Raw genomic sequence first — 144,179 nt, forward strand, 5'->3', positions numbered from 1 at the left:
CACAGCCTACCCGCACAGCCTACCTGCACAGCCTACATGCACAGCCTACCCACACAGCCTACCCGCACACTCTACCCGCACAGCCTACCCGCACAGCCTACGTGCACAGCCTACCCGCACAGCCTACCCGCACAGCCTACCCGCACAGCCTACCCACACATTCTACCCGCACAGCCTACCTGCATAGCCTACCCACACAGCCTACCCGCAAAGCCTACCTGCATTGCCTACCCACACAGCCTACCCACACAGCCTACCCGCACAGCCTACGAACACAGCCTAACCACACAGCCTACCCATACAGTCTACCCACACAGCCTACCCACACAGCCTACCTGCACTGCCTACCCATACAGCCTACCCACACAGCCTACCTGCACTGCCTACCCATACAGCCTACCCACACAGCCTACCTGCACTGCCTACCCATACAGCCTACCCACACAGCCTACCTGCACTGCCTACCCATACAGCCTACCCACACAGCCTACCTGCACTGCCTACCCATACAGCCTAACCACACAGCCTACCTGCACTGCCTACCCACACAGGCTACCCACACTGTATCTGTGAGCTGTTGGCTAGAGCACACCTGCCATGACCAGAGTAGACACACCTGCCATGACCAGAGTAGACACACCTGCCATAACCAGAGTAGACACACCTGCCATGACCAGAGTAGACACACCTGCCATGACCAGAGTAGACACACCTGCCATGACCAGAGTAGACACACCTGCCATGACCAGAGTAGACACACCTGCCATGACCATAGTAGACACACCTGCCATAACCAGAGTAGACCCACCTGCCATGACCAGAGTAGACACAACTGCCATGACCATAGTAGACACACCTGCCATGACCAGAGTAGACACACCTACCATGACCAGAGTAGACACACCTGCCATGACCAGAGTAGACACACCTGCCATGACCAGAGTAGACACACCTGCCATAACCAGAGTAGACACACCTGCCATGACCAGAGTAGACATACCTGCCATGACCAGAGTAGACACACCTGCCATAACCAGAGTAGACACACCTGCCATGACCAGAGTAGACACACCTGCCATGACCAGAGTAGACACACCTGCCATGACCAGAGTAGACACATTTGCCGTTTAACTGAACCGTTACTGTGACAAAACTATCTGTAGAGGTGAAAATGCGATGGAAACACATTGAACCTTTGCTTTTATTTCTATTCATGACAACTATGTCATCATGGACTGACTTTCATCCACAACAAGTCCGTTTGGTGGAATCACACCACTTGTGGGAAATATTAATGTAATGCGTATTTTATTATTATTCACATGAAGATCTGTCAGCAATTGGATGTAAACCGAGCTATTGACTTGTAATGTTGGTTAAGTCCACCATGATAAAACCAAGGTCATTGTCTAGATTCTTCTCAATGGAAACATGTGCACCTTCAAGTGGCAAATGTGACTGACAAAAAGCATTCCGTTGGATAACATGGATACAAAACATGACAAAGCAAAAACAGGTTTTTAGAAATGTTTGCAAATGTATAAATAAATAAAAACGGATACCATATTTACATAAGTATTCAGACCCTTTGCTATGAGACTCAACATTGAACTCAGGTGCATTCTGTTTCCATTGATTATCCTTGATGCTTCTACAACTTGATTGGAGTCCACCTGTGGTAAATTCAATTGATTGGACATGATTTGGAAAGGCACACACCTGTCTATATAAGGTCCCACAGTTGACCGTGCATGTCAGAGCAAAAACCAAGCCATGACACAGGATGGTGTTGAGGCACAGATCTGGGGAAGGGTACCAAAACATTTCTGCAGCATTGAAGGTCCCCAAGAACACAATGGCCTCCATCATTCTTAAATGGAAGAAGTTTGGAAGCACAAAGACTCTTCCTAGAGCTGGCTGCCCCCCCAAACTGCGCAATCAGGGGAGAAGAGCCTTGGTCAGAGAGGTGACCAAAAACCTGATGGTCACTCTGACAGAGCTCCAGAGTTCCTCTGTGGAGATGGGAGAACTTTCCAGGACAATCATCTCTGCAGCACTACACCAATCAGGCCTTTATGGTAAAGTGGCCAGACGGAAGCCACTCCTCAGTAAAAGGCACATGACAGCCTACTTTCAGTTTGCCAAAAGGCACCCAAAGGACTCTCAGACCATGAGAAACAAGATTCTCTGGTCTGATGAAACCAAGATTGAACTCTTTGGCCTGAATGCCAAGCGTCACATCTGGAAGAAACCTGGCACCATCCCTATGGTGAAGCATGGCGGTGGGAGCATCATGCTGCGGGGATGTTTTTCAGCGGCAGGGACTGGGAGACTAGTCAGAATTGAGGGAAAGATGAACGGAGCAAAGTACAGAGAAATCCTTGATGAAAACCTGCTCCAGAGCGCTCAGGACATCAGACTGGGGCAAAGGTTCACCTTCCAACAGGACAACGACCCTAAGCACACAGCCAAGACAACTCAGGAGTGGCTTCAGGACAAGTCTTTGTCCCTAAGTGGCCCAGCCAGAGCCTGGACTTGAACCCGAACAAACATTTCTGGAGAAACCTGAAAATAGCAACCTGACAGAGCTTGAGAGGATATGCAGAGAAGAATGGGAGAAACTCCCCAAATACAGGTGTGCCAAGCTTGTAACGTCATACCCAAGAAGACTCAAGGCTGTAATCGCTGCCAAAGGTACTTCAACAAAGTACTGAGTAAAGGGTCTGAATACTTGTGTAAATGTGATATCCTCCCCCCCAAATAATTAAATTCTACATTTGCAAAAATGTGTGTTTTTGCTTTGTCATTATGGGGTATTGTGAGTAGATTGATGAGGGGAAAAAATATTGAATCCATTTTACAATAAGGCTGTAACGTAACAAAATGTGGAAAAAGAGAAGGGGTCTGAATACATTCCCAAGGCTCTGTATTCCAGGAAGGCATGTAATGTTGCCAAGCAATAAAGTACTCATGTGTGTGTTGTATTATACAGGATCCTTACTGTATCATGTCTCTGCTCTGTGGTGTGTGTTGTATTATACAGGATCCTTACTGTATCATGTCTGTTCTGTGGTGTGTGTTGTATTATACAGGATCCTTACTGTATCATGTCTCTGTTCTGTGGTGTGTGTTGTATTATACAGGATCCTTACTGTATCATGTCTGTTCTGTGGTGTGTGTTGTATTATACAGGATCCTTACTGTATCATGTCTCTGTTCTGTGGTGTGTGTTGTATTATACAGGATCCTTACTGTATCATGTCTCTGTTCTGTGGTGTGTGTTGTATTATACAGGATCCTTACTGTATCATGTCTGTTCTGTGGTGTGTGTTGTATTATACAGGATCCTTACTGTATCATGTCTGTTCTGTGGTGTGTGTTGTATTATACAGGATCCTTACTGTATCATGTCTGTTCTGTGGTGTGTGTTGTATTATACAGGATCCTTACTGTATCATGTCTCTGTTCTGTGGTGTGTGTTGTATTATACAGGATCCTTACTGTATCATGTCTGTTCTGTGGTGTGTGTTGTATTATACAGGATCCTTACTGTATCATGTCTGTTCTGTGGTGTGTGTTGTATTATACAGGATCCTTACTGTATCATGTTTGTTCTGTGGTGTGTGTTGTATTATACAGGATCCTTACTGTATCATGTCTCTGTTCTGTGGTGTGTGTTGTATTATACAGGATCCTTACTGTATCATGTCTGTTCTGTGGTGTGTGTTGTATTATACAGGATCCTTACTGTATCATGTCTCTGTTCTGTGGTGTGTGTTGTATTATACAGGATCCTTACTGTATCATGTCTCTGTTCTGTGGTGTGTGTTGTATTATACAGGATCCTTACTGTATCATGTCTGTTCTGTGGTGTGTGTTGTATTATACAGGATCCTTACTGTATCATGTCTCTGCTCTGTGGTGTGTGTTGTATTATACAGGATCCTTACTGTATCATGTCTGTTCTGTGGTGTGTGTTGTATTATACAGGATCCTTACTGTATCATGTCTCTGTTCTGTGGTGTGTGTTGTATTATACAGGATCCTTACTGTATCATGTCTCTGTTCTGTGGTGTGTGTTGTATTATACAGGATCCTTACTGTATCATGTCTCTGTTCTGTGGTGTGTGTTGTATTATACAGGATCCTTACTGTATCATGTCTGTTCTGTGGTGTGTGTTGTATTATACAGGATCCTTACTGTATCATGTCTCTGTTCTGTGGTGTGTGTTGTATTATACAGGATCCTTACTGTATCATGTCTGTTCTGTGGTGTGTGTTGTATTATACAGGATCCTTACTGTATCATGTCTCTGTTCTGTGGTGTGTGTTGTATTATACAGGATCCTTACTGTATCATGTCTGTTCTGTGGTGTGTGTTGTATTATACAGGATCCTTACTGTATCATGTCTGTTCTGTGGTGTGTGTTGTATTATACAGGATCCTTACTGTATCATGTCTCTGTTCTGTGGTGTGTGTTGTATTATACAGGATCCTTACTGTATCATGTCTGTTCTGTGGTGTGTGTTGTATTATACAGGATCCTTACAGTATCATGTCTCTGTTCTGTGGTGTGTGTTGTATTATACAGGATCCTTACTGTATCATGTCTCTGTTCTGTGGTGTGTTTTGTATTATACAGGATCCTTACTGTATCATGTCTGTTCTGTGGTGTGTGTTGTATTATACAGGATCCTTACTGTATCATGTCTGTTCTGTGGTGTGTGTTGTATTATACAGGATCCTTACTGTATCATGTCTGTTCTGTGGTGTGTGTTGTATTATACAGGATCCTTACTGTATCATGTCTCTGTTCTGTGGTGTGTGTTGTATTATACAGGATCCTTACTGTATCATGTCTGTTCTGTGGTGTGTGTTGTATTATACAGGATCCTTACTGTATCATGTCTGTTCTGTGGTGTGTGTTGTATTATACAGGATCCTTACTGTATCATGTCTGTTCTGTGGTGTGTGTTGTATTATACAGGATCCTTACTGTATCATGTCTGTTCTGTGGTGTGTGTTGTATTATACAGGATCCTTACTGTATCATGTCTGTTCTGTGGTGTGTGTTGTATTATACAGGATCCTTACTGTATCATGTCTGTTCTGTGGTGTGTGTCGTATTATACAGGATCCTTACTGTATCATGTCTCTGTTCTGTGGTGTGTGTTGTATTATACAGGATCCTTACTGTATCATGTCTCTGTTCTGTGGTGTGTGTTGTATTATGCAGGGTGATCCAGCGTCAGGTCTCTAAGGAGGTAGTGGATGGAGGGTCGGTGCACGTCTGGTTGGACCTGACCAGTAAGCTCTCACTCCGCAGTCTGCTGGCCTGTGACAGTGTTCCAGAATGTACCTTCAAATAGAGTAGAATACAATACCGCTAGAATAGAATAGAACACTGTTAGAATAGAATAGATCTGAATAGAATAGAACACTATTAGAATATAATAGAATGCCGATAGAATAGAATAGATCTGAATAGAATAGAACACTGTTAGAATAGAGCTGAATAGAATAGAACACTGTTAGAATAGATCTGAATAGAATAGAACACTGTTAGAATAGAATAGATCTGAATAGAATAGAACACTGTTAGAATAGAATACTGATAGAATTAACCTGAATAGAATGGAACACTGTTAGAATAGAATATAATACCGATAGAATACAGTAGATCTGAATAGAATAGAACACTGTTAGAATAGAATAGAATGCCAATAGAATAGATCTGAATAGAATAGAACACTGTTAGAATAGAATGCCGATAGAATAGATCTGCATAGAATAGAACACTGTTGGAATAGAATAGAATACTGATAGAATATAGTTGATCTGAATAGAATAGAACACTTTTAGAATAGAATGTAATAGATCTGAATAGAATAGAACACTGTTAGAATATAATAGATCTGAATAGAATAGAACACTGTTAAAATAGAATGCCAATAGAATAGAATAGATCTGAATACTGTTAGAATAGAATATAATGTCAATAAAATAGCATAGATAGTTTGGCTGTGAAATTGACCTTTAGGTGTTAGTGTAACTGTTTTACAATACTGTGGGGGTATTCTGAATGATGGCTCATCTTCCAGGTAATGGAAATGGATTTTGAATGCTTTTCAAAGTAAATGATTGATTAGTTTTATTCCAAATACTGTAAACGTTCAAATCATTGAAATAGATCAAACATTTTTCAAGTGATGATAGTCAAACTTATGGTGACATTGTTTTAACTTTTTAATGTATTTTCTCCAGATCGACAAATCGCCTTAATGCTTCAGAAAAAAATTAAAGATGCCTTTGAGGTACACCAGAGTTCCCTTTTCTTGTTTTGTCATTAGGTGACGAATGATACTGTTTTGGATGAGTTATTTGACTTTTGAGAGTGTTCGTGTTATTATTTATATGGCTTCTGCCTCTCTGTTCCCTCCTCAGGGTTTTGTCCAGTATAAGATGAGTAGCAGGTCTTACCTGCTCTCTCTTCCTGTCAAGGTATGACAATCCCCTTAAATCCCTGGTTACGTCCCAAATGGTCACCAGGGCCGTGGTCAAAAGTAGTGTCCTATTGTCACGTCCTGACCAGTATAAGGGTTATTTGTTATTGTAGTTTGGTCAGGACGTGGCAGAGGGTATTTGTTTTATGTGGTTCGGGGTGGTGGTTTATTTAGTAGGGCGTTTGATTTATTATTTCCGGGTTTTGGTTTATGTTCTATGTTTTGTACTTCTATGTTCTTTCTGGGTTGGTGTATTTCTATGTGTAGGTTAATGGGGGGTTGGACTCTCAATTGGAGGCAGGTGCTTTCTCGTTGCCTCTGATTGAGAGTCCTATATATGGGTAATTGTTTGGTTTAGTGTTTGTGGGAGATTGTTTCTTGTTTTGCGTGTGTGAGCGTGACAAGACTGTTTTGTTGTTTGTAAGTTCTTCATTTTGTTATTTTGGTGTTCACTTTGTTTTTAAAAAAATAAATACAAGATGAGCATCCACATTCCTGCTGCGTTTTGGTCCTCCATTCCTGATGACAACCGTTACACCTGTGTAGGGAATAGGGTGCCATTTGGGAAGCAAGCCCTGTGTTGATAGTATTCTGCCATCCACATCCACTTGCCTTGCTAGTGTCTGATATAGACAAGCTGTTGTCTTCCCAAGACAACAATGTAACCAGTATTGTTGAATGTATACAAATGTTTGATCTCTTCCTGATGAATACACAGATGTACTGTGCATAGGGGGAAAATATTTCACTTACTATTTCTGTGTCACATTTCTCTTTTTTAACCCATTTTGCTCACTTTCTCTTTGTCCCGTTTCTCTTTCCAGTTTGAGGAGCCCATCTATGGCAGCATGAACTCAGACTTCACCACGTTTGTGACACCAGGAGCCGTTCTGAGGTACAGATTCAGTCCACGTCTGAACCTAGTCAGCTTTACTGAGACAAAGATGATAATCTGTTAAAATACTGTATGTCTTATGGTTTCCCCCCTCTTACTCTCTCCCTGTCGCTCTCTCTCTTTCTGTCTCTCTCTCTCCCTCTCTCTCTCCTGTCTGTCTCTCTCCTGTCTGTCTCTCTCCTGTCTGTCTCTCTCCTGTCTGTCTCTCTCCTGTCTGTCTCTCTCCTGTCTCTCTCTCTCTACTCCATATAACTTCCTCATGTTTCCTCTTTTTATTCTCTCAATTTATCCTTATTTTCCCCTTCTCTCCTTCCCTCATTCTACCCCCTCTCTCCTTCTCCCTCATTCTACCCCCTCCCTCCTTCTCTCTCCCCCTCCCTTCTCCCTTATTCTACCCCCTCCCTCCTTCTCTCTCCCCCTCCCTTCTCCCTTATTCTACCCCCTCCCTCCTTCTCTCTCCCCCTCCCTTCTCCCTCATTCTACCCCCTCCCTCCTCTCTCCCCCTCCCTTCTCCCTCATTCTACCCCCTCCCTCCTCTCTCCCCCTCCCTTCTCCCTCATTCTACCCCCTCCCTCCTTCTCTCTCCCCCTCCCTTCTCCCTCATTCTACCCCCTCCCTCCTTCTCTCTCCCCCTCCCTTCTCCCTCATTCTACCCCCTCCCTCCTTCTCTCTCCCCCTCCCTTCTCCCTCATTCTACCCCCTCCCTCCTTCTCTTTCCCCTCCCTCCTTCTCTCCCCCTCCCGTCTCCCTCATTCTACCCCCTCCCTCCTTCTCTCTCCCCCTCCCTTCTCCCTCATTCTACCCCCTCCCTCCCTCCTTCTCTCTCCCCTCCCTCCTTCTCTCCCCCTCCCGTCTCCCTCATTCTACCCCCTCCCTCCTTCTCTCTCCCCCTCCCGTCTCCCTCATTCTACCCCCTCCCTCCTTCTCTCTCCCCCTCCCGTCTCCCTCATTCTACCCCCTCCCTCCCTCCTTCTCTCTCCCCCTCCCGTCTCCCTCATTCTACCCCCTCCCTCCTTCTCTCTCCCCCTCCCGTCTCCCTCATTCTACCCCCTCCCTCCCTCCTTCTCTCTCCACCTCCCGTCTCCCTCCCCCTCCCGTCTCCCTCATTCTACCCCCTCCCTCCCTCCCGTCTCCCTCATTCTACCCCCTCCCTCCCTCCTTCTCTCTCCCCCTCCCGTCTCCCTCCCCCTCCCGTCTCCCTCATTCTACCCCCTCCCTCCTTCTCTCTCCCCCTCCCGTCTCCCTCATTCTACCCCCTCCCTCCTCTCTCCCCCTCCCGTCTCCCTCATTCTACCCCCTCCCTCCTTCTCTCTCCCCCTCTGTCTCCCTCATTCTACCCCCTCCCTCCTCCTCTCTCCCCCTCCCTTCTCCCTCATTCTACGCCCTCCCTCCTTCTCGCTCCCCCTCATTCTCTCCCTTCCCTTCTTCTCTCTCTCCCGCACGCCTTCTCTCTCTACACAGCATCACTTTCTACTTGGCAGTGGGCTTGACGGCTCTCTCCTTCGTGATAGAGAGGAAGGAGGGGCTAATGGAAAGGTGCTGGGTCTCAGGTAAGAGGTCAAAGTTCACACAGTGGGTAACAAAATGGCACCCTATTCCCTATTTAGTGCTTAAATTTTGACCTGGGCTGAGCGTCCCAAACAGCATCCTATAGAGGGCTTGCAAGTACGTCACAAATCACCTAGCAACCCCCATGTTGGAAGACCAAACTCAAGTCTGATGAAAGTCCTCCAATCATCCACATGGCTGGCTGCGTTTTGCTACCACCGGAAACTTCTGGAAGATTTCCCATTATTCAGTTTTTTTCTAAAGACCAAGAAAACGGAGTCAGTGGGAGAACCTATTCAAGTAAGTAAATATATGTTGAAAATAAATAAAAAAAAGTATTATTAGCTAGCTTGCTACAGAAACTAAGTGTGCACGGCTAACTCAAATTAGCTGCTAACGTAATGTTCGCTAGCTAGCTAACTTTACATACTGTATACTGTAACTAACTAGGTGAATAAAATATCACCAGTTTGCTAACTTCATATTAGCTTGTTAGCTATCTTGATGTATTTATCATTGTAACTCCAAATGCATTTGTAGCTAGGTAGGTAGCTAACAGCCATGGAAGAGGGTGAACGGATTAGCTAGCAGTTCCAGCTGTCAGAGAACAGAGAGTAGGCTACTCTGGATAGTAGTAGTACCTTTGTGGGAGGACATTATGAAATTATTCTCCAGTCCCTAGTGAGATACTGAGGACAGAGAGATGGCGCAACATAATATTCAGGGCTGTCTAACTCGAGTATAATGCTGCCTGTTTCTTTTCAATGTTGTCTGTCCTCAGATCCTCAGAGCTGTGAAACCCTGTCTGCAGATGAAGAGGTCCTAATTAATGTCTCAAGAGAATATACCATGGATTATATATTAGCACGTTTTTGTGAAGAAAAATAGTTTAATAGTCATACAATGTATAAACCCATTACAACTGGAGCAGGCAGACCATGCTGGGTGTGCAGGGTTCTGTTCCAGCCCTGCACTAACACACCTGATTCAATGTATCAAACCTAATGAATTAATAATCAGGTGTGCTAAAGCTGGACTGGAACAGAAGTCTGCTCCCCCAGTAGATCAGGGATCAGTGGATAATGAGTTAATAAGTGTACTAAAGCTGGACTGGAACAGAAGTAGATCAGGGATCAGTGGAGCGATGTTGGACACCTCTGGTATTGACATTTTTTTTGTTCACCTGAAATTGTTTTAATAATAATAGCATACGTGTTACTAAAATGTCTAACCTTTACATAGGAGTTAGCATACTTGTACACTTTGACATTATATGAAAGTGTTGATTTTTGCAGTTAAGTGTTAACGTAACTATTATTCAAGATGAGCTAGTGTTGATGTTGATTAATCACAGATCACAATCCTGTAATAAAGAGGAATTTGTCTGTTTCTGTGTTCTATTCTCAAATGAACATTACCTCTCCAATTAGTTTGATTTGATTGTCACTATTTTTTGTGATCCATTTTACAGCTGATAATGGCATGCAACACCAATGCATCCATAGACCTACAGCAGTGGTTCCCAACTCCAGTCCTCCAATTCCCCCAACAGCACACATTGTTGTAGCCCAGGATAAACAAACCTGATTCAACTTATTGAGGGCCTGATGATTAGTTGACAAGTTGAATCAGGTGTGTTTGTCCACAGTTCCAATAAAACTGTACTGTTGGGAGGGGGTACTCGAGGACCGGAGTTGGGAACCGCTGGCCAATAGCATGATGGCATTAGTCTTCTGGGCATTTGCAATGCAGCCGTTGACATTATGCTGCTGAAGCAGAGAATAGCTTAACTCACACACTGTTGACATATTGTTCAGCTGTAGACTATGTATATGAGGCTAATCATTATACTAGATGTTGTACATGCTTTGTGCTGACATGACATTTTTGGATGCAAATCTAAGCCTCGTAATCTAGGTGGTGAAATGTCTGAAAGCAGGAGATTGGATCCTTAGCTTAAAACATACACACAACTATACTGAACAAAAACATAAAAGCAACATGTTTCATGAAATAAAAGATCCCAGACATTTTCCATATGCACAAAAAGCTTATTGCTCTCAAATGTTGTGCACAAATTTGTTTACGTCCCTGTTAGTGAGCATTTCTCCTTTGCCAAGATAATTCATCCACCTGACAATTGTGGCATATCAAGAAGCTGATTAAACAGCATGATCATGACACAGGTGCACCTTGTGCTGGGGACAATAAAATGCCACTCAAATGTGCAGTTTTGTCACAACACAATGCCACAGATGTCTCAAGTTCTGCAGGAATGTCCACCAGAGCTGTTGCCAGAGAATGTAACGTTAATTTCCAACTGGCCTCACAACCGTAGACCACGTGTAACCACGCCAACCCAGAACCTCCACATCCTGCTTCTTCACCTGTGTCTGAGACCAGCCACCCGCAGATGAAATTGAGGGGTATTTCTGTCTGTAATAAAGCTCTTTTGTGGGGGAAAAAATCATTCTGATTGTCTGGGCCTGGATTCCCAGTGGGTGGGCCCATGCTTTCTCAGGCCCACCCATGCCTGCACCTCTGCCCAGTGATGTGAAATCCATAGATTAGGGCCTAATGAATTTATTTCAATTGACTGATTTCCTTATATGAACTGAAACTCAGTAAAATCGTAGAAATTTTTGCATGTTGCGTTTAGATTTTTGTTCAGTATAATTCATTCAATTTTTATTTCTATTATTATTTTTTAACTCTGCATACATTGTTGGGAAGGGCTCATAAGCAAGCATATCACAGTAGTGTACACCAGATACGTGCATGTGACAAATAAAATGTGATTAGATTTTGATCAGAATGATCCACCATCTTCCCCTAGTGGTCAATACTGGTCAGTACACAGACGATGATCTGAGCCCATAGTGCACTATAGAGGGCTTGCAGTTGACGTACGACGCCTCCTGGCGGCCATGTTGGAAGACTACCGCATTCATTATTCTGACAGCCAAGCGTCTACTCCTAACGACATGATAACAGTGCCTAAAACTAGTTGATTCATCACAATGGTCATTTTCTGTACAGTATTTGGCAGAGGATTGTTACTTTGAAGAATCTCAAATATAAAATATATTTAGATTTGTTTAACACTTTTCTGGTTACTACATGATTCCATATGTGTTATTTCATAGTTTTGATGTGAGAGTGTCGTTGGGTTTTGTGTGGGTGTGTCAATGTAGTATGTGTGAGTGTGTATATATAGTCTAGTGAGTGTGTACGGTGTACGGTCAGTGCAAATAGGCTCAATGCAGATAGGCTCAGTGCAAATAGGCTCAGTGCAGATAGGCTCAGTGCAGATAGGCTCAGTGCAGATAGGCTCAGTGCAGATAGGCTCAGTGCAGATAGGCTCAGTGCAGATAGGCTCAGTGCAAATAGGCTCAGTGCAAATAGGCTCAGTGCAAATAGGCTCAGTGCAGATAGGCTCAATGCAGATAGGCTCAATGCAGATAGGCTCAGTGCAGATAGGGTCAGTGCAGATAGGGTCAGTGCAGATAGGCTCAATGCAGATAGGCTCAATGCAGATAGGCTCAGTCCAATAATTGACTATTTAGCTAAATCACCATGGGCCCCACATTATGAAAAACTAAATACATTGCTTCTCCCTTTTCCTCAATGTTCTTCCTACCCTCACTCTCTCTCTCTACCTCTCCCTCTTCTTTTCTCTCTCCTTCTTACTCCTCTCTCTCTCTCTCTCTCTATCCCTCTCTTTCTTCTCTTTCTCTCTATTCCTCCTTCTCTCTCTCTATCCCTCTCTTTCTTCTCTCTCTCTCTCTATCCCTCTCTTTCTTCTTCTCTCTCTCCTTACTCTCTCTCTCTCTCTATCCCTCTCTTTCTTCTTCTCTCTCTCTCCTTACTCTCTCTCTTTCTCTCTATTCCTCATTCCCCCCCAGGTGTGAGTTCAATGGAGACCGTGCTGGCGTATCTCATCTCCCAGCTGATTATCATCAGTGTCCAGATCGTTCTACTACTGATCTTAATGCTGCTTGTCTTTAAGGTAACACACACACACACACACAGGCCTCTGTATTGTGACAATAGAAAGAGTCAGGGCCTTATGTAACAGACACTATATCACTGAATAACATGACATGCTCTTTCACCTTCCTCTCTCTTATTACCATCCCTCCTTTTCTGTCTTTCTCACTTTTTACTCTCTCCTCCCCTCCCACATATTCACTCTCTTTCTCTCACTTTTTACTCTCTCCTCCTCCAACCCCTCTCCTCTCTCTCTCCTTCCTTCTCCCCCTCCTCCAACTCTCGCTTTCCTTCCCCTCTCTCTTTCCCTCCCTCCCCCCTCCTCTCCCCCTCCCTCCCCTTCCTCCCTCCTTCCCTCCCTCCCTCCCCCCTCCTCTCCCCCTCCCCCCTCCTCCAGCTCCCTCCAGATTCCTAATGAGGGGAGCCTGGTATTGGTTATATCTCTGATCGTGCTGCAGGGCATAACAGGCACTTCCTTTGGTCTGGTCATCTCATCCGCCATCGATGACGAACAGAACGCCACCCAAGCTGCCCTTGGTATCTTCTACCCCAACCTCATCGTCAGTGGTACGTCACACACTCACACACGGATGCACGTACACACGCTAGCACACAGAGACACACACACACACACTGTCTTTTACCTCAATAGTCAGTGGTACGTTTTAGGGGATTTGATTTCCGTAACTATCCAAAACTACAATAGTGTCTTCCATGTTCTCTCAATAAAGTTGAATTAAATCCTATTCAGTTCAGTTCTATTACTCTTTCTGAAAATAACATTTTCTTGGAAGAAAATCCATGTTGCCAAAGCAGTTCAGTTTAGGATATGTCTCTGTCTTCTGAGCCTCACAAAGAGTGAGAAAAACAGCACACACACACACACACACATCTCACTCTCTCTTTCTCTAAGACTCTCTGTTTCTCTAAGACTCTCTCTTTCCTCCTCTCCCTACAGGTATAATCTGGCCTGTGGAGTGCATCCCCTATCCACTACGTTACATCAGTCTGGCCCTGCCCCAGACCTACGCTTCTGAAGCCCTACGATGCATCATGTACAGAGGTAACACACACACACACACACACACACACAGACACACACACAAATAAAAATACTGTACATAAACTCAGCAAAAAAAGAAACGTCCTCTCACTGTCAACTGCGTTTATTTTCAGCAAACTTAACATGTGTAAATATTTGTATGAACATAAGATTCAACAACTGACACATAAACTGAACAAGTTCCACAGACATGTGACTGACAGAAATGGAATAATGTGTCTCTGAACAAAGGGGGGTCAAAATCAAAAGTAACAGTCAGTATCTGCAGTGGCCACTAGCTGCATTAAATACTGCAGTGCATCCTCCTCATGGACTGCACCAGATTTGCCAGTTCTTGCTGTGAGATGTTACCCCACTCCACCAAGGCACTAGCAAGTTCCCAGACATTTCTGGGGGGAATGGCCCTAGCCCTCACCCTCCGATCCAACAGGTCCCAGACGTGCTCAATGGGATTTAGATCCGGGCTCTTCGATGGCAGAACACTGACATTCCTGTCTCGCAGGAAATCACACACAGAATGAGCAGTATGGCTGGTGGCATTGTCATGCTGGAGGGTCATGTCAGGATGAGCCTGTAGGAAGGGTACCACATGAGGGAGGAGGATGTCTTCCCTGTAACGCAAAGCGTTGAGATTGCCTGCAACGACAACAAGCTCAGTCTGATGATGCTGTGACACACCGTCCCAGACCATGACGGACCCTCTACCTCCAAATCGATCCCGCTCCGGAGTACAGGCCTCGGTGTAACACTCGAAATTCCTTCGACGATAAACGCGAATCCGGCTATCACCCCTGGTGAGACAAAACCGCGACTCGTCAGTGAAGAGCACTTTTTGCCAGTCCTGTCTGGTCCAGCGACGGTGGGTTTGTGCCCATAGGCGAGGTGAGGACCTGCCTTACAACAGGCCTACAAGCCCTCAGTCCAGCCTCTCTCAGCCTATTGCGAACAGTCTGAGCACTGATGGAGGGATTGTGCATTCCTGGTGTAACTCGGGCAGTTGTTGTTGCCATCCTGTACCTGTCCCCCAGGTGTGATGTTCGGATGTACTGATCCTGTGCAAGTGTTGTTACACGTGGTCTGCCACTGCGAGGACGATCAGCTGATCGTCCTGTCTCCCTGTAGCGCTGTCTTAGGCGTCTCACAGTACTGACATTGCAATTTTTTTCCCCTGGCCACATCTGCAGTCCTCATGCCTCCTTGCAGCATGCCTAAGGCACGTTCACGCAGATGAGTAGGGACCTTGGGCATCTTTCTTTGGTGTTTTTCAGAATCAGTAGAAAGGCCTCTTTGGTGTCCTAAGTTTTGTGACCTTAATTGCCTACCGTCTGTAAGCTGTTAGTGTCTTAACGACCGTTTCTGTCATGTCCTGACCATAGTAAGTTGTTATTTTCTATGGTAGAGTAGGTCAGGGCGTGACAGGGGGTGTTCGTCTGTTTTTGTATTTCTATGTTCAGTTTCTAGTTTTGTATTTAAATGTTGGTTTTTGTTTGGCATGACCTCCAATTAGAGGCAGCCGGTTATCGTTGTCTCTAATTGGAGGTCATATTTAAGTTGATGTTTGTCCCACCTGTTTTTTGTGGGTGATTATATTTTGTGAGTTGTGTTTGTTCCTCCTGCGTCACAGTTTGTTGTTTTGGCCTTCAGTTTATTTTGGTATTGCATTAAGTTTCACAGTCTAATAAATATGTGGAACGAAACAGATGCTGCATTTTGGTCCAATCATTTAAACAGCCGTGACAGTTCCACGGGTTCATGTTCATGAATTGCTTATGGTTCATTGAACAAGCAACAATGAAGATCTGTGAAGTTATTTGTATTTTTATGAATTATCTTTGAAAGACAAGGTCCTGAAAAAGGGACGTTTCTTTTTTTGCTGAGTTTACATACATACATACACACAGACATACATACAAATATACATACATACATACATACATACATACATACATACATACATACATACATACATACATACATACATACATACATACATACATACATACATACATACATAGTCTCAAGCTCACAATGGAGGAGAGATATCCTGCTCTCTCTCTGTCTGTTTGTCTGTCTCATCTTCACATCACAGTACAAACTCTAACACACACACACACACAAACAAACTCTCTCTCTCACACACACACACACACACACACACACACACACACACACACACACGCAAACTCTCTCACACAGAGAGATTTCTTACCAGCTACCTCTTCTAGCTAGAGAGAAGTAACGTCAGAGTTGATCAGGAAGAGGAAAGGAAGATGGACGTTACCGACCGTGACGGTGACACACTGCCCAGCCTTGCCATGGCAGCATGTGAGGGGAACATCAGCCGCGTGTTGTATCTGATCCTGCTTGGCTGCAGTGTGGACAGCCAGGATGACGGTGGCTGGACCACCCTCCACGAGGCAGCAGCTGCTGGCAACACAGAATGTGTGCAGTGAGCTAACAATTGCTGCTGGTAGGGTTTGACTTCTCTTTGTATCTGTATTGGCTCTAGGCTTGGGCAGTATCCAGATTGTCATGCCATCATACCTACCTTGAGCCATACAGGGTTATTCGGTAATACCGGCACTGAACACAAGGGGTGCTGTTTTTAAACACCACTGATACTCAGTAATCCGTTGGTTAGCACATTTTAAAATCCCATAGAGAACGCTAACTAAATGCTAACGAGTGCTTTGCAAACATTTTACAATCTCAGACCTAAACTATACAAGTATACTAGTAACTAAAAAATACTACTCAGTTCGCTGCACGCACAAAGCAACTATTAGACAGCAAGGCTCTTGATCCAGGAGGGGATTCTCTGATGTTACCAAGTGAATGCTTGATTTTGGAGGAAGCTAAACACTTACACTACACAACCAAAAGTATGTGGACACCTGCTCGTCGAACATCTCATTTCAAAATCATGGGCAATAATGTGAAGTTAGTTCCCCTTTGCTGCAACAACAGCCTCCACTCTTCTGGGAAGGCTTTTCCACTAGATGTTGGAACATTGCTGCAGGAACTTGTTTCCAATTAGCCACGAGCATTAGGTGAGGTCTGGCACTGATTTACATTTACATTTGAGTCATTTAGCAGACGCTCTTATCCAGAGCGACTTACAGTAGTGAATGCATACATTTCGTACATTTTTTTTTCTTTTCCGTATTGATGTTGGATGATTAGGCCTGGCTCACAGACAGTATTAGAATTCAACCCAATGGTTTTCGATGAAGTTGAGGTCAGGGCTCTGTGAAGGCCAGTCAAGTTCTTCCACACTGATCTCGACAAACCATTTATGTATGGACCTCAGGGGTATTGTCATGCTGAAACAGGAAAGGGCCTTTCCCAAACTGTTGACAAAGTTGGAAGCACAGAGTCTAGAATGTCAATCTATGCTGTAGCGTTAAGATTTCCTTCACTGGAACTAAGGGGCCTAGCCTGAACCATGAAAAACAGCCACAGACCATTATTCCTCCTCCGGAAAACTTTACAGTTGGCACAATGCATTCGGGCAGGTAGCGTTCTCCTGGCATCCGCCAAACTCAGATTCGTCTGTCGGACTGTCAGATAGTGAAGCTTGAATCATCTCTCCAGAGAACGCGTTTCCACTGCTCCAGAGTCCAATGGTGGCGAGCTATACACCACTCCAGGCTACGCTTGGCATTGCGCATGGTGATCTTAGGCATGTGTGCGGCTGCTCGGCCATGGAAAGACATTTCATGACGCTCCTGATGAACAGTTCTTGTGCTGACATTGCTTCCAGAGGCAGTTTGGAACTCAGTAGGGAGTGTTGCAACCGAGGACAGACAATTTTTACACCCTACACCAGGGCTGCCCAACCCTCCTGGAGATCTACTGTCCTGTAGGTTTTCAGTCCAACCCTAATTTAGCATATCTGATTCAGCTAGTTAAGGTCTTGTTGAGCAGCTAATTAGTAGAAGCAGGTGTGTTAAGTTAGAGTTGGACTGAAAACCCACAGGACGGTAGATCTCCAGGAAGAGGGTTGGGCAGCCCTGCCCTACACGCTTCAGCACTCAGCGGTCCAGTTCTGTGAGCTTGTGTGGCCTACCACTTCACGGCTGAGCCGTTGTTGCTCCTAGACGTTTCCACTTCACAATAACAACACTTACAGTTGACCGGGGCAGCTATATCAGGGCAGAAATTTGACGAACTGACTTGTTGGAAAGATGGCATCCTATGACGGTCCTACGTTGAAAGTCACTGAGCTCTTCCGTAAGGCCATTCTACTGCCAAAGTTTGTCTATGGAGATTGCATGGCTGTGTGCTCGTCAGCAACGGGTGTGGCTGAAATAGCTGAATCCACTAATTTGAAGGGGTGTCCACATACTTTTGTGTGTATATATAGTGTAGCTAGCTAACTAGCAAACCAAATGCACAACTGCAGAGTGTTTAGCACGTTAGACAGTTAACTTAATAGCTATAAGATATTTAGTTGTGAATTCCATAATGTAATTACATTTTTATTTTTTTTACCAGGTATGTTGACTGAGAACACATTCTCATTTACAGCAACGACCTGGGGAATAGTTACAGGGAAGATGAATGAGCCAATTGGAAGCTGGGGATGATTAGGTGTCCGTGATGGTATGAGGGCCAGATTAGGAATTTAGCCAGGACACCGAGGTTAACACCCCTACTCTTACAATAAATGCCATTGAATCTTTATTGACCAATTTGTTAGACCAGAGAAAGAGTGCCTCCTACTGGCCCTCCAAAGCAACATCCAGCAGCATCTGGTCTCCCATCCAGGGACCGACCCTGCTTAGCTTCAGAGGCAAGCAGCAGTGGGATGCAGGGTGGCATGCTGCTGGCCTATGCTGCATAACAGTGAGTAAACAAACAGCACATGACTGGGGAAGACTGGTAAGCTTCATAATGAAACATTGTGACAGTTGAAATGAACAACTTGATCTTCTTCATCTCCTAATGTATTGCACAAGTTGACTCCAGGTATTTACTTAAAAAGTAGATACAGATATTCAAATGTTTTAAAATAAACTTCAAATAAATAGTTACGAAGGTTTTTTTTTTTTAAATCATCCCGGGGCTTTTTCCAAATAGCCCGGTATACGGTACACCGCCCGAGCCTACTTGGCACCTGAAAGTGCACCTCAAATGGCTAAAGAGGATCCTCTTTCCATTGGCTCGGTGCAGCAAGCTCTTCCCTTGGTTGCCTTGCCTACGTGAACACTCTGACAGATGCGGGTCAGTCGGCGCTGTACATGGCTGCTCAGAATGGACACCTGGAAGTGGTCCAACTCCTCCTTGAAACAGACGCTGACCCCCAACAAGCCAGCTGACAGCATCTCTATGTCCTGTCCTCTATACTCAGGTAACACACACACAACAGAAGGACTTCGTCAACCTTATTAGAAGTTTTACAACAAATGTTATTGGATGGTCTGTGTAGCTGTAGACGCTGGACACACAGAGATGGTGGAGTTGCTGGTCCGGGAAGGGGCAGAGGTCAATGGAACATACACAAGACACTATGGCTCCAAGAGATCCTGCCTTCATCAGGCTGCTCTTAAGGTAAACAGTCATACACACACACACACACACACACACACACACACACACACACACACACACACAGAACAGATATGGTTCTACATTCTGACCTGTTGTGAATCAGAGGAGATGCAGTACATCCTCAAACACAGGGGCATACCCAGACCAGAGCAGCCGAGCAGGAGCCTCTCCAGACCAGAGCAGCCGAGCAGGAGCCTCTCCAAACCAGAGCAGCCGAATGGGAGCATTCTTACTGGAGAGGAGTTATGTGGACTGTTGTGTGAGGGCCTCAGTCAGTTATTCTATGCTTCCTACTGGCTCCCCCCACTACTGCAGGCAGGACTGGAGCCCTCCCTACTGCTGCATCCAGCATCTAACATGTAAGACACACATTTACTTGCTTATGGTTGTCCATCGTGCCTGTTTCCTTTACTTGTGAGTCTTTTGGTGGCAATGGAGGCCACTCCTGGATTTACAGCTGCAGCCATGCCCTTTGAAGGCTTGGTTAGAGGGGCAGTAGCCCTGTGAAGGCTTTGTTGGAGGGCATAGGGGTAGCCATGTGAAGGCTAATTGGAAGGGCAGCTGTAGCCCTGTGAAGGCTAGGCTGAAGGGCAGGGGTAGCCCTGTGAAGGCTAGGTTGGAGGGGCAGCCCTGTGAAGGCTAGGCTGAAGGGCAGGGGTAGCCCTGTGAAGGCTAGGTTGGAGGGGCAGGGGTAGCCCTGTGAAGGCTAGGTTGGAGGGCAGCCCTGTGAAGGCTTGGTTGAAGAGGCAGGGGTAGCCCTGTGAAGGTTAGGTTGGAGGGGCAGGGGTAGCCCTGTTAAGGCTAGGTAACACACAATAACATGGACACATTACATTTTTGTCATTCAGCAGATGCTTTTTAAAGTGACCTATTTTAATTCCAACGTGTGTGTCCTCTCTCTCTATCTCTATCTAGAGTGTGTGGCCTCTCTCATCTCTGCAGGCTGCGGGTCAGGGAAGAGTTGGGTTCAGTGGTTCTGATGCAGACCGATGTGGTGCAGCAGCTTCCTCTTCCTTCCCTACTGAAGACATACCTCCGGTTTAGAGACATCCCACCACCCTCACATGAAGTCCCAGTCTCACAGAGTGGTGGTTTAGACACGGACGACCAAAAACGATATAGTTGATGCACACATTTTTTTTAACTCCCATTCGAAAAAGAATTGTCTCGTCTGAAATTTTCGGACACAGAATCTTAATTTGGCCGAAGGCTCTTTTCCGTTTATATTATGTAAATTAATTGGCTCTGTTTTGTGTGGTCAGATGTTACTGAACATGTTTATACATTTTTGTACGATTGCCTGTATTGTTTGCATTTGATGCTTGCTAATAAAAAAAGTATTGGTCTGTTTTCAGACACCTTTCCTAGTTCCCCTTCCTTCACGGCCAGTAGATGGAGATAGTTGCCTATTGATTTTAGTGAGAGGCCATCTGCTGGGGGGCTGAGGCTGGATGCATCTCCCGCCAATCGACGAACATGGCCACGGAGGCAGCAGCCGCGGATGATGCTGCGACGACAGGAGGACCGCCCGAATGCACCGAGATGGAGGAGCAGGTATGCAAAGTTTGTAAGCCGGATACGTGGTGGCATTATTTAGTGAGGTATTTTATGGAAGATCTGACAATGCAATACGGCTAACGTTGACATGTCTATGTTGAAAGAACTCCATAGACAATTAGCATTTCAGAAAAAGCACTATAGGCCCAGTGAACAGGGACATCCTTAGGATGTGGGGAAATATAGTGATGTAATAAAAAGAGACGCGTGTTTGAATTCCGTTCCTGTGGGCATAAACATGGAATGTTTGCGGCGTTTATAAAAGAAGCATTGATTTGAAATGGCATGAAAACCTAGCAGCTGGCTATACCGGCATGTAGCCAACCGCTGGATAAAAATAGCCAGGCACCAACACGCATCACAGGTCATGCATGCATGACGCTTTCGCTGCCGAATTCATGGTCATTTGAAGGCTAAATGCGCTAGTTGAGGAAACCGACAGAGTCCGACATGCTCCGTTTTGGAGGTGCTGTGAAGCGGAAGTTGGCAGGCTCTCTGTAAGGTAGTTTTTCCCTACAAGATGATTGGAGAGCGAAAGCTTGTTCTATATTCTGTATCGGATTGTGATTATAGCAGACAGGATAAGGTAGCTTTGGATAAATGCACTGCAGATTCACGAAAGAGCGAACCGGCACCAGTTGGAATGTTATTGCTCCTATAAATGAATTAGCTGTTACGGTTAGAACAGGATATATGGCTGCTCCGTTTATTACGATGGAATCCCGCTGCCATATATAGGCCACCTAAACTGAAGAAAATCATAGGAAGGTGTCGTGGTAGGAGGCTCGTGGTTTGTTTCTTCTAGTTTATAATTTGTCTCGCTAATTCTCTGTTAATGTAATTTAGTAGTAGAATAACAGGTGCATTTATTCCAGAGAGAGGATTCTCCCTTCTCGAAACCCAACCTGCTCGACCACGTTACAATATAGCCTTCCTACACTGTTGGCTCGGCAGACTCACACAGGCACAGTGCAGGTGGCTACATTGTTGCTCTTCATCCCCAATAGGCTACTGGACTTCTACTTGACTAGAGGGACTATTTCAGGTGAGTTCCTGTCACAATGTTGGACACGTTGTTTTCCTAGTTGGCTAAATTAAGCCTTCAGCTTGTGTTTTCGTATTTTTATATAGTTTGTGGTTGTCCCTCTTTCAAAGATTAGTTAGGTTAAACGTATGGTACAGTACCGGTATCAGTGAGTATCAGAAATAATAACGACGAATGGGTATGACACTTGTCATTAGCATCAAATGTAGTCTACCTGGCTTCCATTTTTTTCTTCATTTTAAGTAATCTGGTGTACACAGTAGTTTACTTCAACATCTTGTTGGATGGCTCAAATTATATATTTTTTCCTTTTTCTTATTTTTATGGGGCTTCTTTAAACGTGAACTGGAGTCTTTAATCTGTTAATATCAAGTATTTCAGATCATTTGCGGTCTGCAATTTGATTAATAAAAACGTTGAACTTCAAGCAGAAAGAATAGAACCATGGACAAATTCCCTTACAGTGAATGAATACGTCTGTCTATGTAGATAGGCTTTATAATGTCTCACTTATCAATATCCTATATTACAATGTTATTACAGTACAACAATGTCCTGGCTATTACTATTATAACAACAGTTCCTTTCTGTACATATGCTGCCATGTGGAATTGTGTTAAAGAAGGTGACCTTGATCAAATGAGTCATATTACGGAGTGGTTTCCCTATAATCTCTTCACGGTGGAATGAAAGATGCTGGATTATGTGAGGGAGAACGGGGAAGCCAACACAGAGAAAGGGAGAATGAAACAGGGGAAGCCAAGGAAAGGAGGCAGGGATTAAAGATGATTTTGACCCAGGGTGCATCCAAAATGGTACCCTATTCCCTATATAGACCACGTAGGGAATAGGATGCCAGTCGGGGTTGCTCTACGACCTAGATTCAATGCAGGCCAAGTTACAGGCACACCACCACCAGAACTGGGTTCATATTCTGTTTTGAAATCTCTCAAATACTTTGAGCGTTTGCTTTAGCCTGCCTAGAGTGCCAGATGGGCAGGGTTTACAGTTGTGGGACTATTCTATTGGTCCCATTAAGCCAGGCAAGATCAATCAAGCACAGAGAAAGCATTTGAAATGATTTTCCAATAATATTTCAACACAGGTCTACTACACAACACAGACACAGATTCATGGCAGCTGTTGCTGAGAAGATGTCATTTAGTTCACTTTCTGTTGTCCGTAATGAGCAAGTCCTTAGTTGGACTGCATCCCAAATGGCATCCTATTTTCGATATAGTGCACTACTTTTGACCAGGGTCCTATATGGGCTCTGGTCAAAAGTAGTGCACTACGTATGGAATATGGTGGTGCCCTTTGTAACGCAGCCTGGTGTGTTTTCCTTGTATGTGTGTTAAGGGAATTTTCGATTCCAATCATGCATTTAATCTTTAACCAATTCCCCTAGGTTTGTAAGACTCTGGGATCACTAATAATTGGGCAAAGTCTCAGATTTTATAAAAAAGGTTCAAAGATCTTTATTCGTGAGTGCACTAAAGTAAAAAATGAATACTCAGTCCTTTTATAATACACACATACATTCCTATCTTTAGACCACTCCCTTCTCAAACAACCAGTACTTTTCCGCTAACCACAAAGAACCATAAAAGTTGTTGCAAAGAGACCCTTAATGGCATAGGTGGTAGTACACTTGCCCCGTAACCATAGTCGCCGGCTGTTCTCCCTCAATTGCTAGTAGGGCTGCAACATTCAGGTAACTTTACCCAAATTCCCAGGTTTTCCTGAAACCCTGGTTGGAGGATTCCTGGATTTCCTGCTTATTCCTTCCTGATTCCATGAATCTTCTAACTGGGGTTTCTGGAAAACCTGGGAATTTTGGGAAAGAAACCCTAATCACAACGCTGGGCCATAATGCTGTGGGTGATTGATTTTTTTACATTTGTTTTTCTTCGTCCAGTTGGCGGAGGGAAGGATGAAGGCAGACGAGGAAGCTCCCCCCTCCCCGGGACTGGGGGGTTCGGCGATCCGGTGTCGGGAAGTGTGTCGGTCGTACGGTGAACTCAAAGTCCTGAGTAATCTCAACTTGACCGTGCCACAGGGACAGATGTGAGTAAATCACATTGACACTACAACCTTACCCAGTCCTAACCCTAACCTTATACCATGACACTGACCTCAGTAGTGCTTACTGCCCTGTGGGGTATTCAATCAGAAAAGGCTGTCCTGAGTGTCCAGGATAAGTCAAAACACCACTTCACCCCGCAGTAAGACAGAGCATGTTAATATCGCTAATAAGTAATGGACTTACATGTTATTAATATGTAATGGTCTTACATGTTATTAATATGTAATGGTCTTACATGTTATTAATATGTAATGGTCTTACATGTTATTAATATGTAATGGTCTTACATGTTATTAATATGTAATGGTGTTTTTGTCCACACATTGATGATAGCCTAACAGCTGAAATGTTTGTTGCCTCAACAGTAGTGGCTGAATATTGTCCTTTGACAGTCCTTTGACAGTAACAGCTGAATACTTTCTCTTAAGCACAATTCTATTTCTTATAAAGTATTGTTGTTTCAACATCTCTGTCCCTTAGTAGCAGGTGACGTGAGCTCCACTGACACACAACTCAATTAGATTTGATTTACACAGAGCCTCAGATTCCATTACAAAGGGCCCAGGGTCTGAACCTAGTGAAAAGCCAGAGTAGGGTGACAGGGTGTTAAACACTCAGCGAAGGAGGAGTAGGGTGGTGAACACTCAGCGAAGGAGGAGTAGGGTGGTAAACACTCAGAGTAGGAGGAGTAGGGTGACAGGGTGGTAAACACTCAGAGAAGGAGGAGTAGGGTGGTAAACACTCAGAGAAGGAGGAGTAGGGTGACAGGATGGTAAACACTCAGAGTAGGAGGAGTAGGGTGACAGGGTGGTAAACACTCAGAGAAGGAGGAGTAGGGTGGTAAACACTCAGAGAAGGAGGAGTAGGGTGATAGGATGGTAAACACTCAGAGTAGGAGGAGTAGCGTGACAGGGTGGTAAACACTCAGAGAAGGAGGAGTAGGGTGACAGGTTGGTAAACACTCAGAGTAGGAGGAGTAGGGTGACAGGTTGGTGAACACTCAGAGAAGGAGGAGTAGGGTGACAGGGTGGTAAACACTCAGAGAAGGAGGAGTAGGGTGACAGGATGGTAAACACTCAGAGTAGGAGGAGTAGGGTGACAGGGTGGTAAACACTCAGAGAAGGAGGAGTAGGGTGGTAAACACTCAGAGAAGGAGGTGTAGGGTGACAGGGTGGTAAACACTCAGAGAAGGAGGTGTAGGGTGACAGGGTGGTAAACACTCAGAGTAGGAGGAGTAGGGTGACAGGGTGGTAAACACTCAGAGAAGGAGGAGTAGGGTGACAGGGTGGTAAACACTCAGAGAAGGAGGAGTAGGGTGACAGGATGGTAAACACTCAGAGAAGGAGGAGTAGGGTGACAGGATGGTAAACACTCAGAGAAGGAGGAGTAGGGTGGTAAACACTCAGAGAAGGAGGAGTAGGGTGACAGGGTGGTAAACACTCAGAGAAGGAGGAGTAGGGTGGTAAACACTCAGAGAAGGAGGAGTAGGGTGACAGGATGGTAAACACTCAGAGAAGGAGGAGTAGGGTGACAGGATGGTAAACACTCAGAGAAGGAGGAGTAGGGTGACTGGATGGTAAACACTCAGAGAAGGAGGAGTAGGGTGACTGGATGGTAAACACTCAGAGTAGGAGGAGTAGGGTGACAGGATGGTAAACACTCAGAGAAGGAGGAGTATGGTGACAGGATGGTAAACACTCAGAGAAGGAGGAGTAGGGTGACTGGATGGTAAACACTCAGAGTAGGAGGAGTAGGGTGACAGGGTGGTAAACACTCAGAGAAGGAGGAGTAGGGTGGTAAACACTCAGAGAAGGAGGAGTAGGGTGACAGGATGGTAAACACTCAGAGAAGGAGGAGTAGGGTGACAGGGTGTTAAACACTCAGAGAAGGAGGAGTAGGGTGGTGAACACTCAGCGAAGGAGGAGTAGGGTGGTAAACACTCAGAGAAGGAGGAGTAGGGTGATAGGGTGGTAAACACTCAGAGAAGGAGGAGTATGGTGACAGGATGGTAAACACTCAGAGAAGGAGGAGTATGGTGACAGGATGGTAAACACTCAGAGAAGGAGGAGTAGGGTGACTGGATGGTAAACACTCAGAGTAGGAGGAGTAGGGTGACAGGATGGTAAACACTCAGAGAAGGAGGAGTAGGGTGACAGGGTGGTAAACACTCAGAGAAGGAGGAGTAGGGTGACAGGGTGGTAAACACTCAGAGAAGGAGGAGTAGGGTGACAGGGTGGTAAACACTCAGAGAAGGAGGAGTAGGGTGACAGGGTGGTAAACACTCAGAGAAGGAGGAGTAGGGTGACAGGGTGGTAAACACTCAGAGAAGGAGGAGTAGGGTGACAGGGTGGACTGTAGAAAGAAAAGAATATAAGAAATAGAGGAAGAAAACCCAGTAAAATAAATATCTATAGTATTTAATGAAGAGCCTCTTGTTGATGTTGAAACTATCTTTCTCTTTCCTCTCTTTCTCTCGCTCTCTTAGACAGAAAGAGTATCTGTTTTTGTTTCTCTTTCTCTCTTCCTCTCTGTCCCCTCCCCCCCACACACACACACACACACACACACACACACACACACACACACACACACACACACACACACACACACACACACCACACACACACACACCACCTACACTAAGCCAACTGCTTAATCTGCGTTATTCTGTGAGTTGAGTGGACTTCAAAAGGACAAGAATTTGAGCGAATGTGTTTAAGTTTGTTTACTGAACTCTGCTCAAAGTGAGCTGCATTTGAACAAGCTTGTTTAGTAAAATTACTTATTCATGTTTGCTCAAAACCACACCCATCATTACAATATTTCCCACCATGCTCTTGCAGGTTGATTTTCAGAATTGTTTTTTTCAATACCTGTTTTGTTATGTAGCATACATTTGTTAGTTGATTAGTCTTATGCTACACAAACATAAATAACATAATACATTTTTCTAAACTAATCGTCTCAATAATCAATCTTCCCTACCCCTGCAGTCATCCTCAATGCAGGTTGCGCATTAATTAAAAGTTCCAGTTGTTGGATATCCTTACTCTGGCTGGATTCCAATAGGAATTACACATCACTTTTCAAGACAACATATTACTTACAGGCTTGATGTGGCATGTAAAACAGGAGTTTCAAACAACAGTGTTAGGGTGTTACTTGGCCCTCAATGAAAGGCCTTATGATGTATGGTCATCAAGAGTAGAATTATAAAGATAATTCACTTGGTGAAGGCTACAGGAATGAAAGCCATTCAACAACCATGTCTCTGTCATTAACAAATATAGTCATGGGTGGTAACTACAATTCACTGGAAAAGGCAAGGCACACTGGGAAATATGCAAATAAGGTAGAATACATTCTCAGATTGAATTGTATGTTTACTGAACCTAAAATGTAAAGTTGAGTGAACATACAATTCAACTTGAGAATTTCTGTAGGGTCAGCCAAAATGTTGAGCAAACTCACAATCCTCTTGCAGCGTTACAAAATTATGTTGAATCAACATTTTTATTTTTAGAGTGCAGTACTGTTATTCTGTGTTGTAATTCTCCACTGGTATGTCACAGTATAATTTGCACTATAAATCCAGCTGCAGCAGAAAACCCCCTCAAGCCAATGTCTCCACGTCTTCAACGCTTTGACGACAGCCAACAGCTCCCGGTCCCACACATCATAGTTTCGCTTCACCGGGCTGAGCTTCTTCGAGAAGAAGGCACAGGGGCGGAGCTTCTGTGGCGTGCCCGAGCGCTGAGAGAGCACGGCTCCAATCTCAGCCTCGGACGCGTCCTCCTCCACCGTGAACCCCAAAGAGTGATCCGGATGGGCCAGCACGGGCGCCAAGGTAAACAGAGCCCTTAGGTGACCAAAAGCCCTATCCGCCTCAGCCGACCACTGCAACCAAACCGGACCCCCCTTTAGCAGTGAGGTAATGGGAGCCGCTACCTGACCAAAACCTCGGATAAACCTCCGGTAGTAATGGGCAAACCCTAGAAACCGCTGCACCTCCTTTACCGTGGTGAGAGTCGGCCACTTACGCATGGCTGAAATGCGGTCACTCCATCTCCACCCCTGAGGTGGAAATGCGGTATCCTAAGAAGGAGATGGACTGCTGGAAGAACAGGCATTTCTCAGCCTTGACATACAGGTCATGCTCCAACAGTCGACCAAGCACCTTGCGCACCAAGGGCACATGCTCGGCGCGTGCAGCGGAGTATATCAGAATGTCATCGATATACACCACTACACCCTGCCTGTGCAGGTCCCTGAAAATCTCGTCCACAAAGGCTTGGAAGACTGATGGAGCATTCATCAACCCGTACGGCATGACGAGGTACTCATAATGCCCTGAGGTGGTACTGAACGCTGTCTTCCACTCGTCTCCCTCCCGGATACACACCAGGTTGTAAGCACTCCTGAGATCTAGTTTCGTGAAGAAGCACGCCCCGTGCATTCACTCAATCGCTGTGGCTATGAGAGGTAGCGGGTAACTGTACTTCACAGTGATCTGGTTTAGGGCTCGATAGTCAATACACGGGCGCAGACCACCCTCCTTTTTCTTCACAAACAAGAAACTCGAGGAGGCGGGTGAAGTGGAGGACCGAATGTACCCCTGACGCAGAGATTCGGAGACATATGTCTCCATAGCTGCCGTCTCTGCCTGTGACAGGGGATACACGTGACTCCTAGGAAGTGCGGCATCTACCTGGAGGTTTATCGCACAATCCCCCCGACGATGGGGTGGTAATTGAGTCGCCTTCTTCTTGGAGAAGGCGAGAGCCAAATCGGAATATTCGGGGGGAATGCGCACGGTGGAGACCTGGTCTGGACTTTCCACTGTAGTAGCTTTCCACCGTGACCACCCCGTGAGAGCCCTCCGTTGCCAGGAAACAGTGGGGTTATGACAGACTAACCAGGGTAGGCCTAGCACCACGGGAAACGCAGGAGAGTCAGTGAGGAAGAGACTGATTCTCTCCTTGTGATCCCCCCTGCGTCACCGTACCCAGGAGAGCGGTGGCCTCCCTAATTAACCTTGACCCTATTGGTCGACTGTCTAAGGCGTGAACTGGGAAGGGCATAGCCACTGGAACAATGAGGATCCCTAAACTATGGGTGAATGATCGGTCTATGAAATTCCCAGCTGCGCCTGAATCGACGAGCGCCTTATGCTGGGAATGCGGGAAAAACACAGGAAAAGTAACATGAAAAACAGGTGTGCAACAGAGGGCTCTGGGTGAGAATGGTGCTGGCTCACCTGGGGTGATGCCAGAGTGCCCTGCCTGCTGCCTCTACCCCCAGAGGAACCAATCCGACACCGACCGGCAGTGTGACCTCTGCGGCCACAGATGGTGCACGTGAAGGAACTTCCTCCAGTCTCCCTGAGCGCAGCACCTCCCAGCTCCATAGGTATCGGAGTGGTGGTGCTGGGGGATGGAACCGACAGATCCCGATCTGGACGTCCGCGGGTAGCCAGCAGCTTATCCAGCCGAATGGACGGGTCCACCAGCTGGTCGAAGGTGAGGGTGGTGTCCCTGCAGGCCAACTCCCGACGGACGTCCTCGCGCAAACTGCAGCGATAGTGGTCGATCAGGGCCCTGTCGTTCCATCCTGCGCCGGCGGCCAGGGTCCGAAAGTCCATCGCGAACTCCTGGGAGCTCCTCGTCCCCTGCCTCAGGTGGAAGAGACGTTCACCTGCCGCTCTACCCTCGGGCAGGTGGTCGAAGACGGACAGGAAGCGGCGGGTGAAATCCTCGAAGTGGTCCAGCGCCGCATCTCCTTCTCCCCACACAGCGTTGGCCCACTCCAGAGCTTTCCCCAAGAGGCACGAGATGAGGGTGGACACCCTCTCACGGCCCGAGGGAGCCGGGTGAACGGTCGCCAGATATAAATCCAGCTGCAGCAGAAAAATTTGGCAGCGTGCGGCCGTCCCATCTTACTCCCTGTGAAGTGCGAGACGAATCCCACTGGAACCGGGTGCGGAGGGGGTGAGTAGTGGAGACCCCTGTTGTGCTGGTGGGGGCGCTGGAGGGACACCCTGTCTCTCCTAGCGGTCTATCGTCTGGACGACGCGGTCCATGGCGGCGCCGAGATGGTGAAGCATCGCCGCGTGCTCCTGGATGCGCTCCTCGACTCTACTATCAGGGGTACCTGCAACTGCTGACTCCATAATTCAGGTGTGGAATTCTGTAAAGAAGTGCGTAACTGGCTGCAGGGAAGTCAGGCGCAGGAGAGCAGAAATGGGTACCAAACGGAGCCCTTTGAGGCAAACAAAACACGACACTCAGAAAACTAAACACTCACGGGTTACAATAACCCGGCGCAAACCAGCCTGCAGTACACATACATTTACACATAACAATTGCACACACAGACATGGGGGGAAACAGAGTTATATGCAAGACTAGTAATGAGGGAATGCAAACCAGGTGTGCAGGAAAACAAGACAAAACAATTGGAAAATGAAAGGTGGATCTGCGATGGCTAGAAGACCGGTAACGTCGACTGTCGAACGCCACCCGAACAAGGAGAGGGACAGCCAGTTTCACTGCATTGTTCCTCTCTAATCAGGGACTGTTTTAGACCTGGGACACCAGGTCGGTGCAATTAATTATCAGGTAGAACAGAAAACCTGCAGGCTACCTGTAACGGCTGTCGTCGGGAATAGAGGACCAAAACGCAGCAGGAATGTGGATGCTCATCTTGTTATTTATTTTAAATGAAGAGAACACCAAAATAACAAAACGAAGAACGCACAAACAACAAAACAGTCGTGTCATGCTCACACAGGCAAAACAAGAAACAATCTCCCACAACACTACACCAAACAATTACCCATATATAGGACTCTCAATCAGAGGCAACGAGAAAGCACCTGCCTCCAATTGAGAGTCCAACCTACACATAGAAATACCACAAACCAGAAAGAACATAGAAATACAAAACATAGAACATAAACCAAAACCCGGAAATAATAAATCTAACACCCTACTACATAAACCATCACCCCGAAACACAAACAAAATACCCTCTGCCACGTCCTGACCAAACTACAATAGCAAATAATCCCTAAACTGGTCAGGACGTGACATTACCGGACCTCGTAGGGTAAGAGTTGAGTACCCCTGCTCTAAACCTTACATAAAGTAGACAATGTAATTGGGTTCTTGCATATATAAATTACGTTTAACTTGGATTTCCACGTGAATCATGTATCGATGTCATTGCAAGTTTTATGTGAGTTACGATTAAGAGTCAGACCATACTGAGTAATACAGATATCAATATTATCATTATATTCTACTGTACTATCATACTATACTATCATACTGTCATATCATACTATGATATACTATGATATACTATCATACTATACTATCATATCATACTATCATACTATACTATCGTATCATACTATCACAGCATACTATCATACTATACTATCATACTGTAGTAATATGTATGGTTTAGTGCAAATGTTCTTCCTGTTATCTTTCAGCTACGGCCTGCTGGGTCCGAGTGGGTGTGGGAAGACCACATTGTTGAAATGCATTGTGGGAACCCTGAAGATCTCCCGAGGGCACATCAGCGTGTTGGGGAAGCCGCCAGCATTTCCTGGACACCAGGTCCCTGGGAGGATGGTGGGGTACATGCCACAGGTAAACTGTTACCTTATAGGTACACTACATACCACAGGTAAACTGTTATCTTATAGGTACACTACATACCACAGGTAAACTACATACCACAGGTAAACTGTTATCTTATAGGTACACTACATACCACAGGTAAACTGTTATCTTATAGGTACACTACATACCACAGGTAAACTGTTACCTTATAGGTACACTACATACCACAGGTAAACTGTTATCTTATAGGTACACTACATACCACAGGTAAACTGTTACCTTATAGGTACACAACATACCACAGGTAAATCGATCCATAGATGACGCAATCTCTATCGCAGTCCACACTGCCCTCTCCCACCTGGACAACAGGAACACCTATGTGAGAATGCTGTTCATAGACTACAGCTCAGCGTTCAACACCATAGAGCCCACAAAGCTCATCACTAAGCTTAGGACCCTGGGACTGAACACCTCCCTCTGCAACTGGATCCTGGACTTCTTGATGGGCTGCCCCCAGGTGGTGAGGGTAGGTAACAACACATCCGCCACACTGATCCTCAACACGGGGGCCCCTCAGGGGTGCGTGCTCAGTCCTCTCCTGTACTTCCTGTTCACCAACAACTGCGTGGCCGCGCACGACTCCAACACCATCATTAAGTTTGCTGACGACACAACGGTGGTTGGCCTGATCACCAACGACGACGTCAACAAGACAAATGAGCTGATAATGGACTACAGGAAACGGAGTGCCTAGCACGCCCCCAACCACATCGACCGGGGTGTAGTGGAGCGGGTCAAGAGCTTCAATTTCCTCGGTGTCCATATCACTAAGTAATTATTATGGTCCACACACACCAACACAGTCATGAAGAAGGCATGACAACTCCTCTTCCCCCTCAGGAGGCTAAAAATATTTAGCATAGGCCCTCAGATCCTCAAAAAGTTATACAGCTGCACCATTGAGAGCATCTTGACTGGCTGCATCACCGCTTGGTATGTCAACTGCTTGGCATCTGACCCCAAGGCACTACAGAGGGTAGTGCATACAGTCCCAGTACATCCCTGGGGCAGAGCTCCCTGCCATCCAGGACCTCTACACCAGGCGGCGTCAGAGAAAGGCCCTACAAATTGTAAAAGATTCCAGCCACCCAAGCCATAGACTGTTCTCTATGCTACCGCACGGCAAGCAGTACCGATGCACCAAGTCTAGAACCAACAGGACCCTGAACAGCTGCTACCCCCAAGCTATAAGACTGCTAGTTAGTTAAATAGTAACCAATAGCTACCCGGACAACCTGCATTGACCCTTTTTGCACTAACTGTTTTGACTCATCACATACGCTGCTGCTACTGTTTATTATCTATCCTGTTGCCTAGTCCCTTTACCGCTACCTATATGTACATATCTTCCTCAATTACCTTGTACATGGACTCGATACTGGTAACCCTGTGTATATAGCCAAGTTATCTTTACTCATTGTGTATTTATTCCTCGTGTTATAATTTTTCTATTTTTCTCTCTGCATTGTTGGGAAGTAGATAAGTAAGTAAGCATTTCACTGTTAGTCTACACCTGTTGTTTACCAAGCATGTGACCAATCAAATTTGATTTGATTTGACAGATGCACAAACGCACCTCAGTTCCAAATGGACTCCTAACCTTTAGACACTATGGAAGTGTATTGACATACGACTATAAATACCATGACAACATGATATGTCAACATAACATACTATAGCAAAACACACCATTTTAATTTGTCTCTTAATTTTGTTCTTGTCTATCTTCATTTAAAAATTGTGTAGAAAACGTTTAGTGTTTTTATCTTTCTCACCTTTGTAATAAATGTGCTGTATAAATAAAGTTTGATTTGATATCAACACAACACATACCATGACATAACATTGTGTTCCTCTTTAGGACCTGGCGTTGTACAATGAGTTTACCATCAGTGACACCCTGACGTTCTTCGGACGGATCCACGGCCTGTCAGCTACGGACACCCAGGCACGCATGGACTTCCTGGTGGACTTCCTGGACCTACCTCAGAAGAGCAAACTAGTCCGAAATCTCAGGTAACAAAACCCTACATAGTGGTGAGCCCGTTAAATCCAGCCCACGGATGGGTTGAATTTATATATATGTATACCAAATGGAAACTATGTATAAATGATAATGATCTACATCTATAGTCTCTTCACTCTGTCCAGCTTGATAACAGTCATCTATAGTCTCTACACTCTGTCCAGCTGGTAACAGTCATCTATAGTCTCTACACTCTGTCCAGCTTGATAACAGTCATCTATAGTCTCTTCACTCTGTCCAGCTTGATAACAGTCATCTATAGTCTCTTCACTCTGTCCAGCTTGATAACAGTCATCTATAGTCTCTTCACTCTGTCCAGCTTGATAACAGTCATCTATAGTCTCTTCACTCTGTCCAGCTTGATAACAGTCATCTATAGTCTCTACACTCTGTCCAGCTGGTAACAGTCATCTATAGTCTCTACACTCTGTCCAGCTTGATAACAGTCATCTATAGTCTCTTCACTCAATCCAGCTTGATAACAGTCATCTATAGTCTCTTCACTCTGTCCAGCTTGATAACAGTCATCTATAGTCTCTTCACTCAATCCAGCTTGATAACAGTCATCTATAGTCTCTTCACTCTGTCCAGCTTGATAACAGTCATCTATAGTCTCTTCACTCAATCCAGCTTGATAACAGTCATCTATAGTCTCTTCACTCTGTCCAGCTTGATAACAGTCATCTATAGTCTCTTCACTCAATCCAGCTTGTTAACAGTCATCTATAGTCTCTTCACTCTGTCCAGCTGATAACAGTCATCTATAGTCTCTTCACTCTGTCCAGCTTGATAACAGTCATCTATAGTCTCTTCACTCTGTCCAGCTAGATAACAGTCATCTATAGTCTCTTCACTCTGTCCAGCTTGATAACAGTCATCTATAGTCTCTTCACTCTGTCCAGCTTGATAACAGTCATCTATAGTCTCTTCACTCTGTCCAGCTTGATAACAGTCATCTATAGTCTCTTCACTCTGTCCAGCTTGATAACAGTCATCTATAGTCTCTTCACTCTGTCCAGCTTGATAACAGTCATCTATAGTCTCTTCACTCTGTCCAGCTTGATAACAGTCATATATAGTCTCTTCACTCTGTCCAGCTTGATAACAGACATCTATAGTCTCTTCACTCTGTCCAGCTGGTAACAGTCATCTATAGTCTCTTCACTCTGTCCAGCTGGTAACAGTCATCTATAGTCTCTTCACTCTGTCCAGCTTGATAACAGTCATCTATAGTCTCTTCACTCTGTCCAGCTGGTAACAGTCATCTATAGTCTCTATACTCTGTCCAGCTGATAACAGTCATCTATAGTCTCTTCACTCTGTCCAGCTTGATAACAGTCATCTATAGTCTCTTCACTCTGTCCAGCTTGATAACAGTCATCTATAGTCTCTTCACTCTGTCCAGCTGGTAACAGTCATCTATAGTCTCTTCACTCTGTCCAGCTGGTAACAGTCATCTATAGTCTCTTCACTCTGTCCAGCTTGATAACAGTCATCTATAGTCTCTTCACTCTGTCCAGCTGATAACAGTCATCTATAGTCTCTACACTCTGTCCAGCCTGATAACAGTCATCTATAGTCTCTTCACTCTGTCCAGCTTGATAACAGTCATCTATAGTCTCTACACTCTGTCCAGCTTGATAACAGTCATCTATAGTCTCTTCACTCTGTCCAGCTTGATAACAGTCATCTATAGTCTCTTCACCCTGTCCAGCTTGATAACAGTCATCTATAGTCTCTTCACTCTGTCCAGCTAGATAACAGTCATCTATAGTCTCTTCACTCTGTCCAGCTTGATAACAGTCATCTATAGTCTCTTCACTCTGTCCAGCTGATAACAGTCATCTATAGTCTCTACACTCTGTCCAGCCTGATAACAGTCATCTATAGTCTCTTCACTCTGTCCAGCTTGATAACAGTCATCTATAGTCTCTACACTCTGTCCAGCTTGATAACAGTCATCTATAGTCTCTTCACTCTGTCCAGCTTGATAACAGTCATCTATAGTCTCTTCACTCTGTCCAGCTTGATAACAGTCATCTATAGTCTCTTCACTCTGTCCAGCTAGATAACAGTCATCTATAGTCTCTTCACTCTGTCCAGCTTGATAACAGTCATCTATAGTCTCTTCACTCTGTCCAGCTTGATAACAGTCATCTATAGTCTCTTCACTCTGTCCAGCTTGATAACAGTCATCTATAGTCTCTACACTCTGTCCAGCTTGATAACAGTCATCTATAGTCTCTTCACTCTGTCCAGCTTGATAACAGTCATCTAAACAGAAGTTATACAGTCGGGTGCATAAAACATTCCAAAAGCGATGTATAAAGGACTATATATTTTTTTAAGTCGACGTTAAGGAAATATAGTACATTTTAAATGCGTCACTCCAGACCTCTGTGAAGAGCGTATGCGACCGGCAAGATGTTATGGTCCACGTTCATTTGGCGTGGGATAGTTTCCCCTTGCCCATGATGAGGAGAGGTCAAATACAGAAGCGGTGACCCATGTCCTCATTATGGAGAGGAGTTATCAGTGCTGTCCCCAGAACACACACACCTTTGTGGGTTAAACGGTTAGTGGGTTAAAGGGTTAGTGGGTTAAAGGGTTAGTGGGTTAATGGGTTCAAGGGATAATGGGTTAAAGGGTTAGTGGGTTAAAGGGTTAGTGGGTTAAAGGGTTAGTGGGTTAATGGGTTAAAGGGTTAGTGGGTTAAACGGTTAGTGGGTTAAAGGGTTAGTGGGTTAATTTGTTAAAGGGTAAGTGGGTTAATGGGTTAGTGGGTTAAAGGGTTAGTGGGTTAATGGGTTAAAGGGTTAGTGGGTTAAACGGTTAGTGGGTTAAAGGGTTAGTGGGTTAAAGGGTTAGTGGGTTAAAGGGTTAGTGGGTTAATGGGTTAAAGGGTTAGTGGGTTAAACGGTTAGTGGGTTAAAGGGTTAGTGGGTTAATTTGTTAAAGGGTAAGTGGGTTAATGGGTTAGTGGGTTAAAGGGTTAGTGGGTTAAACGGTTAATGGGTTAAAGGGTTAGTGGGTTAAAGGGTTAGTGGGTTGAAGGGTTAGTGGGTTAAAGGGTTAGTGGGTTAAAGGGTTAGTGGGTTAAAGGGTTAGTGGGTTGAAGGGTTAGTGGGTTGAAGGGTTAGTGGGTTGAAGGGTTAGTGGGTTGAAGGGTTAGTGGGTTAATGGGTTAGTGGGTTAATGGGTTAGTGGGTTAAAGGGTTAGTGGGTTAATGGGTTAGTGGGTTAAAGGGTTAGTGGGTTAAAGGATTAGTGGGTCTCCATCTCCTCCCTCTCTTCTAACCAGCATAGGTCCATCATGTCCACAAAACCATGTGACCTGTGCCTAGAGACTATGGCTGAGTCCCCAATTGCACTAGTATATCCCATTTTGACAAAGTATGCTACAGCCAGGGCTAAGATGGCTAGAAAAAGAAGGAAACAGTTTCCCCCTAAGTGAGTTTCTGTTTGTGTGTCACGGGCTTCTGTAAAAATGCAGTGTTTTTGCAGCAGACATCTGTCAAGCTGTCAATGCCAAAGAGAAGACTCCCTCACTTCCATCATAACAACTCCTCAATGCTGGCTTATTACCATACATTTAACCATAGTATTACAGTGTTATTGATTAGACCTATTTAAAAATCATCATAAAAATGTATTGAACTTCTATGTGACCATTTAATTAACACACTTCAGCTGCAGAAGGTCATACATTATATTAATGCATGTAATGTGATTCAGAATGTTGCATCTTATACAACTGTCAAACATAGAGCAGAACCAACAGCTCAGTCCCAGTATCCTGACTGTACAGAACCAACAGCTCTCTGTCCCAGTATCCTGACTGTACAGAACCAACAGCTCTCAGTCCCAGTATCCTGACTGTACAGAACCAACAGCTCTCTGTCCCAGTATCCTGACTGTACAGAACCAACAGCTCTCTGTCCCAGTATCCTGACTGTACAGAACCAACAGCTCTCTGTCCCAGTATCCTGACTGTACAGAACCAACAGCTCTCTGTCCCAGTATCCTGACTGTACAGAACCACCAGCTCTCAGTCCCAGTATCCTGACTGTACAGAGGCAAGGCCTCCAGAGAAATGTGTCTGAACTAACTCACCAATTATGTCATAGTAGTGTAATTGGCCCTTGAACCTGTGAAAGCACTGGTGTGGCCCCCAGCTCTCGGCATCCCCCCTACCTCACAAGGACCCAGTTCTGCCCTGTAGTACAAGAAACATCCCCCTACCTCACAAGGACCCAGTGCTGCCCTGTAGTACAAGAAACATCCCCCTACCTCACAAGGACCCAGTGCTGCCCTGTAGTACAAGAAACATCCCCCTACCTCACAAGGACCCAGTGCTGCCCTGTAGTACAAGAAACATCCCCCTACCTCACAAGGACCCAGTGCTGCCCTGTAGTACAAGAAACATTCCCCTACCTCACAAGGACCCAGTGCTGCCCTGTAGTACAAGAAACATCCCCCTACCTCACAAGGACCCAGTTCTGCCCTGTAGTACAAGAAACATCCCCCTACCTCACAAGGACCCAGTGCTGCCCTGTAGTACAAGAAACATCCCCCCTACCTCACAAGGACCCAGTTCTGCCCTGTAGTACAAGAAACATCCCCCTACCTCACAAGGACCCAGTTCTGCCCTGTAGTACAAGAAACATCCCCCCTTGTACCTCACAAGGACCCAGTGCTGCCCTGTAGTACAAGAAACATCCCCCAACCTCACAAGGATCCAGTGCTGCCCTGTAGTACAAGAAACATCCCTCTACCTCACAAGGACCCAGTGCTGCCCTGTAGTACAAGAAACATCCCTCTACCTCACAATGACCCAGTTCTGCCCTGTAGTACAAGAAACATCCCCCTTGTACCTCACAAGGACCCAGTTCTGCCCTGTAGTACAAGAAACATCCCCCTTGTACCTCACAAGGACCCAGTGCTGCCCTGTAGTACAAGAAACATCCCCCTTGTACCTCACAAGGACCCAGTTCTGCCCTGTAGTACAAGAAACATCCCCCTTGTACCTCACAAGGACCCAGTTCTGCCCTGTAGTACAAGAAACATCCCCCCTACCTCACAAGGACCCAGTGCTGCCCTGTAGTACAAGAAACATCCCCCCTTGTACCTCACAAGGACCCAGTGCTGCCCTGTAGTACAAGAAACATCCCCCTTGTACCTCACAAGGACCCAGTTCTGCCCTGTAGTACAAGAAACATCCCCCCTTGTACCTCACAAGGACCCAGTGCTGCCCTGTAGTACAAGAAACATCCCCCCTACCTCACAAGGACCCAGTGCTGCCCTGTAGTACAAGAAACATCCCCCTACCTCACAAGGTCCCAGTTCTGCCCTGTAGTACAAGAAACATCCCTCTACCTCACAATGACCCAGTTCTGCCCTGTAGTACAAGAAACATCCCCGTACCTCACAAGGTTAGTGTTGCCCTGTAGTACAAGAAACATCCCTCTACCTCACAAGGTTAGTGTTGCAGGGTTTCTCTGCTTTGCTGCCTAACCAGCCCTGCTAACACACCTACTACACTGAGAAGCCAGTGAGAGTGACGCAAGTCAAACAAATGCAGCTGGATGGATCAGATATATCAGGTGTTTTATGTAACGTGTGTGTGTGTGTGTGTGTGTGTGTGTGTGTGTGTGTGTGTGTGTGTGTGTGTGTGTGTGTGTGTGTGTGTTTACAGCGGAGGGCAGAAACGGAGGGTGTCTCTGGGAGCAGCCTTACTTCAAAACCCCCAGTTATTGATTCTGGATGAACCCACAGTCGGGGTGGACCCTGTGCTGAGAGCCAAGTATGTACTGGACAACAACACACACACACACACACACACACACACACACATACAAAACCTACAATAATTCACCTGCTTCACATTTCCCCTTTTCCATCCAGTATAATGAATGTCATATACAGTCTGAAGATAACATGTATGTTTCTGAACACCACTCTCTCTCCAACAGTCTCAACCCGTCAAACACACTCTCTGCCCCTCATTACAGAAACCATTTTGTCTCTCATTCAGAAGGACTGTATAAATCCTGTTGGAAGTATCTGGGTGTGTAATCTGATTGTGTAATGGTACCAGTGCTCTGTTACAAAGCCCAGCCAAATCAGTCTAGTCAGGGTAATCCCAGGCAGGTCATAAGGCTAAGGCTGTGTGTCAAATGGCACCCTATTCCCTTTATAATGCACTACCAGGGCTCATAGAGCTCTGGTAAGTAGTGCACTTTATAGAGAATAGGGTGCCATTTGGAACAACAGGATGTGCCCTTAAACTGAGTTGTGTCATGTGTCCCTGTAGGATCTGGCAGCATCTAGTAGAGATTGTGAAAACTGGAAAAGTATCAGTCGTCATCACCACTCACTACATCGAGGAGGCCAGGCAAGCCAATGTGGTAAGACACTCACTCTCACACACACACACACACACACACACACACACACACACACACACACACACACACACACACACACACACACACACACACACACACACACACACACACAGTCCTTTTGTCAAATGCTCCTCTGTGAACGCTGTGCCTTGTTTATCTGTTGTCATAAGAGGAAAGGGGAAACACACAGCTCAACTGACCGGCCCTCCTCAAATACTTTATGAGCAGGCAATTATCAGGTCCCCTCTGCTGAGAAACAATGGGTCCTTTGGTAGTTCCTGTAGTTCTTCTGTGTTTCACCGATTTAGAAAGGGGGGAGAGGTGGACTATGGGTCTGCGTGTGTGTCACACCATCAATGGTTTGGTTGTCTTCAATCAGAACACACTGTTCCAGTTATAAACACTATTCCAGTTGTATGGCCCTCACCATGTCCTCCATCAGACTAGTAGTGTTCATTCCCTATCCTGACTGGTTCAAAGTCTAATACCTAGGAGCTACTGCTCTGTAAATCTACAGATTAGGTTACTGTAAAACCTTCTTCCTGCTTTTCCTCTGCGATGATGTTTGTTTCTGAGCAGCCTTTTTCCTCAGTGAGGAAATGAAATGTGATCGAGTGGTGAAGGGGACAGACATGAACTACAGTACTGAGGGGATGTTCTGGTTCTGTAGCACATGGACCATGAACTACAGTACTGAGAGGATGTTCTGGTTCTGTACCACATGGACCATGAACTACAGTACTGAGGGGATGTTCTGGTTCTGTACCACATGGACCATGTGGATGTTCTGGTTCTGTACCACATGGACCATGAACTACAGTACGGAGGGGATGTTCTGGTTCTGTACCACATGGACCATGAACTACAGTACTGAGGGGATGTTCTGGTTCTGTACCACATGGACCATGAACTACAGTACTGAGGGGATGTTCTGGTTCTGTACCACATGGACCATGTGGATGTTCTGGTTCTGTACCACATGGACCATGAACTACAGTACTGAGGGGATGTTCTGGTTCTGTACCACATGGACCATGAACTACAGTACTGAGGGGATGTTCTGGTTCTGTACCACATGGACCATGAACTACAGTACTGAGAGGATGTTCTGGTTCTGTACCACATGGACCATGAACTACAGTACTGAGGGGATGTTCTGGTCCTGTACCACATGGACCATGAACTACAGTACTGAGAGGATGTTCTGGTTCTGTACCACATGGACCATGAACTACAGTACTGAGGGGATGTTCTGGTGCTGTACCACATGGACCATGAACTACTGTATTTACATGCCTTATGTGTTCATATCCGCTTAGAGCTTCATTTGAGCAAACAGTGGTTGTTTAAGATCCATATGCTTGTTCATATTGTACTCTTAACTGATTCATGAACTGATTCATGAGCTGATTCATAAGCAGGTGAAAATAAACATGCAGTAAGAATATACAGTAGATTGTCTGTAAATAACTAATGTGAATATGTACAGAAAACCAAAGGAGGAAGTCTTCACAGTATATCTGGTTATGTGCCTCTATGGGCCCTGGTCAAAAGTAGCGCACTAAATAGGGAATAGGGTGCATTTTGGTACGCACAATAGATGTCCTTTACAATACAGATCTAAGATCAGATTAACCTTTAACCCCCTATAGAGCTGTATCAATATAGGGATGGAACATATCTGACCCTGTGTCTGAGGTATCAGTGGTTAGTGGTAACTTCTACCTACTGTATTCCATCCCCTTTGACCTGTTACCATGAGACAGACATTCAGATAACTTCTACCTACTGTATTCCATCCCCTCTGACCTGTTACCATGAGACAGACATTTAGATAACTTCTACCTACTGTATTCCATCCCCTTTGACCTGTTACCATGAGACAGACATTCAGATAACTTCTACCTACTGTATTCCATCCCCTCTGACCTGTTACCATGAGACAGACATTTAGATAACTTCTACCTACTGTATTCCATCCCCTCTGACCTGTTACCATGATACATTTATTTAGATAACTTCTACCTACTGTATTCCATCCCCTCTGACCTGTTACCATGTGACAGACATTTAGATAACTTCTACCTACTGTATTCCATCCCCTCTGACCTGTTACCAAGAGACAGACATTTAGATAACTTCTACCTACTGTATTCCATCCCCTCTGACCTGTTACCACGAGACAGACATTTACATCTGAGTAATGTAGCAGATGTTCTTATCCAGAGAGACGGATCAGATCTCACTTCTCTATTGTAGCCAGTTCAATGTCCTGCTGAGCCACTAAGGCAGAAGTGAAAGTAGTGTGAAGTGCATAGTACTGTATTCTGCATTTAGCTTCTCACACTCAACAAATATCTCACTGGAAACACACTGATAAGACTCTCTGTTTCAAATGGCACCATATTATTATTATTATTATTATTATAATGCACTACCTTCTACCAGGACCCATAAGGCTCAGGTTAAAAGTAGTGCACTATCTGGGAATAGGGTGCCATTTGGGACATAGTGGTTCCTTGTACCACCTGTGTAATGTATTCTGAATGCATTTAGGGCACATTCTATCACCACAAGTCTACAGTATTACCTCTGTGTTATAGTCTACAGTACTACCTATGTGTTATAGTCTACAGTTCTACCTCTGTGTTATAGTCTACAGTATTACCTCTGTGTTATAGTCTACAGTATTACCTCTGTTCTAGTCTACAGTACTACCTCTGTGTTATAGTCTACAGTATTACCTCTGTGTTATAGTCTACAGTACTACCTCTGTGTTTGTAACGGCTGTCGAAGTGATTAGACCAAGGCGCAGCGGGTTGCGTGCTCATCATTATTATTTATTCAAGAGAACACGGAAAAACAAGAAAAAACACAACAGTAACAGTTTGGCAGGCTATACACAAAGCAATGCAAAAACATTCACCCACAAACCCCAAAGGAAAAACAGGCTGCCTATGTATGACTCTCAATCAGCAACAACGATCTACAGCTGTTCCTGATTGAGAGCCATACACGGCCGAAACAAATTAAACCACCAACATAGAAAATGAACATAGAACGCCCACCCATGTCACACCCTGGCCTAACCAAAAACAGGGGAAAAAACGCTCTCTATGGCCAGGGCATTACAGTACCCCCCTCCAATGGTGCGGACTCCGGCCGCAAAACCTGACTCTAAAGGGGAGGGTCCTGATGGGCCTTCCTACAACGGCGGCTCTGGTGCGGGACGTGGACCCCGCTCCACCCTCGGCTTGACCCACTTAGGTGGCGCCCCTGGCTGCACCGGAGGACTGGCGGGCGACCCTGGCTGCGCCCGGCTGGCGGGCGACCCTGGCTGCGCCCGGCTGGCGGGCGACCCTGGCTGCGCACGGCTGGCGGGCGACCCTGGCTGCGCACGGCTGGCGGGCGACCCTGGCTGCGCCCGGCTGGCGGGCGACTCTGGCTGCGCCGGACAGGCGGGCGACTCTGGCAGCTCCGGACAGGCGGGCGACTCTGGCGGCTCCGAACAGGCGGGCGGCTCTGGCGGCTCCGGACTGGCTCTGGGCGGCTCTGGCGGCTCCGGACTGGCTCTGGACCGCTCTGGCGGCTCCGGACTGGCTCTGGGTGGCTCTGGCGGCTCCGGACTGGCTCTGGGCGCAGGCACAGGATTCACCAGGCTGGGGAGACATGCAGGAGGCCTGGCTCTGGGCGCAGGCACAGGACTCACCAGGCTGGGGAGACATGCAGGAGGCCTGGCTCTGGGCGCAGGCATAGGACTCACCAGGCTGGGAAGACATGCAGGAGGCCTGGTTCTGGGCGCAGGCACAGGATGCCCCCGGCTGGGGAGACATGCAGGAGGCCTGGCTCTGGACATAGGCACAGGACTCACCAGGCTGGGGAGACATGCAGGAGGCCTGGCTCTGGGCACAGGCACAGGACTCACCAGGCTGGGAAGACATGCAGGAAGCCTGGCTCTGGGCGCAGGCACAGGACTCACCAGGCTGGGGAGACATGCAGGAGGCCTGGTTCTGGGTGCAGGCACAGGACTCACCAGGCTGGGGAGACATGCAGGAAGCCTGGCTCTGGGCGCAGGCACAGGACTCACCAGGCTGGGGAGACATGCATGAGGCCTGGTTCTGTGCGCAGGCACAGGATAGACCGGGTCCTGGAGACGCACTGGAGGTCTGGAGCGCACGGCCTGCACCACCCGTCCTGGCTCGATGCCCACTCTCGCCCGGCAGATGTTAGGAGCTGGGATGTAGCGCACCGGGCGCTCAACGCGTACTGGGGACACCGTGCGCGCTGCCGCATAACACGGTGCCTGACCAGTACCACGCTGCCTCCTGTAAGCACGGGGAGCTGGCTCAGCTCTCCAACCTGACTCTGCCACACTCCCCGTGTGCCCCCCCAAAAAAAACATTTTGGGGCTGCCTCTCGGGCTTCCTTGCCAGCCGTGTTCCCTCATACCGTTGCCGTTGGTCCTTCCTTCCTGCTGTCTCCGCTCTTCTGAGTGCCTCTACTTGTTCCCATGGGAGCAATCCCTTCCGACCAGGATCTCTTCCCAAGTGTAGAATCCCTTGCCGTCCAGGATGTCCTCCCATGTCCAGTCCTTTCTCTCCCTGGCCCAGGATCCTTGCTCCTCCTGGGCACGCTGCTTGGTCCTTCTTTGGTGGGTGAATCTGTAACGGCTGTCGAAGTGATTAGACCAAGGCGCAGCGGGTTGCGTGCTCATCATTATTATTTATTCAAGAGAACACGGAAAAACAAGAAAAAACACAACAGTAACAGTTTTGCAGGCTATACACAAAGCAATGCAAAAACATTCACCCACAAACCCCAAAGGAAAAACAGGCTGCCTATGTATGACTCTCAATCAGCAACAACGATCTACAGCTGTTCCTCATTGAGAGCCATACACGGCCGAAAAAAATTCAACCACCAACATAGAAAATGAACATAGAACGCCCACCCATGTCACACCCTGGCCTAACCAAAAACAGGGGAAAAAACCCTCTCTATGGCCAGGGCGTTACAGTGTTATAGTTATAGTCTACAGTACTACCTCTGTGTTATAGTCTACAGTATTACCTCTGTGTTATAGTTATAGTCTACAATACTACCTCTGTGTTATAGTCTACAGTATTACCTCTGTATTATAGTCTACAGTATTACCTATGTGTTATAGTCTACCGTACTACTTTTGTGTTATAGTCTACAGTACTACCTCTGTGTTATAGTCTACAGTACTACCTCTGTGTTATAGTCTACAGTACTACCTCTGTGTTATAGTCTACAGTACTACCTCTGTGTTATAGTCTACAGTATTACCTCTGTGTTATAGTTATAGTCTACAATACTACCTCTGTGTTATAGTCTACAGTATTACCTCTGTATTATAGTCTACAGTATTACCTATGTGTTATAGTCTACAGTACTACCTATGTGTTATAGTCTACTGTATTACTTTTGTGTTATAGTCTACAGTACTACCTCTGTGTTATAGTCTACAGTACTACCTCTGTGTTATAGTCTACAGTACTACCTCTGTGTTATAGTCTACAGTATTACCTCTGTGTTATAGTCTACAGTACTACCTCTGTGTTATAGTCTACAGTACTACCTCTGTGTTATAGTCTACAGTACTACCTCTGTGTTATAGTCTACAGTATTACCTCTGTGTTATAGTTATAGTCTACAATACTACCTCTGTGTTATAGTCTACAGTACTACTTCTGTGTTATAGTCTACAGTACTACCTCTGTGTTATAGTCTACAGTATTACCTCTGTGTTATAGTCTACAGTATTACCTCTGTGTTATAGTTATAGTCTACAATACTACCTCTGTGTTATAGTCTACAGTACTACCTCTGTGTTATAGTCTACAGTACTACCTCAGTGTTATAGTCTACAGTATTACCTCTGTGTTATAGTCTACAGTATTACCTCTGTGTTATAGTCTACAGTTCTACCTCTGTGTTATAGTTATAGTCTACAGTACTACCTCTGTGTTATAGTTATAGTCTACAATACTACCTCTGTGTTATAGTCTACAGTATTACCTCTGTGTTATAGTCTACAGTACTACCTCAGTGTTATAGTCTACAGTATTACCTCTGTGTTATAGTCTACAGTTCTACCTCTGTGTTATAGTTATAGTCTACAGTACTACCTCTGTGTTATAGTCTACAGTATTACCTCTGTGTTATAGTCTACAGTACTACTTCTGTGTTATAGTCTACAGTATTACCTCTGTGTTATAGTCTACAGTATTACCTCTGTGTTATAGTCTACAGTACTACCTCTGTGTTATAGTCTACAGTATTACCTCTGTGTTATAGTCTACAGTATTACCTCTGTGTTATAGTCTACAGTACTACCTCTGTGTTATAGTCTACAGTATTACCTCTGTGTTATAGTCTACAGTACTACCTCTGTGTTATAGTCTACAGTATTACCTCTGTGTTATAGTCTACAGTATTACCTCTGTGTTATAGTCTACAGTACTACCTCTGTGTTATAGTCTACAGTATTACCTCTGTGTTATAGTCTACAGTACTACCTCTGTGTTATAGTCTACAGTATTACCTCTGTGTTATAGTCTACAGTATTACCTCTGTGTTATAGTCTACAGTATTACCTCTGTGTTATAGTCTACAGTACTACCTCTGTGTTATAGTCTACAGTATTACCTCTGTGTTATAGTCTACAGTATTACCTAAGGCTCTTTCTTAATCTTTCCCTGATTCCTCACATCCTCTCTCCTCGCCTCCTTCCTCACTCCATTGTAAATAACCCTGCTGTTTTCTATCGCTCCAGGTGGGTCTGATGAGGAATGGCCAACTGTTGGCAGAGGGACATCCAGAAACCATGATGAAACAGCACAATGCACCGGTGAGTACCCTATAACAGAGTGGACTGCTGACAGAGTGGACTGCTGACAGAGTGGACTGCTGACGGAATGGACTGCTGACAGAGTGGACTGCTGACGGAATGGACTGCTGACAGAGTGGACTTCTGACAGAGTGGACTGCTGACAGAATGGACTGCTGACAGAATGGACTGCTGACGGAATGGACTGCTGACAGAGTGGACTGCTGACAGAGTGGACTGCTGACGGAATGGACTGCTGACAGAGTGGACTGCTGACGGAATGGACTGCTGACGGAATGGACTGCTGACAGAGTGGACTGCTGACAGAGTGGACTGCTGACAGAGTGGACTGCTGACAGAGTGGACTGCTGACAGAGTGGACTGCTGACGGAATGGACTGCTGACAGAGTGGACTGCTGACAGAATGGACTGCTGACGGAATGGACTGCTGACAGAGTGGACTGCTGACGGAATGGACTGCTGACAGAGTGGACTGCTGACGGAATGGACTGCTGACAGAGTGGACTGCTGACAGAATGGACTGCTGACGGAGTGGACTGCTGACAGAGTGGACTGCTGACAGAGTGGACTGCTGACAGAGTGGACTGCTGACGGAATGGACTGCTGACAGAGTGGACTGCTGACAGAATGGACTGCTGACGGAATGGACTGCTGACAGAGTGGACTGCTGACGGAATGGACTGCTGACAGAGTGGACTGCTGACAGAATGGACTGCTGACGGAGTGGACTGCTGACAGAGTGGACTGCTGACAGAGTGGACTGCTGACAGAGTGGACTGCTGACGGAATGGACTGCTGACGGAGTGGACTGCTGACGGAGTGGACTGCTGACGGAGTGGACTGCTGGCGGAGTGGACTGCTGGCGGAGTGGACTGCTAATAGAATTTACATCTATCAGTGTTGAGGTCTAGCATTTTTGTTGGCTAATAGTGTTGTTAGCTTTGTGAAATGTTAACGATGGTGACGACTAACAGTGTTGACCCCTAACGGTGTTAATGCCTTACAATTCTAACCCTTGACTTTTGTCTTTGTGGCCAGTTTATTTTTTCTGTCTGCTAACAGTAGCCCTTTATCACCACTAGACAACAGTCCTGCTAACAGTAACTCTTTATCACCACTAGACAACAGTCCTGCTAACAGTAACTCTTTATCACCACTAGACAACAGTCCTGCTAACAGTAACCCTTTATCACCACTAGACAACAGTCCTGCTAACAGTAACTCTTTATCACCACTAGACAACAGTCCTACTAACAGTAGCCCTTTATCACCACTAGACAACAGTCCTGCTAACAGTAACCCTTTATCACCACTAGACAACAGTCCTGCTAACAGTAACTCTTTATCACCACTAGACAACAGTCCTGCTAACAGTAACCCTTTATCACCACTAGACAACAGTCCTACTAACAGTAGCGCTTTATCACCACTAGACAACAGTCCTGCTAACAGTAACCCTTTATCACCACTAGACAACAGTCCTGCTAACAGTAACTCTTTATCACCACTAGACAACAGTCCTACTAACAGTAGCCCTTTATCACCACTAGACAACAGTCCTGCTAACAGTAACACTTTATCACCACTAGACAACAGTCCTGCTAACAGTAGCCCTTTATCACCACTAGACAACAGTCCTGCTAACAGTAACCCTTTATCACCACTAGACAACAGTCCTGCTAACAGTAACCCTTTATCACCACTAGACAACAGTCCTGCTAACAGTAACTCTTTATCACCACTAGACAACAGTCCTGCTAACAGTAACCCTTTATCACCACTAGACAACAGTCCTGCTAACAGTAACCCTTTATCACCACTAGACAACAGTCCTGCTAACAGTAACACTTTATCACCACTAGACAACAGTCCTGCTAACAGTAACTCTTTATCACCACTAGACAACAGTCCTGCTAACAGTAACTCTTTATCACCACTAGACAACAGTCCTGCTAACAGTAACTCTTTATCACCACTAGACCACAGTCCTGCTAACAGTAACTCTTTATCACCACTAGACAACAGTCCTACTAACAGTAACCCTTTATCACTACTGGACAACAGTCCTGCTAACAGTAACTCTTTATCACCACTAGACAACAGTCCTGCTAACAGTAACCCTTTATCACCACTAGACAACAGTCCTGCTAACAGTAGCCCTTTATCACCACTAGACAACAGTCCTGCTAACAGTAACCCTTTATCACCACTAGACAACAGTCCTGCTAACAGTAACCCTTTATCACTACTAGACAACAGTCCTGCTAACAGTAGCCCTTTATCACCACTAGACAACAGTCCTGCTAACAGTAGCCCTTTATCACCACTAGACAACAGTCCTGCTAACAGTAACCCTTTATCACCACTAGACAACAGTCCTGCTAACAGTAGCCCTTTATCACCACTAGACAACAGTCCTGCTAACAGTAACTCTTTATCACCACTAGACAACAGTCCTGCTAACAGTAACCCTTTATCACCACTAGACAACAGTCCTGCTAACAGTAACCATTTATCACCACTAGACAACAGTCCTGCTAACAGTAACCCTTTATCACCACTAGACAACAGTCCTGCTAACAGTAACACTTTATCACCACTAGACAACAGTCCTGCTAACAGTAGCCCTTTATCACCACTAGACAACAGTCCTGCTAACAGTAACCCTTTATCACCACTAGACAACAGTCCTGCTAACAGTAACTCTTTATCACCACTAGACAACAGTCCTACTAACAGTAACCCTTTATCACCACTAGACAACAGTCCTGCTAACAGTAGCTCTTTATCACCACTAGACAACAGTCCTACTAACAGTAACCCTTTATCACCACTAGACAACAGTCCTGCTAACAGTAACTCTTTATCACCACTAGACAACAGTCCTGCTAACAGTAACTCTTTATCACCACTAGACAACAGTCCTGCTAACAGTAACCCTTTATCACCACTAGACAACAGTCCTGCTAACAGTAGCCCTTTATCACCACTAGACAACAGTCCTGCTAACAGTAACCCTTTATCACCACTAGACAACAGTCCTGCTAACAGTAACCCTTTATCACCACTAGACAACAGTCCTGCTAACAGTAACCCTTTATCACCACTAGACAACAGTCCTGCTAACAGTAACTCTTTATCACCACTAGACAACAGTCCTACTAACAGTAACCCTTTATCACCACTAGACAACAGTCCTGCTAACAGTAACTCTTTATCACCACTAGACAACAGTCCTGCTAACAGTAGCCCTTTATCACCACTAGACAACAGTCCTGCTAACAGTAACTCTTTATCACCACTAGACAACAGTCCTGCTAACAGTAACCCTTTATCACCACTAGACAACAGTCCTGCTAACAGTAACCCTTTATCACCACTAGACAACAGTCCTGCTAACAGTAACTCTTTATCACCACTAGACAACAGTCCTGCTAACAGTAGCCCTTTATCACCACTAGACAACAGTCCTGCTAACAGTAGCCCTTTATCACCACTAGACAACAGTCCTGCTAACAGTAGCCCTTTATCACCACTAGACAACAGTCCTGCTAACAGTAACCCTTTATCACCACTAGACAACAGTCCTGCTAACAGTAACCCTTTATCACCACTAGACAACAGTCCTGCTAACAGTAACTCTTTATCACCACTAGACAACAGTCCTGCTAACAGTAACCCTTTATCACCACTAGACAACAGTCCTGCTAACAGTAACCATTTATCACCACTAGACAACAGTCCTGCTAACAGTAACCCTTTATCACCACTAGACAACAGTCCTGCTAACAGTAACACTTTATCACCACTAGACAACAGTCCTGCTAACAGTAGCCCTTTATCACCACTAGACAACAGTCCTGCTAACAGTAACCCTTTATCACCACTAGACAACAGTCCTGCTAACAGTAACCCTTTATCACCACTAGACAACAGTCCTGCTAACAGTAACTCTTTATCACCACTAGACAACAGTCCTGCTAACAGTAACCCTTTATCACCACTAGACAACAGTCCTGCTAACAGTAACCCTTTATCACCACTAGACAACAGTCCTGCTAACAGTAACACTTTATCACCACTAGACAACAGTCCTGCTAACAGTAACTCTTTATCACCACTAGACAACAGTCCTGCTAACAGTAACTCTTTATCACCACTAGACAACAGTCCTGCTAACAGTAACTCTTTATCACCACTAGACCACAGTCCTGCTAACAGTAACTCTTTATCACCACTAGACAACAGTCCTACTAACAGTAACCCTTTATCACCACTAGACAACAGTCCTGCTAACAGTAGCTCTTTATCACCACTAGACAACAGTCCTACTAACAGTAACCCTTTATCACCACTAGACAACAGTCCTGCTAACAGTAACTCTTTATCACCACTAGACAACAGTCCTGCTAACAGTAACTCTTTATCACCACTAGACAACAGTCCTGCTAACAGTAACCCTTTATCACCACTAGACAACAGTCCTGCTAACAGTAGCCCTTTATCACCACTAGACAACAGTCCTGCTAACAGTAACCCTTTATCACCACTAGACAACAGTCCTGCTAACAGTAACCCTTTATCACCACTAGACAACAGTCCTGCTAACAGTAACCCTTTATCACCACTAGACAACAGTCCTGCTAACAGTAACTCTTTATCACCACTAGACAACAGTCCTACTAACAGTAACCCTTTATCACCACTAGACAACAGTCCTGCTAACAGTAACTCTTTATCACCACTAGACAACAGTCCTGCTAACAGTAGCCCTTTATCACCACTAGACAACAGTCCTGCTAACAGTAACTCTTTATCACCACTAGACAACAGTCCTGCTAACAGTAACCCTTTATCACCACTAGACAACAGTCCTGCTAACAGTAACCCTTTATCACCACTAGACAACAGTCCTGCTAACAGTAACTCTTTATCACCACTAGACAACAGTCCTGCTAACAGTAGCCCTTTATCACCACTAGACAACAGTCCTGCTAACAGTAGCCCTTTATCACCACTAGACAACAGTCCTGCTAACAGTAGCCCTTTATCACCACTAGACAACAGTCCTGCTAACAGTAACCCTTTATCACCACTAGACAACAGTCCTGCTAACAGTAACCCTTTATCACCACTAGACAACAGTCCTGCTAACAGTAACTCTTTATCACCACTAGACAACAGTCCTGCTAACAGTAACCCTTTATCACTACTAGACAACAGTCCTGCTAACAGTAACTCTTTATCACCACTAGACAACAGTCCTGCTAACAGTAGCCCTTTATCACCACTAGACAACAGTCCTGCTAACAGTAACCCTTTATCACCACTAGACAACAGTCCTGCTAACAGTAACCCTTTATCACCACTAGACAACAGTCCTGCTAACAGTAACCCTTTATCACCACTAGACAACAGTCCTGCTAACAGTAACACTTTATCACCACTAGACAACAGTCCTGCTAACAGTAACTCTTTATCACCACTAGACAACAGTCCTGCTAACAGTAACTCTTTATCACCACTAGACAACAGTCCTGCTAACAGTAACTCTTTATCACCACTAGACCACAGTCCTGCTAACAGTAACTCTTTATCACCACTAGACAACAGTCCTACTAACAGTAACCCTTTATCACCACTAGACAACAGTCCTGCTAACAGTAGCTCTTTATCACCACTAGACAACAGTCCTACTAACAGTAACCCTTTATCACCACTAGACAACAGTCCTGCTAACAGTAACTCTTTATCACCACTAGACAACAGTCCTGCTAACAGTAACTCTTTATCACCACTAGACAACAGTCCTGCTAACAGTAACCCTTTATCACCACTAGACAACAGTCCTGCTAACAGTAGCCCTTTATCACCACTAGACAACAGTCCTGCTAACAGTAACCCTTTATCACCACTAGACAACAGTCCTGCTAACAGTAACCCTTTATCACCACTAGACAACAGTCCTGCTAACAGTAACCCTTTATCACCACTAGACAACAGTCCTGCTAACAGTAACTCTTTATCACCACTAGACAACAGTCCTACTAACAGTAACCCTTTATCACCACTAGACAACAGTCCTGCTAACAGTAACCCTTTATCACCACTAGACAACAGTCCTGCTAACAGTAGCCCTTTATCACCACTAGACAACAGTCCTGCTAACAGTAACTCTTTATCACCACTAGACAACAGTCCTGCTAACAGTAACCCTTTATCACCACTAGACAACAGTCCTGCTAACAGTAACCCTTTATCACCACTAGACAACAGTCCTGCTAACAGTAACTCTTTATCACCACTAGACAACAGTCCTGCTAACAGTAGCCCTTTATCACCACTAGACAACAGTCCTGCTAACAGTAGCCCTTTATCACCACTAGACAACAGTCCTGCTAACAGTAGCCCTTTATCACCACTAGACAACAGTCCTGCTAACAGTAACCCTTTATCACCACTAGACAACAGTCCTGCTAACAGTAACCCTTTATCACCACTAGACAACAGTCCTGCTAACAGTAACTCTTTATCACCACTAGACAACAGTCCTGCTAACAGTAACCCTTTATCACTACTAGACAACAGTCCTGCTAACAGTAACTCTTTATCACCACTAGACAACAGTCCTGCTAACAGTAGCCCTTTATCACCACTAGACAACAGTCCTGCTAACAGTAACCCTTTATCACCACTAGACAACAGTCCTGCTAACAGTAACTCTTTATCACCACTAGACAACAGTCCTACTAACAGTAGCCCTTTATCACCACTAGACAACAGTCCTGCTAACAGTAGCCCTTTATCACCACTAGACAACAGTCCTGCTAACAGTAACTCTTTATCACCACTAGACAACAGTCCTACTAACAGTAACCCTTTATCACCACTAGACAACAGTCCTGCTAACAGTAACTCTTTATCACCACTAGACAACAGTCCTACTAACAGTAACCCTTTATCACCACTAGACAACAGTCCTGATAACAGTAGCCCTTTATCACCACTAGACAACAGTCCTGCTAACAGTAACACTTTATCACCACTAGACAACAGTCCTGCTAACAGTAACGCTTTATCACCACTAGACCACAGTCCTGCTAACAGTAACTCTTTATCACCACTAGACAACAGTCCTACTAACAGTAACTCTTTATCACCACTAGACAACAGTCCTGCTAACAGTAACCCTTTATCACCACTAGACAACAGTCCTGCTAACAGTAGCCCTTTATCACCACTAGACAACAGTCCTGCTAACAGTAACCCTTTATCACCACTAGACAACAGTCCTGCTAACAGTAACCCTTTATCACCACTAGACAACAGTCCTGCTAACAGTAACTCTTTATCACCACTAGACAACAGTCCTGCTAACAGTAACTCTTTATCACCACTAGACAACAGTCCTGCTAACAGTAGCCCTTTATCACCACTAGACAACAGTCCTGCTAACAGTAACTCTTTATCACCACTAGACAACAGTCCTGCTAACAGTAACCCTTTATCACCACTAGACAACAGTCCTGCTAACAGTAACCCTTTATCACCACTAGACAACAGTCCTGCTAACAGTAACTCTTTATCACCACTAGACAACAGTCCTGCTAACAGTAACTCTTTATCACCACTAGACAACAGTCCTGCTAACAGTAGCCCTTTATCACTACTAGACAACAGTCCTGCTAACAGTAGCCCTTTATCACCACTAGACAACAGTCCTGCTAACAGTAACCCTTTATCACCACTAGACAACAGTCCTGCTAACAGTAGCCCTTTATCACTACTAGACAACAGTCCTACTAACAGTAACCCTTTATCACCACTAGACAACAGTCCTGCTAACAGTAACCCTTTATCACTACTAGACAACAGTCCTGCTAACAGTAACCCTTTATCACCACTAGACAACAGTCCTGCTAACAGTAACTCTTTATCACCACTAGACAACAGTCCTGCTAACAGTAACTCTTTATCACCACTAGACCACAGTCCTGCTAACAGTAACTCTTTATCACCACTAGACAACAGTCCTACTAACAGTAACCCTTTATCACCACTAGACAACAGTCCTGCTAACAGTAACCCTTTATCACCACTAGACAACAGTCCTGCTAACAGTAGCCCTTTATCACCACTAGACAACAGTCCTGCTAACAGTAACTCTTTATCACCACTAGACAACAGTCCTGCTAACAGTAACCCTTTATCACCACTAGACAACAGTCCTGCTAACAGTAACCCTTTATCACTACTAGACAACAGTCCTACTAACAGTAACCCTTTATCACCACTAGACAACAGTCCTGCTAACAGTAACCCTTTATCACCACTAGACAACAGTCCTGCTAACAGTAACTCTTTATCACCACTAGACAACAGTCCTGCTAACAGTAACCCTTTATCACCACTAGACAACAGTCCTGCTAACAGTAACCCTTTATCACCACTAGACAACAGTCCTGCTAACAGTAACCCTTTATCACCACTAGACAACAGTCCTGCTAACAGTAACCCTTTATCACCACTAGACAACAGTCCTGCTAACAGTAACCCTTTATCACCACTAGACAACAGTCCTGCTAACAGTAACCCTTTATCACCACTAGACAACAGTCCTGCTAACAGTAACCCTTTATCACCACTAGACAACAGTCCTGCTAACAGTAACCCTTTATCACCACTAGACAACAGTCCTGCTAACAGTAACCCTTTATCACCACTAGACAACAGTCCTGCTAACAGTAACCCTTTATCACCACTAGACAACAGTCCTGCTAACAGTAACCCTTTATCACCACTAGACAACAGTCCTGCTAACAGTAACCCTTTATCACCACTAGACAACAGTCCTGCTAACAGTAACCCTTTATCACCACTAGACAACAGTCCTGCTAACAGTAACCCTTTATCACCACTAGACAACAGTCCTCTTTATCACCACTAGACAACAGTCCTGCTAACAGTAACCCTTTATCACCACTAGACAACAGTCCTGCTAACAGTAGCCCTTTATCACCACTAGACAACAGTCCTGCTAACAGTAGCCCTTTATCACCACTAGACAACAGTCCTGCTAACAGTAACTCTTTATCACCACTAGACAACAGTCCTGCTAACAGTAGCCCTTTATCACCACTAGACAACAGTCCTGCTAACAGTAGCCCTTTATCACCACTAGACAACAGTCCTGCTAACAGTAACTCTTTATCACCACTAGACAACAGTCCTGCTAACAGTAACCCTTTATCACCACTAGACAACAGTCCTGCTAACAGTAACCCTTTATCACCACTAGACAACAGTCCTGCTAACAGTAACCCTTTATCACCACTAGACAACAGTCCTGCTAACAGTAACCCTTTATCACCACTAGACAACAGTCCTGCTAACAGTAACCCTTTATCACCACTAGACAACAGTCCTGCTAACAGTAACCCTTTATCACCACTAGACAACAGTCCTGCTAACAGTAACCCTTTATCACCACTAGACAACAGTCCTGCTAACAGTAACCCTTTATCACCACTAGACAACAGTCCTGCTAACAGTAACCCTTTATCACCACTAGACAACAGTCCTGCTAACAGTAACCCTTTATCACCACTAGACAACAGTCCTGCTAACAGTAACCCTTTATCACCACTAGACAACAGTCCTGCTAACAGTAACTCTTTATCACCACTAGACAACAGTCCTGCTAACAGTAACTCTTTATCACCACTAGACAACAGTCCTGCTAACAGTAACTCTTTATCACCACTAGACAACAGTCCTGCTAACAGTAACTCTTTATCACCACTAGACAACAGTCCTGCTAACAGTAACTCTTTATCACCACTAGACAACAGTCCTGCTAACAGTAACCCTTTATCACCACTAGACAACAGTCCTGCTAACAGTAGCCCTTTATCACCACTAGACAACAGTCCTGCTAACAGTAACCCTTTATCACCACTAGACAACAGTCCTGCTAACAGTAACCCTTTATCACTACTAGACAACAGTCCTGCTAACAGTAGCCCTTTATCACCACTAGACAACAGTCCTGCTAACAGTAGCCCTTTATCACCACTAGACAACAGTCCTGCTAACAGTAACCCTTTATCACCACTAGACAACAGTCCTGCTAACAGTAGCCCTTTATCACCACTAGACAACAGTCCTGCTAACAGTAACTCTTTATCACCACTAGACAACAGTCCTGCTAACAGTAACCCTTTATCACCACTAGACAACAGTCCTGCTAACAGTAACCATTTATCACCACTAGACAACAGTCCTGCTAACAGTAACCCTTTATCACCACTAGACAACAGTCCTGCTAACAGTAACACTTTATCACCACTAGACAACAGTCCTGCTAACAGTAGCCCTTTATCACCACTAGACAACAGTCCTGCTAACAGTAACCCTTTATCACCACTAGACAACAGTCCTGCTAACAGTAACCCTTTATCACCACTAGACAACAGTCCTGCTAACAGTAACTCTTTATCACCACTAGACAACAGTCCTACTAACAGTAACCCTTTATCACCACTAGACAACAGTCCTGCTAACAGTAGCTCTTTATCACCACTAGACAACAGTCCTACTAACAGTAACCCTTTATCACCACTAGACAACAGTCCTGCTAACAGTAACTCTTTATCACCACTAGACAACAGTCCTGCTAACAGTAACTCTTTATCACCACTAGACAACAGTCCTGCTAACAGTAACCCTTTATCACCACTAGACAACAGTCCTGCTAACAGTAGCCCTTTATCACCACTAGACAACAGTCCTGCTAACAGTAACCCTTTATCACCACTAGACAACAGTCCTGCTAACAGTAACCCTTTATCACCACTAGACAACAGTCCTGCTAACAGTAACCCTTTATCACCACTAGACAACAGTCCTGCTAACAGTAACTCTTTATCACCACTAGACAACAGTCCTGCTAACAGTAACCCTTTATCACCACTAGACAACAGTCCTGCTAACAGTAACTCTTTATCACCACTAGACAACAGTCCTGCTAACAGTAGCCCTTTATCACCACTAGACAACAGTCCTGCTAACAGTAACTCTTTATCACCACTAGACAACAGTCCTGCTAACAGTAACCCTTTATCACCACTAGACAACAGTCCTGCTAACAGTAACCCTTTATCACCACTAGACAACAGTCCTGCTAACAGTAACTCTTTATCACCACTAGACAACAGTCCTGCTAACAGTAGCCCTTTATCACCACTAGACAACAGTCCTGCTAACAGTAGCCCTTTATCACCACTAGACAACAGTCCTGCTAACAGTAGCCCTTTATCACCACTAGACAACAGTCCTGCTAACAGTAACCCTTTATCACCACTAGACAACAGTCCTGCTAACAGTAACCCTTTATCACCACTAGACAACAGTCCTGCTAACAGTAACTCTTTATCACCACTAGACAACAGTCCTGCTAACAGTAACCCTTTATCACCACTAGACAACAGTCCTGCTAACAGTAACCATTTATCACCACTAGACAACAGTCCTGCTAACAGTAACCCTTTATCACCACTAGACAACAGTCCTGCTAACAGTAACACTTTATCACCACTAGACAACAGTCCTGCTAACAGTAGCCCTTTATCACCACTAGACAACAGTCCTGCTAACAGTAACCCTTTATCACCACTAGACAACAGTCCTGCTAACAGTAACCCTTTATCACCACTAGACAACAGTCCTGCTAACAGTAACTCTTTATCACCACTAGACAACAGTCCTGCTAACAGTAACCCTTTATCACCACTAGACAACAGTCCTGCTAACAGTAACCCTTTATCACCACTAGACAACAGTCCTGCTAACAGTAACACTTTATCACCACTAGACAACAGTCCTGCTAACAGTAACTCTTTATCACCACTAGACAACAGTCCTGCTAACAGTAACTCTTTATCACCACTAGACAACAGTCCTGCTAACAGTAACTCTTTATCACCACTAGACCACAGTCCTGCTAACAGTAACTCTTTATCACCACTAGACAACAGTCCTACTAACAGTAACCCTTTATCACCACTAGACAACAGTCCTGCTAACAGTAGCTCTTTATCACCACTAGACAACAGTCCTACTAACAGTAACCCTTTATCACCACTAGACAACAGTCCTGCTAACAGTAACTCTTTATCACCACTAGACAACAGTCCTGCTAACAGTAACTCTTTATCACCACTAGACAACAGTCCTGCTAACAGTAACCCTTTATCACCACTAGACAACAGTCCTGCTAACAGTAGCCCTTTATCACCACTAGACAACAGTCCTGCTAACAGTAACCCTTTATCACCACTAGACAACAGTCCTGCTAACAGTAACCCTTTATCACCACTAGACAACAGTCCTGCTAACAGTAACCCTTTATCACCACTAGACAACAGTCCTGCTAACAGTAACTCTTTATCACCACTAGACAACAGTCCTACTAACAGTAACCCTTTATCACCACTAGACAACAGTCCTGCTAACAGTAACTCTTTATCACCACTAGACAACAGTCCTGCTAACAGTAGCCCTTTATCACCACTAGACAACAGTCCTGCTAACAGTAACTCTTTATCACCACTAGACAACAGTCCTGCTAACAGTAACCCTTTATCACCACTAGACAACAGTCCTGCTAACAGTAACCCTTTATCACCACTAGACAACAGTCCTGCTAACAGTAACTCTTTATCACCACTAGACAACAGTCCTGCTAACAGTAGCCCTTTATCACCACTAGACAACAGTCCTGCTAACAGTAGCCCTTTATCACCACTAGACAACAGTCCTGCTAACAGTAGCCCTTTATCACCACTAGACAACAGTCCTGCTAACAGTAACCCTTTATCACCACTAGACAACAGTCCTGCTAACAGTAACCCTTTATCACCACTAGACAACAGTCCTGCTAACAGTAACTCTTTATCACCACTAGACAACAGTCCTGCTAACAGTAACCCTTTATCACTACTAGACAACAGTCCTGCTAACAGTAACTCTTTATCACCACTAGACAACAGTCCTGCTAACAGTAGCCCTTTATCACCACTAGACAACAGTCCTGCTAACAGTAACTCTTTATCACCACTAGACAACAGTCCTGCTAACAGTAACCCTTTATCACCACTAGACAACAGTCCTGCTAACAGTAACCCTTTATCACCACTAGACAACAGTCCTGCTAACAGTAACACTTTATCACCACTAGACAACAGTCCTGCTAACAGTAACTCTTTATCACCACTAGACAACAGTCCTGCTAACAGTAACCCTTTATCACCACTAGACAACAGTCCTGCTAACAGTAACCCTTTATCACCACTAGACAACAGTCCTGCTAACAGTAACTCTTTATCACCACTAGACAACAGTCCTGCTAACAGTAACCCTTTATCACCACTAGACAACAGTCCTGCTAACAGTAGCCCTTTATCACCACTAGACAACAGTCCTGCTAACAGTAACCCTTTATCACCACTAGACAACAGTCCTGCTAACAGTAACCCTTTATCACCACTAGACAACAGTCCTGCTAACAGTAACCCTTTATCACCACTAGACAACAGTCCTGCTAACAGTAACTCTTTATCACCACTAGACAACAGTCCTGCTAACAGTAACCCCTTATCACCACTAGACAACAGTCCTGCTAACAGTAACTCTTTATCACCACTAGACAACAGTCCTGCTAACAGTAGCCCTTTATCACCACTAGACAACAGTCCTGCTAACAGTAACTCTTTATCACCACTAGACAACAGTCCTGCTAACAGTAACCCTTTATCACCACTAGACAACAGTCCTGCTAACAGTAACCCTTTATCACCACTAGACAACAGTCCTGCTAACAGTAACTCTTTATCACCACTAGACAACAGTCCTGCTAACAGTAGCCCTTTATCACCACTAGACAACAGTCCTGCTAACAGTAGCCCTTTATCACCACTAGACAACAGTCCTGCTAACAGTAGCCCTTTATCACCACTAGACAACAGTCCTGCTAACAGTAACCCTTTATCACCACTAGACAACAGTCCTGCTAACAGTAACCCTTTATCACCACTAGACAACAGTCCTGCTAACAGTAACTCTTTATCACCACTAGACAACAGTCCTGCTAACAGTAACCCTTTATCACTACTAGACAACAGTCCTGCTAACAGTAACTCTTTATCACCACTAGACAACAGTCCTGCTAACAGTAGCCCTTTATCACCACTAGACAACAGTCCTGCTAACAGTAACCCTTTATCACCACTAGACAACAGTCCTGCTAACAGTAACACTTTATCACCACTAGACAACAGTCCTGCTAACAGTAACTCTTTATCACCACTAGACAACAGTCCTGCTAACAGTAACCCTTTATCACCACTAGACAACAGTCCTGCTAACAGTAACTCTTTATCACCACTAGACAACAGTCCTGCTAACAGTAACTCTTTATCACCACTAGACAACAGTCCTGCTAACAGTAACCCTTTATCACCACTAGACAACAGTCCTGCTAACAGTAGCCCTTTATCACCACTAGACAACAGTCCTGCTAACAGTAACCCTTTATCACCACTAGACAACAGTCCTGCTAACAGTAACCCTTTATCACCACTAGACAACAGTCCTGCTAACAGTAACCCTTTATCACCACTAGACAACAGTCCTGCTAACAGTAACCCTTTATCACCACTAGACAACAGTCCTGCTAACAGTAACCCCTTATCACCACTAGACAACAGTCCTGCTAACAGTAACTCTTTATCACCACTAGACAACAGTCCTGCTAACAGTAGCCCTTTATCACCACTAGACAACAGTCCTGCTAACAGTAACTCTTTATCACCACTAGACAACAGTCCTGCTAACAGTAACCCTTTATCACCACTAGACAACAGTCCTGCTAACAGTAACCCTTTATCACCACTAGACAACAGTCCTGCTAACAGTAACTCTTTATCACCACTAGACAACAGTCCTGCTAACAGTAGCCCTTTATCACCACTAGACAACAGTCCTGCTAACAGTAGCCCTTTATCACCACTAGACAACAGTCCTGCTAACAGTAGCTTTTATCACCACTAGACAACAGTCCTGCTAACAGTAACCCTTTATCACCACTAGACAACAGTCCTGCTAACAGTAACCCTTTATCACCACTAGACAACAGTCCTGCTAACAGTAACTCTTTATCACCACTAGACAACAGTCCTGCTAACAGTAACCCTTTATCACTACTAGACAACAGTCCTGCTAACAGTAACTCTTTATCACCACTAGACAACAGTCCTGCTAACAGTAGCCCTTTATCACCACTAGACAACAGTCCTGCTAACAGTAACTCTTTATCACCACTAGACAACAGTCCTGCTAACAGTAACCCTTTATCACCACTAGACAACAGTCCTGCTAACAGTAACCCTTTATCACTACTAGACAACAGTCCTGCTAACAGTAACCCTTTATCACCACTAGACAACAGTCCTGCTAACAGTAACACTTTATCACCACTAGACAACAGTCCTGCTAACAGTAACCCTTTATCACCACTAGACAACAGTCCTGCTAACAGTAACCCTTTATCACTACTAGACAACAGTCCTGCTAACAGTAACCCTTTATCACCACTAGACAACAGCCCTGTAGGCAGTAGCCCTACATTGACCCTATTGCCTCCTACCATCCAATCACTGCAGACTTTGGAGACAGCTTTCCTCCAGCTATGTGAGACGTCTGACTGTGTTGACTGCTTTCTATGTTGACTGCTTTCTGTGTTGATCATATAAACCCTTGACTGATTGGGTGTTCAATTGACTGTTGTCTATCTCCTCTACTGCCCAATCCACCCACCGCAGACCCTGGAGAAAGCCTTCCTGCAGCTGTGTGAGACCTCAGACCAGGTGGGCTCCAAAGACAGCACCTCCCCTCTGGGCGGGGTACTAGACAGCAGCCAATTATTCGAGAGTGGCCGGGAAGAGAGTCAACCAATCCTGGGAGCCGGACCGGGACCAGTAGAAGAGCTGCCCAAATACTCAGGTAAATGTAGGGTTGTATGGACACTATACTGTATATACCCAGGTAAATGTAGGGTTGTATGGACACTACACTGTATATACTCAGGTAAATGTAGGGTTGTATGGACACTATACTGTATATACTCAGGTAAATGTAGGGTTGTATAGACACTATACTGTATATACTCAGGTAAATGTAGGGTTGTATGGACACTATACTGTATATACTCAGGTAAATGTAGGGTTGTATGGACACTATTCTGTATATTGTGGCAGACCAGGGGGTTTGGTCAAGATGTTTACCCAGATCAGACACGGACAGAGAAGGATTAGCTCAGTTTCAAGGGTGTTTATTTAAATAATAGTTAAAAAAAAGAAAAGGATAGGTCTCCCCCCTGAGACCCTCTCCGGGATACCATCTTTTGGGCTCCGGGTCTTGCTGTATCTTGTTTGGAACTCAAACTCAAATTCCCTCGTTTCCGCTCGGGCACTGTCTCCAACTACATCGAAGTCACCTTACTTCCTCCAGTCCCCCTTGTGTGCTGCCCTTCTGGCAGCTTCATGGGCCTTGCACAGCTGGTGAGGAATCCGCCCTTGATTACTCACCAGCTCCCAATCAGTCATGGCTGGGGAGCCCGTCGAGACCTGGCACGTCCAGCAGATGGAGCCATCGCCTCATGATTTACACTCCATCTGCTACCAGGCCTTGACGAGTCTCCCGCTGGTGGCTGACCTGCTGTATACCACCCCCCCCCCCCCCCCCCCCCCCCCTTAGCTCTGTTGGCGAGGGGACTGTCATCAGTGCAACGTAGGTCTCCCTTGTCGATAGGGCATCCGCGTTTCCATGCTTCGCCCCTGACCTGTGCACGAAAGAGAAGTGTTGAAGGGACAAGAACCACCTGGTGACCCGATCGTTCGTGTCCTTTCCCCTGGCCATCCAGACCAGGGGAGCATGGTCCGTGACCAGGGTGAAGTGGGTACCTAGCAGGTAATACTTGAGAGTGTCTAGCGCCCACTTCACGGCTAGACACTCTTTCTCAACGATAGAGTATTTATTTTCCCTCGGCATCAGCTTTCGGCTGATGTACATGATGGGGTGCTCCTCCCCCTCGTGTACCTGGGACAGAACGGCCCCTAGTCCCGTATCACATGCGTCCGTCTGGACCACCATCGGCACCTGGAAATCGGGCGTTACAAGAATCGGATGGGAGCACAGCGCTTCCTTCAGACTGTTGAACGCCGCTTCTGTCTCGTCAGTCCATTTCACTGTGTTCTGGAGGCGGGCCCTGGTTAGATCGGTGAGGGGGGAAGCTATAGCCGCAAAGTTGGGGATAAACCGGCTATAGTATCCTTCCAGTCCCAGGAAGGATTTGACCTGTGTCTTGGTGCGTGGAACGGGCCAGTCACGCACCCCGTGAACCTTCCTCTCCTGGGGTTTGACGTTCCCCCGTCCGATCAAATACCCCAGGTACTCCACCTCCTCGAACCCTAGCTTGCATTTCCTGGGGTTTGCAGTCAATCCGGCTTGTCTGAGCGCGTCCAGCACCGCCTGGAGGCGCGTCAGGTGCTCTTCCCAACCTTGGCTGTGGATGATGATATCATCCAGATATGCCACTGCGTACTGCTGGTGGGGTCGAAGCATTCTGTTCATCAGCCATTGGAATGTGGGCGGGGCTCCGTGTAGATCGAACGGGAGCACCCGGTACTGATACAACCCGTCTGGTGTCAAAAACGCCGTCTTCTCCCGGGAGGAGGCTGCCAAAGGTACCTGCCAATAACCTTTGGTCAGGTCAAGGGTGCTGATGTACCAGGCCTTTCCCAATCGGTCGATGAGCTCGTCCACCCTCGGCATGGGATATGCATCGAACAAGCTGATGTCGTTCACCCCCCGGAAATCGTTACAGAAGCGGAGGCTACCGTCCGGTTTGGGCACCAACACGATGGGGCTGCACCATACACTGTGGGACTCTTCCACGACCCCCATCCTCAGCATAGCCTCCACTTCCTGTTTCACGGCCTCCCTTCGGGCCTCCGGAATCCGATATGGCCTCTATCGTACCGTTTCCCCGGGCCGGGTACAGATGTGGTGTTCAATGAGGGTCGTGCGGCCCGGCTTCTCGGAGAAGTCCGATGTGTTCCGATCGACGAGCTCCCTGAGCTCTTGCTTCTGGGCCGGGTCGAGGTCCTCATTGCTCAGGACCTCTGCTGGTACCATTGGCGTCCTGGGTCCCGACCATAACACGGCCAAGGCTGTCCTCTCGTGTCACTTCTTCAACAGGTTCACGTGGTAAATCTTTTGGGGTTTCCGTCTCCCCGGTTGCCGTACATGGTAATTGACAGGTCCCAGCTTCTCGACCACCTCGTATGGTCCGTGCCATGTTGTCAGGAACTTACTTTCGGCCGTGGGGATCAAGACCAACACCCTGTCTCCCACCTGGAATTCTCGGGGCTGGGCTCCCCGATTGTAGACCTGGGCTTGGGCGCGTTGGGCCTTCTTCATATGTTCCCTCACAACTGGCCATATGGCTGTCATCCGCTCCCGCATAGTCTCCACGTGCTCTACCACGCTGCGTAAGGGGGTCGGTTGGGCTTCCCACACCTCCTTGGCGAGGTCCAGTAGGCCGCGTGGCCTCCTCCCATAGAGGAGTTCGAACGGGGAAAACCCAGTGGAGGACTGGGGTACTTCTCGGATTGAGAACATTAGGTGGGGTAGTAGCTGGTCCCAGTTCTTCCCATCCTGCTCGATGACCTTCCGCAGCATCTGTTTGAGCAGTCTTTACCAGGGGTCCCACTATGTCCATGGCGATGCGTTCAAAGGGCACCCCGATTATTGGCAGGGGACCAGAGGGTTTCGGAAGGGTGCTTTCGGGGCAGTGAGTAGACACTCTGGGCAGCTGCGACAGTAGTCTTCCACGGCCCTCCTCATCCCGGGCCAGTGGAACCGGGCGGCGATCCGTTCCCGGGTCTTCTCCATTCCCAGGTGCGCTCCCAACAGGTGGGTGTGGGCCAGCTGCAGGACGGTTCCCACGTACCGTCGGGGCAGCAACAATACCTCTCGACGTTCCCCCTGTTTGTGCGACACTTGATACAAAAGGTTATTCTTCATTTGGAAATAGGGGTATCGCCAGTCACTCACCCCCGGAAGTAGCTGTCCATCCACCGCTATCACTTGGGCGGCGGCAGCTTTCAAGTTCGGATCCGCCCACTGGGCTGTCCCAAATTGTCCACTCAGTTGGCCCCCAGCAGGGGTTTCTACTGGCCCCTCGAAACCGATGAGGGGGAGGATGAGCTCCTCCTCCAGGGGTTCCCTAGGGGGATCGGGTTCCGGTGCCCCCTCCGACTCCCAATTAGTCATGGCTGGGGAGCCCGTTGAGACCTGGCACGTCCAGCAGATGGAGCCATCGCCTCGTGATTTACACTCCATCTGTTACCAGGCCTCGACGAGTCTCCCCCTGGTGGCTGACCTGCTGTACGCCACAATATACTTAGGTAAATGTAGGGTTGTATGGACACTATACTGTATATACTCAGGTAAATGTAGGGTTGTATGGACACTATACTGTATATACTCAGGTAAATGTAGGGTTGTATGGACACTATACTGTATACACTCAGGTAAATGTAGGATTGTATGGACACTATACTGTATATACTCAGGTAAATGTAGGGTTGTATGGACACTACACTGTATATACTCAGGTAAATGTAGGATTGTATGGACACTATACTGCAGACGAACATTGCTGAACATTGCAGCTAAAAGTGTGTGTGTGTGTGTGTGTGTGTGTGTGTGTGTGTGTGTGTGTGTGTGTGTGTGTGTGTGTGTGTGTGTGTAGGGGACTGGAAGGTACGAGTCAGGCATGTGATGCCAAAGTGGAGGAACATCACAGCTCTGATGATCAAGACCATGGTGCGGATGAAGAGAATGCCCGGGTGAGGATGATGATGGTGGTGGTAATAGTAGTGATTTTGGTAGTGGTGGTGATGATGAAGGGTGGTGATGGTGGTGAGGATTATGATGGTGGTGGGGGGGTGAAGAAGGGTGATGGTGTTTATGAGGATGATAACGATTATAATGATCGTAGTGGTGAGGATGATAATGAGGATGATGATGAAGAGGAGGAGGCAGAGGATGATGACGAAGAGTAGTAGTAGAATGAGCATGAAAGATTTCCAATAGTATTTGACCCAGTGTCTGGTATCTGTCCAGGTCCATGTGTTTCCAGTTCCTGCTGCCAGTCATCCAGATCTCTCTGATGTGTCTGTGTATCGGAGGAGACCCCAAAGGAATACAGGTGGCTGTGGTCAACAATGAGACCTCCTCCAGCTCCTTCAGCCAATCCCTGCTCTCCTTCCTGGACAACTCCAGCGTGCAACAGGTACTGGACCAATCAACTGGGTGGCATTCATTAGTGCATACCGTAGCAAAGCGTTTTGCCACGGAAAAGGAAAAACAAGCGTTTCTTATTGGACAAGTTCAGGTTGTCCCTCCCTGTTTCAGTCTGGAGGCAAACTAAATGTCTGTTTGTTCGGTATTATGGGGTCAGACAGAGTTTGTTGTGGAGGAGGTGCATGACCTAAAAGAGGAAGTAACAAGAGTTACACTCTACACTCACTACCTGTTTACCTCTAGGTTGCTGGTTTCACTTCTGCACTGCTCTTTATTAATCTAAAAATACATTCATGTGCTGTGTGTCTACAGAAATAAGCCAAGCAAAAGCACTTTCAGAGCTAACTCCATAATTCACCTTTAAAAGGAATTGTGTGTTTTGTTATTACAGTACGGCGAAACAGTTTGAGTATCTACCACACTGTCCTCCTGGTCAAAATCCAGTGAGCAAAATTATGTCTAAAAGACGTATAGAGTACCACATTATGAGTCATAATACCCATAAAACCTAGCTGTCAAACAGGGAATTGGTTCCAATCATTTTTTCACCATTCATGTATTACCATAGTGGATTTTAGAAACACTTAAAATAAGGGCTGTGTTTCGTGTAGGCTTACCCTGGCGTGACGTTTTGATAACCGTCTAAATCTCTTTAGTACTTAAAAAAAAAAACGTTGTTTATAACAAGGTGCATTTTATGAAAACATTCGTCTTGATTTTTTCTTTTTTTTTCTTGCTTTGACTGTGATATGTGATTGTTCATCTACCTTAGTTGAATGCTCTGACTGAAAGTCTCTCTGGATAAGAGCGTCTGCTAAATTAACTAAATGTAAATCTGAAAATGAACATTATTCTAATGAGCTCCGCCCCCAAATAAAGACCACATTTGATTGGTCCGAACCGGAACCAAATCTTAACCAATCATAATGTCTGTTTCACAAGTTTGGACAGTACAGTAGAATACAGTGCAGTGCTGTACAGTACACATTTTTGGGACCAAATTGAGGCTGGACCGGATGTCTTTGGACGTTGAAATTAAGGCAGGTACAGAGGTGACCAGAAAACGTTGTCTGTGGTCGTTGAAATCAAAGCCAGGGCGGACGGACCAAATTTCAACGTCTTTTCAACATCAATGGACAAAGGCATTGGACCGTGCTCACTGGGAAGTAGTCCACTAGTTGGAGGAATAGGGTGTAACACTGTCCTCCTGGTCAGAAGTAGTCCACTAGATGGAGGAATAGGGTGTAACACTGTTCTCCTGGTCAGAAGTAATCCACTAGATGGAGGAATAGGGTGTAACACTGTCCTCCTGGTCAGAAGTAGTCCACTAGATGGAGGAATAGGGTGTAACACTGTCCTGCTGGTCAGAAGTAGTCCACTAGATGGAGGAATAGGGTGTAACACTGTCCTCCTGGTCAGAAGTAGTCCACTAGATGGAGGAATAGGGTGTAACACTGTCCTGCTGGTCAGAAGTAGTCCACTAGATGGAGGAATAGGGTGTAACACTGTCCTGCTGGTCAGAAGTAGTCCACTAGATGGAGGAATAGGGTGTAACACTGTCCTCCTGGTCAGAAGTAGTCCACTAGATGGAGGAATAGGGTGTAACACTGTCCTCCTGGTCAGAAGTAGTCCACTAGATGGAGGAATAGGGTGTAACACTGTCCTGCTGGTCAGAAGTAGTCCACTAGATGGAGGAATAGGGTGTAACACTGTCCTGCTGGTCAGAAGTAGTCCACTAGATGGAGGAATAGGGTGTAATTTAAGACCTAGCTATAGTCACTGAGGGTGTCCCCTGTCCCTCCCTGCCCTAGGTGAACCTGTCCCATGCTGAGGCTTTTGCAGGGGCCTATAACGGAGAGTACTGGGCCGTCATCGGGTTTGGAAAGAATTTTACCAGTTACCTGACCAAGAGGTGAGTCCTACCTCTGGACCTGTCTCTTGTCTAGTCTCATCTTCTTCCCTTGTTCTTCTGTTCTCCTCTCTTCTCTTCTGTTCTCTTCTCTTCTGTTCTCTTCTCCCCTTCACTCTAAAACTCTGTCAATAACCAGGTTTCTATCCACAGGTCATACCGTTTACATACCGTTTACATCCACAGGTCATACCGTTTACATACCGTTTCCATCCACAGGTCATACTGTTTACATACCGTTTCCATCCACAGGTCATACCGTTTACATACCGTTTCCATCCACAGGTCATACCGTTTCCATACCGTTTACGTCCACAGTTCATACCGTATACATACCGTTTCCATCCACAGGTCATACCGTTTACATACCGTTTCCATCCACAGGTCATACCGTATACATACCGTTTCCATCCACAGGTCATACCGTATACATACCGTTTCCATCAACAGGTCATACCGTATACATACCGTTTCCTTCCACAAGTCATACCGTTTACATCCACAGGTCATACCGTTTACATACCGTTTACATCCACAGGTCATACCGTGTACATACCGTTTCCATCCAAAGGTCATACTGTTTACATACCGTTTCCATCCACAGGTCATACCGTTTACATACCGTTTCCATCCACAGGTCATACCGTTTACATACCGTTTCCATCCACAGGTCATACTGTTTACATACCGTTTCCATCCACAGGTCATACCGTTTATATATATATATATTTTTTTTTTATCATGACAGTTGTGATGGAAACAGTTAGCAGACATTTGTTCATTCGACATGGTGGGATCTTTTTGTGTCTGTAAAATGCACAAATATTGATATAATAACCATCATATCGAAGTCAACTTGAAGTCACGCGATGACATGACTCAGGAAACCATGCAGTTTATTAGGCTACAGATGAAACATGTTGTGTGGTCCTCCCACTACGACTCAGGAAAGCATGCAGTTTATTAGACTACAGATGAAACATGTTGTGTGGTCCTCCCACTACGACTCAGGAAAGCATGCAGTTTATTAGACTACAGATGAAACATGTTGTGTGGTCCTCCCACTACGACTCAGGAAACCATGCAGTTTATTAGACTACAGATGAAACATGTTGTGTGGTCCTCCCACTACGACTCAGGAAACCATGCAGTTTATTAGGCTACAGATGAAACATGTTGTGTGGTCCTCCCACTACGACTCAGGAAACCATGCAGTTTATTAGACTACAGATGAAACATGTTGTGTGGTCCTCCCACTACGACTCAGGAAACCATGCAGTTTATTAGACTACAGATGAAACATGTTGTGTGGTCCTCCCACTACGACTCAGGAAACCATGCAGTTTATTAGACTACAGATGAAACATGTTGTGTGGTCCTCCCACTACGACTCAGGAAACCATGCAGTTTATTAGGCTACAGATGAAACATGTTGTGTGGTCCTCCCACTACGACTCAGGAAACCATGCAGTTTATTAGGCTACAGATGAAACATGTTGTGTGGTCCTCCCACTACGACTCAGGAAACCATGCAGTTAATTAGACTACAGATGAAACATGTTGTGTGGTCCTCCCACTACGACTCAGGAAACCATGCAGTTTATTAGACTACAGATGAAACATGTTGTGTGGTCCTCCCACTACGACTCAGGAAACCATGCAGTTTATTAGACTACAGATGAAACATGTGTGGTCCTCCCACTACGACTCAGGAAACCATGCAGTTTATTAGACTACAGATGAAACATGTTGTGTGGTCCTCCCACTACGACTCAGGAAACCATGCAGTTTATTAGGCTACAGATGAAACATGTTGTGTGGTCCTCCCACTACGACTCAGGAAACCATGCAGTTTATTAGACTACAGATGAAACATGTTGTGTGGTCCTCCCACTACGACTCAGGAAACCATGCAGTTTATTAGACTACAGATGAAACATGTTGTGTGGTCCTCCCACTACGACTCAGGAAACCATGCAGTTTATTAGGCTACAGATGAAACATGTTGTGTGGTCCTCTCACTACGACTCAGGAAACCATGCAGTTTATTAGACTACAGATGAAACATGTTGTGTGGTCCTCCCACTACGACTCAGGAAACCATGCAGTTTATTAGACTACAGATGAAACATGTTGTGTGGTCCTCCCACTACGACTCAGGAAACCATGCAGTTTATTAGGCTACAGATGAAACATGTTGTGTGGTCCTCCCACTACGACTCAGGAAACCATGCAGTTTATTAGGCTACAGATGAAACATGTTGTGATGAACTTCACAGGGTGGTGAAAGAGCACGGTGATGAGCTTGATGCTCCTTTACAATAAATATTGAGGGTTTTATTCTGGTAACATGATGCTTAATTGCCTACCCGCACAGCCTACCCACACATCCTACCTACACAGCCTACCCGCATAGCCTACCTACACAGGCTACCCGCACAGCCTACATGCACAGCCTACCCACACAGCCTACCCGCACAGCCTAGCCGCACAGCCTACCTGCACAGCCTACATGCACAGCCTACCCACACAGCCTACCCGCACAGCCTACCCGCACAGTCTACCCGCACAGCCTACATGCACAGCCTACCCGCACAGCCTACCCACACATTCTACCCGCAAAGCCTACCTGCATTGCCCACCCACACAGCCTACCCACACAGCCTACCTGCACTGCCTACCCATACAGCCTACCCACACAGCCTACCTGCACTGCCTACCCATACAGCCTACCCACACAGCCTACCTGCACTTCCTACCCATACAGCCTACCCACACAGCCTACCCACACTGTATCTGTGAGCTGTTGGCTAGAGCACACCTGCCATGACCAGAGTAGACACACCTGCCATGACCAGAGTAGACACACTTGCCATAACCAGAGTAGACACACCTGCCATGACCAGAGTAGACACACCTGCCATGACCAGAGTAGACACACCTGCCATGACCAGAGTAGACACACCTGCCATGACCAGAGTAGACACACCTGCCATGACCAGAGTAGACACACCTGCCATGACCAGAGTAGACACACCTGCCATGACCATAGTAGACACACCTGCCATAACCAGAGTAGACACACCTGCCATGACCAGAGTAGACACACCTGCCATGACCATAGTAGACACACCTGCCATGACCAGAGTAGACACACCTGCCATGACCAGAGTAGACACACCTGCCATGACCAGAGTAGACACACCTGCCATGACCAGAGTAGACACACCTGCCATGACCAGAGTAGACACACCTGCCATGACCAGAGTAGACACATTTGCCGTTTAACTGAACCGTTACTGTGACAAAACTATCTGTAGAGGTGAAAATGCGATGGAAACACATTGAACCTTTGCTTTTATTTCTATTCATGACAACTATGTCATCATGGACTGACTTTCATCCACAACAAGTCCGTTTGGTGGAATCACACCACTTGTGGGAAATATTAATGTAATGCGTATTTTATTATTATTCACATGAAGATCTGTCAGCAATTGGATGTAAACCGAGCTATTGACTTGTAATGTTGGTTAAGTCCACCATGATAAAACCAAGGTCATTGTCTAGATTCTTCTCAATGGAAACATGTGCACCTTCAAGTGGCAAATGTGACTGACAAAAAGCATTCCGTTGGATAACATGGATACAAAACATGACAAAGCAAAAACAGGTTTTTAGAAATGTTTGCAAATGTATAAATAAATAAAAACGGATACCATATTTACATAAGTATTCAGACCCTTTGCTATGAGACTCAACATTGAACTCAGGTGCATTCTGTTTCCATTGATTATCCTTGATGCTTCTACAACTTGATTGGAGTCCACCTGTGGTAAATTCAATTGATTGGACATGATTTGGAAAGGCACACACCTGTCTATATAAGGTCCCACAGTTGACCGTGCATGTCAGAGCAAAAACCAAGCCATGACACAGGATGGTGTTGAGGCACAGATCTGGGGAAGGGTACCAAAACATTTCTGCAGCATTGAAGGTCCCCAAGAACACAATGGCCTCCATCATTCTTAAATGGAAGAAGTTTGGAAGCACAAAGACTCTTCCTAGAGCTGGCTGCCCCCCCAAACTGCGCAATCAGGGGAGAAGAGCCTTGGTCAGAGAGGTGACCAAAAACCTGATGGTCACTCTGACAGAGCTCCAGAGTTCCTCTGTGGAGATGGGAGAACTTTCCAGGACAATCATCTCTGCAGCACTACACCAATCAGGCCTTTATGGTAAAGTGGCCAGACGGAAGCCACTCCTCAGTAAAAGGCACATGACAGCCTACTTTCAGTTTGCCAAAAGGCACCCAAAGGACTCTCAGACCATGAGAAACAAGATTCTCTGGTCTGATGAAACCAAGATTGAACTCTTTGGCCTGAATGCCAAGCGTCACATCTGGAAGAAACCTGGCACCATCCCTATGGTGAAGCATGGCGGTGGCAGCATCATGCTGCGGGGATGTTTTTCAGCGGCAGGGACTGGGAGACTAGTCAGAATTGAGGGAAAGATGAACGGAGCAAAGTACAGAGAAATCCTTGATGAAAACCTGCTCCAGAGCGCTCAGGACATCAGACTGGGGCAAAGGTTCACCTTCCAACAGGACAACGACCCTAAGCACACAGCCAAGACAACTCAGGAGTGGCTTCAGGACAAGTCTTTGTCCCTAAGTGGCCCAGCCAGAGCCTGGACTTGAACCCGAACAAACATTTCTGGAGAAACCTGAAAATAGCAACCTGACAGAGCTTGAGAGGATATGCAGAGAAGAATGGGAGAAACTCCCCAAATACAGGTGTGCCAAGCTTGTAACGTCATACCCAAGAAGACTCAAGGCTGTAATCGCTGCCAAAGGTACTTCAACAAAGTACTGAGTAAAGGGTCTGAATACTTGTGTAAATGTGATATCCTCCCCCCCCCCAAATAACTAAATTCTGCATTTGCAAAAATGTGTGTTTTTGCTTTGTCATTATGGGGTATTGTGAGTAGATTGATGAGGGGAAAAAATATTGAATCCATTTTACAATAAGGCTGTAACGTAACAAAATGTGGAAAAAGAGAAGGGGTCTGAATACATTCCCAAGGCTCTGTATTCCAGGAAGGCATGTAATGTTGCCAAGCAATAAAGTACTCATGTGTGTGTTGTATTATACAGGATCCTTACTGTATCATGTCTCTGCTCTGTGGTGTGTGTTGTATTATACAGGATCCTTACTGTATCATGTCTGTTCTGTGGTGTGTGTTGTATTATACAGGATCCTTACTGTATCATGTCTCTGTTCTGTGGTGTGTGTTGTATTATACAGGATCCTTACTGTATCATGTCTCTGCTCTGTGGTGTGTGTTGTATTATACAGGATCCTTACTGTATCATGTCTCTGTTCTGTGGTGTGTGTTGTATTATACAGGATCCTTACTGTATCATGTCTCTGCTCTGTGGTGTGTGTTGTATTATACAGGATCCTTACTGTATCATGTCTCTGTTCTGTGGTGTGTGTTGTATTATACAGGATCCTTACTGTATCATGTCTCTGTTCTGTGGTGTGTGTTGTATTATACAGGATCCTTACTGTATCATGTCTGTTCTGTGGTGTGTGTTGTATTATACAGGATCCTTACTGTATCATGTCTGTTCTGTGGTGTGTGTTGTATTATACAGGATCCTTACTGTATCATGTCTCTGCTCTGTGGTGTGTGTTGTATTATACAGGATCCTTACTGTATCATGTCTCTGTTCTGTGGTGTGTGTTGTATTATACAGGATCCTTACTGTATCATGTCTCTGTTCTGTGGTGTGTGTTGTATTATACAGGATCCTTACTGTATCATGTCTGTTCTGTGGTGTGTGTTGTATTATACAGGATCCTTACTGTATCATGTCTGTTCTGTGGTGTGTGTTGTATTATACAGGATCCTTACTGTATCATGTCTGTTCTGTGGTGTGTGTTGTATTATACAGGATCCTTACTGTATCATGTCTGTTCTGTGGTGTGTGTTGTATTATACAGGATCCTTACTGTATCATGTCTGTTCTGTGGTGTGTGTTGTATTATACAGGATCCTTACTGTATCATGTCTCTGTTCTGTGGTGTGTGTTGTATTATACAGGATCCTTACTGTATCATGTCTGTTCTGTGGTGTGTGTTGTATTATACAGGATCCTTACTGTATCATGTCTCTGTTCTGTGGTGTGTGTTGTATTATACAGGATCCTTACTGTATCATGTCTGTTCTGTGGTGTGTGTTGTATTATACAGGATCCTTACTGTATCATGTCTCTGTTCTGTGGTGTGTGTTGTATTATACAGGATCCTTACTGTATCATGTCTCTGTTCTGTGGTGTGTGTTGTATTATACAGGATCCTTACTGTATCATGTCTCTGTTCTGTGGTGTGTGTTGTATTATACAGGATCCTTACTGTATCATGTCTCTGTTCTGTGGTGTGTGTTGTATTATACAGGATCCTTACTGTATCATGTCTGTTCTGTGGTGTGTGTTGTATTATACAGGATCCTTACTGTATCATGTCTGTTCTGTGGTGTGTGTTGTATTATACAGGATCCTTACTGTATCATGTCTCTGTTCTGTGGTGTGTGTTGTATTATACAGGATCCTTACTGTATCATGTCTGTTCTGTGGTGTGTGTTGTATTATACAGGATCCTTACTGTATCATGTCTGTTCTGTGGTGTGTGTTGTATTATACAGGATCCTTACTGTATCATGTCTCTGTTCTGTGGTGTGTGTTGTATTATACAGGATCCTTACTGTATAATGTCTGTTCTGTGGTGTGTGTTGTATTATACAGGATCCTTACTGTATCATGTCTCTGTTCTGTGGTGTGTGTTGTATTATACAGGATCCTTACTGTATCATGTCTGTTCTGTGGTGTGTGTTGTATTATACAGGATCCTTACTGTATCATGTCTGTTCTGTGGTGTGTGTTGTATTATACAGGATCCTTACTGTATCATGTCTCTGTTCTGTGGTGTGTGTTGTATTATACAGGATCCTTACTGTATCATGTCTCTGTTCTGTGGTGTGTGTTGTATTATACAGGATCCTTACTGTATCATGTCTGTTCTGTGGTGTGTGTTGTATTATACAGGATCCTTACTGTATCATGTCTCTGTTCTGTGGTGTGTGTTGTATTATACAGGATCCTTACTGTATCATGTCTGTTCTGTGGTGTGTGTTGTATTATACAGGATCCTTACTGTATCATGTCTGTTCTGTGGTGTGTGTTGTATTATACAGGATCCTTACTGTATCATGTCTCTGTTCTGTGGTGTGTGTTGTATTATACAGGATCCTTACTGTATCATGTCTGTTCTGTGGTGTGTGTTGTATTATACAGGATCCTTACTGTATCATGTCTCTGTTCTGTGGTGTGTGTTGTATTATGCAGGGTGATCCAGCGTCAGGTCTCTAAGGAGGTAGTGGATGGAGGGTCGGTGCACGTCTGGTTGGACCTGACCAGTAAGCTCTCACTCCGCAGTCTGTTGGCATGACGATGTGTGAAAGAATTCACCCTCAGAGACACTAAAGTAGAATTAGAATATAATACTGGTAGAATACAATACAATGGAATAGGTATGTTGTCTGTGAAAATGACCACTAGGTGGTAGTGTAACTGTGTGGAAAAGGCATTTTAATGATGATTCATCTTGAGACGTTTTTTATGTTAATTAAATTGATCAATCAAAAGCGTTTTTCAAAAGTGATAATAGACTTGATAATGATGCCATTGTTTTCACCTCGTAGTGTGTTTTTGTCACCAGATCAACAGATCGCCATGATGCTTCAGAAGAAACTAGCAGATGCCTTGGAGGTACCACCAGAGTTCCCTGTTGGTTCCTCCCTGCAGATCTACCTGCTCTTTCTTCAATGGGAACATAGCCTTATTGTTTAACGGCGCCGTCTGGCTTTCAAAACCTTCTATAGATGATATCTTTATCTAGTGTAATACACACTGACTGCATGGCAGCAGGGTCTTTCTCTCCGCGTCTCTTCTCCTCATCTGGACTGATCTAAAAACACCATGGATCAAAGTAACATGGCAAATCAAGGCCTGCTGGAAATGCTTTCAACCTGTCCACTTCTTTTTTACATCAGTGCAGATTAATGAAACGTGACGAGGTGAGGAAGTTGCTTGTTTAGACTGCTGAGATGCAGCCCAGCTGTTGAAGTAGCTTGTTCAGACTGTTGAGATGCAGCCCAGCTGTTGAAGTAGCTTGTTCAGACTGTTGAGATGCAGCCCAGCTGTTGGAGTAGCTTGTTCAGACTGTTGAGATGCAGCCCAGCTGTTGATGTAGCTTGTTCAGACTGCTGAGATGCAGCACAGCTGTTGAAGTAGCTTGTTCAGACTGTTGAGATGCAGCCCAGCTGTTGAAGTAGCTTGTTCAGACTGTTGAGATGCAGCCCAGCTGTTGAAGTAGCTTGCTCAGACTGTTGAGATGCAGCCCAGCTGTTGATAAAGATACATCCAGCAGTGAAGTGAAACAGTCTGTTCCCTCCTCAGGACTTCATCCAGTATAAGATGGGGAGCATGTCTTACCTGGTCTCTCTTCCTGTCAAGGTAGGACAACAATAACCCCTTTAAACCCTGATTGCACGCTTAAAGGCACCCTATTCCCATAAGGCTCTGGTCAAAGTAGTGCACTATGTGGGGAATAGGGTGCTATGTAGGGAATAGGGTGCTATTTGGGGATCGGGTGCTATTTGGGGATCGATAGTATTCTGCCATCCACATCCACTTGCCTTGCTAGTGTCTGATATAGACAAGCTGTTGTCTTCCCAAGACAACAATGTAACCAGTATTGTTGAATGTATACAAATGTTTGATCTCTTCCTGATGAATACACAGATGTACTGTGCATAGGGGGAAAATATTTCACTTACTATTTCTGTGTCACATTTCTCTTTTTTAACCCATTTTGCTCACTTTCTCTTTGTCCCGTTTCTCTTTCCAGTTTGAGGAGCCGATCTATGGCAGCATGAACTCAGACTTCACCACGTTTGTGACACCAGGAGCCGTTCTGAGGTACAGATTCAGTCCACGTCTGAACCTAGTCAGCTTTACTGAGACCCCTCCCTTCTGCTCTTTCTCCCCCTCCTCCCTCTCACCCTCCTTTCTCTCTCTCCCCCTCCCTTCTTTCTCTCCCCCCTCCCTTCTGCTCTTTCTCCCCCTCCTCCCTCTCACCCTCCTTTCTCTCTCTCATCCTCCCTTCTCCCTCATTCTCCCCTCTCTCTACACAGCATCACTTTCTACTTGGCAGTGGGCTTGACGGCTCTCTCCTTCGTGATAGAGAGGAAGGAGGGGCTAATGGAAAGGTGCTGGGTTGCAGGTAAGAGGTCAAAGTTCATTAAGTGGATAACAATCTGTTCCAAATGGCACCCTATATCCTATTTATTGCACTACTGTTGACGAGGGCCCAAGTGTCCCCAATGCCACCCTGTTCTCTATGTAGCGCACTGGTCAAAAGTAGTGTACTATATAACCCAGGGATATTCAACTCTGACCCTGCTGGTTGTCTGTTCTACCTGGTGTCCCAGGTCTAAACCAGTCCCTCATTAGAGGGGAACAATGACAAACTGGGTGCACTACAGAGCCCTTTGGGCCCTGGTCAAAAGAAGTGCACTACTTAGGGAATAGGGTGCACTACAGAGCCCTTTGGCCCCTGGTTAAAAGACGTGAACTATACAGGGCAGGGATATTCAACTCTGACCCTACGAGGTCAGGAGCCTTTCTGTTCTACCTGATCATTAATATCACCCACCTGGTGTCCCAGGTCTAAACCAGTCCCTCATTAGAGGGGAACAATGACAAAACACAGTGGAACTGGCTTGGATATAGGGAATATGGTTCCGTTTGTGATGCATTGACAGTTTGTGGTCATTATCTATGTAGTGACCAGTACAGACCACTAGGGGGAGGTGGATTATCCTGACCAATAATCAGAACATCTGGTTAAATCACAGTGGGCCAGTTTGTCAGAACATTAAATGATCTTCTCCCCACCTTACTCTTCCTTTTCTCCTGTCCCACTATTCTCTCTCGCTCTCTCTCTCTCTCTCCCTCCCTTTCTCCTCTCCTCTATTTCACTCTCTCCTTCATTCTCTCTCTCTCCCTCACTTTCTCCTCTCCTCTATTTCACTCTCTCCTTCATTCTCTCTCTCTCTCCCTCCCTTTCTCCTCTCTCCTCTATTTCACTCTCTCCTTCATTCTCTCTCTCTCTCCCTCCCTTTCTCCTCTCTCCTCTATTTCACTCTCTCCTTCATTCATTCTCTCTCTCCCTCACTTTCTCCTCTCCTCTATTTCACTCTCTCCTTTGTTCTCCTTCTCTCTCTCCCTGTCTCCTCTCTCTCTCTCTCTCTCTCTCTCTCTCTCTCTCTCTCTCCCTCCAGGTGTTAGTTCGTTGGAGACTGTGCTGGCCCATCTCATCTCCCAGCTGTTTGTCATCAGCATCCAGGTCATTCTACTACTGCTCTTAATGCTGCTCGTCTTCAAGGTAACACACACACACATAGACACACACACACATACACACATACAAACACACACACACACACACACACATACACACACGCACACACACACACACACACACACCACAGCAGCCTCCATCCGTCCTCATCAGCAAGGCTTATGACTCCTGAATGATTGAACATCCCTGTCTCATGTTCACATCCCTGTTCCACTGGTGTTGTACACACTGAGCAGCACGGTGTGACTGTGGAGATGTATATATTGTGTTGTACACACACTGAGCAGCACGGTGTGACTGTGGAGATGTATATATTGTGTTGTACACACTGAGCAGCACGGTGTGACTGTGGAGATGTATATATTGTGTTGTACACACTGAGCAGCACGGTGTGACTGTGGAGATGTATATATTGTGTTGTACACACACTGAGCAGCACGGTGTGACTGTGGAGATGTATATATTGTGTTGTACACACTGAGCAGCACGGTGTGACTGTGGAGATGTATATATTGTGTTGTACACACTGAGCAGCACGGTGTGACTGTGGAGATGTATATATTGTGTTGTACACACTGAGCAGCACGGTGTGACTGTGGAGATGTATATATTGTGTTGTACACACTGAGCAGCACGGTGTGACTGTGGAGATGTATATATTGTGTTGTACACACTGAGCAGCACGGTGTGACTGTGGAGATGTATATATTGTGTTGTTCACACACTGAGCAGCACGGTGTGACTGTGGAGATGTATATATTGTGTTGTATACACTGAGCAGCACGGTGTGACTGTGGAGATGTATATATTGTGTTGTACACACTGAGCAGCACGGTGTGACTGTGGAGATGTATATATTGTGTTGTACACACTGAGCAGCACGGTGTGACTGTGGAGATGTATATATTGTGTTGTACACACTGAGCAGCACGGTGTGACTGTGGAGATGTATATATTGTGTTGTGTACACACTGAGCAGCACGGTGTGACTGTGGAGATGTATATATTGTGTTGTACACACTGAGCAGCACGGTGTGACTGTGGAGATGTATATATTGTGTTGTGCACACACTGAGCAGCACGGTGTGACTGTGGAGATGTATATATTGTGTTGTACACACTGAGCAGCACGGTGTGACTGTGGAGATGTATATATTGTGTTGTACACACACTGAGCAGCACGGTGTGACTGTGGAGATGTATATATTGTGTTGTACACACACTGAGCAGCACGGTGTGACTGTGGAGATGTATATATTGTGTTGTACACACTGAGCAGCACGGTGTGACTGTGGAGATGTATATATTGTGTTGTACACACTGAGCAGCACGGTGTGACTGTGGAGATGTATATATTGTGTTGTACACACACTGAGCAGCACGGTGTGACTGTGGAGATGTATATATTGTGTTGTACACACTGAGCAGCACGGTGTGACTGTGGAGATGTATATATTGTGTTGTACACACTGAGCAGCACGGTGTGACTGTGGAGATGTATATATTGTGTTGTACACACACTGAACAGCACGGTGTGACTGTGGAGATGTATATATTGTGTTGTACACACACTGAGCAGCACGGTGTGACTGTGGAGATGTATATATTGTGTTGTACACACTGAGCAGCACGGTGTGACTGTGGAGATGTATATATTGTGTTGTACACACTGAGCAGCACGGTGTGACTGTGGAGATGTATATATTGTGTTGTACACACTGAGCAGCACGGTGTGACTGTGGAGATGTATATATTGTGTTGTACACACTGAGCAGCACGGTGTGACTGTGGAGATGTATATATTGTGTTGTACACACACTGAGCAGCACGGTGTGACTGTGGAGATGTATATATTGTGTTGTACACACTGAGCAGCACGGTGTGACTGTGGAGATGTATATATTGTGTTGTACACACTGAGCAGCACGGTGTGACTGTGGAGATGTATATATTGTGTTGTACACACTGAGCAGCACGGTGTGACTGTGGAGATGTATATATTGTGTTGTACACACTGAGCAGCACGGTGTGACTGTGGAGATGTATATATTGTGTTGTACACACTGAGCAGCACGGTGTGACTGTGGAGATGTATATATTGTGTTGTACACACTGAGCAGCACGGTGTGACTGTGGAGATGTATATATTGTGTTGTACACACTGAGCAGCACGGTGTGACTGTGGAGATGTATATATTGTGTTGTACACACTGAGCAGCACGGTGTGACTGTGGAGATGTATATATTGTGTTGTACACACTGAGCAGCACGGTGTGACTGTGGAGATGTATATATTGTGTTGTACACACTGAGCAGCACGGTGTGACTGTGGAGATGTATATATTGTGTTGTACACACTGAGCAGCACGGTGTGACTGTGGAGATGTATATATTGTGTTGTACACACTGAGCAGCACGGTGTGACTGTGGAGATGTATATATTGTGTTGTACACACACTGAGCAGCACGGTGTGACTGTGGAGATGTATATATTGTGTTGTACACACTGAGCAGCACGGTGTGACTGTGGAGATGTATATATTGTGTTGTACACACTGAGCAGCACGGTGTGACTGTGGAGATGTATATATTGTGTTGTACACACACTGAGCAGCACGGTGTGACTGTGGAGATGTATATATTGTGTTGTACACACTGAGCAGCACGGTGTGACTGTGGAGATGTATATATTGTGTTGTACACACTGAGCAGCACGGTGTGACTGTGGAGATGTATATATTGTGTTGTACACACACTGAGCAGCACGGTGTGACTGTGGAGATGTATATATTGTGTTGTACACACTGAGCAGCACGGTGTGACTGTGGAGATGTATATATTGTGTTGTACACACTGAGCAGCACGGTGTGACTGTGGAGATGTATATATTGTGTTGTACACACACTGAGCAGCACGGTGTGACTGTGGAGATGTATATATTGTGTTGTACACACTGAGCAGCACGGTGTGACTGTGGAGATGTATATATTGTGTTGTACACACTGAGCAGCACGGTGTGACTGTGGAGATGTATATATTGTGTTGTACACACTGAGCAGCACGGTGTGACTGTGGAGATGTATATATTGTGTTGTACACACTGAGCAGCACGGTGTGACTGTGGAGATGTATATATTGTGTTGTACACACTGAGCAGCACGGTGTGACTGTGGAGATGTATATATTGTGTTGTACACACTGAGCAGCACGGTGTGACTGTGGAGATGTATATATTGTGTTGTACACACTGAGCAGCACGGTGTGACTGTGGAGATGTATATATTGTGTTGTACACACTGAGCAGCACGGTGTGACTGTGGAGATGTATATATTGTGTTGTACACACTGAGCAGCACGGTGTGACTGTGGAGATGTATATATTGTGTTGTACACACTGAGCAGCACGGTGTGACTGTGGAGATGTATATATTGTGTTGTACACACTGAGCAGCACGGTGTGACTGTGGAGATGTATATATTGTGTTGTACACACTGAGCAGCACGGTGTGACTGTGGAGATGTATATATTGTGTTGTACACACTGAGCAGCACGGTGTGACTGTGGAGATGTATATATTGTGTTGTACACACTGAGCAGCACGGTGTGACTGTGGAGATGTATATATTGTGTTGTACACACTGAGCAGCACGGTGTGACTGTGGAGATGTATATATTGTGTTGTGTACACACTGAGCAGCACGGTGTGACTGTGGAGATGTATATATTGTGTTGTACACACTGAGCAGCACGGTGTGACTGTGGAGATGTATATATTGTGTTGTACACACTGAGCAGCACGGTGTGACTGTGGAGATGTATATATTGTGTTGTACACACTGAGCAGCACGGTGTGACTGTGGAGATGTATATATTGTGTTGTACACACTGAGCAGCACGGTGTGACTGTGGAGATGTATATATTGTGTTGTACACACTGAGCAGCACGGTGTGACTGTGGAGATGTATATATTGTGTTGTACACACTGAGCAGCACGGTGTGACTGTGGAGATGTATATATTGTGTTGTACACACTGAGCAGCACGGTGTGACTGTGGAGATGTATATATTGTGTTGTACACACACTGAGCAGCACGGTGTGACTGTGGAGATGTATATATTGTGTTGTACACACACTGAGCAGCACGGTGTGACTGTGGAGATGTATATATTGTGTTGTACACACACTGAGCAGCACGGTGTGACTGTGGAGATGTATATATTGTGTTGTACACACTGAGCAGCACGGTGTGACTGTGGAGATGTATATATTGTGTTGTACACACTGAGCAGCACGGTGTGACTGTGGAGATGTATATATTGTGTTGTACACACTGAGCAGCACGGTGTGACTGTGGAGATGTATATATTGTGTTGTACACACTGAGCAGCACGGTGTGACTGTGGAGATGTATATATTGTGTTGTACACACACTGAGCAGCACGGTGTGACTGTGGAGATGTATATATTGTGTTGTACACACTGAGCAGCACGGTGTGACTGTGGAGATGTATATATTGTGTTGTACACACTGAGCAGCACGGTGTGACTGTGGAGATGTATATATTGTGTTGTACACACACTGAGCAGCACGGTGTGACTGTGGAGATGTATATATTGTGTTGTACACACTGAGCAGCACGGTGTGACTGTGGAGATGTATATATTGTGTTGTACACACTGAGCAGCACGGTGTGACTGTGGAGATGTATATATTGTGTTGTACACACTGAGCAGCACGGTGTGACTGTGGAGATGTATATATTGTGTTGTACACACTGAGCAGCACGGTGTGACTGTGGAGATGTATATATTGTGTTGTACACACTGAGCAGCACGGTGTGACTGTGGAGATGTATATATTGTGTTGTACACACTGAGCAGCACGGTGTGACTGTGGAGATGTATATATTGTGTTGTACACACTGAGCAGCACGGTGTGACTGTGGAGATGTATATATTGTGTTGTACACACTGAGCAGCACGGTGTGACTGTGGAGATGTATATATTGTGTTGTACACACTGAGCAGCACGGTGTGACTGTGGAGATGTATATATTGTGTTGTACACACTGAGCAGCACGGTGTGACTGTGGAGATGTATATATTGTGTTGTGTACACACTGAGCAGCACGGTGTGACTGTGGAGATGTATATATTGTGTTGTACACACTGAGCAGCACGGTGTGACTGTGGAGATGTATATATTGTGTTGTACACACTGAGCAGCACGGTGTGACTGTGGAGATGTATATATTGTGTTGTACACACTGAGCAGCACGGTGTGACTGTGGAGATGTATATATTGTGTTGTACACACACTGAGCAGCACGGTGTGACTGTGGAGATGTATATATTGTGTTGTACACACACTGAGCAGCACGGTGTGACTGTGGAGATGTATATATTGTGTTGTACACACTGAGCAGCACGGTGTGACTGTGGAGATGTATATATTGTGTTGTACACACTGAGCAGCACGGTGTGACTGTGGAGATGTATATATTGTGTTGTACACACTGAGCAGCACGGTGTGACTGTGGAGATGTATATATTGTGTTGTATACACTGAGCAGCACGGTGTGACTGTGGAGATGTATATATTGTGTTGTACACACTGAGCAGCACGGTGTGACTGTGGAGATGTATATATTGTGTTGTACACACACTGAGCAGCACGGTGTGACTGTGGAGATGTATATATTGTGTTGTACACACTGAGCAGCACGGTGTGACTGTGGAGATGTATATATTGTGTTGTACACACTGAGCAGCACGGTGTGACTGTGGATATGTATATATTGTGTTGTACACACACTGAGCAGCACGGTGTGACTGTGGAGATGTATATATTGTGTTGTACACACTGAGCAGCACGGTGTGACTGTGGAGATGTATATATTGTGTTGTACACACTGAGCAGCACGGTGTGACTGTGGAGATGTATATATTGTGTTGTACACACACTGAACAGCACGGTGTGACTGTGGAGATGTATATATTGTGTTGTACACACACTGAGCAGCACGGTGTGACTGTGGAGATGTATATATTGTGTTGTACACACACTGAACAGCACGGTGTGACTGTGGAGATGTATATATTGTGTTGTACACACACTGAGCAGCACGGTGTGACTGTGGAGATGTATATATTGTGCTGTACACACACTGAACAGCACGGTGTGACTGTGGAGATGTATATATTGTGTTGTACACACACTGAACAGCACGGTGTGACTGTGGAGATGTATATATTGTGTTGTACACACACTGAACAGCACGGTGTGACTGTGGAGATGTATATATTGTGTTGTACACACTGAACAGCACGGTGTGACTGTGGAGATGTATATATTGTGGAGTGTTAGGGAATATGGGTGATAGTCACACAGAGATGTGAGTTCTGGCTTGACTACTACAATACTACAGGCTATGGTACTGCACTACCGTATGTAGTGGTCCTACACCTCCATCTACTGGTCGCTTGGTGTTATTACTGCACTACCTTATGTAGTGGTCCTACACCTCCATCTAGTGGTCGCTTGGTGTTATTACTGCACTACCTTATGTAGTGGTCCTACACCTCCATCTAGTGGTCGCTTGGTGTTATTACTGCACTACCTTATGTAGTGGTCCTACACCTCCATCTAGTGGTCGCTTGGTGTTATTACTGCACTACCTTATGTAGTGGTCCTACACCTCCATCTAGTGGTCGCTTGGTGTTATTACTGCACTACCTTATGTAGTGGTCCTACACCTCCATCTAGTGGTCGCTTGGTGTTATTACTGCACTACCTTATGTAGTGGTCCTACACCTCCATCTAGTGGTCGCTTGGTGTTATTACTGCACTACCTTATGTAGTGGTCCTACACCTCCATCTAGTGGTCGCTTGGTGATATTACTGCACTACCTTATGTAGTGGTCCTACACCTCCATCTAGTGGTCGCTTGGTGATATTACTGCACTACCTTATGTAGTGGTCCTACACCTCCATCTAGTGGTCGCTTGGTGATATTACTGCACTGAAACTGTAAGTTGAGAAATAGTTCAGAAAAAGGGGAAGCAGGTCAAGTTTAATTAGTCAAATGTTAAAGGGACATTCTGCATTTTCCACATCCATGTGTTTTATTTAAAAATGAGTGATATACTCCCATGTCTTTTTAAGGATCAATGTCACACTTCTCCTTTATAGCATGAGAGATACTTTATTTATTGTTATATAACGTTGCAATAATTTATAGCTTTTAAATAGGCACATTCTTTACTCCTCTACCCTGGATTTTTTATTATTTTTACCATAAACCTCAATATAATCTGGCAGCGTAATTACATTTAAAAACGTTTCTTCAACAGTGTGTGTTAGAAAAATGAAAGTAAAAGTATGTGAAAGATTTGAAATAGTATTTGAACCCAGGTCTGGACAGGTCAACCTGAGGACAGTGGATGAATAGAAACATTAGACTCAATAGGCACGTGGATGGAACTGTTGTTGGTGTGTGTGTGTGTGTGTGTGTGTGTGTGTGTGTGTGTGTGTGTGTGTGTGTGTGTGTGTGTGTGTGTGTGTGACAGTCCAAAGAGGTGACTGGAGTATATATTCCTATTCTTGCCGGTACCTGAGTCCATCATATCTAAGGATCACTACGGAATCACCACGACAACAGCCTTTGATTGCTGTGGCAACCGAGCAGCCATGTGCTCTCTCCCTGCAGTCTATTTTTACACGTTGTCAGTGGAGATGGATAGACAGACAGACACACACACACACACACACACACACACACACACACACACACACACACACACACACACACACACACACACACACACACACACACACACACAGGCCTCTGTATTGTGACAATAGAAAGAGTCAGGGCCTTATGTAACAGACACTATATCACTGAATAACATGACATGCTCTTTCACCATCCTCTCTCTTGTTACCATCCCTCCTCTTTCACCTTCCTCTCTCTTATTACCATCCCTCCTCTTTCACCTTCCTCTCTCTTGTTACCATCCCTCCTCTTTCACCTTCCTCTCTCTTGTTACCATCCCTCCTCTTTCACCTTCCTCTCTCTTGTTACCATCCCTCCTCTTTCACCTTCCTCTCTCTTGTTACCATCCCTCCTCTTTCACCTTCCTCTCTCTTGTTACCATCCCTCCTCTTTCACCTTCCTCTCTCTTATTACCATCCCTCCTCTTTCACCTTCCTCTCTCTTATTACCATCCCTCCTCTTTCACCTTCCTCTCTCTTGTTACCATCCCTCCTCTTTCACCTTCCTCTCTCTTGTTACCATCCCTCCTCTTTCACCTTCCTCTCTCTTGTTACCATCCCTCCTCTTTCACCTTCCTCTCTCTTGTTACCATCCCTCCTCTTTCACCTTCCTCTCTCTTATTACCATCCCTCCTCTTTCACCTTCCTCTCTCTTGTTACCATCCCTCCTCTTTCACCTTCCTCTCTCTTGTTACCATCCCTCCTCTTTCACCTTCCTCTCTCTTGTTACCATCCCTCCTCTTTCACCTTCCTCTCTCTTGTTACCATCCCTCCTCTTTCACCTTCCTCTCTCTTATTACCATCCCTCCTCTTTCACCTTCCTCTCTCTTGTTACCATCCCTCCTCTTTCACCTTCCTCTCTCTTGTTACCATCCCTCCTCTTTCACCTTCCTCTCTCTTATTACCATCCCTCCTCTTTCACCTTCCTCTCTCTTGTTACCATCCCTCCTCTTTCACCTTCCTCTCTCTTATTACCATCCCTCCTCTTTCACCTTCCTCTCTCTTGTTACCATCCCTCCTCTTTCACCTTCCTCTCTCTTGTTACCATCCCTCCTCTTTCACCTTCCTCTCTCTTGTTACCATCCCTCCTCTTTCACCTTCCTCTCTCTTGTTACCATCCCTCCTCTTTCACCTTCCTCTCTCTTGTTACCATCCCTCCTCTTTCACCTTCCTCTCTCTTGTTACCATCCCTCCTCTTTCACCTTCCTCTCTCTTGTTACCATCCCTCCTCTTTCACCTTCCTCTCTCTTGTTACCATCCCTCCTCTTTCACCTTCCTCTCTCTTGTTACCATCCCTCCTCTTTCACCTTCCTCTCTCTTGTTACCATCCCTCCTCTTTCACCTTCCTCTCTCTTGTTACCATCCCTCCTCTTTCACCTTCCTCTCTCTTATTACCCTCCCTCCTCTTTCACCTTCCTCTCTCTTGTTACCATCCCTCCTCTTTCACCTTCCTCTCTCTTGTTACCATCCCTCCTCTTTCACCTTCCTCTCTCTTGTTACCATCCCTCCTCTTTCACCTTCCTCTCTCTTGTTACCATCCCTCCTCTTTCACCTTCCTCTCTCTTGTTACCATCCCTCCTCTTTCACCTTCCTCTCTCTTGTTACCATCCCTCCTCTTTCACCTTCCTCTCTCTTATTACCATCCCTCCTCTTTCACCTTCCTCTCTCTTGTTACCATCCCTCCTCTTTCACCTTCCTCTCTCTTGTTACCATCCCTCCTCTTTCACCTTCCTCTCTCTTGTTACCATCCCTCCTCTTTCACCTTCCTCTCTCTTGTTACCATCCCTCCTCTTTCACCTTCCTCTCTCTTGTTACCATCCCTCCTCTTTCACCTTCCTCTCTCTTGTTACCATCCCTCCTCTTTCACCTTCCTCTCTCTTATTACCATCCCTCCTCTTTCACCTTCCTCTCTCTTGTTACCATCCCTCCTCTTTCACCTTCCTCTCTCTTGTTACCATCCCTCCTCTTTCACCTTCCTCTCTCTTGTTACCATCCCTCCTCTTTCACCTTCCTCTCTCTTGTTACCATCCCTCCTCTTTCACCTTCCTCTCTCTTGTTACCATCCCTCCTCTTTCACCTTCCTCTCTCTTGTTACCATCCCTCCTCTTTCACCTTCCTCTCTCTTGTTACCATCCCTCCTCTTTTTCGCTTTCTCTCACTTTTTGCTGTCTCCTCCCCTCCAACATATTCTCTCTCTCACTCTAATTTTCTCTCTCTCTCTCTCTCTCTCTCTCTCTCTCTCTCTCTCTCTCTCTCTCCCCTTCCACCCATCTTTTCCCCTACACCTACACCTCCCTCCCTCCCTCCTCTTCCCCCCCCTCCTCTCCCCCCCCTCCCCCCTCCTCTGCCTCTCCCTCCCTCTCCGCCTCTCCCTCCCCTCTCCTCCGCCCCTCCCCCTCCCTCCCCCCTCCTCTCCCCCTTCCTCCCTCCTCCCTCCCTCCCTCCCTCCCCCCTCCTCTCTCCCCTTCCTCCCTCCTCCCTCCCCCCTCCCCTCCTCCCTCCCTCCCCCCTCCTCTCCCCCTCCTCCCCCTCCTCCTCCCTCCAGATTCCTAATGAGGGGAGCCTGGTGTTGGTTATATCTCTGATCGTGCTGCAGGGTCTGACTGGCATCTCCTTTGGTCTGGTCATCTCATCTGCCATCGATGACGAACAGAACGCCAACCAGGCTGCCCTGGGTATCTTCTACCCCAACCTCATCGTCAGTGGTACGTCACACACCAAACCTGGCTTCAAATACATGTGTATTTGTTATTTAAATACTTCTTTTCTGTGTATTTAATAATGTTGCCTGAATCAATTTCTGTTGAAAGTATTTGAAAGTATTTTCAAATGATTTCCTATAAATACTATTTGCAAGTTTTTTTCAAATACTATGTTCAAATGCCCCAGTTAAATGCATCGGAGTGTTTGAGTATTTTCAGCAAATTGTCTTATCAAATCAAAAATATCTAAATGCTTCTAAATGTCTTTGAACGTAATTGATACCCTAAATAGTATTTGAACCCAGGTCTTACACACACACAAGGACGCACGCTAGCATACACACACACACATACACACACACACACACACACACACACACAAACCTCAGTGGTATTTTATGGAGGGGTCACTTTGTAAATCTACAATATTAGCTCTCACATGTTCTCACAATGAAGTTTAATAAAATGTTATTCACTTCAATTCCAGTTCAGTTCTTACAACTCTTTCTCTGACAGACTCTCTTTCTCTGACAGACTCTCTCTTTCCCTAACTCTCTCTCTTTCCCTAACTCTCTTTCCCTGACAGACTCTCTCTTTCTCTGACAGACTCTCTCTTTCTCTGACAGACTCTCTCTTTCTCTGACAGACTCTCTTTCTCTGACAGACTCTCTTTCTCTGACAGACTCTCTCTTTCTCTGACAGACTCTCTCTTTCTCTGACAGACTCTCTTTCTCTGACAGACTCTCTTTCCCTGACAGACTCTCTCTTTCCCTGACAGACTCTCTCTTTCTCTGACAGACTCTCTCTTTCTCTGACAGACTCTCTCTTTCTCTGACAGACTCTCTTTCTCTGACAGACTCTCTCTTTCCCTAACTCTCTCTCTTTCCCTAACTCTCTTTCCCTGACAGACTCTCTCTTTCTCTCACAGACTCTCTCTTTCTCTGACAGACTCTCTCTTTCCCTAACTCTCTCTCTTTCCCTAACTCTCTTTCCCTGACAGACTATCTCTTTCTCTGACAGACTCTCTCTTTCTCTGACAGACTCTCTCTTTCTCTGACAGACTCTCTCTTTCTCTAAGACTCTCTGTTTCTCTAAGACTCTCTGTTTCTCTAAGACTCTCTGTTTCTCTAAGACTCTCTCTTTCCTCCTCTCCCTACAGGTATAATCTGGCCTGTGGAGTGCATCCCCTATCCACTACGTTACATCAGTCTGGCCCTGCCCCAGACCTACGCTTCTGAAGCCCTACGATGCATCATGTACAGAGGTAACACACACACACGTTATCCAATAGCAATTAGTTACACAACACAGTACATTGAAGCTTATATCCTGTCTGCACCGAGTTGTGGCATCAGCCCTATGTGTCGCCCTAAACACACACACACACACACACACACACACACACACACACACACACACGTGTTACCTGAGACTTTAGACACCTGATTCGTCCGGAATCAGCAGCGAAGTGTTCTAAATGATTCACAATGCCAGTAGTCACACAGTGTTCTAAATGATTCACAATGCCAGTAGTCACACAGTGTTCTAAATGATTCACAATGCCAGTAGTCACACAGTGTTCTAAATGATTCACAATGCCAGTAGTCACACAGTGTTCTAAATGATTCACAATGCCAGTAGTCACACAGTGTTCTAAATGATTCACAATGCCAGTAGTCACACAGTGTTCTAAATGATTCACAATGCCAGTAGTCACACACTGTTCTAAATGATTCACAATGCCAGTAGTCACACAGTGTTCTAAATGATTCACAATGCCAGTAGTCACACACTGTTCTAAATGATTCACAATGCCAGTAGTCACACAGTGTTCTAAATGGTTCACAATGCCAGTAGTCACACAGTGTTCTAAATGATTCACAATGCCAGTAGTCACAGTGTTCTAAATGATTCACAATGCCAGTAGTCACAGTGTTCTAAATGATTCACAATGCCAGTAGTCACAGTGTTCTAAATGATTCACAATGCCAGTAGTCAGACAGACACACGTGACTTAGTCATGGGCTTCTAGTGGAGGAGAGATATCCTGCTCTCTCTGTCTGTCTGTCTGTCTGTCTGTCGCTGTCTGTCCTGTCTGTCTGTCTGTCTGTCTGTCTGTCTGTCTGTCTGTCTGTCTGTCTGTCTGTCTGTCTGTCTGTCTGTCTGTGTCTGTCTGAGCTTCCATGTCAAACTGAGACAACACACACACACACATCATGTGATGACGTCTCTCCCTCAGGCTGGGGTCTCTCCAGGATGATGGTGTGGCGAGGCTTTGCTGTCACCCTGGGCTGGAACACTTTCTTCCTCGTCCTGGCCACCGTCATCCTTAAGCTGAGGACCTGAGACGTCAACCAAGGCCTACCCAGGGAACATGACTCGAGCGGGGGGGGGGCTAGGCCCCTTCCTAGTCTCAGCATGTCTGTGTCGGGGGACACTGTGCTTTAAGGGGGAAAGTACTGGTATTCCACAGTTCCTCTTGCAGACAGACTAGAGGTCGACTGATTAATCGGAATGGCCAATTAATTAGGGCCGATTTCAAGTTTTCATAACAATCGGAAATCGGTATTTTTGGATGCCGATTTGGCCGATATTTTTTTTTTTTTTACACCTTTATTTAACTAGGCAAGTCAGTTAAGAACAAATTCTTATTTACAATGATGGCCTACCGGGGAACAGTGGGTTAACTGCCTTGTTCAGGGGCAGAACGACAGATTTTAACCTTGTCAGCTTGGGGATTCAATCTTGCAACCTTATGGTTAACTAGTCCAATGCTCTAACCACCTGCTTTACATTGCACTCCACAAGGAGCCTGCATGTTACGCGAATGCAGTAAGAAGCCAAGGTAAGTTGCTAGCTAGCATTAAACTTATCTTATAAAAAACAATCAATCAATCATAATCACTAGTTAACTACACATGGTTGATGATATTACTAGTTTATCTAGCCTGTCCTGCGTTGCATATAATCGCTTAGGTACACGTTGCTCCAACCATAAACATCAATGCCTTTCTTAATCAATACACAAGTATATATTTTTAAACCTGCATATTTAGTTAATATTGCCTGCTAACATGAATTTCTTTTAACTAGGGAAAATGTGTCACTTCTCTTGCAACAGAGTCAGGGTATATGCAGCAGTTTGGGCCGCCTAGCTCGTTGCGAACTGTGAAGGCTATTTCTTCCTAACAAAGACAGCCGACTTCACCAAGCGGGGGATGATTTAACAAAAGCGCATTTGCGAAAAAAGCACAATCGTTGCACGACTGTACCTAACCATAAACATCAATGGCTTTCTTTAAAATCAATACACAAAGTATATATTTTTAAACCTGCATATTTAGCTAAAAGAAATCCAGGTTAGCAGGCAATATTAACCAGGTGAAATTGTCACTTCTCTTGCGTTCATTGCGTCAGGGTATATGAGAGGCAGGGTATATGCAACAGTTTGGGCCGCCTGGCTCGCTGCGAACTAATTTGCCAGAATTTTACGTAATTATGACATAACATTGAAGGTTGTGCAATGTAACAGGAATATTTAGACTTAGGGATGCCACCCGTTAGATAAAATACGGAACGGTTCTGTATTTCACTGAAAGGAAAAACGTTTTGTTTTCGAGATGATAGTTTCCGGATTCGACCATATTAATGACCTAAGGCTCGTATTTCTGTGTGTTATTATGTTATAATTAGTCTATGATTTGATAGAGCAGTCTGACTGAGCGGTGGTAGGCAGCAGCAGGCTCGTAAGCATTCATTCAAACAGCACTTTCGTGCGTTTTGCCAGCAGCTCTTCACAATGCTTCAAGCATTGCGCTGTTTATGACTTCAAGCCTATCAACTCCCAAGATTAGGCTGGTATAACCGATGTGAAATGGCTAGCTAGTTAGCAGGGTGCGCGCTAATAGCGTTTCAAACGTCACTCACTCTGAGACTTGGAGTAGTTGTTCCCCTTGCTCTACATGGGTAACGCTGCTTCGAGGGTGGCTGTTGTCGATGTGTTCCTGGTTCGAGCCCAGGTAGGAGCGAGGAGAGAGACGGAAGCTGTACTGTTACACTGGCAATACTAAAGTGCCTATAAGAACATCCAATAGTCAAAGGTATATGAAATACAAATCGTATATAGAGAAATAGTCCTATAATTCCTATAATAACTACAACCTAAAACTTCTTACCTGGGAATATTGAAGACTCATGTTAAAAGGAACCACCAGCTTTCATATGTTCTCATGTTCTGAGCAAGGAACTTAAACCTTAGCTTTTTTACATGGCACATATTGCACTTTTACGTTCTTCTCCAACACTTTGTTTTTGCATTATTTAAACCAAATTGAACATGTTTCATTATTTATTTGAGGCTAAATTGATTTTATTGATGTATTATATTAAGTTAAAATAAGTGTTCATTCAGTATTGTTGTAATTGTCATTATTACAAATAAATAAAACAATCGGCCGATTAATCGGCATCGGCTGTTTTGGCCCGACAATAATCGGTATCGGCGTTGAAAAATCATAATCGGTCGACCTCTAAGACAGACCCACACCGACACGCACAATCACACACCCTCCTCCCCCCTCCTGCTTGCCAACTCAAAGTAGCTCACCCTGAGAACCAGAGTCTATGGGTGAAGGACTACTAGGTGGGGCGAATCATTCCAAATCTTGCAGGTAGAAATCTACTTCATAGAAAGGATAGCTTTCGCTATTCCATTAGAGTTGTGGCTGTTCTTTTATGTTGTCGTCTTTCAAGCTGCAATGCTTTGAATGTTTCAACTGCCTGAATCTGCCCTGCAGTAATGTTTCTCAACCCAGTTGTTTTACATACAGCCCAGCTAGCACATTTGGTTCCTTTGAAGTTGTAGGAACATATGTTTTTGGTTTCACATTGGTTGTGGGAAGGGAGCCATACTTTCCTGACCGGTAAAACTGAAAGTTCTTCAAACATTCTGACAAGAGAAGTTCCAAGAAAAGCAAAATTGTCACGTCTTACTTCTCTGACCTATTTGAGAACATTCCCAATGTCAAACCAGTTGGAGAACATTACCAAAATTGAAATGAAATGTAGCTATATTTGAACTTATATGAAACGTTGAAACACATAACGTAATGAAAAATGTTTTTGTCAAGTTCATTAAATGTGCAGAGAATGTTCCAAAGCCAAGCAACTATCCTGCACCATTCCCAGGAAGTTGTGGGAAGGTTGTATGCTAAATAACCATAGGACAACCACAACCATAGGACAACCAACCAAGTAACATATGGTTCTCAGAACATTATGTGCTTGCTGGGAGTATTGTCTGATTCACACTACAGGGCCGGGCCAAGCTGTATTGGGCTGGCCTGGTTACGCGTCCACCATAGTTCCTGGAACCATGTTGGAAAGGACAATGTGAAGATAAAATATCAGCCAGTACAGTTCAGGACGTTCCTATAGTGTGAATCAGACATCAGTCAAACGGCTGGTGGACCCAAAGAACTGAGGTTGAGAAACACTGTAGAGTAGGAGTGCTGATCCAGGGTCAGGTCCTCCCTGTCCATAATAATGATTTATTATGATGCAAACGGCTAAACTGATCCTAGGTCAGCACTCTTACTCTGAGACGCTTGATAAATAGGGTCCCTGATCCCTGTCATTTATTATAGGCTCCAGAACACACTGTACACAGTACAGGTTATTATAGGCTCCAGAACACACTGTACACAGTACAGGTTATTATAGGCTCCAGAACACACTGTACACAGTACAGGTTATTATAGGCTCCAGAACACACTGTACACAGTACAGGTTATTATAGGCTCCAGAACACACTGTACACAGTACAGGTTATTGTAGGCCTTAGGCATGTTTTACTTGTACCACCTGTTCTGAACATAACAATGCATTGATTGGAGGTTTATATTTACAATTGCTGTTGACGTTTTATGAATTACCCCTTCTACAGCATATGTTGACTGTATTTACACAAATGATAGAGAGATATATAATACTATATATTTCAGATTTTTTGAGGGAACTGTGTAAAAAAAATACAATGTTTGATGTTTTTGGTATTGTGGTGTTACTGGATAGAGCTACTGATGCGTGGGTAAAGAATGGCCACGACAAGAAGGACTCCCGTTTGACGGACGTTTTACTGAGGGATGTTCTCTGATGATGGGAATTCACGTTCAGTAGATGCTCTTCTACAACTGGTGGCGACACCGGCTCTGTCCAGGCGCTCAGCCACAGAACGATGTCCACGTCCGTGCGATTAGCATGCGAGCAAACTTCCCAACTAACTGTGGGAAAACCAGACAACTGGCTAACCTCAACATGGCACGCCCACTAACCAATGAGCGACTATCAGAAGGTGGACAGTAGAACCCACAGGGGAGAACAAGGAGCTATGCCATCTGCACTACACTATGGATAGAAGTGTATTTTGATGAACTGAAATGCTAAACTCAATGTTGGACAAAAAAAAACGAAACTTATTTTTGTCCTCTGCTATTTCCAGGGGCCTCTGGGTCTGAATTCATAAAGCAGAGTGGAAGTGCTGATCTAGGACCAGTTTTGCCATTTAGATCATAATGAATAAGACTACATGGACAGGAGGGGACCTGATCCTAGACCAGCCCACCAACTCTGAGGTTCTTTGTGGATATGAGCTGTGGTCTCTGTATTTTGTTCTGTTTTGCTTCCTGTTGCCTGATTTGACAGGAAGTGGTGACCCTGTCTCTTGGTTACCAGGTAATCTAACCTCACAGTATTGGCTTGCTGCTGAAGTAGCCTTGGCTTCTGGTTATTGGTGGAATTCTGTATTGCTGGAGTCTGTTTTGTGCCTGTGCTTGCAGCATACCCCTTATAAAAAGGGCAGTTTGATTGTCCTGATGGTGATTGCATGGGGCTTGTCCCGTCATGGTTAACTGTTCTCAGATATCGTATTTATTTGTTTGTTTATTTGGATCCCCGTTATCTTTTGCAGAAGCAGCAGCTACTCTTCCTGGGGTCCACACAAAATACAAAACATGACAAGTAACAAAACACTGGTACACTGACAGACAAGGACAGTCACACACATTTAAAATACAATAATATACAAACAATTCAACAACAAACGGGGGTGTGTGTGTGTGTGTGTGTGTGTGTGTGTGTGTGTGTGTGTGTGTGTGTTACCTGAGAAGGTCATCCGCTTTTAATTACTTTTGTCTTCCCATCACCCCCCTGCTGCTGGACAGGAGTGGTGGCTGCTGGGTAAAACCCTTGGACATATACCATAGCAAAGAGCATGCAGTCATTTCTGTTTTAATAACATCTCTCCAGCATGTCCATTCATTGTGTTTTATTACTGCTGGTATTATAATGTATTATTCCATATGTGAAATCAAAGTGGCCAACAAGAGATATTGAGGTCTCTTAACTTCCCTGAGCGGGATCAATCAATTTCTCTGATCCAATGGGAGCTCTATATTTCAGAGCTTCTATTGGGTTTTGGGATGATTGACAGCAGCCCATGGTATTCCGGCAGTCCTGAGATTTCATATCATGTATTTCTAGTGTCCATCCTTCATAGTGTCCAAGTCGTGCCATTGACCACTATTACTGAATGAGAAATATGTTTACACGCGTTGAACTGTCAAAGGCTGAAAATAGCTCACGGCAGAAGGAGCTAGTTCATGTCACTCTGTTTGTTGTTTCTAAATATTCTAATAGAGAAGTTACCATGTTAAGTTATAAAGTTAAAGCATCTACACCAGCATGTGTGTTACTGTATGAATCAGAATTGATTGATGTTTTCTGCAGAATAGTGAATTTTAGACCGTAAGGCAACTTTTCAAGGTGACTGCAGAAGTTACATTTACTGTGCTTCCAAAATGGCACCCTATTCCCTACATAGTGCACTATTTTTGACCAAACCCCTAAGGGCCCTGGTTAAAAGTAGTGCACTGTATAGGGAATAGGGTGTCATTTGTGCACTCTTAAACGTTCTTGTTTAACATGGCATATATATTTTTTTTAAGTCAAGTTTGTATTATAGAGAAAGAGTGTTCTACAAATCAAGTTTCAATTGAGGAAAGTGACATAAATATTTATATGTACCGTATTGGGGTCAAGAGGTCAAGGACCATCACGGCTGAACCTTTGAGTTTATTAAGTGTTAATTAATGTGGAACTCCATATTTATTGTGTTTCCTGCATTGCTCACGGTCTGTTGCCTTTTATGTGTTTGCTTGTGCTGCTATTTCCCACATCATAAGGGACACATCCACATTCATCTGGAATATATGTGTCTTACAAATGACATAACAGCTGTTATAAACACTTATGACTGCAGATGTTATCTTTTGACGACTGACGTAACACTGTCATGACAAACTGGAATTGAGGTAGGAAATCCCTCAAACCCTTCATTAGATTGTAGCACTGTTATAACAGACATAACAGGTTTTATATATATATAATGTCAGCTTATGACAACTGACTTAACACTCATGACACCAAACTGTTATTTAGGTCAGCTAGTTACCACTAGCCAACTAGCTTATAGATAATGTTAAGACTATTCATGTCATTTGTTATGTCAATGATATGTAGGCCTTATGCCAGGGCATAGGGTTCAGGTAACGTGTTAGCTGCCATAATGTATAGGCTGCGTCCCAAATGGCACCCTATTCTCTACATAGTGCACTCATTTTGACCAGAGGCCTATGGGCACTGGTCAAAGGTAGTGCACTATAAAGGCAATAGGGTGGCATTTGGAACACAGCCATAGCGTCGGCTCTGCTGGTGTCCTTGACTCTATACTTCTACCTCCTCTATGTTCCCCCCAAAGGGCCTTTTATATATGTATCCATACCAGACCTGTGTTCAAATACTATTTGGAATCTTTCAAATACTTTGATCCTTTGCTTTTAGCCTGTCTGGAATGTGAGATGGGCGGGGTTTGCAGTTTTGCAACTATTCTATTGGTTCCATTGTGCCAGGCAAACATGATCAAGCCCAGCTAAAGGGTTTTAAGATACTGTATTTCGAATATACTGAACAAAAATAAGCGCAAGAAGTGTTGGTTCTATGTTTTACGAGCTGAAATAAAAGTTCCCAGAAATGTTCCATACGCACAAAAAGCTTATTTCTCTCAAATTTTGTTCAAAATTTGTTTACATCCCTGTTAGTGAGCATTTCTCCTTTGCCAAGGTAATCCATCCACCTGACAGGTGTGACATATCAAGAAGCTGATTAAACAGCATGATCATTACACAGGTGCACCTTGTGCTGGGGACAATAAAAGGCCACTCTAAAATGTTCAGTTTTGCCACACAACACAATGTCACAGATGTCTCAAGTTTTAAGGGAGCGTGCAATTGGCATGCTGACTGCAGGAATCTCCACCAGAACTGTTGTCAGAGAATTGAATGTTAATTTCTCTACCGTAAGCCGCCTCTAACATCATTTTAGAGAATTTGACAGTACGTCCAACCGGCCTCACTACCGCAGACCATATGTAACCATGCTAGCCCAGGACCTCCACATCCGGCTTCTTCACCTGCGGGATGGTCTGAGACCAGCCATCTGGACAGCTGATGAAACTGGGTTTGCACAACCAAAGAATTTGTGCACAAACTGTCGGAAACCGTCTCAGGGTAGATCATCAGTATGCTCGTCATCCTCACCAGGGTCTTGACCTGACTGTAGTTTGGCGTCGTAAACCACTTCAGTGGGCAAATGCTCACCTTCGATGGCCACTGGCACAATGGAGAAGTGTGCTCTTCACAGATGTATCCTGGTTTCAACCATACAGATAGCAGACAGCGTGTATGGCGTCGTGTGGGTGAGCGTTTTCTGTCAACCTTGTGAGATAGAGTGCCCCATGGTTGTGGTGGTGTTGTAGTATGGGCAGGCCTAAGCTACGGACAACAAACACAATTGCATTTATTGATTGCAATTTGAATGCACCGAGATACCGTGACGAGATCCTAAGGCCCATTGTCATGCCATTCATCCACCACCATCATCTCATGTTTCAGCTTGATAATGCACAGCCCCATGTCACAAGGATCTGTACACAATTCCTGGAAGCTGAAAATGTTCCAGTTCTTCCATGGCCTGCATACTCACCAGACATCTCACCACCCATTGAGCATCTTTGGGATGTGTGTTCCAGTTCCTGCTGATATTCATCAACTTCCCCCAGCCATTGAAGAGGAGTGGGACAACATTCCTCTGGCCACAATCAACAGCCTGATCAACTCTTATGTGAAGGAGATGTGTCACGCTGCATGAGGCAAATGGCGGTCACACCAGATACTGACTGGTTCTGATCCACGCCCCTACCTTTTTTTAAAGGTATCTGTGACCAACAGATGCATATCTGTATTCCCAGTCATGTGAAATCCATAGATTAGGGCCTAATTTATTTATTTAAATTGACTGATTTCCTCATAACTCAGTAAAATCTTTGAAATTGTGTCATGTTGCATTTATTTTTTTGTTCAGTATAGTATTTGAACCCAGGTCTGACCCATACTCCTCTGTGACATCATGTATATGCTGTGACAGCAAACATGCTCTGAAATACTCTTCATGTCTCTGAAACAATAAAACCTTCATGAGTAATGTGTCTTTGGTTGGGTTGTTTTTCCTGCTGATGGTGGTCTACTGACTCATGTTGCATGGTTTATACCTGGTGGTGTTTCTCAGTCAGGTGTAGTCACATGCATGGTTTATACCTGGGGGCGTTTCTCAGTCAGGTGTGGTCACCTGCATGGTTTATACCTGGGGCGTTTTTCAGTCAGGTGTAGTAACATGCATGGTTTATACCCGGGGGCGTTTCACAGTCAGGTGTGGTCACATGCATGGTTTATACCTGGGGGTGTTTCTCAGTCAGGTGTAGTCACCTGCATGGTTTATACCTGGGGGTGTTTCTCAGTCAGGTGTAGTCACCTGCATGGTTTATACCTGGAGGCGTTTCTCAGTCAGGGTTTAGTCACCTGCATGGTTTATACCTGGGGGCGTTTCTCAGTCAGGTGTGGTCACCTGCATGGTTTATACCTGGGGTGTTTTTCAGTCAGGTGTAGTAACATGCATGGTTTATACCTGGGGGCATTTTTCAGTCAGGTGTAGTCACATGCAAGGGGGAGAGAAATAAAGAGAGGTGGAGAGGAAGAGAGTAACAGGGAGGGAGAAAGAGAATGTGAGAGAGTAGAGAAAGTATGATCTTATTGCATTGAGAGGGTCATTGTGTTCTCCTCCATACTAATAACCCCAAATGGCACCCTATCATTCCCTGTATAGTGCACTATTCTCCCTCCCGTGTGTACATGTTGCTGGTCGCTATGGTATTGACCCTGCAGTCAATGGCACCCTATAGATACTTGCTGGCTGCAAATATATGCGTGCCTCAATGGGTGTTAGGCCTGCCCTTATTGAGCTCTATGGGTGTTAGGCCTGCCCTTATTGAGCTCTATGGGGGTTAGACCTGCCCTTATTGAGCTCTATGGGGGGTTAGACCTACCCTTATTGAGCTCTATGGGGGTTAGGCCTGCCCTTATTGAGCTCTATGGGGGTTAGGCCTGCCCTTATTGAGCTCTATGGGGGTTAGGCCTGCCCTTATTGAGCTCTATGGGGGTTAGACCTACCCTTGTTGACCTCTATGGGGGTTAGACCTACCCTTATTGAGCTCTATGGGTGTTAGGCCTGCCCTTATTGAGCTCTATGGGGGTTAGGCCTGTCCTTATTGAGCTCTATGGGGTTAGGCCTGCCCTTATTGAGCTCTATGGTTGTTAGGCCTGCCCTTATTGAGCTCTATGGGTGTTAGACCTACCCTTATTGAGCTCTATGGGGGTTAGGCCTGCCCTTATTGAGCTCTATGGGGGGTTAGACCTACCCTTATTGAGCTCTATGGGCGTTAGGCCTGCCCTTATTGAGCTCTATGGAGGTTAGGCCTACCCTTATTGAGCTCTATGGGGGTTAGACCTGCCCTTATTGAACTCTATGGGGGGTTAGACCTACCCTTATTGAGCTCTATGGGCGTTAGGCCTGCCCTTATTGAGCTCTATGGGGGTTATGCCTACCCTTATTGAGCTCTATGGGGGTTAGTCCTGCCCTTATTGAGCTCTATGGGGGTTAGACCTACCCTTATTGAACTCTATGGGATTAAAGAACCTCACCTCTCAAAACACTAGGGTCATATTCATTAGGGCCCACTGTAGCAAAACGTTTCAAAATGATGTGCGTTTCTTACGCACATCATTTTGTGCGTAAGAAACAATTTAAAACAAAATTGTGGGTTTCTTACGGGCCTCCCGAGTGGCGCAGCGTTCTAAGGCACTGCATCGCAGTGCTGGAGGCGTCACTACAGATCCGGGTTCGTCCCTGGGCAGTGTTGCAGCCAGCTGCGACCGGGAGACCCATGAGGCGGCGCACAATTGACCCAGCGTCATCCGGGTTATGGGAGGGTTTGGCCTAGCCTGGATGTCCTTGTCCCATCGCGCTCTAACGACTCCTGTGGCGGGCCTTGCGCATGCACCCTGACACGGTCGGCATTTGGACAGTGTTTCCTCTGACAAATTGGTGCGGCTGGCTTCTGGGTTAAGCGAGCAGTGTGTCAAGAGGCAGTGTGGCTTGGCTGGGTTGTGTTTCGGAGGACGCACGGCTCTCGACATTCGCCTCTCCCGAGTCCGTACGGGAGTTGCAGCAATGTGGCAAGACTGTAGCTACCAATTGGATTTCACGAAAAAGGGGTCAAATGTTTTTATAATAATAATGAGGGTTTGTTATTGGACAATTTCAGGCAGTCCCTGTCTGTTTGTTTACTTTTGTTTGGTGACTAATAAGCCTTTAAAAGGTTATTTTGTAACTCATTTTGACCTGGTTTGATCTGATTCAAATCTAGATTTTGATCTGTGTTGTTTCTGTTAATGTCTGATGGTATTTGTCCTGGTTCAAAAGTCAAGGACACTTTATTTAAATTGGATGTCTTATTTAGAGCATGGGCTTTTCCTATTGGTGTGAATCCCTTGGTGTCATGTGACCTACAGACGCCAACGTTAGCGTTCTACTAATAGCTTCTCTCACCAAACTGTGTTACACAAATACAGGTAGATCACGTACGTGACTCTGCCCAGTCACCCGCATGCTCCCTGTAAATTCCCTGCAATATGCTAAACATTCTAAAACGTGTTCATGGTTACTGTCTCCATGGCAGCCTGACAACAGCGCAGGAGCCAGCCCCTAAACACCAGAGCCTGTGATAATCCTGTGACACCACCAGGCTTCCCTCCACACACACACACACACACACACACACACACACACACGTGCTTTAGGTGCCCTTTGCGCTGCTGAACGCAATCCTGTTGTTGCTATGTTTTGTTGCTTTAGCCCCGACAACAACAACACCCTGAAATGCACTCTTGGTAAGAGCAGAACAGAACACAGTGGTCTCTCTGAATTGAGCCCCTTCAGAATGTAACTCTTGAGTTCCAATTTGATGTTTCACGAGTCCTCATACAGAGGTGTATTCACTTCAGTGGCCTTTTGGAAAAGATAACTATTTGCTAAACATCCATCAGACCTGAAGCAGCCTGTGTGCTTTTGCATGTGGAGTCAAAGTGCCTGAGTCAGACCTGCTGGGTTCAAATACCATTTGCAACCTTTTAAATACTTGTAGCATTTGCCCTCGCCTGCCTGGCAATGGGTGAAGTTGGGTGAAGTTTGCATGTTGCAACTATTCTATTGGTCGATTGCGCCAGGCAAGCTCAATCAAGGACCAGCTAAAGTATTTAGAATTATTTCAAATAGTATTTGAACCCAGGTCTTGACTCTAGAGGTGCTCTGTCCCAATGTTGGACATGTTAAAGGGAGGTGTTGGTGTTGTAGCAATGGCAACATAAACAGGAGTAGCATGTAGTTTGCCAACAGAGATTAGAACATGGGCCAAAATACTGTATGTTCCCGTGTGGCTCAGTTGGTAGAGCATGGCACTTGCAACGCCTGGGCTGTGGATTTGATTCCCACAGGGGACCAGTATGAAAATGTATGCAGAGCGTCTGATAAATGACAAAAACATATTTTTTTATGTAAGCGTGTTAAAAAATATATTTTAAAAATTAGGTAAAGGCTTAGAGAGAGAGAGTATGTGTGTAGTCCCTGCTATAGTCCAATGTCCCATCCTATTCCCTATATAGTACCCAGAGCTCTGGTCAAAAGTAGGGAATAGGGTGCTGTTTGGACCATAGCTGTGTGTTTTATAGCCCTCTGACAGTGAGAGGGGTGAGGAAGCGTGTGTTTTTGATTACCTTGACCACGGTCTAGTTTAAATGAGTATTTCATCTGTCTTTGGCCCCAGTTGAATTTTCCCACTTACTGCATCCAGGGGATCATCTTGAATTCCATGTATGGTGTAGAATAAGGGTCCCCAAGTTTTCTTCCTTTGTGACCCACGAATTGAGGTGTCTTTTGAGCCACAAACCACCATTGAGAGGTGAAAAAACATACACAGACTAAAGAATAAGTAAAAAATATTATCTTGGCAGCTGAGAGAAAATGTTGCAGTTTCAAAGCTATTCTCCTGCGATTCCACACATCCTGGCATGGCGCTGAAAAAAATGTTGCCATTTTAAACCCAATATCCTGAAATTCTATACACTTTTCCATTGAGCTGAGAAAAACATTTGCATTTTTTAAGCAAATTTGTTTTTAAATTCTCAAAGAATATAGGCTATTATTGTCAAATGTATAGGTCCATTATCTTTTTACATACTTTATATTTGGCTTTAGTTGTTTAAGTTTACACTGAAAGCATTTTTCTATCTCGAAAATGTTGGGGGGCAGGCAATGTCATCCCGCGACCCACAAGTGGGTCCCGACCCACAGTTTAGGAACCACTGGTGTAGAAGACACTTACGCACGCACGTATGCAGGGTAAGTTACTTTCTATAGTTATAGTTACTAGTTAGCTGTCCAAATTGTAATCAGTAACATAGCTTTTGCATTACCCAAACTCAGTAACGTAATCTGATTACTTTCAGTTACTTTTGGATTACTTTCCCCTTAAGAGGCATTATAAGAAGACAAAAAGGAACCATCTCAACACATTTGATGTCATCATAGTTGTCTCTGACAGGTGGAACAAACTTCAACTTGTACCTTTTTTCAACGCTGAATTTGTCATTGACAAAACAGAAAGGTGTCATAATATTTTTTTTCTTTCCGGAAACATCCTTTCTGAATTTAAAAGTAATCCAAGAAGTAATCATCTAGTTTTTCAAAAGTATCTGTAATCTGATTACAATATTTTTTTTCTGGTAACAAAACTGATTACATTTACAGTTTGTTTTGTAATCAGGTGACATGTAACTGATGATATGTAATTAGTATTAGTTACTCCCCAACCCTGCACAGACAGACAAACGCTGGCATGGACACACACCCTATCTCACTCTCTCTCTCAAACACACACACTTGTATGAGCCAGGGGAATGAGTAAGAGACATGACATGATGAGGTAAACAAGGTAGTGATCAAAGGGATGATGGTGCATTTGTTCCCTTCACACAAACATTTTTCAAACACACACTTTCATTTTCACCTTCATTTTCCAGCTTTTTGATGCATTTTGTCTTTGTGTAACGGAACCAAGAATGGCAGTGCATGGAAAAATGCACACAAAAAGTCACAGAACAATGCAAGGAAAAAGTGACATACACGGAAAAAGGCAAACACACAGCCAAGCACACACAAACAAGCACATACACCCTCCTAGGGAATGAGATGGAAAGCCCTCTAGGCCTGTAGGCTTATGTTATGACTCCATTCAATTTCTCCCTTCCATTGACGTCTAGGGTGCTGGCATCTATAGATCAGGTTCACATGGGAGACATATTTATCACACACGATGAGTGTCCACCATCGGCTGTGAGGGCAGTAGACCGTGAGTCCCATGCAACCAGGCTTCGGTGGCTTGTTACAGCCTGTCTCAAACTCCTCTGTGGGAGAGAGAGAGTCCCAAATGAAGTTGGCAGCCTATTATTCCCTATATAGTATACTAGATTTGAGGGAATTTGCCACATATACAATGATTCATCTGTGTGGCATGAAGGTCTGGAGTAGAGGGAGATTATATCTCGGTTGGGATCTATCGAGTCCAAGATCTATACCTCAGCAATAAGGTAGGGAGTTCTGTATCATGAATATGGTCACAGGTAGATGGTGTTGTTCGTCCCGGCGCAACAGCGAGGGCCAGTCTACCCATAAAGTCCTTATACTCTTGCATAAGGGCCTTATCTTTTATATCAGTGAGAATTAATTTTTTTTTAAACAAAAGGTTCAATTGGTACACGCCCTCGTAGGGTTAGTGCTTCCACACAGCCATATCTCCATGTTACAGTGCGTGTTTATGGAAAACACTTGGGCTAAAATTGCTATCTAGTGTGCTCCAAACACCTGTGTGTAAGTGTAGCTCGGGAATAGTTTTGGCGGTTGGAGGCACCCATAGCTGTGTGGATCTGTGCAAAACTGTTGCAGTAAGTATCATTTTTATTTGAAAGATTATTTCTCGCTGATGAAAGGGCTATATGTTTCAAAAGCAGTATCGCAAGCAATGATTATTGACATTTCTAAACAGCATCGGGATTGTAGTTCACATGAGCCAGTCATGGGCGAAGTTAACCGCTGAAAACTGTAGGGAGAAGGCAGAATTCTGCCTAGAGTTTGAGAGCTAGGATCTATCCACAGAAACATGACCTAATATTCAAGCGCCTACGGCTTGCTGCGAACAAGCACTGACAAAGAAACATACCATCTCAGAACACAGGACCACTCCCCACAACATAAATGTATATATAGCAACCATTCAGCACGGACTACACATGACAGAACTCATCTGGACAAGTTCATGGGGTGTGGTTTAATACCATTTTAAATGCTCCCCAGTAAGTAGGGTCCCTTGGGAAACACTGACCAACACTTTGGTTCCTGCCTTGTCACATAAGGTTTGATTGACATAAGACCAGTAAATTACTAGGTTCACCTGAATGAGCTATATTATATTGCCCTTTTCTGCATTTTTTTTTAACTAGGCAAGTCAGTTAAGAACAAATTCGTATTTACAATGACGGCCTATCAAAAGGCAAAAGGCCTCCTGCGGGGAAGGGGTTGGTATTAAAAATAAAATAAAAATATAGGACAAAATACACATAACGACAACAACATAGCATGTCAACAACACATGACAACACAGCATGGTAGCAACACAACATGACAACAACATGGTAGCGGCACAAAACATGGTACAGATATGATTGGGCACAGACAACAGCACAAAGGGCAAGAAGGTAGAGACAACAATGTCTCTACCTTCTAAATGTGAAGCAGTCCAACTGTCACTAAGAGTGTCCATGATTGAGTCTTTGAATTAAGAGATAAAACTGTCCAGTGTTTTTTGCAGCTCAGAGCTGAAAAGAGGAGCAACCCAGGGATGTGTGTGCTTTGGGGACCTTTAACACAATGTGACTGGCAAAACGGGTGGAGGATGAGGGCTGCAGTAGGTATCTCAGATAGGGGGGAGTTAGGTCTAAGAGGGTACATGCTTTGTCTTCTTCTTTAACGGACTGCGTGGTTTTACTCAGTTTCATTACATTAGCTATAGGCTACCACATGAATGCATAATATATAAACAATTTGCACATCACATTCCAAAACAAGTACTTGCATGGTGGCTTCAATGACAGGTTTAGATACTCTGCGGTGCCTTGTTAGGTCGAGAGCTCAACTACGATATCCACAATCCCTTTCGCATCATACGCGGCAGGTTTTTATCGGATCAGAGTACGCTACAATTCAAAACGAGACGTCTCTGTTTATGTTCAACATTACTCCAACACATTACTCTGCCGTCGGCACGGAGAGCGAAGCATTTAAAAAAAAAACATGTATTTTGGGGAATGTAACTTTGTACAGGAAGAAAGCCAACACGAAAACGTCGTATGATTGGCCATTCTGACTCTTTTTTGTATGAAACGTTGAGAGATTTGTTGACAAATTGCCTTTGTTAGCTAGTAAACAAGCTAGCGCAGGGAAGTTGGGCTGAAGCGGCTGGTGGTGGATTGTTGTCAGCCGCTCACTGAGCGGTGTGTCTCGGAGGAGGACAGACTCGACGGGAACCACCTCATCGACTCCGCTGTAAGTAGAACTAGCTAAGGCTAACCTTCCTCTCATTTACACAAGATAACTAACCATATTAACTTGCCAATCAGTTGCCAATCTCCTGTTTTCCTTTGTGAACCCGCTAGCTAGCTCACCTAAGGACAGTAGGCTAGCTAGCTAATATGCTTGCTAGCTGGTGGAGAGATGTGCCAGGTAACGTTAACGTTACAGTAGCTAGTTATTCCTCTCAAAAACCTAGCTAACTAATAATGGTCAGAATTTAGGCTATAACCAAGTCTTCTCTTAACGTTAGTCATAACTATTTATTTTGGGGTCATTGTAATATATATATATATATCCAAAGCTATTTGGTCATAAATCCATACATTTTTACGCACGGTGGCCCCGGGAATCGAACGCACTATTCCGGCTTTGTCTACCAACTGAACTAACGTTACTGTTGGAATGGGATATCATTGCCTTGTTCAAGCATCTGATCTGCTTGCTACCCCTGTTTCTGCCTTTGTTGGTCCGGTCTGGCGATGACTTGGATCAGCCTTTTGACATCCGTGTCCCGTTGTCGTATCAATCATTCGGTTCCCCTTTCCATTTATCTTATCTCTTATTTCGGACCAATAGCTCGAATGGGGATTTGACTTGCCACTCAGCTATTGTTTAGCTGCAAACGTTGTCGTCATTGCATTGCCAAAGGTCTTTGGACACTGTGTTAACTAACCTCCAGACGAGCTTCAATGCCATACAACTCTCCTTCCGTGGCCTCCAACTGCTCTTAAATACAAGTAAAACTAAATGCATGCTCTTCAACCGATCACTGCCCGCACCTGGCCGCCCATCCAGCATCACTACTCTGGACGGTTCTGACTTAGAATATGTGGACAACTACAAATACCTGGGTGTCTGGTTAGACTGTAAACTCTCCTTCCAGACTCACATCAATCATCTCCAATCCAAAATTAAATCTTGAATTGGCTTCCTATTTCGCAACAAAGCATCCTTCACTCATGGTGCCAAACTAACCCTCAAAACTGACCATCCTACTGATCCTCGACTTCGGTGATGTCATCTATAAAATAGCATCAAACACTCTACTCAACAAATTGGATGCAGTCTATCACAGTGCCATCCGTTTTGTCACCAAAGCCCCATATACTACCCACCACTGTGACCTGTATGCTCTCGTTGGCTGGCCCTCGCTTCATACTCATCGCCAAACCCACTGGCTCCAGGTCATCTACAAGTCTTTGCTAGGTAAAGCCCCGCCTTATCTCAGCTCACTGGTCACCATAGCAGCACCCACTCGTAGCCTGTGCTCCAGCAGGTATATCTCACTGGTCGCCCCAAAGCCAATTCCTCTGGTCGTCTTTCCTTCCAGTTCTCTGCTGCCAATGACTGGAACAAACTGCAAAAATCACTGAAGCTGGAGACTCATATCTCCCTCACTAGCTTTAAGCACCAGCTGTCAGAGCAGCTCACAGATCATTGCACCTGTACGTAGCCCATCTGTAAATAGCCCATCCAACTACCTCATCCCCATACTGTATTTATTTATTTATCTTGCTCCTCTGCACCCCAGTATCTCTACTTGCACATTCATCTTCTGCACATCTATCACTCCAGTTTTTAATTGGTATATTGTATTTACTTTGCCACCACGGCCTATTTATTGCCTCCCTTATCTTACCTCATTGCACACACTGTATATAGACTTTTTCTACTGTATTATTGACTATGTTTTGTTTATTCCACGTTTAACTCTGTGTTGTTTTATGTGTCGAACTGCTTTGCTTTATCTTGGCCAGGTCGCAGTTGTAAATGAGAACTTGTTCTCAACTAGCCTACCTGGTTAAATAAAGGTGAAAAAAGGTCAACATGTTGTTTACAAACTGATTTTTGGCCACAATATTTTTTGTTTCTAAACTTGAGAGTGTGCATGCACACACACACACACACACCATATGTTTTACTATCCTTGTGGGAACCTAGCCTTAACCTGACTCCTGAACTTAGCCCTAATTGTAACCAAAACACTAAACCTAACCCCTAAACGTAAAATAGCATTTGTCCTTCTGGGGATGTGGGAAATGTCCCTATGAGGGATAATGTTCCTTGTTTTACTATCCTATTGGGGACTTTTGGGCATTTCCAGTACCCTCAAGGATAGTAATATCCCCCCCCACACACACACACACACACACACACACACACACACACACACACACACACACACCACCCCTTTCCACTCCAGAGGGTCTGAGGGGGGGGGGGGGCTCTGTCCCACTCCAGAGGGTCTGGGGGGGGCTCTGTCCCACTCCAGAGGGTCTGGGGGGGGGGGGGGGGGGGGCTCTGTCCCACTCCAGAGGGTCTGGGGGAGGCTCTGTCCCACTCCAGAGGGTCTGGGGGGGGGGGGGGGGGCTCTGTCCCACTCCAGAGGGTCTGGGGGGGGGGGGGGGGGGGCTCTGTCCCACTCCAGAGTGTCTGGGGGGGGGGGGGGGGGGGGGCTCTGTCCCACTCCAGAGGGTCTGAGGGGGGTCTGTCCTCTATTGAATCTGTCTCTAAATCAGGTCTTCAGATAAAACCAGCTTGTGGTCAGTCAGAGGATGACTGCCTGATGCAGGTATCGGCTTACATGGGCATCAGTTTTAGCTGTGTAACACACACACACACACACACACACACGAAAACACACACGAACGAACACACAGGCGCTGTGCGTCTCAGTTTCAGTCAGGAAACCGGAATTAAATCCTGATGGGAATCAGACAGACAGGAACGAAGAGGTCTAATGTCTTAATAGATGAAACAGCACCGTGTATCCGTAGTAACCCCTGTGTATCCATAGTAACCCCCGCCTGTCCAGCGTGTCTGTAGGAATCCCCCGCCTGTCCGGCGTGTCTGTAGGAACCCCCCGCCTATCCGGCGTGTCTGTGGGAACCCTGTCCGGCGTGTCTGTGGGTGGGAACCCTGTCCGGCGTGTCTGTAGGAACCCCCCGCCTATCCGGCGTGTCTGTGGGTGGGAACCCTGTCCGGCGTGTCTGTGGGTGGGAACCCTGTCCGGCGTGTCTGTGGGTGGGAACCCTGTCCGGCGTGTCAGATATCCATCAGTCCGGTTTTCAGTTTGAGCGTTCTGTGTGTGTACGTGATGTGTGTAAATGAGCTGTTCTCTGGAGCTGTTGCGTCATGAGGCTTGGTACTGTGTGTGTGTGCACACTGTATGCCTGTGTGTTTTGGCCTGTGTGTGTGCACACTGTATGTGCCTGTACTCTGGATGGAATGCCTAGGTAGTTCCCCAGGTCATAACTGTGGGTGTGTACGTGTGTGTTTTTTGCTTACGTTTGTGCATACTGTAAGCTTATGAGTCTGTACTCTGAATGACATACCTGGGTAGTTCCCCAGGTCATAACTGAGACACCTGAAACCCCACCTCTTCAAGGAATACCTGGGATAGGATAAAGTAATCCTTCTAACCCCCCCCCCCCCCCCCCTTAAAAGATTTAGATGCACTATTGTAAAGTGGTTGTTCCACTGGATATTATAAGGTGAATGCACCAATTTGTAAGTCGCTCTGGATAAGAGCGTCTGCTAAATGACTTAAATGTAAATGTATAACTGCGTGTATGAGGCTAGGAACATCTGAGCAGCTTAGGCTAGGCTGTAGGCTACACTCTGCAGTGTATGAGGCTAGGAACATCTGAGCAGCTTAGGCTAGGCTGTAGGCTACACTCTGCAGTGTATGAGGCTAGGAACATCTGAGCAGCTTAGGCTAGGCTGTAGGCTACACTCTGCAGTGTATGAGGCTAGGAACATCTGAGCAGCTTAGGCTAGGCTGTAGGCTACACTCTGCAGTGTATGAGGCTAGGAACATCTGAGCAGCTTAGGCTAGGCTGTAGGCTACACTCTGCAGTGTATGAGGCTAGGAACATCTGAGCAGCTTAGGCTAGGCTGTAGGCTACACTCTGCAGTGTATGAGGCTAGGAACATCTGAGCAGCTTAGGCTAGGCTGTAGGCTACACTCTGCAGTGTATGAGGCTAGGAACATCTGAGCAGCTTAGGCTAGGCTGTAGGCTACACTCTGCAGTGTATGAGGCTAGGGCCATCTGAGCAGCTTAGGCTAGGCTGTAGGCTACACTCTGCAGTGTATGAGGCTAGGAACATCTGAGCAGCTTAGGCTAGGCTGTAGGCTACACTCTGCAGTGTATGAGGCTAGGAACATCTGAGCAGCTTAGGCTAGGCTGTAGGCTACACTCTGCAGTGTATGAGGCTAGGAACATCTGAGCAGCTTAGGCTAGGCTGTAGGCTACACTCTGCAGTGTATGAGGCTAGGAACATCTGAGCAGCTTAGGCTAGGCTGTAGGCTACACTCTGCAGTGTATGAGGCTAGGAACATCTGAGCAGCTTAGGCTAGGCTGTAGGCTACACTCTGCAGTGTATGAGGCTAGGAACATCTGAGCAGCTTAGGCTAGGCTGTAGGCTACACTCTGCAGTGTATGAGGCTAGGAACATCTGAGCAGCTTAGGCTAGGCTGTAGGCTACACTCTGCAGTGTATGAGGCTAGGGCCATCTGAGCAGCTTAGGCTAGGCTGTAGGCTACACTCTGCAGTGTATGAGGCTAGGAACATCTGAGCAGCTTAGGCTAGGCTGTAGGCTACACTCTGCAGTGTATGAGGCTAGGAACATCTGAGCAGCTTAGGCTAGGCTGTAGGCTACACTCTGCAGTGTATGAGGCTAGGAACATCTGAGCAGCTTAGGCTAGGCTGTAGGCTACACTCTGCAGTGTATGTGAAGCTTGCCACACTACTCTCCAGCTCAGCTTATTCGCTCCATTCAGTGTGCTGGGTTTGTGCATGTGAGATGACGGATTACCAGGGTTTGTCATGGAAAGTGGGTCAGATAGTGGGTATGTTTTTACTGTCATTTCTGTTAGTGGGGTAAGAAAGACAAAGGCCTGGTAAAATACCATCAGACGTTTTTCTAAAGTGCTGGAGCAGATTTGACTGTTGGTCTCTCTTTCTCAGTCTCTACACCTTGCATCTATCTCGGTCTATCTCTCTCTACTTCTTCCCTTCTATTTCTTTAGGTATCTTCCAAACCGTCTCTCTCCCTGACCCTCTGCCTCCCTCTTTCTCTACTTCTCCATCCCCCTCTTTCTTATTTACGCGCATGAGGTCATTCATACAGTCATGGAAGGACATACCTGCCAACACCTGAGCTTAAAGAAAATGTCAAATCTGGACACTGTGTCAGTTTGCTTCTGCACCTGACTGGAGAAACATTTTAACGGGAAAAACCAACTAAGTCTGTTTATGGTTTGTGTTGTGAAGCTCTGCCTTTAGTCTAGCAGTTCACAACATTACAAATGCTGCTCCGGGGGGGAGTTTCCCCTGGGTTTTTTATGTTTTTTAACCTTTATTTAACCAGGCAAGTCACTTAAGAACATATTCTTATTTACAGTGACGGCCTACACCGACCAAACCCGGACGACGCTGGGCAAGTTGTGCGCTGCCCTATGGGACTCCCAATCACGGCCGGTTTTGATACAGCCTGGATTCGAACCAGGCTGTCTCTAGTGATGCCTCTAACACTGAGATGCAGTGTCTTAGACCGCTGCGCCACTCGGGAGCCCAAGGTACAGATCTAGGATCAGCTTTCCCTCCCCCAATGCTAACTAAAACCATTAGGGGAGATGCTAAACTGTCCCCAAATCAGCATTTAGGAGCAACTTCACTCAAGTCCAATAAGGTTAGCCTTACTGAAATTAAGTTGTTTGTATTGTGAACACAACATTTATGATGTCTTTGACTTTCACCTCTCAGATTTGGAAAGTGAAAAACAAAGAGCTGAGTGGTAGTAGTAGTTAGGGTTAGAGAGGAGGGCTGGTAGTAGTAGTAGTAGTTAGGGTTAGAGAGGAGGGCTGGTAGTAGTAGTTAGGGTTAGAGAGGAGGGCTGGTAGTAGTAGTAGTAGTAGTTAGGGTTAGAGGGGAGGGCTGGTAGTAGTAGTAGTTAGGGTTAGAGGGGAGGGCTGGTAGTAGTAGTTAGTGTTAGAGAGGAGGGCTGGTAGTAGTAGTAGTAGTAGTAGTAGTTAGGGTTAGAGGGGAGGGCTGGTAGTAGTAGTAGTAGTAGTTAGGGTTAGAGAGGAGGGCTGGTAGTAGTAGTAGTAGTAGTTAGGGTTAGAGAGGAGGGCTGGTAGTAGTAGTAGTAGTAGTTAGGGTTAGAGAGGAGGGCTGGTAGTAGTAGTAGTAGTAGTTAGGGTTAGAGAGGAGGGCTGGTAGTAGTAGTAGTAGTTAGGGTTAGAGGGGAGGGCTGGTAGTAGTAGTTAGTGTTAGAGAGGAGGGCTGGTAGTAGTAGTAGTAGTAGTAGTAGTTAGGGTTAGAGGGGAGGGCTGGTAGTAGTAGTTAGTGTTAGAGAGGAGGGCTGGTAGTAGTAGTAGTTAGTGTTAGAGAGGAGTGCTGGTAGTAGTAGTTAGTGTTAGAGAGGAGGGCTGGTAGTAGTAGTAGTTAGGGTTAGAGGGGAGGGCTGGTAGTAGTAGTTAGTGTTAGAGAGGAGTGCTGGTAGTAGTAGTTAGTGTTAGAGAGGAGGGCTGGTAGTAGTAGTAGTTAGGGTTAGAGAGGAGGGCTGGTAGTAGTAGTTAGTGTTAGAGAGGAGTGCTGGTAGTAGTAGTTAGTGTTAGAGAGGAGGGCTGGTAGTAGTAGTAGTTAGGGTTAGAGAGGAGGGCTGGTAGTAGTAGTAGTTAGGGTTAGAGGGGAGGGCTGGTAGTAGTAGTTAGTGTTAGAGGAGGGCTGGTAGTAGTAGTAGTAGTTAGTGTTAGAGAGGAGGGCTGGTAGTAGTAGTAGTTAGGGTTAGAGAGGAGGGCTGGTAGTAGTAGTAGTAGTAGTAGTAGTAGTTAGGGTTAGAGGGGAGGGCTGGTAGTAGTAGTTAGTGTTAGAGAGGAGGGCTGGTAGTAGTTAGGGTTAGAGAGGAGGGATGGTAGTAGTAGTTAGGGTTAGAGAGGAGGGCTGGTAGTAGTTAGTGTTAGAGGAGTGCTGGTAGTAGTAGTAGTTAGGGTTAGAGAGGAGTGCTGGTAGTAGTAGTTAGTGTTAGAGAGGAGGGCTGGTAGTAGTTAGTGTTAGAGAGGAGTGCTGGTAGTAGTAGTAGTTAGGGTTAGAGAGGAGGGCTGGTAGTAGTAGTAGTAGTAGTTAGGGTTAGAGAGGAGGGCTGGTAGTAGTAGTAGTAGTTAGGGTTAGAGGGGAGGGCTGGTAGTAGTAGTTAGTGTTAGAGAGGAGGGCTGGTAGTAGTAGTAGTTAGGGTTAGAGAGGAGGGCTGGTAGTAGTAGTAGTAGTAGTAGTTAGTGTTAGAGAGGAGGGCTGGTAGTAGTAGTTAGGGTTAGAGGGGAGGGCTGGTAGTAGTTAGTGTTAGAGAGGAGGGCTGGTAGTAGTAGTAGTAGTAGTAGTTAGTGTTAGAGAGGAGGGCTGGTAGTAGTAGTTAGGGTTAGAGGGGAGGGCTGGTAGTAGTTAGTGTTTGAGAGGAGGGCTGGTAGTAGTAGTAGTAGTAGTAGTAGTAGTAGTTAGGGTTAGAGGGGAGGGCTGGTAGTAGTAGTAGTTAGGGTTAGAGGGGAGGGCTGGTAGTAGTAGTTAGTGTTAGAGAGGAGTGCTGGTAGTAGTAGTTAGTGTTAGAGAGGAGGGCTGGTAGTAGTAGTAGTTAGGGTTAGAGAGGAGGGCTGGTAGTAGTAGTTAGTGTTAGAGAGGAGGGCTGGTAGTAGTAGTAATTAGGGTTAGAGAGGAGGGCTGGTAGTAGTAGTAGTAGTAGTAGTAGTAGTTAGGGTTAGAGGGGAGGGCTGGTAGTAGTAGTTAGTGTTAGAGAGGAGTGCTGGTAGTAGTAGTTAGGGTTAGAGAGGAGGGCTGGTAGTAGTTAGGGTTAGAGAGGAGTGCTGGTAGTAGTAGTAGTTAGGGTTAGAGAGGAGGGCTGGTAGTAGTAGTTAGGGTTAGAGAGGAGGGCTGGTAGTAGTTAGGGTTAGAGAGGAGTGCTGGTAGTAGTAGTAGTTAGGGTTAGAGAGGAGTGCTGGTAGTAGTAGTTAGTGTTAGAGAGGAGGGCTGGTAGTAGTTAGTGTTAGAGAGGAGTGCTGGTAGTAGTAGTAGTTAGGGTTAGAGAGGAGGGCTGGTAGTAGTTAGTGTTAGAGAGGAGGGCTGGTAGTAGTAGTTAGTGTTAGAGAGGAGGGCTGGTAGTAGTTAGTGTTAGAGAGGAGGGCTAGTAGTAGTAGTAGTAGTAGTAGTAGTTAGGGTTAGAGAGGAGGGCTGGTAGTAGTAGTTAGTGTTAGAGAGGAGGGCTGGTAGTAGTAGTAGTTGGTGTTAGAGGGGAGTGCTGGTAGTCGTTCTCTCCTCTCCAGATCCCCCAGTCTCTCCCTCCTCTCTCAGGGGCTGCTGCTGCCAGTACAGGCTGTGCTTTAGGCACAGATTTATGATCAGTCTGCCCCTACCCTCCCTGCTGTCTTCCTGTGCAGAGTGAGTCACACTTTCCCCCAGCTGCTGGTCACTGGAACGGGTGGTCACTGGAACAGGGGGTCACTGGAACAGGGGGTCACTGGAACGGGTGGTCACTGGAACAGGGGGTCACTGGAACGGGTGGTCACTGGAACGGGTGGTCACTGGAACGGGGGGTCACTGGAACGGGGGGTCACTGGAACAGGGGGTCACTGGAACGGGTGGTCACTGGAACGGGTGGTCACTGGAACGGGGGGTCACTGGAACGGGGGGTCACTGGAACGGGTGGTCACTGGAACTGGTGGTCACTGGAACGGGTGGTTGGTTTCTGGGAAGGTCACAGTGTGTTCTCTACTGGCAGGAAGTAGTACCTAGACAGCGTGTAAGTGTGCCCATGTGGTTTTGAGTGCATGTGATGTGTGTGTGCTGTTTGTTGTCTGTCCGCTGTCGGTCTGTGTTCACCTCAGTGAATTATTGATGAGCCTGTAACTTGAATGCCTCCCCTCCTCTCCATCTCCCAGTCTCTCCATCTGTCACCAGTCCCCTACATCCCAGTACTGCTTACTGGAGCCAGTACACCCCTCTCTTTCTCTCTCTCTTTTTCTAGGTCCCTCTCTCCCCTCCCCTGGGTGTGTTTGATGGGGATTACCTACCTAGTGACAATCATTTACTGTTAATGCGGCCACACACACACACACACACACACACGGTGGTGGTAGGCTGGGGCTGTATAATCGGTACCAGATGGCCTTTGAAGATGGAAGGTGGGGGTCTCTGTACCTAATTACATTGACCTACACTGCGTTTTGTAGATTTCATGCGTTTCAGGTCCATAACAGCATGTGACTGGGCTGAGTGGATAGAAACATTGCTTTGAATAAGAGTTCAGGTAGGCTACAGCCCACTTCTCCATTTTATGGAATACAGTGTCTAAGATTAAGTCAACCTCTGCCTTTGTAGCCTAAATTTGAGCAGTCCAAAGAAACATGTCCTCTATTGGAAGTCTTTCTTCTGTTAGTCTTATAGGCTATTGTTTTAAATAGGATTCTGGGAACTTTCAATAAATTCCCTGGTTTTCCATAAATCCCATTTCCGGATTTCCTTATTCCTTTCCGATTCCGGGAATCTTCCAACCAGGATTTCTGGGAAAACCAGGGAATTTGTTGAAAGTTCCATGAATTTTGCAACCCTAGTTTTAATTATCTGGAGTGTGTTTTATAAATGTCTGAAAGGCATTTGGGAACCAACCACTAGTGGAATTCACCCTCTGTTCAGTGTATTAGACCTTGTGATAATGTCTAGTTCATTTGACTTCCTCCTCTGTGGGCAGTCAGTTACTGCTTGACACTCAGCATTAAGGGGGTAAGGCCTTGTGATAGACTAGTGTCCTGTCCTGGGGGTGTACTGAGGTGATAGACTAGTGTCCTGTCCAGGGGGTATACTGAGGTGATAGACTAGTGTCCTGTCCAGGGGGTATACTGAGGTGATAGACTAGTGTCCTGTCCAGGGGGTATACTGAGGTGATAGACTAGTGTCCTGTCCTGTCCAGGGGGTGTACTGAGGTGATAGACTAGTGTCCTGTCCTGTCCAGGGGGTGTACTGAGGTGATAGACTAGTGTCCTGTCCTGTCCAGGGGGTGTACTGAGGTGATAGACTAGTGTCCTGTCCTGTCCAGGGGGTGTACTGAGGTGATGGACTAGTGTCCTGTCCAGGGGGTATACTGAGGTGATGGACTAGTGTCCTGTCCAGGGGGTGTACTGAGGTGATGGACTAGTGTCCTGTCCAGGGGGTGTACTTGAACATCTAGCTGCCACACTACAGAAACAGGAGATGGGCTCCGGCTCGTACAAGCCAAGGCTCGTGCAAGGCTACTTACTTACTGTGGTCAGTCAGTCCATTCCCTCAATGAGAAAACGTCCAGTCATCCAGGACCTCAGCTGCCACGGATGACCCAGTTGTCGTGGGAGTGGCACCGATTGGTCCCAGATTCTCTTGGCAAGCGGGTCCCGTGTCCTTTCCAGCTGGAACATGGTTTATTTAACCAAGCTAATTTAATACTGAGGAGAAGGATTTCAACCTGCTCAGAAAGATGACAGATGGATGGGGGTTATCTCAAACACAACAACAACCAGCACTACATTGCTAGATCTTAGATCTGAGAATGAGGAAGATTCTGGCAATCACACAGACACAGAGAATGATTGAAAGCCTGAGAAATGTTTGAAATTGTGAAAAGTGTCATTCAACTTTTCTACATTCACCAACATTCTGGAAACCATTTTTTAGGTCAGATGCTTGGCAATGGGTACAATGGAACAATTCTGATAGGTTTCCATTTCCGACAAGGTGGTGGCTGTGTGGGAGAATTTGCTGAGTTGAGTTGGCCACGTCTACTGATGTTTAACCTTTTATTAGGTTAGTCTTGTTGAGATTAACATCTCTGTTTCAAGAGAGACCAGGATAGCAGAATCAGCACAGCAGTATCAGACAAACTGCCATGACATCAGCCAGAGGAAAATGACATAAATATAAACTGCATGTTCCCATGTCTGGAGGCGAACTACGCCATCTAGCCCACAACAATGCATCTCATCCTTTGTACTCACTGGGTGCCCACTGGTAGATTCCACTGTCTGTGTTGGTTAAAAGGGTCAATTCACCACTTTTTCACCTAATATTTACTATGCTGTCTTCGGCACCATACCAGTGTCTGTCTATTACATAGGCCTACACGTAGGCTAGGCTATGTAACAAAAATATTAGAACATAATATGTATTGACTGTTGTTCTTGTGAGGTTTGTATTCCAGTCTTCTGACAGTTTGGCTGGTTTGTACTCCGGTCTTCTGACAGTTTGGCTGGTTTGTACTCCGGTCTTCTGACAGTTTGGCTGGTTTGTACTCCGGTCTTCTGACAGTTTGGCTGGTTTGTACTCCGGTCTTCTGACAGTTTGGCTGGTTTGTACTCCGGTCTTCTGACAGTTTGGCTGGTTTGTGTATGCAAGTGTTTGATCTGAGGCTATCTAACTTCCTGTCTCATTAAAGGGCGCCCGGGTTCACTTTCTTCTTGTTTCGGATACTCAGGGGGACATCACACAGACAGACACACACATACTCACCAAACTCAAAAAAATCACTTCAAACAGTAAAATGGCTCTTTGGCTAGCTTTTGCTACAGCCTATATCAATGAGCGTTAGCATTCTAGCTAACAACTGCTGCATCCAAAACAGTTATTTTGCAAAGATCACAACCGAATATAATCTTAGCGACTGTTCAAGCAAGAATCAAAACATTGTAAGCGTAAGTTATTTTGTTTAGCCTAAGATTGATGTTTTTACTATTTCTATGTTGAATGGGTGCAGAGTGCGATGGCTTTCTTACAGCCGCGTGCATCTGTGTGTGATGTCAGTGTGTCGTGTTCTGGAAAATTGTCTATAGCCTGTTGTCCATCTTCTTTTTAAATAGTCAGTCAACGTGTTTTCAGCACCATTATTTCCCTGATTGATCAAAACGTGTTTTCTCATGCTCTCTCTTGTCTCTCTGCAGCAGTCACATAGTGAGCAATATGTTTCAACATCAAATTGCAATAAAATCGCAGTATTGAATTGTATCAACACCAAATTATGATGATAATATGGTATCTTGCGGTCCCTAGTTGGCATGGGTTGGGTGAACCCCAACAACACACTGTTGTTGGCGTATACCGGTCATTAAAAATATTCATGCGAGTAGACTGCTGATTGGCCATCTCATCCTCCTTAGGAGGATGACTGCATTCTATGAGGAAGTAGCAAGCTTTTTTTTTTTACGGTCTGTTTGAGATACAATTTGTGAGGTGGGGTTTTTTATGTGTTTGTTTGTTTGTTTTCTCCAATTTAAGCTTTGGCCACCTGAGTATAGAATGAGTCAACAACATTATTTGGGTATGAGTTAACAGAATATTAACTTCTCTAGGGCCAGTGGGACGATTTCGTCCCACCTACGTAACAGCTAGTGAAATCCCGTGGCGCGTTATTCAAATACCTTAGAAATGCTATTACTTCAATTTCTCAAACATATGACTATTTTACACCATTTTAAAGACAAGACTCTCGTTAATCTAACCACACTGTCCGATTTCAAAAAGGCTTTACAACGAAAGCAAAACATTAGATTGTCAGCAGAGTACCCAGCCAGAAATAATCAGACACCCATTTTTCAAGCTAGCATATAATGTCACAAAAACCCAGAAGACAGCTAAATGCAGCACTAACCTTTGATGATCTTCATCAGATGACAACCCTAGGACATTATGTTATACAATACATGCATGTTTTGTTCAATCAAGTTCATATTTATATAAAAAAACTGCTTTTTACATTAGCATGTGACGTTCAGAACTAGCATACCCCCCGCAAACTTCCGGTGAATTTACTAAATTACTCACGATAAACGTTCACAAAAAGCATAACAATTATTTTAAGAATTATAGATACATTACTCCTCTATGCACTCGATATGTCCGATTTTAAAATAACTTTTCGGTGAAAGCACATTTTGCAATATTCTAAGTAGATAGCCCGGCATCACAGGGCTAGCTATTTAGACACCCAGCAAGTTTAGCCTTCACCAAACTCCGATTTACTATTAGAAAAGTTTGATTACCTTTGGTGTTCTTCGTCAGAATGCACTCCCAGGACTTTTACTTCAATAACAAATGTTGGTTTGGTCCCAAATAATCCATAGTATAACCAAACAGCGGCGTTTTGTTCGTGCGTTCAAGACACTATCCGAAAGGGTAAAGAAAGGTGACGAGCACGGCGCATTTCGTGACAAAAAAATCTAAATATTCCATTACCGTACTTCGAAGCATGTCAACCGCTGTTTAAAATCAATTTGCATGCCATTTTTCTCGTAAAAAAGCGATAATATTCCGACCGGGAATCTGCGTTTAGGTAAAAAGACGAAAGAAAATAAAGCACGGGGTCGACTCGTGCACGCGCCTAAGCCCATTGTCCTCTGATCGGCCACTTGCCAAAAGCGATAATGTGTTTCAGCCTGGGGCTGCCTCGATTTCATTCAGCTTTTTCCCGGGCTCTGAGAGCCTATGGGAGCCGTAGGAAGTGTCACGTTACAGCAAAGATCCTCAGTCTTCAATAAACAGAGACAAGAAGAACAAGATCTTGTCAGAGAGGGCACTTCCTGTAAGGAATCTTCTCAGGTTTTAGCCTGCCATATGAGTTCTGTTATACTCACAGACACCATTCAAACAGTTTTAGAAACTTTAGGGTGTTTTCTATCCAAAGCCAATAATTATATGCATATTCTAGTTACTGGGCAGGAGTAGTAACCAGATTAAATCGGGTACGTTTTTTATCCAGCCGTGTCAATACTGCCCCCTACTCCCAACAGGTTAACTTTTACAAGTGAGATTTTGACTGGACAGTTAGTTTTTTGTCAACAGATATCTAATCACTTGACCCTGATGGCATCCTGACATGCAGTACTTTCAGGTTTCTCTGTTTTCACCAGTTTGATTCACTCCCTCAGTTGGCTTCCCCTGGTCAGCTAACCGGCAGAAAGAAAAAGGGTTTGAGCTCCCTCCCTACGTTCCCCAGCAACACGCATCCACATACGCACACAGAATATGCATGCTCACGAACACATCAAACGCTCAGGCAGTACCTCTCCCTATTATCATCCCCCCTCTCACCAGTCTTTTAATCTTTTACGTCCGGAACGTCAGCCTGCGGAGGAGGGTCTAACGTCCGGAACGTCAGCCTGCGGAGGAGGGTCTAACGTCCGGAACGTCAGCCTGCGGAGGAGGGTCTAACGTCCGGAACGTCAGCCTGCGGAGGAGGGTCTAACGTCCGGAACGTCAGCCTGCGGAGGAGGGTTTTAGAAAGACGGACAAACATCTAGACCTCAAATCAAATTGTATTTGTTACATGCCCAGAATACAGCAGGCCTTAGCCAACAATGCAGTTTTAAACCTAAACAACATGACACTTTTTGCAACAGACTTTTAGGAACACAGACACATAAACGCTGATGACACACTCTTCATAGTGGTAGTGATGTTGATTACCTTGATGTAGGCTTTAGGTGACCTCTGCTTCATGACCAATAACTCGCACTGTATTAACGTCCCAGCACTGGTAGGATCATTCGCTAGTGAATTTCCCCATCGTAAAGTTATCAGTGGATTTATAATAGACTAGGCCTATCTGTGGATGGCGCATGTGTACAGTGCAGTAAGAATGTTGTGTTGAAGTGTTCCACAAACAGTCAGCCAAATCCCAGACCTCACACACAACTCTCAGCTCTCGACCATTCTTTTATTTAACCTTTATTTAACTAGACAAGTCAGTTAAGAACAAATTCTTATTTACAATGACGGTCTTCCGGGGAACAGTGGGTTAACTGCCTTTGTTCAGGGGCAGAAGGACAGATTTTTACCTTATCAGCTCGGGGATTCGATCTAGCAACCTTTCGGTTACTAGTCCAACGCTCTAACTACTAGGCTACCTGCCGCCCCAATGCAGGGGGTCAGACAGCCTTCCTAACCCACAGGTTAGTTTCATAATACAGACGGCCTTCCTGCTCTCCCAGCCAGGCCCCAGAGCAGTGCTCCAGAACCACATCCCAGTCCAGAGTAAAAACATTGTTTATCATCTGTATGGAACATCACAGGAGACACACGTAGCCTACACACATCTCCTCTCCTTGTCTAGAACACGATTTCCCTCCCAAATCCCAGGTAGCCTACACACATCTCTCCTTGTCTAGAACACGATTTCCCTCCCAAATCCCAGGTAGCCTACACACATCTCCTCTCCTTGTCTAGAACACGATTTCCCTCCCAAATCCCAGGTAGCCTACACACATCTCCTCTCCTTGTCTAGAACACGATTTCCCTCCCAAATCCCAGGTAGCCTACACACATCCCCTCTCCCTGTCTAGAACACGATTTCCCTCCCAAATCCCAGGTAGCCTACACACATCTCCTCTCCCTGTCTAGAACACGATTTCCCTCCCAAATCCCAGGTAGCCTACACACATCCCCTCTCCCTGTCTAGAACACGATTTCCCTCCCAAATCCCAGGTAGCCTACACACATCCCCTCTCCCTGTCTAGAACACGATTTCCCTCCCAAATCCCAGGTAGCCTACACACATCCCCTCTCCCTGTCTAGAACACGATTTCCCTCCCAAATCCCAGGTAGCCTACACACATCCCCTCTCCCTGTCTAGAACACGATTTCCCTCCCAAATCCCAGGTAGCCTACACACATCCCCTCTCCCTGTCTAGAACACGATTTCCCTCCCAAATCCCAGGTAGCCTACACACATCCCCTCTCCCTGTCTAGAACACGATTTCCCTCCCAAATCCCAGGTAGCCTACACACATCCCCTCTCCCTGTCTAGAACACGATTTCCCTCCCAAATCCCAGGTAGCCTACACACATCCCCTCTCCCTGTCTAGAACACGATTTCCCTCCCAAATCCCAGGTAGCCTACACACATCCCCTCTCCCTGTCTAGAACACGATTTCCCTCCCAAATCCCAGGTAGCCTACACACATCCCCTCTCCCTGTCTAGAACACGATTTCCCTCCCAAATCCCAGGTAGCCTACACACATCTCCTCTCCTTGTCTAGAACACGATTTCCCTCCCAAATCCCAGGTGACTGAGATATGATTCCTCCTCTCTTTCTTCTCCTTCCCTCTCTTTTGATATTTTACACATCCCTGCTCATCGATTAGATGGGTTACACAGGAAGAACGAGGGAGGGAGGCAAAGACGGGGAGTCTGTGAGAGGGAGGGAAAGAGAGACTGTGAGAGGTATCGTTAGTGTCGATCTTCTTTCCCGAGCGTCCCCTCAGATTGATTACCTGGTCATCAGACTTGTAATCTTCAGCGTGTGCAAACCAATCCTCCTCTGATCCCTCCACGCAACCAACACACTCAGGAGTCCAGACCAGACGCAGGGCGTAAGCAACAACCAACACACTCAGGAGTCCGGATCAGACGCAGGGCGTAAGCAACAACCAACACACTCAGGAGTCCGGACCAGACGCAGGGCGTAAGCAACAACCAACACACTCAGGAGTCCGGACCAGACGCAGGGCGTAAGCAACAACCAACACACTCAGGAGTCCGGACCGGACGCAGGGCGTAAGCAACAACCAACACACTCAGGAGTCCGGACCGGACGCAGGGCGTAAGCAACAACCAACACACTCAGGAGTCCGGATCAGACGCAGGGCGTAAGCAACAACCAACACACTCAGGAGTCCGGACCAGACGCAGGGCGTAAGCAACAACCAACACACTCAGGAGTCCGGACCGGACGCAGGGCGTAAGCAACAACCAACACACTCAGGAGTCCGGACCGGACGCAGGGCGTAAGCAACAACCAACACACTCAGGAGTCCGGACCGGACGCAGGGCGTAAGCAACAACCAACACACTCAGGAGTCCGGACCGGACGCAGGGCGTAAGCAACAACCAACACACTCAGGAGTCCGGACCAGACGCAGGGCGTAAGCAACAACCAACACACTCAGGAGTCCGGACCAGACGCAGGGCGTAAGCAACAACCAACACACTCAGGAGTCCGGACCAGACGCAGGGCGTAAGCAACAACCAACACACTCAGGAGTCCGGACCAGACGCAGGGCGTAAGCAACAACCAACACACTCAGGAGTCCGGACCAGACGCAGGGCGTAAGCAACAACCAACACACTCAGGAGTCCGGACCGGACGCAGGGCGTAAGCAACAACCAACACACTCAGGAGTCCGGACCGGACGCAGGGCGTAAGCAACAACCAACACACTCAGGAGTCCGGACCGGACGCAGGGCGTAAGCAACAACCAACACACTCAGGAGTCCGGACCGGACGCAGGGCGTAAGCAACAACCAACACACTCAGGAGTCCGGACCGGACGCAGGGCGTAAGCAACAACCAACACACTCAGGAGTCCGGACCGGACGCAGGGCGTAAGCAACAACCAACACACTCAGGAGTCCGGACCGGACGCAGGGCGTAAGCAACAACCAACACACTCAGGAGTCCGGACCGGACGCAGGGCGTAAGCAACAACCAACACACTCAGGAGTCCGGACCGGACGCAGGGCGTAAGCAACAACCAACACACTCAGGAGTCCGGACCGGACGCCGGGCGTAAGCAACAACCAACACACTCAGGAGTCCGGACCGGACGCAGGGCGTAAGCAACAACCAACACACTCAGGAGTCCGGACCGGACGCAGGGCGTAAGCAACAACCAACACACTCAGGAGTCCGGACCGGACGCAGGGCGTAAGCAACAACCAACACACTCAGGAGTCCGGACCGGACGCAGGGCGTAAGCAACAACCAACACACTCAGGAGTCCGGACCGGACGCAGGGCGTAAGCAACAACCAACACACTCAGGAGTCCGGACCGGACGCAGGGCGTAAGCAACAACCAACACACTCAGGAGTCCGGACCGGACGCAGGGCGTAAGCAACAACCAACACACTCAGGAGTCCGGACCGGACGCAGGGCGTAAGCAACAACCAACACACTCAGGAGTCCGGACCGGACGCAGGGCGTAAGCAACAACCAACACACTCAGGAGTCCGGACCGGACGCAGGGCGTAAGCAACAACCAACACACTCAGGAGTCCGGACCGGACGCAGGGCGTAAGCAACAACCAACACACTCAGGAGTCCGGACCGGACGCAGGGCGTAAGCAACAACCAACACACTCAGGAGTCCGGACCGGACGCAGGGCGTAAGCAACAGCCAACACACTCAGGAGTCCGGACCGGACGCAGGGCGTAAGCAACAACCAACACACTCAGGAGTCCGGACCGGACGCAGGGCGTAAGCAACAACCAACACACTCAGGAGTCCGGACCAGACGCAGGGCGTAAGCAACAACCAACACACTCAGGAGTCCGGACCGGACCCAAGGCGTAAGGAGTCCGGACCGGACGCCAGGAGTAAGGAACAATCAGGAGTCCGGACCGGACGCAGGGGTGTAAGCAACAGCCACGCGCACACCTATTTATTTGAACAATGAAGCTTAAACTTTTTAATTTGTCTATGATCTCCAGCATTTTGGATTTGAGATGAAATGTTTCATATGAGGCGACAGTACAGAACGTCACCTTTTATTTCAGGGTATTTTCATACATATGTTTTACCGTTTAGAAATGAAAGCACTATATATCTATTCCACGCTGTCATTTGAAGGTTCATAAGTGTTTGGACAAATTGACTTAAAAAGTAGTTAAACGTTTACTATTTGGTCCCATAATACATCAAGCTTGTGACTGCAAACTTGTTGGATGCATTTACAGTTTTTGGTTGTGTTTCAGGGTCTGTTGTACCCAATAGAAATGAATGGTAAATAAGAATAAAAAATGTTTCTGAACACTTCTATTGATGTGGATGCCACCATGATTTTGAATGATGAGTGAATAATAATGAGTGAGAAAGTTAGAGGCATTAATGTCATACACCACCCCCCACCACCCCCCCCCCCCACCCCCCCAAAAAAATGCTAACCTCCCCTATTATTGGTAATGGTGAGAGGTTAGAATGTCTTGGGGGTATAATATTTGTTTGAGTATTGTAGAAGTGGTTACCCCTCTTTCCGCCCCTTTAAAAACCTCTGCAGCATGCGCCAGTCTAGACACCATTTGGGAAAACCATGAAAGGAATTCCTGGGAATTGTACAAAGCCTTTGTTTTCCTCCTTTCTCTGTAAAAGCCATCAAGGGCAGAATGTTATCCAGAGCCACGTGGCTGTATACTGTTGGAACTGAGCTGTGGTTTAACACTGCTGCCGTCTTCCTACAGCTAGTGCTGCCTGGGGTAGTACTAGAGTGTTGGCCTAGCTAGTGCTCATCGAAGGTAGGGATGGGCGTTTGCAGTCATTTCACTATTTTAATATTATTTTAAAAAATGCGTTTACCTTTGTAACTTACATTTTTAACTTGAGCACGGCTTCCCCTTTATTTCTGCAGCGGGGGAGGGGTCGTGTGTGTTTGAGCTGGGAGGGGAAGAGAGACGAATTAGCCATGCCAACTCGGCTACAGCCAAGACTAGCTAACTTATAGCAGCCACAGTGTTATCTTTTACATTTTAGTCATTTAGCAGACGCTTTTATGCAGACCAATTTACAGGAGCCAGTAGGATTAAGTGCCTTGCACATCAACAGATTATTCACCTAGTCGTAAATAATTTTTTTGTATTTTACTCCCTTTTTCTCCCCAATTTTGATCTTGTCTCATCACTGCAACTCCCCAACGGGCTCGGAGGAGAAGGTCGAGTCATGCGTCCTCCGAAACATGACCCCCCCCAAACCACGCTTCTTAACACCCGCCCGCTTAACCTGGAAGCCAGCCGCACCAATGTGTCGGAGGAAACACCGTTCACATGATGACCAGGGTCAGCCTGCAGGTGCCCGGCCAGCCACAAGGAGTCGCTAGAGCGCGAAAAGCCAAGTAAAGCCCCCCTGACCAAACCCTCCCCTAACCCTGACGATGCTGGGCCAATTGTGCGCCACCCAATGGGACTCCAGATCACAGCTGGTTGTGATACAGCCCGGGATCGAACCCGGGTCTGTAGTGTTGCCTCTAGCACTGCGAAGAAGTGCCTTCGACCACTGCGCCACTTGGGAGGCCCGGCCCAACGCTCTTAACTGCTACCATACCTGCCGTTGTAGCGGCATCCCATCTAACACTGCCTGTCCTGACTGGAGTAGCCTAGAGAAGCTAGCTAGCTAAGCTAGCCATCTAGTGTTAGGCTAATTGCAGGCTACATTCTTCACTTTCTCCCCAACCCCATTCAGAGATCAATGTTCATCCTCAGCTTACCTCCTAGCCTGCTCGTTCTCATTTAACTCATTTAACTCCGCTAACTTTATTAATTCTGTAGTTTTAATTTAATCTTGCATTGCATTAGTGAACTCTCATTTCACTTGCTACGCATAGTCTCTTTTTTGGGGGGTTCAACCCACTGTTCCCTGGTAGGCTGTCATTGTAAATAAGAATTTGTTCTTAACTAACTTGCCTAGTTAAATACATTTTAAAAAACTCAATTTTTGGGGGGAAATATTTTAAATTTCTTTTTTTTTTGTGTATTTCACAAGAGTTCTGAACCTTTCTATTCTCATAGATTCTACATATTGTAAATTAAAGATTTTTTTTTGCTAAGAGTATTATTATAATATTGATCAATGACTGACTTTTTAAATCACCCAGCAGTGCTATTTGCAGAGTTGGCTCTAGTTAAATGTTGCAATTCTTCAGCCATTCCTGAACCTGTGACCAAAAACAAGCTACATATGGGCCGCACCAAAACAAATGATTCTGTCTCTTCGCAACAAAATATGCAGAGCTGGGATGGTTGTACCCCCTACATATATATCATTCTATTGGTTGCAATGATTGAAATGGAAAAACGTATGTTTTGAATCCAGTGTCATTTTGTGTATCAGTTCATAAACCATGTGCCATGGAATCGGTACATTAAAAATCTCTTCCCAACTATTTTGCAATCAACTGGTATACTTTTTTATTTATCACAATTTTCTTTAGCCATTTTTGGTTTTTAATGCAGGGCCAACAGATAAGTTCCTTACTTACTCCCCCTTTCGCTTGCTTCTTCCATTTGTGCGGTAATGCTGCAGTTAGTTGGTTGAGTAGAGCCTTTTTATTTTTTTAAATTTTTCAAAAAAAAATATATATTTTTTAAATCAATTAGTATATTTGAGTTTAACCATAATATTTGTTCTGTCTTTTCTGGTGGATTAACCTGAAATTGCAACCAGCTGTCAATGGTTTGTTTTAAAAATAGCGATATTTATTTTAGAGATCGTTTTTAATTTTTGAATAACCGAAAGTGAGAGGTTATTCTGAATCTGAATAAAGGGAAAAAGGCCATTTAAAAAAAAATATATATATATATTTCACCTTTATTGAATTCTTGAACATGGGGTGAGACATTCTTACTAATCTGCTGGAGAACCAGTTCAGATTTAAGTATAACTTTTGTATGACTGAAGCCTTTAGTGAGAGGTCTAATGCTTTAATATTTAATCATTTCTGCCCTCCAAATTCATATTCAGTATATAAATAGGCCCGTTTAAATTTTTTGGCTTGCCGTTCCAAATAAAATTGAATATTTCTGCAAATAGGTAAACGAATAGATAGGTATTTTCCTTTCCACAGCAGAAAGAGCTTATCTATTTTTGCTGACTTTCTATTCAAATGTATTGTAGTGAGCCTCTGACTGTAGGCCTAGTGCCGCTTTGATTGGCTAACAAAAACAAGCTACATGTGTGAAGGCGCCTGTCTTTTTATGGGGTGCATGTCATAAAAATGACTTTTAAAAGTAGTTTTATTAAATTAAGAATTTGAAATGTCATGGTATATCCTTGTATGCAGCAATGTAACATGGATATTTAATTTTAAAAATAGGCCTGTAATGTTTTCTTATAAAAATGAATACTCACACAAGAAATCAAATACGAATGTCTGTTCAGATATCCAAATATTTCAGTAACCGTGCCCATCCCCAGTTGAGAGTAAACAACCTAAGTACAGGAGTGTTCTCGCTGAAGGTTGAGAGTTGGCAATTTAGCTCATTGCCCTTAATGGAGGCTGAAGTGCAGAGAGTTGATAGCCATCAATGAGACTGGCTTAACTATGATATATCTAGTTTAGCAGAAGGTCCTGGGATTTGAACCCACTATCCTGCCGTTACAAGTGCCAGGCTGTACCAACTGAGCTGCATAGGACCTCTGTTACTCATTTAACCAGCCAGCCAATTAGCCAGTCTACAAACCATTTAGGCAGTGAGTCAGCTAACCAGCCAGTCCTCCAGCCAGCCAGCAGCACTAAGTGAAAGTAAGATGACTGATACTGACTTAGCCTAGCACTCTCTCTTAGTGGTGCTGGCAGACTGGGTGCCTGAAAGGTTCACGGACTACCTAAATGGCTGGCTGGTTGACTGGCAGGGTGCCTGATTGGTTGGTTGGTTGGTTGGTTGGTCGACTGGCTGGGAGGTTAGCTGGCTGGTTGACTGGCAGGCTGTCTGGTTGGTTGACTGTGATTGACTGGTTAGCTGGCTGTCTGGCTAGTTTGTTGGCTGGCTGGCTGGTTGGGTGGCTGGTTGACTAGCTGGTTGGCTGGCTGGCTGGCTGGCTGGCTGGCTGACTAGCTGGCTGGTTGGTTAGCTGGCTGGTTGGTTAGCAGGCTGGTTGACTAGCTGGCTGGCTGGCTGGTTAGCAGGCTGGCTAACTGGCTAGCCTGTTGGATATCCCAGGAGGCAGCTGGTGTTTGCCCAGGAAGCAGGCTGTCTGCTGGGGCCACTGATGTGGTTCTCCTTCCCCATGGTGGTCCTCCACCACACACCACATCTGGTTTAGGTATTCTCTCTATCTCTCTATCTATCGAGCTGATAACCTAAAAGTTAATTGAGATTCAGACACTTCCTAGAAGACGGTGTTTGGACTCCTCTCATCAGATTGTGGGTGAGATCTTTGAGTTGAGTAGCTCTGACCCCTGAGATGTAGGCTACCCCACACCAGGGTTTCACCAGTTTTTATTTTGATGTGGGCACTAGTGTTATTTTGCTGAGAGATATGAAGTAGGTTGTGTGTGTGAATCTGTTTCCAGGAAACTGGCCCGATATGTTCCATTTGTGAATCACCTCAACTCCCAGTTTAAGTGACGTCATCATCGCAGTTCTCACAAGCTTCTCTATCAACAGCCAGTCCAGTGTGTATTCTGAACACTCAAGTGTGGTTGAAGAATAGCACACCTTTCCCTTTCATTGAACTGTTGAAGGACGGGACTCAACCTGCGTGCCAAACAGGACACAGGCTAATTGTTGGTGTTGTTTTTAGGGGGGGAAACTGCCTGGCTGCACAAAGGCACCGTTGTCTGAGGAAGTGAGGTCACTGTGAAAGCCCTGGGTTGTATTCATTAAGGGAAACAGTAGCAAAACCTTTTGAAACTTTAAGCACCCCTTGTTTTTCTGCCGAGCGCATTTGGGGGAGTTTGGTGACCGCTTGTGGGAGTATAAACCTATCCTTAGGGGATACACAGAGACACAGCAGCAACCGTTTCAACCCCAGACCACACACACACACACACACACACACACACACACACACGTGTGGGTGTAGTTATCCTTTAATGCAGGGGGCACTAGCCAGAGACCGTTGTTTGGTTAGCGGTGTTTCTGTAGCTCTCATGAGATTTCTAAGCAAATGGCCACTGGATTGATGCAAATAATCATGGTATCATTCTGCCAGGTAGGCATAGGCTGCTTTGTAGTTAGCTTTAAATTGAGAGAGTTTTTGGGAAAGCCTTTCCATCTACCAGCAGATGGTTATCATTAGCATCATCGCTAACGGCTACACTAAGTGTAGACTAGACATAAGAGCACCACAACACAGACACGCATTCCTGAGCCCTTTCAGAAAGATGCAGGAAAATACTAATCACTGGTGCATTTTCTTCATGTCTTGTGAGTCACATGGGCAATTTTTAAGGAATGTTCTAGTCCAATACATTTTTGGAGTATTGTTTAATTCAGGTTTAATGTCTGGATTCCATGCTTGGTGCAACGCAGATTTAGTTTTTTCTAGGGCCCTATTTGTGTGTGTGTCTTAAAGGGTGTGTGGTGGTGTAACTGTCAGTGACTTCCTGTTCAGTGTAAGGTGAGACCTGAGAGATCAGGTGACTTCCTGATGTTGTGAGCTGTGTTGTCCACGTGTGACTGATCTCTCTCTCTCTCTCTCTCTCTCTCTCTCTCTCTCTCTCTCTCTCTCTCTCTCTCTCTCTCTCTCTCTCTCTCTCTCTCTCTCTCTCTCTCTCTCTCTCTCTCTCTCTCTCTCTAGGGTTGCGGCGGCGACAACCAACAGGCACATGCAGGATGAGGAGGCGGAGCTGAGGCTCAGCTGACCCCACCCCTTTAGTGTGACCTCCCTCCTACCCTCACCCATCCAGCCAGCCGGGCCCATGTTCTCTCCAGAGCAGGAAAATATCTCCCCCTCCTCCACCTCTTCTTCCAAAGTGCCAGTGAAATATGGAGAGCTCATGGTGCTGGGGTAAGGAGCCAACCACATTATAACACTTCACCACTTAGTTACTAACTCAGATCCTTATGGCTGTTCATCTATGTTGATGATACTAACTCAGATCCTTATGGCTGTTCCTCTATGTTGATGATACTAACTCAGATCCTTATGGCTGTTCCTCTATGTTGATGATACTAACTCAGATACTTATGGCTGTTCCTCTATGTTGATGATACTAACTCAGATCCTTATGGCTGTTCCTCTATGTTGATGATACTAACTCAGATCCTTATGGCTGTTCCTCTATGTTGATGATACTAACTCAGATACTTATGGCTGTTCCTCTATGTTAATGATACTAACTCAGATCCTTATGGCTGTTCCTCTATGTTGATGATACTAACTCAGATCCTTATGGCTGTTCCTCTATGTTGATGATACTAACTCAGATACTTATGGCTGTTCCTCTATGTTGATGATACTAACTCAGATCCTTATGGCTGTTCCTCTATGTTGATGATACTAACTCAGATCCTTATGGCTGTTCCTCTATGTTGATGATACTAACTCAGATCCTTATGGCTGTTCCTCTATGTTGATGATACTAACTCAGATACTTATGGCTGTTCCTCTATGTTGATGATACTAACTCAGATCCTTATGGCTGTTCCTCTATGTTGATGATACTAACTCAGATCCTTATGGCTGTTCCTCTATGTTGATGATACTAACTGACCTCCAGGCTGTCAGGTAGATGATTATAACAGTAGTGTTGGTCCTGGTCTCCAGGCTGTCAGGTAGATGATTATAACAGTAGTGTTGGTCCTGGTCTCCAGGCTGTCAGGTAGATGATTATAACAGTAGTGTTGGTCCTGGTCTCCAGGCTGTCAGGTAGATGATTATAACAGTAGTGTTGGTCCTGGTCTCCAGGCTGTCTGGTAGATGATTATAACAGTAGTGTTGGTCCTGGTCTCCAGACTGTCAGGTAGATGATTATAACAGTAGTGTTGGTCTCCAGGCTGTCTGGTAGATGATTATAACAGTAGTGTTGGTCTCCAGACTGTCAGGTAGATGATTATAACAGTAGTGTTGGTCCTGGTCTCCAGGCTGTCAGGTAGATGATTATAACAGTAGTGTTGGTCCTGGTCTCCAGGCTGTCAGGTAGATGATTATAACAGTAGTGTTGGTCCTGGTCTCCAGGCTGTCAGGTAGATGATTATAACAGTAGTGTTGGTCCTGGTCTCCAGACTGTCAGGTAGATGATTATAACAGTAGTGTTGGTCTCCAGGCTGTCAGGTAGATGATTATAACAGTAGTGTTGGTCTCCAGGCTGTCAGGTAGATGATTATAACAGTAGTGTTGGTCCTGGTCTCCAGGCTGTCAGGTAGATGATTATAACAGTAGTGTTGGTCCTGGTCTCCAGGCTGTCAGGTAGATGATTATAACAGTAGTGTTGGTCCTGGTCTCCAGGCTGTCAGGTAGATGATTATAACAGTAGTGTTGGTCCTGGTCTCCAGGCTGTCAGGTAGATGATTATAACAGTAGTGTTGGTCTCCAGGCTGTCAGGTAGATGATTATAACAGTAGTGTTGGTCCTGGTCTCCAGGCTGTCAGGTAGATGATTATAACAGTAGTGTTGGTCCTGGTCTCCAGGCTGTCAGGTAGATGATTATAACAGTAGTGTTGGTCTCCAGGCTGTCAGGTAGATGATTATAACAGTAGTGTTGGTCCTGGTCTCCAGGCTGTCAGGTAGATGATTATAACAGTAGTGTTGGTCTCCAGGCTGTCAGGTAGATGATTATAACAGTAGTGTTGGTCCTGGTCTCCAGGCTGTCAGGTAGATGATTATAACAGTAGTGTTGGTCCTGGTCTCCAGGCTGTCAGGTAGATGATTATAACAGTAGTGTTGGTCTCCAGACTGTCAGGTAGATGATTATAACAGTAGTGTTGGTCCTGGTCTCCAGGCTGTCAGGTAGATGATTATAACAGTAGTGTTGGTCCTGGTCTCCAGGCTGTCAGGTAGATGATTATAACAGTAGTGTTGGTCCTGGTCTCCAGGCTGTCAGGTAGATGATTATAACAGTAGTGTTGGTCTCCAGGCTGTCAGGTAGATGATTATAACAATAGTGTTGGTCTCCAGGCTGTCAGGTAGATGATTATAACAGTAGTGTTGGTCTCCAGGCTGTCAGGTAGATGATTATAACAATAGTGTTGGTCTCCAGGCTGTCAGGTAGATGATTATAACAGTAGTGTTGGTCTCAAGCTGTCAGGTAGATGATTATAACAGTAGTGTTGGTCTCCAGACTGTCAGGTAGATGATTATAACAGTAGTGTTGGTCTCCAGACTGTCAGGTAGATGATTATAACAGTAGTGTTGGTCTCCAGACTGTCAGGTAGATGATTATAACAGTAGTGTTGGTGTTGGTCTCCAGACTGTCAGGTAGATGATTATAACAGTAGTGTTGGTCTCCAGGCTGTCAGGTAGATGATTATAACAGTAGTGTTGGTCTCAAGCTGTCAGGTAGATGATTATAACAGTAGTGTTGGTCTCCAGACTGTCAGGTAGATGATTATAACAGTAGTGTTGGTCTCCAGACTGTCAGGTAGATGATTATAACAGTAGTGTTGGTCTCCAGACTGTCAGGTAGATGATTATAACAGTAGTGTTGGTCCTGGTCTCCAGGCTGTCAGGTAGATGATTATAACAGTAGTGTTGGTCCTGGTCTCCAGGCTGTCAGGTAGATGATTATAACAGTAGTGTTGGTCCTGGTCACCAGGCTGTCAGGTAGATGATTATAACAGTAGTGTTGGTTCTGGTCTCCAGGCTGTCAGGTAGATGATTATAGCAGTAGTGTTGGTCTCCAGGCTGTCAGGTTGATGAATATAACAGTAGTGTTGGTCTCCAGACTGTCAGGTAGATGATTATAACAGTAGTGTTGATCCTGGTCTCCAGACTGTCAGGTAGATGATTATAACACTAGTGTTGGTCTCCAGGCTGTCAGGTAGATGATTATAACAGTAGTGTTGGTCCTGGTCTCCAGACTGTCAGGTAGATGATTATAACAGTAGTGTTGGTCTCCAGACTGTCAGGTAGATGATTATAACAGTAGTGTTCGTCTCCAGGCTGTCAGGTAGATGATTATAACAGTAGTGTTGGTCCTCGTCTCCAGGCTGTCAGGTAGATGATTATAACAGTAGTGTTGGTCCTGGTCTCCAGGCTGTCAGGTAGATGATTATAACAGTAGTGTTGGTCCTGGTCTCCAGGCTGTCAGGTAGATGATTATAACAGTAGTGTTGGTCTCCAGGCTGTCAGGTAGATGATTATAACAGTAGTGTTGGTCCTGGTCTCCAGGCTGTCAGGTAGATGATTATAACAGTAGTGTTGGTCCTGGTCTCCAGACTGTCAGGTAGATGATTATAACAGTAGTGTTCGTCTCCAGGCTGTCAGGTAGATGATTATAACAGTAGTGTTGGTCCTGGTCTCCAGACTGTCAGGTAGATGATTATAACAGTAGTGTTGGTCCTGGTCTCCAGACTGTCAGGTAGATGATTATAACAGTAGTGTTGGTCCTGGTCTCCAGACTGTCAGGTAGATGATTATAACAGTAGTGTTGGTCCTGGTCTCCAGACTGTCAGGTAGATGATTATAACAGTAGTGTTGGTCCTGGTCTCCAGACTGTCAGGTAGATGATTATAACAGTAGTGTTGGTCCTGGTCTCCAGGCTGTCAGGTAGATGATTATAACAGTAGTGTTGGTCCTGGTCTCCAGGCTGTCAGGTAGATGATTATAACAGTAGTGTTGGTCCTGGTCACCAGGCTGTCAGGTAGATGATTATAACAGTTGTGTTGGTCCTGGTCTCCAGGCTGTCAGGTAGATGATTATAACAGTAGTGTTGGACCTGGTCTCCAGACTGTCAGGTAGATGATTATAACAGTAGTGTTCGTCTCCAGGCTGTCAGGTAGATGATTATAACAGTAGTGTTGGTCCTGGTCTCCAGGCTGTCAGGTAGATGATTATAACAGTAGTGTTGGTCCTGGTCTCCAGGCTGTCAGGTAGATGATTATAACAGTAGTGTTGGTCCTGGTCTCCAGGCTGTCAGGTAGATGATTATAACAGTAGTGTTGGTCCTGGTCTCCAGGCTGTCAGGTAGATGATTATAACAGTAGTGTTGGTCCTGGTCTCCAGGCTGTCAGGTAGATGATTATAACAGTAGTGTTGGTCCTGGTCTCCAGGCTGTCAGGTAGATGATTATAACAGTAGTGTTGGTCCTGGTCTCCAGGCTGTCAGGTAGATGATTATAACAGTAGTGTTGGTCCTGGTCTCCAGGCTGTCAGGTAGATGATTATAACAGTAGTGTTGGTCCTGGTCTCCAGACTGTCAGGTAGATGATTATAACAGTAGTGTTGGTCCTGGTCTCCAGGCTGTCAGGTAGATGATTATAACAGTAGTGTTGGTCCTGGTCTCCAGGCTGTCAGGTAGATGATTATAACAGTAGTGTTGGTCCTGGTCTCCAGGCTGTCAGGTAGATGATTATAACAGTAGTGTTGGTCCTGGTCTCCAGGCTGTCAGGTAGATGATTATAACAGTAGTGTTGGTCCTGGTCACCAGGCTGTCAGGTAGATGATTATAACAGTAGTGTTGGTCCTGGTCTCCAGGCTGTCAGGTAGATGATTATAACAGTAGTGTTGGTCCTGGTCTCCAGACTGTCAGGTAGATGATTATAACAGTAGTGTTGGTCTCCAGGCTGTCAGGTAGATGATTATAACAGTAGTGTTGGTCCTGGTCTCCAGGCTGTCAGGTAGATGATTATAACAGTAGTGTTGGTCTCCAGGCTGTCAGGTAGATGATTATAACAGTAGTGTTGGTCCTGGCCTCCAGACTGTCCGGTAGATGATTATAACAGTAGTGTTGGTCTCCAGGCTGTCAGGTAGATGATTATAACAGTAGTGTTGGTCCTGGTCTCCAGGCTGTCAGGTAGATGATTATAACAGTAGTGTTGGTCCTGGTCTCCAGGCTGTCAGGTAGATGATTATAACAGTAGTGTTGGTCCTGGTCTCCAGGCTGTCAGGTAGATGATTTTAACAGTAGTGTTGGTCTCCAGGCTGTCAGGTAGATGATTATAACAGTAGTGTTGGTCCTGGTCTCCAGGCTGTCAGGTAGATGATTATAACAGTAGTGTTGGTCCTGGTCTCCAGGCTGTCAGGTAGATGATTATAACAGTAGTGTTGGTCCTGGTCTCCAGGCTGTCAGGTAGATGATTATAACAGTAGTGTTGGTCCTGGTCTCCAGGCTGTCAGTTAGATGATTATAACAGTAGTGTTGGTCCTGGTCTCCAGGCTGTCAGGTAGATGATTATAACAGTAGTGTTGGTCCTGGTCTCCAGGCTGTCAGGTAGATGATTATAACAGTAGTGTTGGTCCTGGTCTCCAGGCTGTCAGGTAGATGATTATAACAGTAGTGTTGGTCCTGGTCTCCAGGCTGTCAGGTAGATGATTATAACAGTAGTGTTGGTCCTGGTCTCCAGGCTGTCAGGTAGATGATTATAACAGTAGTGTTGGTCTCCAGGCTGTCAGGTAGATGATTATAACAATAGTGTTGGTCTCCAGGCTGTCAGGTAGATGATAATAACAGTAGTGTTGGTCTCCAGGCTGTCAGGTAGATGATTATAACAATAGTGTTGGTCTCCAGGCTGTCAGGTAGATGATTATAACAGTAGTGTTGGTCTCAAGCTGTCAGGTAGATGATTATAACAGTAGTGTTGGTCTCCAGACTGTCAGGTAGATGATTATAACAGTAGTGTTGGTCTCCAGACTGTCAGGTAGATGATTATAACAGTAGTGTTGGTCTCCAGACTGTCAGGTAGATGATTATAACAGTAGTGTTGGTGTTGGTCTCCAGACTGTCAGGTAGATGATTATAACAGTAGTGTTGGTCTCCAGGCTGTCAGGTAGATGATTATAACAGTAGTGTTGGTCTCAAGCTGTCAGGTAGATGATTATAACAGTAGTGTTGGTCTCCAGACTGTCAGGTAGATGATTATAACAGTAGTGTTGGTCTCCAGACTGTCAGGTAGATGATTATAACAGTAGTGTTGGTCTCCAGACTGTCAGGTAGATGATTATAACAGTAGTGTTGGTCCTGGTCTCCAGGCTGTCAGGTAGATGATTATAACAGTAGTGTTGGTCCTGGTCTCCAGGCTGTCAGGTAGATGATTATAACAGTAGTGTTGGTCCTGGTCACCAGGCTGTCAGGTAGATGATTATAACAGTAGTGTTGGTTCTGGTCTCCAGGCTGTCAGGTAGATGATTATAGCAGTAGTGTTGGTCTCCAGGCTGTCAGGTTGATGAATATAACAGTAGTGTTGGTCTCCAGACTGTCAGGTAGATGATTATAACAGTAGTGTTGATCCTGGTCTCCAGACTGTCAGGTAGATGATTATAACACTAGTGTTGGTCTCCAGGCTGTCAGGTAGATGATTATAACAGTAGTGTTGGTCCTGGTCTCCAGACTGTCAGGTAGATGATTATAACAGTAGTGTTGGTCTCCAGACTGTCAGGTAGATGATTATAACAGTAGTGTTCGTCTCCAGGCTGTCAGGTAGATGATTATAACAGTAGTGTTGGTCCTGGTCTCCAGACTGTCAGGTAGATGATTATAACAGTAGTGTTGGTCCTGGTCTCCAGACTGTCAGGTAGATGATTATAACAGTAGTGTTGGTCCTGGTCTCCAGACTGTCAGGTAGATGATTATAACAGTAGTGTTGGTCCTGGTCTCCAGACTGTCAGGTAGATGATTATAACAGTAGTGTTGGTCCTGGTCTCCAGGCTGTCAGGTAGATGATTATAACAGTAGTGTTGGTCCTGGTCTCCAGGCTGTCAGGTAGATGATTATAACAGTAGTGTTGGTCCTGGTCACCAGGCTGTCAGGTAGATGATTATAACAGTTGTGTTGGTCCTGGTCTCCAGGCTGTCAGGTAGATGATTATAACAGTAGTGTTGGACCTGGTCTCCAGGCTGTCAGGTAGATGATTATAACAGTAGTGTTCGTCTCCAGGCTGTCAGGTAGATGATTATAACAGTAGTGTTGGTCCTGGTCTCCAGGCTGTCAGGTAGATGATTATAACAGTAGTGTTGGTCCTGGTCTCCAGGCTGTCAGGTAGATGATTATAACAGTAGTGTTGGTCCTGGTCTCCAGGCTGTCAGGTAGATGATTATAACAGTAGTGTTGGTCCTGGTCTCCAGGCTGTCAGGTAGATGATTATAACAGTAGTGTTGGTCCTGGTCTCCAGGCTGTCAGGTAGATGATTATAACAGTAGTGTTGGTCCTGGTCTCCAGGCTGTCAGGTAGATGATTATAACAGTAGTGTTGGTCCTGGTCTCCAGGCTGTCAGGTAGATGATTATAACAGTAGTGTTGGTCCTGGTCTCCAGGCTGTCAGGTAGATGATTATAACAGTAGTGTTGGTCCTGGTCTCCAGGCTGTCAGGTAGATGATTATAACAGTAGTGTTGGTCCTGGTCTCCAGACTGTCAGGTAGATGATTATAACAGTAGTGTTGGTCCTGGTCTCCAGGCTGTCAGGTAGATGATTATAACAGTAGTGTTGGTCCTGGTCTCCAGGCTGTCAGGTAGATGATTATAACAGTAGTGTTGGTCCTGGTCTCCAGGCTGTCAGGTAGATGATTATAACAGTAGTGTTGGTCCTGGTCTCCAGGCTGTCAGGTAGATGATTATAACAGTAGTGTTGGTCCTGGTCTCCAGGCTGTCAGGTAGATGATTATAACAGTAGTGTTGGTCCTGGTCTCCAGACTGTCAGGTAGATGATTATAACAGTAGTGTTGGTCTCCAGGCTGTCAGGTAGATGATTATAACAGTAGTGTTGGTCCTGGTCTCCAGGCTGTCAGGTAGATGATTATAACAGTAGTGTTGGTCTCCAGGCTGTCAGGTAGATGATTATAACAGTAGTGTTGGTCCTGGCCTCCAGACTGTCCGGTAGATGATTATAACAGTAGTGTTGGTCTCCAGGCTGTCAGGTAGATGATTATAACAGTAGTGTTGGTCCTGGTCTCCAGGCTGTCAGGTAGATGATTATAACAGTAGTGTTGGTCCTGGTCTCCAGGCTGTCAGGTAGATGATTATAACAGTAGTGTTGGTCCTGGTCACCAGGCTGTCAGGTAGATGATTATAACAGTTGTGTTGGTCCTGGTCTCCAGGCTGTCAGGTAGATGATTATAACAGTAGTGTTGGACCTGGTCTCCAGGCTGTCAGGTAGATGATTATAACAGTAGTGTTCGTCTCCAGGCTGTCAGGTAGATGATTATAACAGTAGTGTTGGTCCTGGTCTCCAGGCTGTCAGGTAGATGATTATAACAGTAGTGTTGGTCCTGGTCTCCAGGCTGTCAGGTAGATGATTATAACAGTAGTGTTGGTCCTGGTCTCCAGGCTGTCAGGTAGATGATTATAACAGTAGTGTTGGTCCTGGTCTCCAGGCTGTCAGGTAGATGATTATAACAGTAGTGTTGGTCCTGGTCTCCAGGCTGTCAGGTAGATGATTATAACAGTAGTGTTGGTCCTGGTCTCCAGACTGTCAGGTAGATGATTATAACAGTAGTGTTGGTCTCCAGGCTGTCAGGTAGATGATTATAACAGTAGTGTTGGTCCTGGTCTCCAGGCTGTCAGGTAGATGATTATAACAGTAGTGTTGGTCTCCAGGCTGTCAGGTAGATGATTATAACAGTAGTGTTGGTCCTGGCCTCCAGACTGTCCGGTAGATGATTATAACAGTAGTGTTGGTCTCCAGGCTGTCAGGTAGATGATTATAACAGTAGTGTTGGTCCTGGTCTCCAGGCTGTCAGGTAGATGATTATAACAGTAGTGTTGGTCCTGGTCTCCAGGCTGTCAGGTAGATGATTATAACAGTAGTGTTGGTCCTGGTCACCAGGCTGTCAGGTAGATGATTATAACAGTTGTGTTGGTCCTGGTCTCCAGGCTGTCAGGTAGATGATTATAACAGTAGTGTTGGACCTGGTCTCCAGGCTGTCAGGTAGATGATTATAACAGTAGTGTTCGTCTCCAGGCTGTCAGGTAGATGATTATAACAGTAGTGTTGGTCCTGGTCTCCAGGCTGTCAGGTAGATGATTATAACAGTAGTGTTGGTCCTGGTCTCCAGGCTGTCAGGTAGATGATTATAACAGTAGTGTTGGTCCTGGTCTCCAGGCTGTCAGGTAGATGATTATAACAGTAGTGTTGGTCCTGGTCTCCAGGCTGTCAGGTAGATGATTATAACAGTAGTGTTGGTCCTGGTCTCCAGGCTGTCAGGTAGATGATTATAACAGTAGTGTTGGTCCTGGTCTCCAGGCTGTCAGGTAGATGATTATAACAGTAGTGTTGGTCCTGGTCTCCAGGCTGTCAGGTAGATGATTATAACAGTAGTGTTGGTCCTGGTCTCCAGGCTGTCAGGTAGATGATTATAACAGTAGTGTTGGTCCTGGTCTCCAGGCTGTCAGGTAGATGATTATAACAGTAGTGTTGGTCCTGGTCTCCAGGCTGTCAGGTAGATGATTATAACAGTAGTGTTGGTCCTGGTCTCCAGACTGTCAGGTAGATGATTATAACAGTAGTGTTGGTCCTGGTCTCCAGGCTGTCAGGTAGATGATTATAACAGTAGTGTTGGTCCTGGTCTCCAGGCTGTCAGGTAGATGATTATAACAGTAGTGTTGGTCCTGGTCTCCAGGCTGTCAGGTAGATGATTATAACAGTAGTGTTGGTCCTGGTCACCAGGCTGTCAGGTAGATGATTATAACAGTAGTGTTGGTCCTGGTCTCCAGGCTGTCAGGTAGATGATTATAACAGTAGTGTTGGTCCTGGTCTCCAGACTGTCAGGTAGATGATTATAACAGTAGTGTTGGTCTCCAGGCTGTCAGGTAGATGATTATAACAGTAGTGTTGGTCCTGGTCTCCAGGCTGTCAGGTAGATGATTATAACAGTAGTGTTGGTCTCCAGGCTGTCAGGTAGATGATTATAACAGTAGTGTTGGTCCTGGCCTCCAGACTGTCCGGTAGATGATTATAACAGTAGTGTTGGTCTCCAGGCTGTCAGGTAGATGATTATAACAGTAGTGTTGGTCCTGGTCTCCAGGCTGTCAGGTAGATGATTATAACAGTAGTGTTGGTCCTGGTCTCCAGGCTGTCAGGTAGATGATTATAACAGTAGTGTTGGTCCTGGTCTCCAGGCTGTCAGGTAGATGATTATAACAGTAGTGTTGGTCCTGGTCTCCAGACTGTCAGGTAGATGATTATAACAGTAGTGTTGGTCCTGGTCTCCAGACTGTCAGGTAGATGATTATAACAGTAGTGTTGGTCTCCAGACTGTCAGTTAGATGATTATAACAGTAGTGTTGATCCTGGTCTCCAGGCTGTCAGGTAGATGATTATAACAGTAGTGTTGGTCCTGGTCTCCAGGCTGTCAGGTAGATGATTATAACAGTAGTGTTGGTCCTGGTCTCCAGGGTGTCAGGTAGATGATTATAACAGTAGTGTTGGTCCTGGTCTCCAGACTGTCAGGTAGATGATTATAACAGTAGTGTTGGTCCTGGTCTCCAGACTGTCAGGTAGATGATTATAACAGTAGTGTTGGTCCTGGTCTCCAGGCTGTCAGGTAGATGATTATAACAGTAGTGTTGGTCCTGGTCTCCAGACTGTCAGGTAGATGATTATAACAGTAGTGTTGGTCATGGTCTCCAGACTGTCAGGTAGATGATTATAACAGTAGTGTTCGTCTCCAGGCTGTCAGGTAGATGATTATAACAGTAGTGTTGGTCCTGGTCTCCAGGCTGTCAGGTAGATGATTATAACAGTAGTGTTGGTCCTGGTCTCCAGACTGTCAGGTAGATGATTATAACAGTAGTGTTGGTCCTGGTCTCCAGGCTGTCAGGTAGATGATTATAACAGTAGTGTTGGTCCTGGTCTCCAGG

General features: G+C 45.5%; 3 protein-coding genes across 7 annotated transcripts in view; all 3 read left to right on the forward strand.

The window, feature by feature from the left end:
* Positions 1-5,178: 5,178 nt before the first annotated feature.
* On the forward strand, positions 5,179-13,999 carry LOC145881556 (ABC transporter G family member 20-like). The gene is made up of 8 exons (XM_082978695.1): positions 5,179-5,308; positions 6,266-6,315; positions 6,446-6,502; positions 7,329-7,399; positions 8,861-8,949; positions 12,853-12,956; positions 13,335-13,504; positions 13,896-13,999. The coding sequence occupies exons 2-7, from the start codon at positions 6,283-6,285 to the stop codon at positions 13,350-13,352; spliced, it is 372 nt and encodes a 123-aa protein (XP_082834821.1). The 5' UTR covers positions 5,179-5,308; positions 6,266-6,282; the 3' UTR covers positions 13,353-13,504; positions 13,896-13,999.
* A 6,981-nt stretch (positions 14,000-20,980) lies between these two features.
* Positions 20,981-101,141, forward strand: abch1 (ATP-binding cassette, sub-family H, member 1). 4 transcript variants are annotated; one of them, XM_082978735.1, is made up of 21 exons: positions 21,444-21,612; positions 22,118-22,155; positions 24,074-24,222; positions 31,740-31,899; positions 33,797-33,951; positions 39,657-39,764; positions 40,275-40,368; positions 47,168-47,242; positions 63,121-63,301; positions 67,116-67,212; positions 67,490-67,658; positions 69,481-69,581; positions 76,984-77,054; positions 77,357-77,406; positions 78,097-78,153; positions 78,548-78,618; positions 78,834-78,922; positions 79,983-80,086; positions 90,385-90,544; positions 91,701-91,805; positions 92,781-101,141. In XM_082978735.1, the coding sequence occupies exons 3-21, from the start codon at positions 24,089-24,091 to the stop codon at positions 92,885-92,887; spliced, it is 2,088 nt and encodes a 695-aa protein (XP_082834861.1). In that variant the 5' UTR covers positions 21,444-21,612; positions 22,118-22,155; positions 24,074-24,088; the 3' UTR covers positions 92,888-101,141. The 4 variants fall into 4 exon arrangements, with proteins under 4 accessions (XP_082834835.1, XP_082834861.1, XP_082834854.1 ...); XM_082978728.1 differs by having other exon boundaries at positions 21,445-21,612; positions 21,986-22,155; XM_082978709.1 differs by lacking the exons at positions 21,444-21,612; positions 22,118-22,155 and adding an exon at positions 20,981-21,107.
* A 6,962-nt stretch (positions 101,142-108,103) lies between these two features.
* LOC106569858 (E3 ubiquitin-protein ligase pellino homolog 1) overlaps positions 108,104-144,179 on the forward strand; it is a 71,105-nt gene continuing 35,029 nt past the window's right edge. Inside the window, exons 1-3 of one of the 2 annotated variants that reach the window (XM_082978738.1) lie at positions 108,104-108,703; positions 114,137-114,311; positions 133,029-133,238. In XM_082978738.1, coding sequence (XP_082834864.1) covers positions 133,150-133,238 — 89 coding nt within the window. In that variant the 5' untranslated portion in view covers positions 108,104-108,703; positions 114,137-114,311; positions 133,029-133,149. The remainder of the gene's footprint in view (positions 108,704-114,136; positions 114,312-133,028; positions 133,239-144,179) is intronic. The other variant, XM_082978737.1, reaches the window with a different exon arrangement.

The sequence above is a fragment of the Salmo salar genome, chromosome 01, assembly GCF_965601325.2.
Source record: "Salmo salar chromosome 01, fSalSal1, whole genome shotgun sequence".
Classification (NCBI taxonomy): Eukaryota; Metazoa; Chordata; class Actinopteri; order Salmoniformes; family Salmonidae; genus Salmo; species Salmo salar.

Bases quoted from the DNA above. Each gene is read 5' to 3' on its own strand.
- LOC145881556 (XM_082978695.1), top strand. From the start codon at position 6,283: ATGCTTCAGAAAAAAATTAAAGATGCCTTTGAG. The intron at 6,316-6,445 runs GTACACCAGAGT...TTCCCTCCTCAG, and splicing joins AAATTAAAGATGCCTTTGAG to GGTTTTGTCCAGTATAAGAT. The intron at 6,503-7,328 runs GTATGACAATCC...TTCTCTTTCCAG, and splicing joins TGCTCTCTCTTCCTGTCAAG to TTTGAGGAGCCCATCTATGG.
- abch1 (XM_082978709.1), top strand. From the start codon at position 21,030: ATGGCCACGGAGGCAGCAGCCGCGGATGATGCTGCGACGACAGGAGGA. The intron at 31,900-33,796 runs GTAAACTGTTAC...GTTCCTCTTTAG, and splicing joins TGGTGGGGTACATGCCACAG to GACCTGGCGTTGTACAATGA. The intron at 91,806-92,780 runs GTAACACACACA...TCTCTCCCTCAG, and splicing joins ACGATGCATCATGTACAGAG to GCTGGGGTCTCTCCAGGATG.